The following is a 141,812-nucleotide window of genomic DNA, read 5'->3' on the forward strand; positions in this document are numbered from 1 at the left end:
GCTCAGTAGTTGTGGCGGACGGGCTTAGTTGCTCCGTGGCATGTGGGATCTTCCTGGACCAGGGCTCGAACCGGTGTCCCCTGCATTGGCAGGTGGATTCTTAACCACTGTGCCATGAGGGAAGTCCCTCTAACCTGTCATATTTCTATGCAGCTGGCTTCTCTTCATCAAATATAGCATAAAAACACTCGGTTCTGTTTCTTCGGCTCTTCTTTCCTTATGAAGGCTCCCATGTCATGTAAAGCTTACATTAAATAAATGTGTATGCTTTTCTCCTGGGAATCTGTCTTTGTCCGTTTAATTTTCAGACCCAGCCAGGGGTCCTAAGAGGCTCAAGGAAGACTTTCCCTCTCCTATGCTGGCAGAACTGGGGAATGGGGAAGGAGCCACACAAGTCAAGTTCAGGTGCAAGAACAGAGAGCTGGAGATGCAAGTCTGGGAGTCAAAGCCACAGGACTAGCCCCTAGGGAGAGGGTACAGCTGGAGAAGGAAAGGAGTCTGTGGCCTGAGCCCTGGACACACAAGCAACCAGAGGTCATTAAAAGTGCATGTCACGCCCCATCCTGCTTAAAGCTTTCCAGTGGCTTTCTGGCTGCATGGTGCCGGGTCCTGGGTGATCTCCCCTTGGGGTCTTTGACTAAATGCTGCTCTGGTCCCATCTAATAAGACTTTAAAGCAAGACTTGAAAGGGTTGAACCATTTCCAAGTAACCACATTCTGGACAAACCTCAAGAATATTTGTATGTACACAAAAATAACCAGCCCCCAGGAGGTAAAGGTTACAGTATCTGGAATCCAGTAAGAAATTACCAGGTATACAAAGACAGAGGAAAATGCAGGCCGTAATGAGAAAAGAAATCAATTGAAACCAACCCAGAAATGACACGATGACAGAATTAGTAGACAAGGATATTCAAAAAGTTATTATAACTGTATTCCATGTGTTCTGGAAGTAGAGGAAAAATTGAACATTTAACTAGAGATATGAAAAATATAAAAAAAAGACCCAATCAAGGGGACTTCCCTGGTGGTCCAGTGGTTAAGAATCCACCTTCCAATGCAGGGGACACAGGTTCGATCCCTGGTCAGGGAACTAAGATCCCACATGCTGCGGGGCAACTAAGCCTGCATGCTGCAACTAGTGAGCTGGCGCACCGCAACTAGAGAGAAGCCAGTGCACTGCAACAAAGAGTCCGTGCACTGCAGGGAGAGATCCTGCATGCTACAACGAAGATCCCGCGTGCTGCAACTAAGACCCGAGGCAGTCACATTAATTAATTAATTAATTAAAAGACCCAATCAAATTTCTAGAGTAAAAGAAAGCTACAACGCTGAGATTAAAAATGTACTGGACACGGGCTTCCCTGGTGGCGCAGTGGTTGAGAGTCTGCCTGCCGATGCAGGGGACACGGGTTCGTGCCCCGGTCCGGGAGGATCCCACATGCCGCAGAGCCGCTGGGCCCGTGGGACATGGCCGCTGGGCCTGCGCGTCCAGAGCCTGTGCTCCGCAACGGGAGAGGCTACAACAGTGAGAGGCCCGCGTACAGCAAAAAAAAAAAAAAAAACCAAAAAAAAAAAAATGTACTGGACACAAACAACAGCAGATTGGATATTGCAGAGGAAAACGTCAGTGGACTTGAAGACACAGCAATAGAAACTATACAATGGAGAGTGTGGTCAAGATGGCAGAGTAGGAAGACCCTGACCTCACCTCCTCCCACAGGCACATCAAAATTACAACTATTTACAGAGCAACTGTCTATGAGAACAACCTGAAGACCAGCAGAAAGGATTTTCCACAATTAACGATGGAAAGAGAGAACCACAATGAGATGGTAGGAGGGTTGGAGACATGGTATAGTCAAGACGCCCACACTCGGGTTGGTGACACATAAACAGGAGTGTAATTACAACTGCACAGGTTGTCCCCAAGGAGTGAGGGGGCGGAGCCCCACACTGGGATCCTCAGTCTGGCGGTTCTGCATCCGGAAGATGAGCCTCCAGAACGTCTGGCTTTGAAGGCCAGAGGGGCTTGCCTACAGGAGAGGTGGAGGGCTGTAAGAAATAGAGACTCTGCTCTTGAAGGTCACACGCAAAATCTCACCTGCTCCGAGTCCCAGCACAGAGGGACTGTCAGACCCACTTGCTGACCTTGGAGAGCCTCCTGGAGAGGCAGGAGGCAACTGGGACTCTCCCTGGGGACACGGAGGCTGACGGCAGCCATTTGGGAGGCTTGTTCTACCACAAGGACACTAGTGCTGGCAAGAACCATTTTGGAGTCCTCCATCTCTCCTGTTAGTGCCTGGGGCTTGCCCGCCAACCAGCAGGCCAAGGACCCGCTGGACCAAGCAGGCAGCCACACCAGACCCGGCCCCACACACCAATGGGCTGGCCCCAGCCCTAGGACCTGGCCCCACCCACCAGCAGGGGGCAGCCAACCAGGCCAGGGATCGGCCCTGCCACCAGTGTGCCCACAGTAGCCAGCCCTGCCACAACAGAGGGGCCCGTGCAGCCCACATGGGGGGCACCCTAGACTATATAGCTCTGGTGACCAGATGGGAGCATGCTGGTGGGCTCCATTGGACATCTCCTGCCTAAGGCCACTTTCCCAAGATTAGGAGATGTAACCAACCTACCTAATACCTAATACCTAAAATAAACACAGAGAATTAGGCAAAATGAGGAGACAGAGGAATATGTTACAAATGAAGAAACAAGACAAAATCCTAGAGGAATTAAGCTAAGTGGAGATAAGCAATCTACCCAATAAAGAGTCCAAGGTGCTCTCACCTTCTGAGATGGCCACGTCTGTGGAGTGTGTTTCTCCCAGGGCTACTCGCACATTTTGAGATGAACCACATTCTGTCTACGGAATGTGTATCTCTAACTAAATCCACTTTTTACCTACCAAAAAAAAAAAAAAGAGTTCAAGGTAATGATCATGAAGATGTTTAAAGAACTCAGGAGAAGAATGGATGAATCCAGGGGGAAACTTAACAAAGAGTTGAAAAATATAAAGAAGAACCAAACATGGGTGAAGAATACAATAACGGAAATAAAAAATATATTAGAAGGAATCCACAGTAGATTAGATGATACAGAGGAATGGATCCGTGAACTGAAAGACGGAGAGACGGAAATCACCCAAGCTGAACAAAAAAAAAATTTTTTTTTAATGAGGATAGTTTAAGAGACCTCTGGGACAATATCAAGCATACTAACATTTGAATTATAGGGGTCCCAGAAGGAGAAGAGAGAGAGAAAGGGGCAGAGAATGCATTTGAAGAAATAAGAGCTGAGGGCTTCCCTGGTGGCGCAGTGGTTGTGAGTCCGCCTGCCGATGCAGGGGACACGGGGTTCGTGCCCCGGTCCGGGAAGATCCCACATGCCGCGGGGCGGCTAGGCCCGTGAGCCATGGCCGCTGAGCCTGCGCATCTGGAGCCTGTGCTCTGCAACGGGAGAGGCTGCGGCAGTGAGAGGCCCGCGTACCGCAAAAAAAAAAAAGAAAGAAAGAAAGAAAGAAGAGCTGAAAACATCAGGGCCAGGGATCACAGAGAGTCACAAACTAGATTAGCCTTCAGAAGTCCACACCAAGACACATGGTCATTAAAATGGCAAAAATTAAAGAATAAGAGAGAAAAGCAGCGAGAGAAAAGGGAACCTTCGTGCGCTATCGGCGAGTATGTAAATCGGTGCAGCACTGGGAAAACAGTATGGAGGTTCCTCAAAAAATTAAAAATAGAACTACCATTCAATCTAGTAATTCCACTTCTGGGCATTTTTCCAAAGAAAACAAAAACTTTAATTCAAAAATAGAGGGGCTTCCCTGGTGGTGCAGTGGTTAAGAATCCGCCTGCCAATGCAGGGGACACCGGTTTGAGCCCTGGTCCAGGAAGATTCCACATGCGGCCAATCAACTAACCCCATACGCCACAGCTGCTGAGCCTGCGCTCTGGAGCCTGCGAGCCACAACTACTGAAGCCCGCACATGTAGAGTCCGTGCTCCGCAACAGGAGAAGCCACCGCGATGAGAAACCGGAACGCAGAGTAGCCCCCACTCGCTGCAACTAGAGAAAGGCCATGCACAGCAATGAAGACCCAATGCAGCCAAAAATAATAAAATAAATAAATTTTTAAAAACCCAAAAATATATATGCACCTCTATATCACTGCAGCATTATTTACTAAAGTCAAGACATGGAAGCAACCTAAGTGCCTATCCATAGATGAATGGATAAAGAAGATGTGGTATACATATACAATGGAATATTACTTAGTCATATAAAGGAATGAAATCTTGCCGTTTGAGACAACGTGGATGGACCTAGAGCACATTAAACTAAAATAGATAAGTCAGACAGAGAAAGACAAATACTGTATGATTTCACTTGTATGTGGAATCTAAAAAACAAAACAAACAAATGCACAGAACAAAACAGAAACACACTCATAGATACAAAGAACAAACTGGTGGTTGCCAGAGGGGAGAGGAGTTGGGGGATGAGTGAAATAGGTAAGGAAGGTTAAGAGGAACAAACGTCCAGTTATAAAATAACTAAGCCACAGGGATATAATGTGCAGCATGTGGAGTATAGTCAATAATATCGTAATAACTTTGTATGGTAACAGATGGTAGCTAGACGTATCATGGTGGTCATTCTGTAATGTATAAAAATATCGAATCACTATGTTGTATGCCTGAAACTAATATAATATTGTAAATAAATTTTACTTAAATAATTTTTAAGTTAAAAAATAGAAACTATACAAAATGAAACACAACGAGAAAAAAGATTGAAGAAAAAAAAAGAACAGAGCATCCCCGAGTTATTGGAACAAGGTCTAATATACATGTAATAGAAGTCCCCCAAGGAGAGAAGATAGAGGGAGGACAGAAACAGTTCTGAAGTAATGATGACCAAAAATTTTCCAAATATAACAAAGACTATTAACCTACAGATCCAAGAAGCTCAGCAAAATGCAAGTACAAGAAACGTGAAGAAAACTACACCAAGGCACGTCACAATCAAACTGCTTAAAACCAGTGATAAAGAGAAAAACATAAAAGCAGCCAGAGGAAAGTGACATTATACACAAAGGGACAAAGATAAGGATGATGACACATTTCTCCTTGGAAACAAACTGGAAGACAGGGAGCAACATCTTTAAAGAACCGAGATAAAGGCTAGAAGCTGGGAGAGGCACTGTGAGACTGTGCCCACCACCCAGGGGCAAGAGGTGGTGGGAGCGTGAGGTGCAGAGGTGGCAGTGGGCATGGAGGAGAGGACAGAGAAGATGGTGGGGACTTAGCCATGGGAAGGGGAGGTCTAGGGGAAGGTTCAGGTTTCTGGTTTTCATGGCTGTTGATCACCAAAATGGGAAGCAAGGAAGCGGGCCACATTTAGGAGAAGACAGTTCCACCGTCGGCCATTCACAGAGAAAGAGCCCTGGAGAATTGTAGCTAGCGGGGTGCTCAGAAGGAGGTTTGGAAGCTGGAAGAGAGATAAATTTGGCATTTATTTGATGATCTATTAGCCAGGATAGGAAAAACTGTAACTTAGAAACCAATCCTGAAATCTCAGCATCCTAGCAAAAAAAGAGATTTATTTCCTGTGCGTACAAAGTTCATCATGGGTTGGCAGAAGCTCTCCTCCAATCGGTGATTCAGGGAGCCAGGTGACCTCCATCTTACGTGCCACCATCTCAACACGTGACTTCCAAGGTTGCCGCAGCAAGAGAAGAAAAGCCTGGAGGAAGTACACCTGTGCACTTCCGGAAGTGATGGACATTGTCGCTGCCCACAGCTCATTGGCCAGAACTGGTCACATGGCCTCAACCCAGCTGCAAGGGAGGCTGGGACATGTAGGGGGAGGACATGGAATATTGGGAAAGTACTGAGGTGGAAGAAGAAAAGAGCAAATGGACACTGGCCTGGAGCCCCAGAGGGAGCCCTAGCATTTGAGGAGTGGTTGGAAGAAAAGAAGCCCCAAACCACAGAGGAGGGTGGGTGGGTGGGCAGAGAAGGAGAGGAGGGCACACTGTCCTGGAGGGTAAGGCAGCCAGGGCTCCAGGGTGGGCTCGTGTCCCCTCCTGACCTCCTGTGTTTTCACGATGCTTTTGTAATCATCTTCAGTAGCTATTTATCTCCATTTTGCAGATGCAGAAACTAAAGTTGGGAGAGCTGTGTGACTTTGGCGCCCAAGTAACAGAGACCAAAGCCTGGGTTCTAGCCCCAGACCCGCCAGTGGCTCTGTGTCCCCTCCCCCACCTATGCACAGCCAGGACCAGGCACAGCTGTCCACCTCCCTGGCCAGCGTGCACAGGTGGCTCCTGCCCTCCAAGCTTGGCCCCCTGCTTTCCCAAGTACAAGCTCAGAAAGGACAGTGTTTACCGGGAAGATGGTTTGCGGGGCTCCCTGAAAAGCACTGCTCCCCTAACTTCCTAGGTTGACCAGGATGGTGGTGAGGAGGGTCATTCTGGGGCCTCTCACATCTTGACAAACCCCTTGACTCTCTGGGCTCAATTTCCTCCTCGGCTACTGTACATGTGAGGGGGTAGAGTGCACGGTCATTGGGGTCCTGCCCAGCTTAGACATCTAGTTCTATACCTACTTTGCGAGCGAGTCCATCTCCCACACTGTGGTGGAGGGCAGGGCTGGCAGGCCCACCCTAGACTGGTCCCCAGCTCCCCGACAACCCCCATCATTTCTCCATCCTCTTCCACTGCCCACAACGTTAATAAAGGCTCTTCCTCCAATCACAGACAGACCACCAGGGCTGGGGAAGCCAAACGAAGGGCCTGATTTGCAGGCCTTAGTGTGTGCACAGTTGCCGTAGCAACTGACCCCAAAAGACTCTTCTTTGCAGTTGCCTCACCTTTCTGTACCGCTGGAACACTGGCTGCTTACCCAGCCTCTGACGGCTCAGAGCTCAATACCTCATTTAATGGATGAAGAAACTGGGGCCCAGAAAGGGAAAGCAAGTTGCCCAATGGCACACGTTGAGTTAGCCGCCGAGCCTTACTTAGAATCCAGGTCTCCTGATTCCAACTCCAGGCTGCCTGTCATCCTGGGGTGGGGGTGAGGGGGCAGATGGGGGCCAGTTCCCTATCCAGCGACCAGAGTGGTACAACCATGCTCCCCTCAGGCCTCTGGGGAAAACCTTGGGAAGCTACAAGGAAGAAATGAACCATTGGACTTTGGGCAGGAACTCAGTGATAGAGCTGAGTGCTGGGGGATGGGGGTGGGGGTGGTGGAGGTGGGGATACAGCTGAATAGGTTCCTCTGGGTCTCCAGTCCCACCCCGTCCCCCCAATCCATTCATTCAACTAATATTCATTATATGCCTGCTGTGTGCCAGGGACTGTTCTAGATTCAGCTGTGATCAAATTGACAAAAAATCCCTGCCCTGGTGGGGCTGACCTTCTGGTGGGAGGATGAAGATAAGAAACAAACCACATGAACGTAAGATGATGTCTGGGGTGAAGTGGTCTCCAGAAAGTGGTGGAGGGAATGCTTGCTACTTGAGTTAAGGTGATCTGGGAAGTTCTTTCAAAATCAGGTCTTTCCTAGTGGGAAGCAGCTGCATAGCACAGGGAGATCAGCTCGGTGCTTTGTGCTTTGTGACCGCCTGGAGGGGTGGGATAGGGAAGGTGGGAGGGAGGGAGACGCAAGAGGGAAGAGATATGGAAACATATGTATATGTATAACTGATTCACTTTGTTATAGAGCAGAAACTAACACACCATTGTAGGGCAATTGTACTCCAATAAAGATGTAAAAAATATATATATATGCTAAAATAGTAGCAAATGAAAAAAACAAAACAAACTTACCTGTCGTCCCCACCACCACCACCCCGTTCCACGCCTTCAGAGCAGCTGGTGTCTTGAAACCTGATGCCTATATGGTTGCCAACCATTGCCGTGTTTTACGAGAACATGCCTCGACCCAGAAGCCTGAGGCTTTAGCGGTAGAATTTGAGGTAGCATAGATGGCAGGTGGGAAGACGTTTGGGGGCAGTGGCCTCCCTGAAACGACATGGGCAGCTGCCCTGTTTGTTCCCAGCACGGCCTACAGGCTCCAAGAGGATCGCCCACCACCAGTCACCGGCACCAAAATAATGACTGAAATGCAGTTCCTGGTGCATAAAGAGCTCAGAGTTAGAAAGAACACCAAGTCACAAGTGCTCCTGAGAGCAGATACCAGGTGCCAGCCCCGGTTAGCAGACCCCTTCCTGGTGAAGGGATTTTATTTATTTATTAAGGAAATTTTCAAACATCTGTAGCAGGAGAGTAGTATCAAGAATTCTCAGATGCCCAAGCGCAGCTCAAGAATCATCAACTCAGGGCTACTCTGGTTTCAACTCCACACCCTTTCTGCCCACTGGAATCCTCTGGTTTTCTGGAATACTGGAATACTGGGGCTGGTTTTATAAGGAAAGAACTGGAAGAACAGGAAGCTCGTCTCCCCCAAACCTAACCTGGAAGAGGAAGACTCCAGTAGTGCAAGCAAGGGCAGCCAACAAGGGGGGAGTCTTGGGCAGGAAGTACCTGGGGCAGCCCCTGAGGTTAGGGAGGTCCCAGGGGTACATGCTCCCAGAATGGGGCTCCTGGTCCTGCCGATGGAGCAGAGGATCCTGGCTGGGGTAGCCAAGCCCCGTTTCCTGCCCCAACTCAATCTCTCTTTGTTTTCTTTCCCTCCTCTTTTTGGCGTTTTTCCCTCTAATTATGGGCTTTATTAAAAAAAAAAAAAGGCAAATTACGGTGACATGCTTTAATTATCTGCCGAGCAATGGCGGGCTGAATTACACAGGCAGGGCCTTGGAGGTTAACCTAAAAATAAAGCAAGACGCCTCATTAGATGCTAACTGCTGCTTTTGCCAACTGAAGTGGGATTTTGGCACCGTGTACCACTTGGTGCTGGGGTGTCTGCAGGGAAGTCGAAGCCCTGGGAAGCTCAGAGTGCCAGGGCCAAGGCCCGTGGGGCAGTGGGGCAGGGCAGGGCAGGCACAGGGGTAGAGAGGGGCTCTCGTGCCAGGGAGAGCCCCTCAGTCTCCCCTCAGTGTTCAGGGGCTGGATGGAAACCCCAGGCTTGGGGGGAGGGAGCAGCATCAAAAAAAGTGAGAGCATCAAAAAATGGGGTCCATGGTCTGACCTCTGGCCAGGGAGGGGCGCAGCCTCCTAAAAGCGCGGCCTCCTCCTGCGGACTCCCAAGGACCCCTCCCTGGGCCTGGAGGCTGAAGCGGTGCAGGGGACCTGGCGTGGTGCTAACAGGCCACTCCCTGGCCACCTTGCCTCTGCCTCTAGGGCCCAAGAAGACAGGATGGGAGAAACTGACCATGGGACACCGGAACTCAGAACCAGCCCATCTGAGCTGGAAGGTATCCAAGCTTGGATACTGCTTCCGAAGCTGAGTCCCCAGGACCCTGGGAGTTCCACAGAGGTGTCCCGCGTGCCCAGCCAGCCTGGGAGCTCAGCGAGCTCCTGCTCGGGGCAGCTAGCAGCCTGGTCTTGGTTTTGAGCCTCAAAGAGCTCTTGAGTGGCCTTCTTCTCTACTGGCTGCAGAAACCCCCAGGTCTGCAACCACACCTGGCGCATTCACCACTGCACACCCGGGGCCTGGCTCAGAGTAGGTACTTGATATCTGTTGAATGAATAAGGAAAGGGGTCTTATCAGATTTGTCTAGATTTTTCCAGGACTCTCTTGGTTTTAGCACTGAAAGTTCTGCATCCCAGGAACTCCCCAGGCCCCAGGAACCCTAGGCCTGAACTCCACCCTCCCCCTGCCCTCCCGCAAACATATTTCAATCTCACACATTGGCCTTTTAACACACAGTTAGTCTTAGGCAGTGGTTCTCAAGCTTGGTTTTGCACAGAAGTGACCTGCAGGGCCTATAAAATGGACTTAAGGACCCACCCCCAGAGCTTCCAGTTCAGCCCACCTGGGGTGGGGGTGGGGAGGAAGCCCATAATTTAATTTTCTAACAAGTTCCCAGGGCTGCTGATGCTGATTTAAGGTTCTGTTGTGGGAATGTTCATTCACCTGGCCACTAGACTGCGCCCGTTCTCCCGGGGAGCTTGTAAAGCACACTTGTGCCAACCCACCCACTGGGCCTCAGATCAGGTCCTTCCGGGGAGGGCCCAGCATCTGCATAGTCTAAAAGTTCTGGTGGGGGTCAAATCTCCACTAGCCTAATCCTTTCATCCTGCCCTGAGGAGAGCAGCCATGGGGTCTGCCCCTGATCTCACCCCGGGGCCTCTCACTTGGACAATGAGGCCCCAGGGGAGGGGTAAGAGCAGAGCCTGTGGAGACCCCATCACCCCTCTTGCAGAGCAAAGCTTTCTGGGGGCCGCCGGTTTGGTCCAGGGAGCCAGGGACACTGCAAACCCCCCATCTCATTGAAATAGAAAATCCTGAAGATACAAATATCCGTCCACCTTCCTCAGGTGTCCCATGAGCCTGGTGAATTAAGAATATGGGATGGGGCTTCCCTGGTGGCGCACTGGTTGAGAGTCCGCCTGCCGATGCAGGGGACACGGGTTCGTGACCCGGTCCGGGAGGATCCCACAGGCCGCGGAGCGGCTGGGCCCGTGAGCCATGGCCGCTGAGCCTGCGCGTCCGGAGCCTGTGCTCCGCAACGGGAGAGGCCACAACAGCGAGAGGCCTGCATACCACAAAAAAAAAAAAAAAAAAAAAAAAGAATATGGGATGGAGAGCAAAGAGGGGCAGCCAACTAGCCCGGGAAGGTCTTCTCCACCGTGTGCATCAGGGCAGGCCCCACCTGGGCCCACCTGTGGAATCCCAGCCCTGGCCTCACGGGCCTGGATGTCTTCCGTCCCACACTGACTTCCACAAGTCCTGCTGGGGACTGGTCCCTCCTCTCCAGCTCTGGACCACGGAGCCTGCACACCTCTCCTCTGTACCAGACCCAGTGGCTCAGCATTCACACCCCACCCAAGCCCTCCCCACTTAACCCACTCATTCCCATAATTGTTTCTTTGGGACCATCAGCATTTCTGGGCTGTTTGGCTCCCTGAGGGCTGTCTCCCCCATCCAACTGGTGGCCTCCTGAGGGCAGGGCCCGGATGCGCCCCCTCCCACCTGCCCCTTCTCAGAGCCCCAGGCAGGCTGGACTAGGCCAAGCCTCAGGGATGCCCGATGGACCTAAGCCCCACCGAGAGCCCACCCTGGCCTGACCCTCGGCCTCCTCCTCCCCCTAGGAGGCCTTGAAGGGAGGGGAGCAGAGGGGGCAGCACTGCCTTGGAAGGAAGGTGATTCTCCCTGGAACCTAGAAGGGGGCGCCACAGATGTGGAGGACATGGGAAAGTCCTGGGCTGAGCGTCAAACCCTTGAGTTCCAGGCCAGACCCTCAGTCTAGGCCAGACCCTCAGTCTAGACTTGGGCCCCAGCACGGCGATCACTGTAGAGGGACATGGACCAGAGAGGGAACAAGGTGCCCAGGCCGGGGGTGCTATCAGAGGCCCCACTCCACTTCTACATCCAGCTTCTCCCCACCCCACCCCCACATATACTGCCCTGGAAGCTTCTGGAGGACGCTCTTGGACTGACACCCTGGTTTTGCCTGATTACCCTGGGGCACTGGGTAGAGTCTATGCCAGGTGGCAGTCTCAGGGACCATTCTTCAAAAGCAAGATGATCGGTGTGAGACCTCCTTCCCTGCCCCTTCCCTTACACACATATTTACTGAGCATACAGTAGGCGCTGCACAAAAACGCAGTGTGTGTCACATAGACCCTCGGGAAGAACGGACTCCCAAGTGCAGCCCACCCCCCCAGGAGTAGATGGGCTGACAGAGGGGCACTAACACGTGGCATGATTGAATGCCCCAACCTCACCTCTCACACACGCCCACACCTAGTCCCCTCCTGCCCCACCGGGTCCCTCCAAGCCCCGCCCCCCTGTCAGTTAGCGGAGGAGGTGGAAGGGGGTACAGGCCTGGGGGTGCAGCAGGAAGGGGTGGCACAGGCAGCCCGGGCTCTAGCTGCTGCCTGTGGTCTCATTGTGTTACTGGCTCGATAATTTACCCCTGGCAGGGCCCAGCCCCTGAGCGGCTCTCGCTCCCTATCTCCCAATCTGCCACGGAAGCCAGCTGCTGTGAACGCACTCTCACACTTGCCCAGGACAGGCATCCTCACAACATGGGTGTGATGTGGACTCACATCCACGTGCGCCTAAACAGACAGACAGTCCCACAAGACAAACAAGCTCGAATATGGAGGTGCAGGAGCACACACACACACAGATAAAACAGACACGCAAAGGGCTGGGGGAAGACACACACACACACACACCTGTGCCGTGCACCTGGCCCACCTGGCCACATACCACACACTCATCACCAAGACAGTCACACATCGTCCCAGCACCTGTGACCTGAAGACAGGACAGGCAGGAGGGGAGGCTGCGGATGCTGGCAGCCCCGGAAGGCGATTTCTCAAGAGGTGAGTTTCCTGGCTGGAAGGGGAGGAGCGGCTCAGGTTATGGGATGGGGGGGTGGGGCTCAGGCATGAGGGATGTGAGCCAGAGGAGAGGCAGGGCAGAAATGGTACCCTCCTTAGGGGCTGCAGGACAGAGGACAGGGACAGAACACCCCCCTTACTTAGGGGAGTACCAGGGGCTGATTTCTGGAACCTCCCACAGGTTCCTGGCCCCTCCCTGCCCAAGGACTCTCCAAGACCCCACCCGATGCCAGCCCAGGGAGCAGCCTCCACTGCCCCCAAGCCCTATGTCCCTATCAGCCATTTCCTCCTTCCCGCTAACTCCAGGCTCTCCAGCTTTAGGCTGAGCCGGGGGTCCCACCGCAGGACCCTCAGTGGATGTGGAGCCAGGGTGCAAAACCATGTGTTTACTTTTATTAGAAATGTTCTTGGTATAAAAACAATCATGCGCTACACATTGTCATCAATAACCATCACCAAACACCCAGGCACTGAACTCCGTGTCATCGGCAGGAGGGGCAGGCGGGCAGGACACGTGGCAGACGGGCGGGGGTAGGTGGGCAAGCTGCGGGCCATAGGGACACACACAGAGGCCACCAGGAGGACGCAGCACTTTGCAAGACACTCGAGATTTGTTTTAGTTTTGGCTTTTTTGTGTTTTGATTTTTTTTTTTCCTTTTTTCTCTTTTGTGACATGTGAGATTTGGTGAATTAGGAAAAGATGGCAGGGAGAGAGAACAAAGGTGGGATGTAAATGAAGGTGAGGAGGGGGCTGAGGACAGGAAACAAAAATGCACAAGAGGAGAGACCCGGGTGGAGCACAAGAGAAAAGACAGGAGAAAGCTGGAGACGGCAGAGAAAAGGCAGAGACAGAAAGAAAGAAGATACAGAAAAAGCAGACAGACACAGAGAGAACAGGTGATACAAAGAGAGAAGAGAAAATAAAGACAGGGATGGAGACAGACTGAGAAGGTCACCAATAGGATGGAGAGAGATGAGGGAGAGAGAAAACCAGCGCGGGGGGGCCTCCTGTGGTTTGGGGCTGGGAGGGGCTTTGGTCCAGGACACAGGGTCTTGGGGTGGCCTGAAGCTTCCCCGGCCCCTCATCCTCCTCCTGTCACCAGCCCGGCTTGCCCAGGCAGCCCAACAGTGACCGCTGGGGGCTGTGCTATCTTCAGCACCAAGCCACGTCCGTGGGTGCCCACGGGCAGTTAGGACATCAGCTGGGCCCCCCTGCAGCGGTGGGGGGCCCTGGCCCGATGCACCATCCACAAGGGTCTGTTCTGCTCCTCCTGTGCAGCTCCGGTGGCCTAGCTAGATTGCATGGTTGGTGTAGGCGACGTAGGTCTGTTTGGTGGCCAGCGCTGGAAGGAGAGAGATGGGGGGAGAAGGAGTCAGGAACTGTCTTCTTCCAACGCCCCTTCCACAGGGGTGTGGCCCTGCCCACGCATCAAGTTCGGACCCCTGAACTGTGTGCGTCCCCATGGCCCGCAGCTTGCCCACCTACCCATCGCCAGACCGGAGCAGGGTCCCACCCCGCCCCTCGCATCGCTTCCCCCAGACTCATCCCACCCACACCCACAGCTGGGCTGCTGGCCGGGAGGGCCCTTCCCTCTTCACTTTGTCCCTCTAGGAGCACTGCCTCCCGACCCCAACCCTCTGTGAGTGTCACACCCCACAGAGTCCCTGCCACCTCCTGACTCCACCACACTTTAACAGAATCGTTTTTATTTGTGATATACAGTCTTCAAGTATAATCAAGGGGGAGTTTTTCAGAAGTTCAACACACACTCTGGAAGAGCACGTGTGAAGAATATACGTAGATGGCAGCCTAGCGGAAGTGAGTGGAAAATAGGGACAGAGGAGATAAATAATGGAACCAGAGAGGGGTCTTGCGAGGCTAGAAACTGAGGCGTATGACTGATTCGGCCCTCTCCCCATGCCCAAGGGAAACGGAAGTCCTCCAGGGCCCCTCAGGCCTCCGTGCAGCCACGTTTCCCATTTCTGGGTGTCCTGACTCGCCTCAGTCTTGAGCCTCTCTTATCTGCACCCAACACCCTGGCCCCTGCTCATCCCCACTGGGACCAGGGTTGCCTCTCTGGGTGTCTCCCTTCCCCACCACAGCCAGGTGACAACGTCAGCTCCCCTGGGCAGCACGAGTGCCCCCACCTCCACCCCGCCGGGGTTCACGCCTCACGGCAGCCTCGCAAGGAGGCCAGAGAAGCAGCACCCCCACTTAACAATTGAGCTGAGGCCAGAGGGGTGAGGAGTCCAGCCAGGTCCTGGTTTTTGTCCTGTCCTGCCAGGGTTCAGGGTCTCCCTCTGTGGCCTGGGGACAGCTCAGTGAGAGTAACTGAGGCTGGTCTGCTGGTGCTGAGAGAGAAGACTAGACGGGGGAAAGCGCTGGTGCCCTTGGCCATAAAACTGCCTTGACTCCATCAGGATCCTGACAGCTCAGAAAAGAGGGTACATCTGCCAGGTGCAGCCAGGGGTGTCTGCCTGGAGAAGGTGACACGGAGGGGAGCAGTGTGGTGGGCTGCACGCTGAACACCCCCAACCCTCTTTCCCAATTTTTCACTGCCAAGTTAAGGACCGCATTTCCCAGACTCCCTTGCAGCCCCACGTGCCCCTGTGTGACTACATTCCTGTTAGTGACAAGTGTCAAGGGCTGTGTGAAGCTTCCATGTCATCTGATTAAAATAGACTGTTTCCCCTGTACTTCCTCTCTTTTCCCTTCCAGGGCCAGAACAGACATATGAGGTCAACCAGCCTCGGCCACGATGATGAGGACAACCCTCTCGGAGCTGATGAAATGACAAAATGGAAGGAACCCGGGTCCCTGCACCTGCCCATTCCCCATGCACTACGCTATCAGAAAGAAACAAACATCTGTCTGATTTGAGCCACTCTGTCCTGGGGCCTCTTTGTCACACCAGCGTAACTAGAAGCCCACTCATACAGGTAGGACTGCTGTGTCACCCTCTCAGAGGGTCCCCCGATTGTGGGAAGAAGCAAAGGTGCCGGGGTGGGGTGAGCAGAGGGGACACCATGGGACCAGTGCGGGGGCATGAGGGTCAGAGTGCAGCTCAGCTAAAGGAAGAACTCTCTCCTGGCCTGAGCTGAGGGTGGAGTGGGTCGCTTTGTGCGGTAGGTGAGCTGAAATGTTCCCTGTCAGCAGAAATATTCAAGCGGAAGATGAACAGTCACTGGGCAGGGAAGTTTCACGTTTTAGATGCCATCTGGACAGGTGCTACTGGAAGGAAATGGTGCCCACGACACACAAGACAACATGAAGGACACAGCACAGCGCCTTACAGTTTGTGAAGAATGCCCACCTTCATTTCTAAAATGGCCCAGGTCCCTCCAGGATGCTGGAGGACCAAGAGCGGAGAAGGAGCACAGACCGGGCACCATTAAGGAGGGGCCTGGGCTGGGGGGCACCAGGGGAAGAGAGCTGAGCGACAGGAGGCTGGGACCTGGGGGTGGCAGAAGGTGCTGAAAAGGAGGCGGAAGGTGGGAGACCAGGGCTTCAGCCTCCCTCTGTGACTTCAAGCAGCTCCTCCCCTGCCCTGCGAGGCTGTGGTCTCCCTGCCAGTAGCAGGAGGGGCGTAGCCCTTTGTGCCTAGACTTCTTTTCCTGCGGGGCTTTGGCCACCCCCACCTCTCCACCCCACTCTCTCCCGCACCACCAGGAAAAGAGCCGGCAGCTGGCTCTGTGAATCACGGGCCCGCAGGCCAGGCTGGTGAGAATCAATTCCCCAGGGCTCCATCACCCCTTGGGTGAACTGATAATTATTGAGTTTCTAAACCTGTAAACCTGTCAGCAGCTCCTGGCTCAGAGGTGAAGGAAAACCTCAGCAGCAGCAGCGGCAAAATCTCCACTGACTGCAGGGAAACGGGAGCCTGAGGGTGGCCGTAGCGGCACCGAGAGCGGTAGGGACGAGAGAAAGTGGCGGGGAGGTGAGGGACAGCTGGGCCCCTCTTCTCCTTCAAACACCAGAGCTGCCTCCTCTAAAAAACCCAATCTGTAGGTTTCAGAACCTAGAAGCACACTGGGCCCTCAGCTATAAGCTAGGAGCCCCAGAGTCCTTCAGCAGAGCCTCAGTCTGACCGTCTGGAAAATGGGAGCAATGATTCTGCCCGGGGCCCCCAGGAGCTGTGAGGCTCAAAAGGAAGAGTTCCGCCCAAGAGTCAGGACACTTGAGGTCCAGCCCTGCCCTCACTGGCGTGGGGGATCTCAGCACCTGCCACGCGGCCTTCCTAACAAATTGAACCTCTCGGAGCCTCAGCTCGCTCATGTAAGATGGGGTGATCGTAAACCCTTAGCTGCTCTCAGCCGCGGCATGGCTAGAAATACTCTCTAAACCCTGCAGAATGGTAGGCGAAGGGGCAGGGCTGAATAACAAGTGATGAGGACAGGATGGGGACAGCGACACCCCAGGGGCAGCCTCAGCATGCGGGGAGGGGGAGGGTGTGGGCAGAGGGCCCCAATCCATCCCTCACCGACGACAGGCCCTGGCTGCTGGCTTTCAGTCCCCACCGCCTCAGATAACAATTAGCTGGGCAGCGGCAGGCACGAGCTGTCAGCCCCCATTTGTCGGCCCCATGTTTCCTTGCCTAATCTGCCTGCAATCGCGTCCCTGAATTATTTATTCTGTTGTTTGTTTAAAGATACGTGGCCTGCCAGGGACAGAGTGAAAAATGTCCCTGCTCCACGGGAGTGACACCTCCCTGCACCTCCCGCTCACACCCCCTCCATCTGGCTGTTCCCAGAATTAATCACCCAGCTCCTGCCCAGCGCCTCCACGGCCCCTGTTGTCACCGAGCTGAGACGGTGGGGGCAAGGGGCACTGGCCTCTGGTCCTCAGTGCAGGGGGCCATGGGGAGGGGCAGCTCTCACCCTTCCCTCACAGGAAGCAGGGGCTGGGAAGGCTGGGTCTCCCCTCGCCTGCACACCCCTCCTTGTCCCCTGTCCCCAGGTGACCAGTCTGAGCAGAGGCAGAGGCAACAGTGTCAGTGAGGCAACATCAGCGCTCTCTGTGACAGCCCTGTCCCTGTGGTACCCTCTGGCCTGTCACAGCACCATGAGGGCCACCCTCTGGGGTCAGGGTGCTATCTCCTGTTAGATACCCATGGTCTCCAGAGGGCTGATGTCCCACTCAGTCTCATGAGCCCTGGAGCAGAGTAGGGCCTGGAGGGATGGGACCCAGCAAGGGCGAGTCTCCGTGGGAAGGAGGAAATCTAAGTCAGGAGCTTGGGGCAGGGAGTGGCGAGGGGTCCGTGCGTAGGATAGAAGGGCCTGGTCAGGGGCGGCAGTGGGGGTTTCTGCACATCTGCGTGGACGAGAAAGGCCAGAGATGGGGAGGCCCACAAAGACACTGTCCCTTCCCGTCGCAAGTAGAGGGCCCACCTGGCATCTGAAGGGAGCCCCAGGCTGTAGGTACAGGGAAGCTGGTGCTCTGGGAGGAAGAGCAGGACTGGAGAGAACCAGATGTCATCTGGTGGAGGGTGTGGCCAACAGAGTCATCAGGGGTGTCCATCAAAGGGGGGGTGGTGGTGCTGGAAGCCAGGTACACTGCTCAGCACAGAGAGAGAGGGAGGCCATATGAAGTCAGGGTCAAGGGAAAGACACTGGGTGGGGCCAGCCAGTCACCACCTTGCTATGTGACTTCAGGAGAGTCACTCACCCTCTCTGGGCCTCAGCCCAATCTGGGCCTCACAGGACTGCTGTGAAGATCACTCACAGGGGAGGGAGCTCTGGGAAGTGAAAAATCCTGCTTGGATGTGGGAAGCTACTTTCCTCCTTTGCACGGCTGATATTCCTTCTACACGTGGGAATGATGTTGAGAATGGAAGATGCTTCACCCAGAGCCCCAGCGCGGGGAGCCTGTAAGAGGGGCTGTCCCAGTCCAAACACACCTGCGAGGGGAGGTCTCCTGTTTCTCCTGATCTCTTGGTGGGTGACAAAGGGGTTCCTCTCTGGAGCCTATGTTCACCAATGTCCCTCCTGCTGCCACCAACAGTGTCCACTTCTGGCCTTTCCCCCAGTACTAGAGGGAGAAAGCAGAGTGCTAACCCCAGGTGCCACCAGGATCTGAAACTCTCCTGGGGAGAGGGGCTCTTCTCCTCCTCCCCCACCAACGGAAGCCCCCCAAGACTATCAGAGAGCAGGGAGGCAGCAGGAGCTGCCATGTTAACCATTTGGACACTTACAGGGTGTCCAGGGAGGGAGTCAGGTGTGCAGTGGGGCAGGGTGACCATAGCAACCCCTCAACCCTGTCTACCTGGGAGCAACCAGAGGCCCATGGAGGCCCAGCCCACAGGTTGGAGGCCTCGGTCTCTGCTCAGAGGCAGCGGGGATACCACCTGCTGCTGTGTGGCCTGGGTGAGTCCCTCACCTTTCTGAGCCTCCTTTTCCTCACCTGTAGCAGCAAATAATTAAAGATCACTGCTTTCAAGGTTGCTGTGAAAATGAAAACTGATTCCTGGCAGGTGTGGCCCACAGTTGGGGTTCAAGAAATGGTCACCACTGTTACTGGTCCCCCAAGGCCTAACCTGCCCCTCACATGCCCTGCCCCTCTCTCCTCTCTGTCCCTTCTCGTCACACTGTGGGCTGGCTCCAGGGGGCACAGGAAGGTAAGCAAAGATGGTGGCCCTGCTCCCTCCTGTACACATCCCTCAACCACTGAGGGACCAAGTCCTGCACAGGCTTTGGGTCTGCCCCTCAGATGCTAAGGGTCCCACATCCTCCCCCAGCCCTCTCAAAGCACAACCCTCTACAGCTGAGGTCTCCTTGGACACCCCCCTGAGAACCACAGCTCTGCGGGCCCTCCTCCCGGCCCCAGCCCTTACTTACCCATCCCAGGGCCCGTATCCTGAGTCCCCATCTCTCAGGGTCCTGCCAGGGGGCGGCTGGGCAAAGCCAGCCGAGGGGTTTCAACTGCTCTGGCACCAGGGCCACAGCTCCCAGGCTACCAAAGGGCCCCAGAGCAGCGGCCCTCCAGACGATCCCTTCCCCAGGGAGACTGAAAGGGCACAGGCCCAGATGCGGACTCCAGGGCAGAGAAATCCCGAAGTCTCAGGTCACTCTGCCTGAACCGAGGCCCCCCCAACACCCCCCCACCCCACCCCCCGCCTCTCCCTAGGTAGGCAGGGATCCCTGGAAAGGAGAGGCTAGAGCGGAGCAGGGGGTGTGTGGAGCGGGACCTGGAGAGACCCCATTACCCGGACAGAGTGGGGCAGAGGGGGCCAAGCTAGAGCCTCAAGCCTCGCCTCTGGGTGGGGACGGCTCACCTGCGGCCTCAGGGCTCTCCCAGTGCCCTCATTGGTCCAGACTTGGGGGGGGCTGACCTTCTCCAGGAAGGGGACGGGGGCCTGGGTGGGCCCAGGGGGAGAGGAGCGGGGCCAGGCACTCACCTGGAGCTTCCAGGTTCTCGCAGAGCTCGGACTTGGCCTCGCCGTTGGGCCGGAAGCTGCCCTTCTGCGTGAACTTGTTGGACATGGTGGCGGCGGTGACGACGGCTTTGAGGCTGCGCTTGCGCTTGGGCACGTTCTGCTCCGGGTGGAAGAGGATGATGTAGACCTTGGGCATGTAGAGCATCCCCAGGGACACCGAGGCGCTCAGACTCACCGAGACCGTCAGCGTCGTCGTCTGGATGTACAGCTGGGGGCGGGCCGGGGGCGGTGTCAGGGCGGGCTCCGCCCCGGCCTCTCGGGGGCCCTGTCTGAAGCCCACGCCCTAGACAGACACAGTGGGGTACAAACCCGGGGACCGCCCTGTGTCCCGCTGGCAGAAGGGAGTTGTGGTACAGAGCTGGGACTTTAGACCAGAACCCCTGGATTCAGCCCGGCTCACCACTGTCACTGTGTGGTCTGGGACAAGTCACATCCTTGGGCCTCAGTTTCCTCGGGTATAATATGGGCATGATAATTCTAGCCCTTTCCTCACAGGGCTGTTGTGAGTTTGAAATGACTTAATAAATGGTAAAAACATGTAAAATAATATTTGGCACATGGTCAGTGCACAGAAGTGTTCACCACTGTTATGTGCTATTGGGTAGAGGCCCCTGGGGAGGGGCCCTCAGGGGACAGCTGATCCTCCTTGGGGGAAGCGCCCCCTGCACAGGGCTAGAAGTGAGATAAACATCTGCCGGTGCCTTGTAGTAACTCCCAGTGGCCGTGGCACAGCCCCTTGGCCAGGCCCCCCATTCGGTGACTGCCCCCCACATGCCACCCTGCGCAGAGCAGGCCGCCGGCACAGGAGCTGCGGCCTGACCATGATCCACTGACGGCAGCCCAGTCAAAGCTCATTTCACGCTCACTCACCAGCACTAACGTTGACAGATGTTTAGCAAAATGAAAGTCCATTAATCTGGGTGTCGGGTAATCCATTCTTCAATAGTGGGGCCTTCCAGGCAGGGCCCGACAATTCCCACCACCCTCGCCTGGGATGCCCTCCCCACCTCCTCCCTCCCTCTGGCTCCTCCAGGCCTCAGCTGCCCCTCTGGCCCCCTCAGCCAGGGTGGGGCCAGGGGAAGCCCAGGCTGTGGGTCCCAGGTCTGGGTGTGGGAAAGCAGGAAATGCTCTGCCCCCAGACCTGCCGTTTCCGGGCCTGGGCCCCTCCCCTGGGGCCTGGCTAATGTACCACCTCCTCCAGGAAGCTCTCCCTGACTCTCAGCTCTAGCCAATCCCCCATGATAGCCTTCACTCCTTGCACCCAGCCCAGAAGTGGGGGACCGAGGTCTGGACTTGCCTCCTGAGGTCACAGGAGCCCTGAGCTCATCTGGAAGTCTCCCGAAAGGAAGGGCCAGGTCCTCCCATTCTCACATTCCTCCCCATCTCTCGCCCCTCTCATAAATACCTCATGACCTGGATCTGAAGGCCTTCATCCCAGCCACCCTTCCCCGGGTCTCCTTTGGGAGAGGGGCTGGAGAAGCTCTAGGGTCTGAGAGGAGAGAGGTGTGTGACACTGAGGAAGTCTCATCCCCTCTCCGGCCCTCAGTTTTCTCAACAGCGCAATGGGATAATAGCACCTACCTCACCCAAACCATGAGGCTACCCAAGTGCAGACTGTGAGGCCACATGAAACTTACAGGGCACCAGAGCAGGGTGTGGGGGAAGGAGGCTGGGCGTGTAGAGAGGCTGTTTCATTTGCCACCATTCAGAAAATGTCACAGGCCTGGGGAAATGAGAGCTTGTTTCCTAGTGAGCACACACCCCTCTGTCCTCACACGCAACCCACACTCTCACCAACAGGCACAGTGCTGCCGCCTGGCATGTGGACCGGGAGAGGTCATGACAAGCCAGTAGGAGGGTGCTGGCCACCTCTCCCACCCCCTGGATGGCACTGCGGGCCAGGGAGGAAGGAGTGAAGGGGGACAGTCTCCAGGATATCATAACAGGCCCTTGGAGAAGACAGTGGAAATCTGGGCTAAGCAAGGACGGGCTTGTTATCTGGGTCTTCACTATTGACTGGGGGTCCCGTGGGGACAAATGTGTCTCCCTCATTAGACTGGGGGTTCCTGAGGGCAGGGGTGTCTCTCCTTTTGCACTGGGGGTTCTTGAGTATAAGGGTGTATTTCCAGGGCAGATATCCATCTTAGGTCTTTTGCCCCCAACTTGTTGATGGGAAGGAGGTATGGTTGGGCCAATATGGGGATGGTGGGACAGGGGTCAAGTACCCTCTCTGGGCAGAGCGAGGCCTGCAGTGGACACAGCCCTATATGGGGGTCAGGGGGCTGGGTTCCAGATTTCACTCGGCCCTGACTCACTGAGGGATGCTGAACCCCCTCCACCAATATAGGCAGAGTCCGCTCCGTGGGCACGCACGCTCGGTTTAACACCTTGCGGCCGCCAGCTTGAATCCTGAATAATTTTTGAACAAGGGGCCTGCGTTTTCATTTGGCTCCTGTCCCTGAAAACCATGGAGCCAGCCCTGAGCACAGGCCTCGGGGCTCTGTTCTAATCTGTTTTTCAGCCTAGGAGCCTTTCTGCACACAAAATACAAGGAGGGGTGTAAAGAGATCAAACTTGGACAAAGCTGCCCCCCCCCGCGGGGGCCCCTCCCCGCCAGCATGGGCCCTGGGGGCTCCTCTAGCCATGCCCAGGCTGGGGGCGGCTGGCCCTGTGCACAGAAGTGGGGCTGCGCACCCCCAGCCCCTCTCCTTGCCCCAGGGTCTGGAGTTCTCACCCCACCACTGGCTCCAGCATTGTTCTGGGCCCCCTGGGGTGAAGGTGCATGTCATCACCAGGAGGTGGTAGTGTGTTAACCCTGTCAGAGAAGCAGCGGTCCTCTGAAACCTCTAGCCTACGGGGATGGGGCCCAGGCGCAGATGCAGGTGTCGCACGGATGCAGAGTAAGAGGCGGCTTCCAGGATGTGATTTCACCTTCTCTCCCATCCACCCATCCTCCAGCCTGAACTGCCACCCTGCCTGCTCCCCTCTTGGACTTTGGTCAGGCCCTTGCTACACTCCGTCCTCTGCAAGGAATCCTGCCTTAGCCTCACGAGTCGCTGCTCCCCAGAGTGAAGCAGGTTGTCAGAGCTGGGCTTGATGGAAGAGGACAGAGGTCACCTGGGGTGGGGCAAAAGGCAAAGAAAGGAGCTGCTGTGGAGGTGGACAGTGAAGTTCCTGTTTTGTGCTCGGTCTGGTGGGGGGCACGGAGGAGTCCGCCTGCTTCGTGTTTCTGCCCAGGCTGACCCTGGTGGGTCCTGAGATCCTCAGTTTAACAAACCAGACAAATGACCTTCCCCACAACCTGGCCGGCGTCTGAGGCCACGGCCCGCCCCAGCCTGGCTGATCAGTTACCCCAACCGGTGGAGAGACGATGCCCCAGTCAGCTCAGGGTAACGGCACGCGGCTACGCAGGTGAGCCCTGGAAATCCGGGCCAACGTGGGAGATCCGGTCACCTGCTCGCCAGAGCAACACGGACAGCTTCGCTCGGCGCCACCTGCAGCCTGAGGGACAGGCGGGGTTGCAAGTACGCGTGCGCACACACCAGGGCACGCATAGATGCTCACACATCCACACTTATGTACCCATGCGCCTCTGCATTCACACACACACACCTGAACTCACAGCCGCACACTCCTACCTGACTCAGATACACCTGGGCTCTCTCACACACACACCCCTTCATGTACCTGGGTACACACACGTGTGCGCACACACAGAGGCCCTCAACACACCTGCACACATACTTGAACACACACATACACCTGTGCACACACACACCTACACTCAAACATCTGCACATACACTGCTGAGCACGCACACTTAATCTGCACACCCAAATACATCCTAGCAGCCATGACCCCTCAGTGCACACCTGTCCATCCCCACTCAATCTGCACACACACACACACACACACACACACTGCCCATCCACTGCTCAATGTGCACAGAAAGGCACACACACATCCTCTACACACACACTTCTGTACCCATAACACAACCCCCCATAGTAGCCCCACTCCACCTACACACACACACACACACACACACACACACACACACACACACACACACACACACACTAGCACCCAGGACCCGGCAGTCACTGGGGCTGTGTGTAGCTCAGACATGACACAGCACAGATAGAGCCCCAGGGTTGCCTGAGCCTCTAAGAAGCCTGGTGGTCTGAACTGGAGGGACTTCAGAGCTCCCCTCCCCACCCTCGCCTCATTCAGAAGCCCAGAGAAGGAGGGGGCGTATCCCATGTTGATGCCATCAGGGGCAGAGCTGGGTCTCAGGACCATACGGTGGTGTGGGCCAGCCTGCTTTGCGACCCTGGGCAGGTCCCTCGACCTCTCTGGGCCTCAGAGGAGATCATCTCAGAGGCTCCTTTTCATAATCTGTACTGAGAGGAGCCTCCTAAAAAGGGAGAAATCAGAGGCAGGTGGGGTGGCCTGGAGAGATGGGGGGAGGGTGCCGAGAGGGGGGCTGGGCCCCAGCGCCTGGCGGTGGGAGGGTCTGGTACCAGGATGACAGGGACCGTACTGGGAGCAGCGTGCTGGCAGGCAGCCAGGGGAAGTTATGGGAAGGCAGAGCAAGGGCCTGAACCACCATGCTGTCGGCCACCTGGCTGTGCACCTTTACACCCTGAGGAGGCGAGGGAAGGGGCCTCCTGGGATTGTTGAGGGTAATGTCTCAAGCTGCCAGCTTCCTGGGGCGTGGGCGGCCTCCCCTGATGGCTCCATGGGCCCCCTGGGCGCTGCGGGGCGTGCGGGCCTCTGCCTGCGCCTGCCCTCAGCGGGGAAGGCCTCTCGCTGGCCTGCTGGGGGTGGAGACCCAGCCCACTGTCCGAGCTGTTCCTCAGTGGCAGTGGCTTTGGCTCAAGTGTGCAGGGTGGCCTGGAGCCAGGTCTGGTCTCAGACCTCGGGGCGCTCACTGCCAGCCTCAAGGTCTGGCTGGGTCACCACTGGAAGACAGGCCACAGGCCTCTCTGCACCAGACCCAAGGGATTTGGGGTGGAGGGCGCAGCTCCTGCACTTGAGGAGCTGCTGGAGAAGGGGTGGGCACCTACCAAGGAAGACCCAGGGGGAGAGGTGCCCCAGAGCTGCAGGGAGTGGTGTGGGCTTGGGAGGGGCTCCTGAGTTAGAGTAGGTTCAAGCAGTCCAGCCGTGCCTCCTGCTGGCTGTGTGACCTTAGACAAGTCACTTCACCTCTCTGTGCCTCCACGTGCTCACCTGTAAGCAGGGATGGTGAATCCACCCGAGCCCACTGTTGTGGTGTCTGCTGACCACCAGGTGAAGTGCCTAACGCAAGACAAGCAGCCCTCCGTGGGTGCTTTGACGGCCGCCTCACTGAGGCCAGGCATCTCTGTTGGAGCTCACACCCAGGCTCACCCTTTAAGGGCTGCCCACAGGATGGCGACTCCCCCAGGTACAGATCTAAGCCAGCCCTCGTCCCTGAACCCCAGACCCACATAGTCAACCACTGACTCAACAGCTGCACTTGGACGTCTCACGGGCATCCCAAACTCAGCACCTCCAGAGGACTTCCGGATCTCCGCCCCCTATAGGCTCCGCTGCCGTCTCTACCCCGCCCCGCACCCCCCCACCCCAGTGCAGACACTCTTTCCTTCCCATCGCTCACACCAACGACTGTGGAGTCATCCTGACTCCCCCCTGCGCCTCTCATCCCACATGCACTCCATCGGAAACCCAGCCAGCGCCACCCCCTGACACAGTAGGAATCCCCCGCACCTCACCACTCCTGCTGCCAGCAGCTCCCTTCGGGATCATTACAACCACCTCCAGCAGGGCTCCACCCAGCAGCCAGAGGGATCCTTTTAAACCTATGTCCCAACGCATCCCTCCCTGCTCAGAACCCCGCAGCGGCTCGCTTCTCACTCCCGGTAAAAGCCACCAACCTTCTCACAGCCTCTGGGTCCTACACCATGTGCTCTGTCTACCCCTTGACCTCGTCCCCTCCACCCTCCTCCCCAGCCCCAGCCTCCTTACGGTGGGTAAACGGCTTTTACACCCCTCATGTTGTGTGATTGTTACAACACCTGTAAGGCCTGCAGAGGAAGGGTCATAGCCCCAATCTGTTGATGAAGAAACTGAAGCAGAGAGGCCAGCTGGCTTGCCCAGGATCCCACAGTTAGACACAGAGCTGGGGTCCTCGGTCCCTCTGATTCTCCCTATCTCTGGCCTCTGACTTCAGTGACTCCCAATCCTTCAAGATAAAACCCCCCAGCACCCAGGCAGCGCTGGGGCAGTGATGTGGGCAGAGTCCACGGGGCCCTTGGGGTGTATCTAGACCCTCAGGCCAGGCTGGCAGGATGGCCTGACAGAGCCAGCAAGAGGCAGCTCATCGGCAGCTCCAGCCAGTGGAGGGTGGACCCTCAGCTGATGCTGCCAGGTATCCCCACCTGGCCTTTGGGGTGGCTTGGGGCCAGGGAGAGAGGGAGCGAGTGCCCAATACATCACCCACCTCGGGGACCCATGGGGATCCTGCAAGGGCAGAGAAGAGGGTGGAGAGAGGAGGAAGAAAAGAGGAGTGGACAGAAAGGAAGATGGGCTGAGTAGGGAGAGAGGTAAGGGAGCGTATAGAAAAGAATGGGGAATTCCCTGGCGGTCCAGTGGTTAGGACTCCACGCTCTCACTGCCGAGGGCCCGGGGTTTGATCCCTGGTTAGGGAACTAAGATCCCACAAGACACGTGGCACAGCCAAAAACAAGAATGAAAGCGGGGGCAGCATCCCAGGCTGGCAGAGAGGAGAGAGGAAGGTGGGAAGGAGATGGGGAGGGGGAAAAGGTGGGGCAGGAGAGGCAGGGATGGAGAGATAGGGAAAGAGAGAGGAGAGGGAGAGAGGAGAGGTGGAGGGTAGAGAGAGGGTGGGAAGCAGCGGGAAGGAGAGAGATGAGGCAGCGGAAGGTGGTGGGGGGCGGAGAGAAACGGGAGAGGAGGCAGGAGAAGAGAAAGGGAGAGAGAGAGGAGAGAAACCCAGAACCTGGAGAGAAACCTGAGACGGAGAGAAGACAGAATGAGGCAGGAATGAAGGCACTTCCAGAGCAAGGTGAGAGGCCAACTAGCCCCAGGAGGCTGCCCCCTGCTTGCCGCCCTCACCCACCCCCAGCCCCTGCCACTCACCTTGTCAGCCGACTGCGAGGTACCAAAGAAGATGGGGATAAAGGCGAGCCAGACGATGCAGGTGGTGTACATGGTGAAGCCGATGGGCTTGGCCTCATTGAAGGTCTCGGGCACTCCGCGCGTCTTGATGGCGTACACGGTGCACGTGACCATGAGCAGCATGCTGTAGCCCAGCAGGCAGATGAGCGACAAGTCCGAGATGTCACACTTGAGCACGCCCCTGGCGAAGCGGGGGTCGAGCGTCCGCTGGTCCTGGAAGTCCACCACCGAATGGGAGGGGTCCACTACAAACCACACGCAGATGCCCAGCAGCTGCAGGGAGATGAGGCTGAAGGTTATGGCCAGCTGCGAGGCGGGGCTGATGAAGCGCGGGGCGCTGACCGACCGCTTGCCCTGCTCGAAGATGCGGTAGATGCGGTTGGTCTTGGTGAGCAGGGCCGCATAGCTGATGCTCATGCCCAGCCCCAGGAAGATCCGGCGCAGAGAGCAGGTACCCAGGTCGGGCTCGGCGATCATGAGGAAGGTGGTGGCGTAGCACAGGAAGATGCCCGCCAGCAGCACGTAACTCAGCTCGCGGCCCGAGGCCTTGACGATGGGCGTGTCGTTGTAGCGCACGAAGGTGACCACCACGAAGAGCGTGGCCGCGATGCCCACCACAGCCAGGAAGAGGGGCAGAACGGCCCAGGGTGAGCCCCACTCAAGCTTGATGATGGGGATGGGCTGGCAGCCCGTGCGGTTCTCTGTGGGCCGCATGTCGTAGGGACATGTCTTGCAGGTGTAGCGGTCCACCTGGTACTGGTACCCCGTGCAGGGCTCGCAGTGCCAGCAGCAGGGCATGCCCTTCACCGTCTTCTTCCGCTCACCTGGCTGACAGGGCAGGCTGCAGATGGAGCGGGGCAGCTGCTGCCCGCTCCCTGGCCAGTGCATCCGCTCTATCTGGCAACAACAGTGCAGAGGAGAGGGCCTCAGGACATGCCGCCAAGTGCCCTGGACCGCCCCGCTGGTGGCACCAATCTGAATCACTTAGTTAGTGATTTTAGTTAGATGGGTAAAATCCAGCTGCCCGGCCCCTGCCAGGATCAGCTGAATCCAGCAGCTGCATTTAAATAAGCTCCCCGGGGCAGGGTCCAGACCCAGCTGACCACGGGGGATCCTGCTCGAATACAAAACTCCCAAGGGTCGTATGGAGAAACGCCCAGAGACCGGCAGTGACAACCTAGGGTCACATGGCAGAGTGGAGAGGACCCAGCAGTCCCGACTCCCAGCCCCATGAGGCCTTGCTATGCAAAGTGGTCCCCAGACCGGCCACATCAGCATCACCCAGGAGCTTGTTGGAAATGGAAATTTTTGGTCCACCCCAGACCCACGGACACAGAATCTGAGTTTCAACAAGACCCTGCAGGTGACTCCTGTGCACCCTCAAGAAGAAACGTGCTACGGCTCAGCCCACCGGGCCTCTTCCAGGCGGCACAGGGACTTGGGTTCAGAAGAGAACGAATAAAGAGTCAATCACAGGACCACTAATGTGTGCCCACAGGTTAGCGTTTCTTTGCATCTTGCTCTAAATGAGTGCTACTCACTGTTACGTGTCTCTGAAGACACAACTGCTGCAAGCTAAGAGGCGATAGAAGCTGGCACGCCCTGCTGAATGTGTCACAAAGTTCTGGAAAGTAAGCGAGAGCCCCATAGAGCTCCAGGCACTGGGCAAAGGGAACCTGACTACACTTGGGAGCCGTATTCAAAGCATCAGTTCTAAATAAGTGGCTCTGGGCTTCCCTGGTGGCGCAGTGGTTGGGAGTCCACCCGCCGATGCAGGGGACATGGGTTCGTGCCCCGGTCCGGGAGGATCCCACATGCCGCGGAGCGGCTGGGCCCGTGAGCCATGGCCGCTGAGCCTGCACGTCCGGAGCCTGTGCTCCGCAACGGGAGAGGCCACAACAGTGAGAGGCCCGCGTACCGCAAAAAAAAAAAAAAAAAAAAAAGTGGCTCTTAGGAGAGTTCATGCTTAGAGAACAGCAGGCTGTGCTCTTTGCCTTAAGACGTCGTCCTCCTCTGTCCAGACACAGCCCTCCCCTTCCTCACCTCTCTCCCCTCCGAATCCCCCCAAAACTTTGAGCCCCTGAACTCCAGCGTGACTTCATCTATCCAGAGTTCTTGCCCTGCGAAGGGGCAGCAGGCAAGAAGACCCCAGGCCAAGGGAAAGCGCAGGGGCAGGAAGGGCAGCAGAAGCCCAGCCACCCTGTTCTTCTGTTTCAGGGTTGGGGGGCTCAGGGCCCTCTGAGGTCTACGGTGGGGCATGGAAGGAAGCCCCAAGTTGGCAGCAGCAAACCCGGGGGGCAGGGCTAGTCGGCGGCTGCCTCCCCTTGGCCTCCCCTCCCTGGGTTGGGGTGGCCTCTCTCCGCCGCCTAGCCCCCCGGGACCCCTCGCTGCCCTCCCTCCAGGTGCTTACTCTGAGGTGCAGGTGGTCAGTCCAGGAGCCGATGACCTTGTACTCGGCAGAGCCGTTGCGTAGCTGGTACTGGTAGATGTCATAGCGCCCAGGTGCGTCTCCGTTCTCATTGAAGGTCACAGGGTTCCCCGCGATGCCTGCGGGGGCCCGTGGGGGTCACACGCTCAGCTTCTTTGCTGAGCCTTCACCCAGAGTCAGGAAGGATCGTGAGCCCAGGGCAGAGACACCTCTGTATGGAACCCCTTGGAAGCATCTGAAGAGACCCCCGCGCACTCCCACCCCATGGAGCCCCAGGACCCCTTCCCCAGGGTTGGGTGGTGCCCCCACCTGAGAAATTGACGCTGCGGATGTACTTGAGCAACTGGGTGCCGTCCACAGGGTCCATGCGCGGGCAGAGCCCCACGCGGCCCGGACACAGGTCACGGTGCATGGCGTGCAGCGCGTGGCCCATGGCGTACACGGCGTCGATCACAAACTGCACCTTCCCCTCCTGCTCGTACGCCGAGTCCTGCCCAATGCGCTCACGGCCTGCAACGAAATATTCAGAGTGGGGGCGCCCATGAGGCCCACCATCCTCACAGGTGTATGGTGGGAACCACAGCATACCCAGGTGTGCCCTGGGGCCCAGAGAGCCCACCTGGGCACACCTAGGTCTCCGGGCCCCTGGCCCAGTGCTCGCTCCATCACCCCAGGAGATGGTCTTGTGGAGGGCCCGGGGAATGGTCCTGAGGTCTGCTGCCCTCACTACTGTACCGCTGGACCCTGTGCCCTGAGGCCCCAGAACAGCCAGGGCAGGCTCCCTTGTCCCCATCACCCTTGGAGGGCAGTGAGCCTGCGGGTCTCCCTGCGGCCGTGGTGCTTGCCTGCCCTCCCCCAGCCTGGCTTGGACCAAACACGGGAGCAGCTGGCCCTCACACAGGCAGGAGCTGTGACTGTCCATGAGGGCAGTGGTGCCCTACAGCAGCTCACCCATGGGTAGCCCCAGCACAGGGTATGGGTGGGGAAACTGAGGCCCAGAGAGGGTGAGAGACCTGCCGCAGGTCCCTCAAGATTCAGGACACCAGATGCCCTCAGTGACTTCCAGATGCCCCAGACGCCAGAAGGCACCATCATCCCCATCCACTCCTCCCCCATGTCAGTGACATCCCCCCATTAGCCACGGTGAGTGAGCTTTGCAAAATGGGGAACCCACCCCACTCACCCCCTTCTCACTGCAAACAGCAGTGGCTCCCTAGGGCACTGTGACCTCCCATCCTCACCCCCTGGGCTCTGGCCACACCCAACCCCTCTGCTCTGGGCCCCGTGCAAACTCCTTGGCTGCCGGAGGTCTCGATGTCCTCTTGGTAAAAAGATCACCATCCTGCCTCACAGAAGTGCTGTGAGGCTTGAATGAGATGAGATAACAGAAAACACGTGGCACAGAGTAGCTGACTGAGCCACATTGTTATTATGTTTAAGTGGTCAGAATAGAGGGTTTCTAAGGTGGGCTACAGAGGTCCCGGGGCCAGAGCAGGCCAGGAAGGCTTTCTGGAGGAGGAGGAGCTCCTGGCCTGGGCCCTGGGTAATAATGATGATGAAGAATAAGGACTGCTAACTTCTTTTTTTTTTTTTAACTTGCTCTTGTTTACTTTTTTTTAATTTTAAATTTATTTTTGGCTGCATTGGGCTACACATGGGCTTTCTCTAGTTGTGGCAAGCAGAGGCTACTCTTCGTTGCGGTGCACAGGCTTCTCACTGTGGTGGCTTCGCTTGCTGCAGAGTACGGGCTCTAGGCACGTGGGCTTTGGTAGTTGCAGCACGTGGGCTCAGTAGTTGCAGCATGCGGGCTAGAGCGCGTGGGCTTCAATAGTTGCAGCGTGTGGGCTCAGCAGTTGTGGCTCTAGGGTACATGGGCTTCAGTAGTTGTGGTACGCGGGCTCAGTAGCTGTGGCTCACAGGCTTAGTAGTTGTGGCACACGGGCTTAGTTGCTCCGCAGCATGTGGGATCTTCCCAGAGCAGGGATCGAACACATGTCCCCTGCATTGGCAGGTGGATTCTTTTTTTTTTTTTTTTTTGGCGGTACGCGGGCCTCTCACTATTGTGGCCTCTCCCGTTGCAGAGCACAGGCTCCAGACACGCAGGCTCAGCGGTCACGGCTCACGGGCCTAGCCGTTCCGCGGCATGTGGGATCTTCCCGGACCGGGGCATGAACCCGTGTACCCTGCATCGGCAGGCGGACACTCAACCACTGCGCCACCAGGGAAATCCAAGGACTGCTAACTTCTATGGAGCATCCACTCTGTGTCGGGCACTCTTCTAAGCTCTTTATGTATATATTAAGTCATTGAATACTCAGAACAGTGCTATGAGGTGAGTAATTATCCCCATTATAGAGATGGAAAAACTGAGGCACAGAAAAGCTCACTGGCATTCCAGGACCACAAAGAGCTGGATTTGACCAGGTGCTCCAGCTCCCAGCCTGTGTACCACACTACACCTGAGAGACTGTAAGAGCCTGACTGCAGGGGGACGGCAGGAAAGTGGGGGGCGGGATAGGGCAGGGGCTCTGAGGTGAGGACACAGGGGCCGGAGGATGGCAGAGGAGAGGAAGGGAGAGTGCTAGGGAACCCCAGCTTCCTCTCCCACAGCCCCTGCATACAGCATGGCCTGCAGCCTCCTCCCTCAAGGCCAGGACAATGAAATTTACCCTCATACACACACACACACACACACACACACACACACACACACACATACACACACACACACATACACACACACACACACACACCCATGCCTCCCTGCTAGAGGGCCAGTGCTGCACCTTACAGAAGTAATTCCCCAGCGGCCAGCGGGGTGAATGGCTGCACCTGTGTCCCACCCCATGGGCCATGGGCCTGGGTGTCCCATGTCTGTCATGTGGGGGGTCAGGTTGAGGCCCCAGGGATCCACAGATCACCCCCTAGATTCCTCTATTTTCAGCCAATGTATGGTCACTGTGCCCTGCCGCCCAGGGCTCCCACGGAGCTGATGGCTCATCTCATATCCTTGTCTTGGCCACCAAGACTCTGTGACCAAGGTCAGAAACTGACTCCAGTACCCCAACCTCAGGGTCAGAGATCAAAGGTCCCCAGTACAGAGACTGGACAGTTTAGGGGCAGATGCCCAGTTAGCTCTGGGGGCACTGCTGGGTCCAGAGAGAGCCCTCAGCTTTTACGGCGTGGCCTTGGGGCTGGAGACAGGGTAGTCTTCAAGGGGGCTCACCTGGCTCTCCCAGGGGTCAGCTAAGCCCCTGGCTACCCACTACACTTCATTCACACAAGACTGTCTGGGCTGAAACCCCAGCTCTACCCTGTACTCTAGCTGTGACCTTGGACCTGCCACCTCATCTATCGGGCTTCAGTTTCCTCATCTGCAAAATGAGGATAATGATGGTACTTACCTCATAGGTCGGGATAGGGTCCCTATGAGGATAAATGGGTTTATATTCACAACGGGTCATAAAGAGGGGTCTGGTACTTGCCAGGTGCTGCAGAAGTTTGTTAAACACAAGGGTACAAAGAGTTCTAAGCCCTGCCTGCCTCGGAGCTCCTGGGAGAGCAGAGCTTTGCTAACAGGCAAAGCTCTCTCTAGGCCACGGCACAAACAGAGATGGATGGACAGGAGAGGCAAGTTCTCCAGCCTCAGCAGCCTGCCCTCTTACTCAAGGCTACTGATCCCAGCTTCTGAGAGCCAGGAGAGAAGCGCAAGGGACAATCCTGTCCCCGAAGGGTGACAGACGGGCCTGGGGCAGGGTTGCATGGAAGGCCCCAGCCCCAGACCCCACCATCACCCCCAGCCCCCAGGTCCTGCCCTCTGTATCCCACTGCTCCATGCTTCCAAAGCTCCCATCACGCCCTCATTTCATCAGGATGAGAGACTGAATTATTAACCAGGATGGACGGGGAGGCTGCAGCCACTGCAGAGAAGCAGCAGCTCTATCCCAAGGCCAAGGACACACCAGGCTAAGGGACCCTGGCGGAGCTGCCCTCAGCCCCCTCCTCTCCCTATCTTCCCAGGGGTCCCTCCTCAGTGGTCCAGCTGAAGCAACCATCCCTGGGCCACTCAGGTCCAGGACCACGGGCTCTCACTGGGGTCACGAAGCCACTGGCACTGGAATACAGATGACCCCACAGGAGGTCCTCACCAGGGGAGCCCACCTCTGCCTGGGGAGGCTCCCGTGGGAAGGGCTGTGGGCTGTGGGCTGTCAGCGGCCCTTGAACACTGCGCCTTTGGGATCTCCACCCCAGAGTTGTCATGGTGCCAGCCATGGACTTCTAGAGATTTCCCAACACACCTTCACGTCCTTGACTTTTGTCTCAAGTCTGCCCCCAGTTACAAATGAGATAACAGGGCAGTGAGGTGTCCTGCAAAGGGCCTTAATTTGAAAGGGAGCAGCGGGCCTTGAGTGTGACCCCCTACACACACACACACACACACCACACACACACCCCTCCAACTCCAAGGGCACTTCCCCTGAGCCCCACAGGAAGCAACAATGACAGAGCCTAAGTGCGCTCCCTTTGGGGGAGGGGGAAGGGATCACAAACACAAGTCAAACAAGGTCAAGACATGCTGTGCTGAACGTCGGAAGCTGTGCCCATAACCAGTGCAGCTCTCTGCACACCCTCGACTCTTCAGCAAATAACCCTGCAGCATGGCTGGTGCTTCCTCTTCCCCGAGCCTCTGGGACGTAGGCCAGACTGGCCCCCGTCACAGAGGAGGTAACTGAGATTTGCAGGTGGTCGAGTAAGGTACCCACAGTCTTGAGGGAATCCTGGCTCCCAGCTGGTGTTCCTACCCACCTGGGGATTGGCCTGGCTGGTGAGTGGCTGGGATTTGAACCTGGATCTCTCTGGCTCCCAAAGAATTTCCACCACCCTGAACTGTCTGCCTCCTTCTTCTCCCTCCATCCAGCCCCGACCTGCCTTCCCCCTTCTCTGGGGCTCAGGCCTTGCCCCAGTTGTCTGGCCAGGCCTAACCAGGAGCTAAGGATCCCTGTCTCCAGGGCTGGAGGAGGCAGATGGCCATGGAGGGAAGCGGGGGGTCAGAGGATCCCCTTTCATGGGTGGTTGGGACCCCCAGGCCCAGACAGGGGAACCACAGTTCTGGCAGGAAACAAGACACACATTTCTGAGAGCTCCTAGAGGAGATAAATTCCAGACACATGGCAACAATGACAGCAGCAACAGTTTGAAGATGTCCTAATTGTGTCCCAAGGCACAGTGAGCCGGAGATGTGTTCGGCTTAGCCACGGATGACAGCCAGCCCCGGAACCATCCGGGAGAGGACTTTCTCCATCAAACCACCACCCCCCCCACCCCGCAGCTGTGGTTACTACGGTGACTGCAGCCTTTGTCTGCAGGTTGTAAATTGTAATTGAAATGAGTTTTCAAGGTTGAAATAATCAGAGTTCCTCCCTGCCTCCCTGCTCACCTCTCCACAACTACTCACCCCACCCAGCCGCAATCCTCCTGAGTTCTAGGCTCATGTGTACACACACACACACTCCCTCACATAAAGGTATACAAAATCAGCCACATATACACTCCCGTATTTTCACATCTACACATTTATATGTGTGTAGCAACACACAGACCTGCATGCATTTATATACATCCCTATGCACGCATCTATGTTCAAACATGTAGGAACATAAGTGTCCATATAAACATATACTCTATATATTGGGTTGACCAAAAGTTCGTTTGGGCTTTTTTTAAGATTTTTTTTTTGTTTTTGATGTGGACCATTTTTCAAGTCTTTATTGAATTTGTTACAATATTGCTTCTGTTTTTATGTTTTGGTTTTTTGGCGCGAGGCATGTGGGGTCTTAGCTCCCCGACCAGGGATCGAACCTACACCTCCTGCACTGGAAGGCGAAGTCTTAACCACTGGCCCATCAGGGAAGTCCCTCGTTTGGGTTTTTGTAACATCTTACGGAAACCCGAACAAACTTTTTGGCCAACCCAATACACAGCTACACAAGGAGCATGACACTCCCACAAGCACGTGGTCATTCAGATTCACTGTCGCTGAGGAGCCCCACGAGCAGGTCCTGACAAGGATATGAGTGCAAGTGTTTCATCTGGGAGGTGATGGCTGGAAGCACAAATTGGGGGTGCGGAAGCGAGGCAGAGACGGGAAGGGATGGGAAGACACTAACGCCAGGTGTGAGGCTCAACCCCGTGGGGGGGCTCTAGAAAACTGTGTGGCCTATGCCTCAGGGCTGCCCCATCTGAGGGGATAAGTAGCCCCACTCCCACCAGTCTCAGGCTGCAGACTCCCCCCGGGGACATTAACTCCATTGGCAAAGCAGGGCTGGGGAGCGCCGAGGGGACCTGGGGCAACACACCCACAGGTTCAAGTCCACACGTGTAATCGGCGTAGGTGTGTGGACATACCACACACATCTACACACATATAAACTTGCACCTACATACAAATGCACAAACATACACACCGGTTTTCATCCCTTGTGCAAACTTCCAGGGAGCAGGATAAGAGGGTCTTAGGATGCCCCACCCCCAGGGAGAGCTGTAGTGCGTGGTTCTGCCCTGGACCAGCCATATGACCCTGGTCAAGTAAAATTTACGTCCCCCAGATGTAAATCCAGGGTAATAACACTAACCTTGAGGGGCCACTGAGAGGATTCAAGGAGGTGCAGACGTAAAACACGCAGCATCATGCCTTATACGTAGTGCTCTCTAAGCCTCCGTTTTCCTCTCGTCCCTAACACTTCCCCGCGGAAAACTCCCCACCCCTGGAGGCCTCCACCCCAGCCCTGGGCCGCCCCTCCAACCTGTCTGCAGCCCGGCACGTGCTGGGTCTTCCCAGACCCCCAAAAGATGAGCGTGGGGTGCCCACCCCACGGACAGGGGCCCAGGTCAGCGCCCACTGACACTCAGATGGGGGAGGAAGCTGCCACCTGGGTTCCTGGCCAGTCCCCCTCTTTCCTGACTCTGCCTGTGGTTGAGCCATTCTCCTCGTCACCTCCCTGGAACACGCAGGTCTTTCTGAGGGTCCCCGAGTCCTACTCCGGAGGCCAGGCTCCACCACCCCGGCATCCCCAGAAGTCACAGAGCAGGCTCCCCCTCCTTTCCGGGTAGGGCACCTCTAAACAACTCAGCCTGGTGCCCCCACCCCTAGATCTGTTCCACCAAACTCCGCCACAGCTCTCCGCCAACTCCCGTCCTGGGGAACCCTGAGCCAGCCCCAGTGTCTTGGGGGGTTAGGGGTGGGGGCCCGTAACGGTCACCGCCTCGGGGGCGGGGAGGGGAAGAGTCTTGCCCAGCAGCGGGGGCAGGGGGTGGTGGCTCCTGACTCCTCCAGGTGCTCTCTTTCTGGCTCTCAGTGGTGGTACAGCCCAGGGCTCCCCGAACTTGAGCCAGCCTCAGGCCCCTTTTGAAGGAAAACAATTCTGTCCCAGGATAATCCTAGGATGAATGTGGGCCCAGGATGAAAATACTGACATCAGAGGCTGAAGCCCCGGCAGTGACAGCTACTTCCAACTGCAAATTATCACAGGAGCAGAGAAGTTGTCTTTGCAATCTGTAAAGACCGCTTTCAGAAGGCCGTCAAATGAAAATGCCAAGTTCAAGAATCGTCATGGAGCTCCTAGGTCGCTGAGAGTCTGACCTCAAGAACGTATCCCCAGATGTCCACAGACCCTAGTTCAAGAAACAGGACGTGGACGTCCGGCCAGATGGGAGCAGCTCGACACCCCACCCCCCATTCAGCCTCTCACTGGCCTGCCGAGTTGCTTAGCATCTCTGAGCTTCGATCCCCTTTTCTGTAATGAGGTCGGCTCCCGGGACCATTAGAGAGGAGTGATACCTGCAGCAAAAGCCACACTTGGCACCTGCACAGGCCAGCTCCCAGGGAAGGCCATTCTCTACTCCTCACTGGTTCTGCCCAGCCCAGGGGCCTGGGCTTAGCTCTCCCAGACAGGGTCAGACTGGGGCCAGGGGTGAAGGGGAGGCAGCTCGCGGGGCCGAAGTCACAGCCAACCCCCCACGTGGATGCCCCTTCTCCCCCATCACCCAGCCATGCTCCTTTTCCTTCCAGGAGCATCTAGTTTTTCCTCTACTGGATCTTTGCTGTCAACATAGAAATACATTTTAATTTCTTCCATTTAAACAGAAACCCTTTCTTGACCCCACTTTTCCCCCAGCTAGCATCCCTCTCTCCCTGTTTACAACAAAACTTCTCAGAAGGGTTGTCCTTACTCATTGTCATCAATTTCTCTCCTCCATTTTTCTCCTGACCAACCCCAGTCTGGGTTTTGCACCCACCTCTCCCAGGAATCTCCGCGTGGCTAAGCCTGACCCTCCACCCCCGCCCCATCTCAGTGCACCACCAAGAACCTCAGAGTCATCCTTGATTTTCTGCCATCTTTCTCTCACCTCAAATCCTTTAGCAAACTCTTGAGGCCACACTGCAAAACTGATAAAGAATCAGACTCCTTCTTACCACCTCCATGGCCACCACCTGCTCCAAGTTCCCATCACCTCCCACTTGGACTACAGCCCCGGCCCCTAACTGACCTCCAGCTCTGCCCTCACCCCCATCTCTGCTCCAGGAGGCAGCCAGAGTGAGCCCATTATAACATAAATCTGATCACGTCAATCCTTTCTCAAACCCTGCCATGGCCTTGTCTCATTTGGCATTAAAAGACTAAATCCTTACAAATTGCCGACAAGGCCCACAGACCCGTGCCACCCCGCCCCACCTCTCGGACCCCATCTCCTACCTGTTGATCTCTCTGCTCCAAGCACATGGGTCTCCTCACTGCTCCCCAGACCTGCCAGGCCTGAGCCTACCTCAGGGCCTTTGCACATGCTGTGCCCTCTGCCCGGCATGCTCTTTCCCAGTCACCTTCCCAGTGAGGACTTCTGACCTCCTGATTTAAAGGTGCAACATCCCTAGTCTCCCAGAACTCTCCAGGAGGCCTCCTGGATCTGTCCTCTCTGGTCTCATGATTAAGCTCTCTGGAGGCCCTCAGCTCTGACTACTGGGACCACACCATCATGTACCACCTTGTCTCCAAGGCCATATCATCTCCCACCTGCAGGGGGAGCCCCTCAGGGCAGGTCTGTCCCCTTCACAGAGCCCAGCACAGGGCTGGGGACACAGTCAGCCTCTGAGTAAACGCCAGCTGAACAAGTAAGAAACAGCACTGCGGGGAAGGGCTCAGGACCCCTGTGGCCACCAGGTGGCTGACGGCTTGGGCAAATGTGAGTTCCTCTAATGAGCGGCACAACCTGGCGCATACTAGGTAATCCCAAATGTGGGTCTTCCTTCCTTTCCCCAGGTTCCTTTAGGAATGTGGAGGTGAAAAGAGCCACGAAGCCAGGCTGGAATAGCCAGAGGGCCCTGGGGCTGGGACATCAGCTGGCCTGAGGCAGGACATCCCCGGAGCCAGATGGCCAGAGTTCAAATCCCAGCTCTGCCATTTTCTACCTGTATGACCTTGGGAAAGTCTTTAACTTCTCTGTGCCTCGGTTTTTTCATCTGTAAAATGGGTTGCTGTGAAAAGCAAATGCAAAACACTAAAACAGAGCTTGACATGTAATAAATGCTATATAAATATCAGCTGTTGTTATTGTTATTGCTGCTGGCACAGGCTGGGTGACCAGCATCTCCCCACACATCCCCAGCTGCCAGGCGGCCACCCTCCCTCTCAGTACTCCCGGCCCCTGGGAGCAGCAGGCAGTAAATCTCTCCTATCTCCTCGTAAACCAGGCCTTCCTCCACTCAGCCATCACCTGGCTGGCAGTCCTGTCAAAAAGACGGATGCCACATCTACCTTGTTTTCAGCTTTAATTCCCAAGCCCTGCTCTGCGGGCTCCTGGGGAGGGGGCCAGGAGAGGAGGTGGGAGGCGGGCACTGCCCTCCCGCAGGCCTTGACAGCTGCAGAGACGCCCTGCTCCGTGACCCCTATCTCGCTCAGGTGTGGAGCAGCCCGCAGGCCACCTTCTAGTGCTTCCGGCAGATCCCCTCCACGCCTTCTCTGGGAAACCATGAGAAAGGCAGCTCTGCTAGTGACAGGGCTCTGGGGAATGGAAGTGGGTAGTATGATCCCCATTTTACAGTGAGAAAACTGAGGCCTCAAGAAGTGACCTGCCCCAGGTTGCACGGCTAGGAAGTGGCAGCACTAGGACTCACACCCAGTTCAGGGGGACTCGCACAGTTGTGTATTTGAGAAAGAATGGGTGCCCACGACCACTTGCCGCTTTGAGACACACCAGCCCAGTCTCCAACTGCCAGTATCTGCCACTCTTCTGAGACTCTCTGGCCACAGAAGCCCTCTTTGCCAGCCATTTGGCATGTGGAGGCACTGAGGAATTAACACCCTCTGGGAACAGCCAGCAATGATTGACGGGAGTTGGTGTACACACACCCCAGCTCCCTCACACCTCCAGCGGGATGGCTGCCAGGCGTGCTCCTTTCTGTCTCCAGAGCCCCCGGGGGAGTAAAGTTCCAGCTGCTCACAGTGGTAACCTGCTTGGTATCACACCCTTTATGTCTGCCTTCCCTCCCCTGCCAATGTTTCCTGGGATTCTCTCCCAAAGAAACGACTGGCTCTCAATTCCTTGTCTTGAGGAGAATTCAACTTTTTTTTCATGCAGGCCGCGCTGCACGGCTTGTGGGATCCTAGCTCCCCAACCAGGGATCGAACCCGAGCTCTTGGCAGTGAAAGTGTGGAGTCCTAACCACCAGACCACCAGGGAATTCCTGAGGGGAATTCAACTTAACACAGCCTTGAAGGATGGATGGGATCTTCCCAAGCGTAAGACCCCAGCATGAGAAGGTCCTTCCCACCCTCTGAGAAGGTCATCAGGCCCGTCTGTTGCCCTGAGGAGGGAAGGCATGGACTTTGGCAGAGCAAAGGGCAGGGGAACACAGGAGTGGCACTCGCTCATGCTGAGATCGTGGGCAGGGCCTGAGGGACTGAGACAGGCAGAGGCTGGCTATTGAAACTGTTAGCAATGAGGGGACCAGAGTGGGCCCACCCGGTGTGGATACCAGGCAGCCTGGAAGAAGTGAGCGTGGAGCTTGGCTCGGGAGACAGAGTGAGGCAGGTGGAGAATACAGGGCTAGCTGAGGGCAAGCGAGACGGTGGCTGGGGGCGTGGGAGGAAAGGAAGTGGGAGAGGCAGGTGGGGCACCAGCTGGAGAGCCAGGCTGCCTGGGTACGAAGCCAGCCCTGCCAGTTCTCTAGCACTGCGATGTTCACCAACCACCTCAGCGTCCCCTTCTGTAAAATGGAGGCAACGCTTGTGACAGCCTACACCACCCACCCTCAGGATGCTGTCCTCCCCGTCGGGGATCCTACAACGGACAGAATCCTTACAGCAGACTTGAGCTGTTAAATTACCCAGTCGCAGGTAAATCCCACCTCTCCCCCTCCCTCTCTATCAACAACAACCACCATTCTGTCAGCGCTGATCGTACACATCCTTTTTCAGCTTCTTCATACTCTTCAAACACATCACCAATCCTTCCAACAGCCCACTGAGATGGGTGGTGACTTCCCTGCCCTCTCTGAGACTCAGAGAGGTTAAATAACATGTCCACGGTCACACAGCAGGGAGGAGGCAGAGTCGGACCCAGACCCTGACCCGTTGACAGGTGCCCGGTCCATAGCCCGTACTCCATGGGTGTCACCCCAGCCCTCCTGGCCTAAGGGACAAGCTCAGCTCAAACCTGGATGGGGCCATGAGAAGCCAGAGCTGTCTCCCCCTCACCCAGGGTGGGTCTGAGGTCCCACAAACAATCCCAGCAGCTCCCCTACCCTTCACCTCACCCAGAGATGGACGGGCTCACTGTGCCTGATATGGGGCCGCCCAAGGACCCTTACCAGCCTCTGCTGGGGCTTCAGATGCAGCGAGAAACATCCAGGTCAGCTGGAATATGCTGTCCTTCCACCCCTCCCTGTGGTGCTTTGCTCACGCCTTCCCCACTGCCTGGGGAGCACGCCGTCGCCCCTTCCATCACCCACCTCTCCTTCTGAGGCAGTGCTTTCCATACCTGGCTGCACATTAAACCACAGGGGCACCTTTTAAAACTCCTGATGGGGCTTCCCTGGTGGTGCAGTGGTTGAGAGTCCGCCTGCCGATGCAGGGGACACGGGTTCGTGCCCTGGTCTGGGAGGATCCCACATGCCGCGGAGCGGCTGGGCCCGCCCGTCCGGAGCCTGTGCTCCGCAACGGGAGAGGCCACAACTGTGAGAGGCCTGCGTGCCACAAAAAAAAAAAAAAAAAAAAAATCCTGATGCTCAGGTGGTACCCAGGGCCAATTACATCAGAATGTCTGGGGCTGGGAGCCAGGGATTGGTCGGCATTTGAAAAGATCCCCAGGTGATTCGATGTGAGGTTCCCAGCCCTAGATACACAAAAAACCCACTGGGAGAGCTTGAAAAACAACCCACCCCTGAGGTTCTGCTTAGTGGGTCTGTGGGGGGGCCCTAGTAGAGCTCTAAAAGTTCCAGGTGATTCTGATGCACAGCCAGGCTTGAGCACCACCCTCTTACAGTTCACCAAGTGCCTCCAATCAGCTTTCTCACCTGCATCCCCAGACACCCTCTGGGCTGGCCCACCACCAATCCCATTTCTCAGATGAGAAAGCTAAGGTCCTGACAGGGTACAGCTGGCCTCAGGTTCCCAGTGAGAGTCTACACTCTCCTGAATCCTGATCAAGCCCTCCTTCCCCACCTGCTCTGACAGCCCACACACCTCCCTGAGGGCACCTAGAGAGGGCCCGTCCCCCCTCCCCCCACCAGTTCACCAGCAGCCGGGGAGTCCTGAAGAGGACTGGGAGTCTGGAAAGAGCTTACAAGGACTGACCAAGGCCTTCTCCCTGCCTGCGCCTCCCAGACCAAGAGGAGACTCCAGAAAGCCCCTCTCCCTTGGTGAGCCAGACACAGGGGCCGAGTCACCCCCTTATCCATGTTGCCCCCACTTTCAGTCCCACCCATCCCCATCTCCAAGCCAGGTCTCGTGACCTATAATCAGGGTGAAGATACAATCTTCTATCCCCACTTGGGGACTTTTGAGAATAAAAGGGGATGCTCTCAATAATTATGCCAGGAAGAGAGAAGTAAACAGGATGCTCCTACCCATGAGGGCCCAGCCTCCCATGCCCAGGCATGTTGGTACTTCTTACACCTTTGTTGTGATTACTGCCTCATAAGGACCTTTGTTGTGCAGCCTTGGGCAAGTTGCTTGACCTCTCTGACTCTCCATAGCCTCCATAATAAGGGGGTCATAAGAGCCCCTAGAGTTGCTTTGAGGGTGAAATGAGATGATGTTGTTAAAATATCTGGAACATAGTAAATGCATAGTAAAGAGTGGTGTTTATGGTTATTAGCTCACGCAAGAACGTCACCCCTATGTAAGACAGACATGCACATATATACCTTCTCTTTTAGACACTCACGTACATACACAGTCACATACAGTCACACACACAAGGGTGTACACACACTGCTGCCTACACCCACAGGAGTTTGCCTTCGTCCCCAGGGGACACCCACAGTCTTAAGTAGCCACGATTGCCCTGGCCACCAGAGGTCAGCATGCTCCTCACCGGCCCACCCACCTCACCATGCTCCCTCCTCCCCTGGCCCTAGTGGACCCACTCCCCCACCCCCAACTGCCAGTGATTCCATGCAGCATGTCCCTGCGGCTGATCCAGCGGCCCTTGCTCATCTGGCCCTCTGCCCAAGCTGCACCCATCAGTCCAGGAGACGATAAGAGGGAGTTCATCATCCTTGCATGGCCACCACTCACGGTTGAGGGGTACGCAGAGCCCTCCCAATGTCCCTGACGCCAGGTCCTGCTGCAGAGCTACCCAGACAAAGGGAGCACAAGGACCCACGTCCACCTGTATCAAAGGTGAACGCGCCAAGACGGCTACCACAGGGGTCTGAGGGCCTAGAACTCAGACCTGGGCCCATATCCTGCGCCACCACCTTTCATCTGCGGGAACTCAGGTCCCTTTACTTACCTGCTCTGAGCCTCTGTTTTCCATTCTGTAAAACAGACCCATCGTCCCATCCTCCCGTGGCTCATTCCCTGTCCTTTTCAGGACTCTGCTGAAGCGTTACCTTGCAGGGAGGCCATCCTCTTTCTTATCTATTTTGTTTCTACTGCACTTTTTCCTTCTGACATAGTCTATAGTTTACTTACATATCTCGTTTATTGTCTGTCTCCCCATGAAAATAAAAACTCCAAGAGCTTTTTGGCTCTTTCATTCACTGCTATATCCATGGTGCTTAGAAAAGGGCCAGGGAGTGGGAGTCAAACTGGTGTCTGTTGAGTGGCTGTGGGAACCTGGAGGGGTTAGAGATGGTTTCTGTAAAGTGCTCAGACCGGTGAGCGTTAGGATTCACAGGCAGCTGGGGCCAGTCAGGTCTGTGGGCTTGCCATAGGGGCATCCAGATGAAGCCCAAGGTGAGCAGCCAGACGGCACCTCTGCCCAGACCCAGGAGCCCCTTCCCCTACTCAGCAGCGTCCTACGGCTGATGGTCTGAGAGATCACCGAGGTTTCAGCTACCCTAAGCCCACCCACCGACAAGGCCCTGGTGTCAGACCTTGAGTCAGTCCTGGCCCCGCCCCTTCTGCCGCCCACCTTAGGGCTCCGCCCCTTCTGGCCCCCAACTCCACCCCCAGGCAGCACCGCCTGGGCCCCTGGACACTGCTACCCCTGCGGCAGTGTCCCGCAGCCACCGCTCACCCCACTTGACACTCTCAGCCTTCTCCCCCATAGCCTCAACCCCTCAGGGCCCACCCCGGCCCCGCCCCCTGAGGCTCAGTCCCACGCCCCCCCACCACGCGCGTGCTCACTGGTGCACTTCTTGACATGGCTGCCTTTCTTGAGCGCGTGGCGGCTCAACTTGCAATGGAAGTTGTCCTCCCAGAACTCAGCAAACCAGATGTTGCGCCGGTTGTTGTCCAGCGTGCGGCTGGAGAAGTAGCGGTCGAAGCCTGACAGGGAACCAGGATGTCAGGACCTCACGCCTCCCTTCCCCACCCGCCCCCTCCCCTTCCCTCTTCCCACAGCTTTCATGTGGCCCAGGCAGAGGGAGGCGGAAGGGAAGAAGAGCACATCCTCTGATCCAGGGCCCAGCCGGAAAAAACAAAATGTGGACCATTTCATTTTCTTCACAATGAAAAGAGCTGTATTAAATTCCAGGGAGAGCCTGTGTAATCTTACAACTGCTTCCTTTATGGACGAAGTACAGGATGAGGGTGTTTCTGCTGCTTCTTAACCACCAAAGTGGTAATATGGGGCCTCTTTGAGAAGGAGTCACTTGGGGGCCCAGAGATTAGAGCAGAGAGGCTGGTGGGGGGCAGGCATTCAATCCTGGGAGTACCTGAGCATTCTAGTTCTGAAGAGGAGACCGGACCAGAGAGTGTAGGGAATGACCCAGGTCACACAGATAAGATGGGGGGCTGGATCTTCCTCCTTCAAGTCCAGAACTTCCCCATCACTTACAGAGGCAGCCTCCTTCTCCAAATGCTCCTAAGGGCTTACCCACTCTGCTCTAAGCCTAGAAAACCCCATCCCAGGGTAGGCAGGCTGGTGAGTGAATATCGCCTTCTCTCTCCTACCAGTGCCCCCTCTCTATATATCGTGATCATTCCGTGTCATGGGCACAGCTGTCTGACTGTCGGAGCTGTCAGGGAGGTGCTGGCACTGGTGGGGGACTGGCCTTAGAGCAGAGTTTCTCAACCTTGACCCACTGACACTAGGCCCGATCATTCTTTGCTGGGGTGGGGGGCTGGAGCGGCAGGGGGCTGTCCTGTACATTTCAGGATATTGAGCAACATCCCCGGCCTCTACCCACTAGATGCTGGAAGCATCACTCCCTAATCGTGACAACCGAAAATGTCTCCAAACATTGCCAAACGGCCCTTGGGGGTCAAAATCACCCCCAGGTGAGAACCACTGCTCTAAAGGCTCCTCTAATGTCCCAGAGAAAAAAGGGGGACTTCCCTGGTGGCGCAGTGGTTGAGAGTCCGCCTGCCGATGCAGGGGACATGGGTTCGTGCCCCGGTCCGGGAAGATCCCACGTGCCGCAGAGCGGCTGGGCCCATGAGCCATGGCCGCTGAGCCTGCGCGTGTGGAGCCTGTGCTCCGCAACGGGAGAGGCCACAACAGTGAGAGGCCCGCGTACCACAAAAAAAAAAAAAAAAGAAAAAAGGGATTTCTCTGGCAAGTCCAGGGTTCAGATCCCAGTTCTGCCACTTAGTAGCAAGTATGTGTCACTTACTGCCACTACATGTCACTAAATCTCTCTGGTCCTTAAATGTATTCACCCACTAAATGTGGATAAAAGTTTCTTTTGAGGTTGCAGGGAAGACTGAATGAGATGTCCGTAAGGGGCCTGGTGTCTGCAGGTATCAAGAGCCGCAGTTATTGTTATTTCGTGTTTATCATGGCTTGAGGCTGAGAGGGGAGGTGTGGAAACTTCTGCGGCCTATGCTCCCTCTGCCTCAGGGTGAGTAGAGGACACGGCGGTGTGACCCACATCCCTCCCCTGCTCAGGCCTTGGTCTCTTGGAAAGTTTGGTGGAAGCAGATGTCTGCAGGCCTTTCCACCTCCATCAGTGCTGGATTCTATTGACCAGAGCAAGAGCAGGGGAGAAGGCCCTGGGAGCCTGCCTCCCCCATGGGGAGGACAGTGAGGTCCCTGCCAAACTGAGCCATGAATAGGAACTTCACGCCTCACGCACAGCAAGGTTCTGGCCAGAGCAATCTGTTCCTGCCCAGGGTGACTGGGTTCTGCCCCAAGAGGAAGGGATGCCGGGCAGGGCAGGCGCAACGCCTGCCCCCACACCCAGGGCCCGCCAGACCCAGGCGGGCTCTGCAGGGAGGCCCCTGCCCCCTGGCATGGCACGCTTTTCTTGTAGCTTGCTGGCAGTGCCCGGCCCGTTCTGGCAGAGGATGCGCTCCAGGCAGGGCAGGGATCTCACCTCTTCTATCCCAGATGGGAGAAGGGATGAGAGTATATAGGGATGAAGGAGAGTCCTTGATAAATGAGCCTCCTATACTTGCCACCATCTCCCACACCCACAAATATCTGAGACGGGAGGAAGAAAGGTCCTGAATCTGGATTTGAATCCTGCTGGGTTAAGTGTGGCCAGAAAGGCTTCCTATCCCAGAACCCGAGCACAAAGAAGCTGTGAGCCAAGGAAGAGGAAAGACAGGATGGAGGGAGACAAGGAGCGGGAGAGGAAGGGCATGGGGCGCCGATCGGGGTGACACTGACAGCGGTGGTGGATGGTGCCGGCTGAGGGCAGCGGGCGTGCCGTCCGGGCTGCCGGGCCTACCTCGCACGGACATCCTCTTGGGGAGGATAGTGACGGCACCCTCGGCCACCTCCTCCAGGTGCAGCACAGGGGCAATCTTGGAGCCCCAGCTGTCCGAGCCCATCCAGAAGAAGTGGCCAGTCTGGTTGGCCTTCCGGGCCGCCTCCAGCACACGCCTGTGGGAACACGCACCAGCCCAGCCCAACCCAGCCGTGTCTGCCCGCGCGGCTGCCGCCCCCTGGCCACACCTGCCCTTGGCTGACCCCCTTCCCCGAGGCCCACACCTGTCCCCCTCCCAGCCTGTGCCTGGATCCCCCATCCTGAGCCACATGAGCCCAGGGCCCATAGCCGCCCCAGCTTCCGTGTCAGACCCGCAGGCTCACAGTTCCCTGCTGCCCTGGCCCACGCCTGCCTGTAGGCCCACGGCTTCCCCTCTCACCGATACGGCAGCCCTAGCCCCTGTCTGTTTCCCAGACCCACTCCTGTCCCCTGGGGCTACCTCAGTCCCTGCAAAGACCACAGCTGTTTCCCTCAGTTTGGACCTGTCTGACTCAGGTCCCCAGAACCACATCTGCCCAGGCTCTGTCCTCTCAGGTACATGCCACCCTGGTCCTAAGCCCAGACCCACATCCCTTGGCCCTTTCTCACATTTATATCCACTGTCTCTCTCACACACACCCCCCACTACACCCTTCCCCGTCTGCATGCCACTTCCTTCTGTGCCAAAAGTCCAGGTGCTTCAAAGAGCTGCTCCCCACACCCTCCTGGGTGGATGAAAGGGTGAGGGCAGCCAGGGCCTCACCCCTCCGCAGGCCCACAGTGACAGCGGTCCTAGTCAAGTCAGGGGCCCTGGAGCCCAGCACAGGGCCCAGCCCACAGGAGGCTTTCAGTCAGTGCTTAACGGATGCTTGAACTAAGTGGCCCCTCAGAGACATCTAGGAGGAGAAAAATAGGAGGGACTGGGCAGAATTCTCGCAACGCACCTCCTTCCACGGGGAGAGACTGGAGCAAGCAACTTGCTCGAGATCACACAGCGAGAGGCCAGGATACTAGAAACTGTCCAGGCCCTTCCCATGGACAAGCCAGGACAGACTCCAGGGCTTGGGGTGGCCGCTGCGCCTGTGCAGGAGGTGGCCAGCTGGGGCAGGACCGCCTGGGGCTGCCAGGGAGAGACATGTTTCCCAGCCCCGGGGCCCACACCTGCCCTCCTCCATCGTCTCCTGATGGACATTTCCAGACCCCCAAAGCTACCGCAGCCCAGGCAGGTGAGGGTGAGGCTATTGATACCTATTAATACCCGCCTGCATCCAGCCGGCCAGACACGACCAGAGCTGCCAAGACTCCATCTCTGTAAAGTCACCTGGGCTTATTTTTACTTCTGTTTGCTTCTGAAACGCCTGTGGATTTCCAGAAATGCGCCCCCCTCCATCACCCCCACCCACCCCCCGCAGTTGCTCAGGGAGTCAGTCTCAGGCCCTTCCCTCTCTCTCCCAGGGGCCTCTTCTCTGGGACACGTGGCACCTTCATCCTCCCCTCCCCGCGTGTGGGTCCATCAGAGCCGCAAGGGAGGCCTGGAGTGGGGTGCGTCCCGGGGCGTAGTGGGACCCAAGTTAGTGCTGGGCTCTGGGGTGGGAATGGGGGCACGGGGGCAGCGACTGGTGACTGCAGGGAGGGAAAGAGCTCAGAAGGAGCCCCTCCTGCCCCCGTTGCCAGCGGACCTGTGGCAATAGGAATTTAGGGGACCTGAAAGCTTTGAGGGGGTCAGGAGCAGCCTCTGTTTTCAGCTTGGAGGTGCCAGATGGATCCTGAGGACTCCCACGCCCTGGTCCTTCGAGGCCTGAGAAACACCTATTAGAGCTGGTCCTTGTGGCTTTTGAGGCCTAATGACCTTCCCGAACTCCCCCCTCCACCCCTCCAGGGACCCGACAATGTCTCCTGGGGGGATATCTGTTTTGCTGAAACTCAGGAGTCCAGGATGGGGTCTTCACAAGTGGGAAAGAGTGCTGGAAAGAATGCGACCCAGAGAAGATGCTGGTTAGCAATGGGGTGGGGGATGCACGGGGGGCGGACCGGGCAGGCTGGGCTAGGCAGGTGGGCAGGTCGACCGGAGGGCACAGCGGGCTCTGACAGCTCAGGCCAACTATCTGAGGGAGGAGGCCTGGGGAGAACCACATCTCCTCTGCCAGTCAGACTCTGAGCAGGGGCTGTGTCTCCCACTGAGACTAGGGAATCAAGGAGGCCGGCCCCTCTTGGCCCTAACATACAGTCTCGGAGGGGCAGTAGTGAGAGAAAAGGCAGGAAGAAGGGAAGTGGGTTAGGAGGGGTGCTCAGGGGTCATCTTCTAAGGGCACCTGAGTTTCTGACCTGCGACTCAGGACCCAGGGACAGATGTGCAGAGAGGTGGGGTGGTCCAGGGTTTCTGCACTGCATGGTTCTGGCACCCGGAGTCCACCTGCCCCCAATCTGCAGATGTGGAGACTGAGGACCAGGGAGGGGACAATACTGCCCACAGTGAGTGTGTGCCCAAATCAGGACTAAAACCTCAGCCCAGGCCTCCTCCCACTACTCTGAGCTCACCGAAGGAAGGAGGGAGGGGCTGAGGGGTGGCCAACCTTGCCAGCCTCTGCTCTAAGCCCCTTATGCACGTTCCTGCGTTCAATACTCAAGCAACACCGTCAAGCAAGCATAATTAGCTTCTCTTTTTTTTTTTTTTAAAGCAGAATAGAAGCCCTGAGAGGTTGAGAAACTTGCCTGAGGTCACACAGCTAGTAGGAAGGAGAGCAGGCGAGGAATCTAGGTGCTCTGACCCCAAGCCCATGGCCTTAGCCCCTCTGTAAAAGTACCTGCTTACCATCCCCAGTTGGTAGAATGGGGGCAGGAAACAGCGAGGGGAAGGGGAGCCCATTAGCAGTAGCCTGTGCCCCAGCCAGAAGGGTCTCCCCACCACCCACTCACTGGCCCACCCCATCTCTCTGGACCCCAGGGTGGGTCAGGCTTGCCTAGGAAGGTCTCCAGCAGGGATCCCCAGCTCCCAAGCCCCGCCCCAAGCCCCACCTGCCCTCACCTGATATCATCCTCATTGGCAAAGATGATGACTGCCCTGGCGTTCGAGGTCTCCAGGAGGCGCCGGATGATCTTGTCGAACTCCCCAGGCTTGGGTTCCCGTGGTATCTTGACCGACTGGGCAATGCACACACCCCCTGCAAGAAGGGCACCAGTCAGCCTGGGGCGGACAGAGTCTCTCCCCCAACCCACACTCCTGGGGGCTGACTCTTAGCTCCCAGGTCCCCATCTCTGGGCACGGGCTGTGCAGTCAGAATAGCCACAGTGGGAATTTCGGCTCCACAACTCACAAGCTTGGTGACCCTGGACATGTCACTTAGGTTCTCTGTGCCTCAGTTTTCATAAATAAAATAGGTTGTTAGCAAGAGGCAATGCAGCACTGTGCTTAAAGCTAGACTGCCTGGGTTCAAATCTCAGCTCTGCTACTTACCGCTGTGTGATCTCGGGCTGGTTACTGAACCTCTCTGTGCCTCAAATACATCATCTATAAAGTGAAGATAATGATACTACCTATTTCATAGAGTTGTTATAAAGCTAAGTGTGTTCATGCATATAAATACAGTAATATCTGGCACATAGTAAGTGCTCAGTAAACATTGGTTCTTTTCAATGTAACCACCTCATAAGGTTTTTTGGAGGAGTAAATCTGAGAACGAGAGCAAATTGCCCACCCTGGGCCATTAGTGCCTCTGGCACCCACATCCACACACACCAACCAGGGCTCTTGTCCCCGGGCCCCATGCTCATCCCAGGCCCCTTGGTAAGAGCAGTGCGCATGGCTGCTGACTCGTGCCCACACATCCTGGGCAGCAATGCTGCAAACCCAGCTGCAGTCCTCATCCAGGTCTTCCCAGGTTCCCTTCCACGAACCCACAGGCCACTCAGTGTGTAAGTCTCTCCAGCTCCCACCCTGGCCTGGCAGGGTGCCTTGATACTCGAGGCCCCGCCCATCTCATTTGTGATCAGATCCCTAGCAGGGAGCTCAGGAGAGCCCCGGAGTGCTTGGGGTGGAAGGACTGGAAGAGCTCTGATTGGGGTCAGAAGGTCTTTAGGGGCCCTCCTGTCACTCCTTCTTCTCTGGGCCACCACCTACCTGGCTGGGTCCTGGGGGAGGGGACCCAGGGCCTACCTGCCTCTCAAGCTCATGCCTCTGCGAGAAGCCCAGCCCCCAAGTCTGCAGGAGGCAGGATTCAGTCAACGCACAGCCCGGAATTCACAGCCAGGCCATGTGGCTTACAGAACCCCTGGGAGCACTTTCCACTTCACCCAGCCAGTCCCCAGCCTCAGACGTGTCTCTCCAGTGCTGGCGGGGGGACAGGTATCATGTGTGTATTTCAACCTCCCCTCATCTCCTGCTACAAAAGCACTGTGGACCACTGTTTCTATCAACTGCATTTGACAGGTGAGGAAACCGAGGCTCAGAAAAGAGAAGTGGTTTACCCAAAGCCACACAATTCCCTGCCCTACTGAGGTACAGCATGGGGGGCCTCCAGGGAGTAAGACCCCCCCCCAGGACCCCAGGTGGCAGAGTCAGGGCTCAGCTGATGGGAAAACATGAGGGATTCCTCTTGATGAAAGCAGATTCTTTAGCTGAGACCATTACCTTCCTCTGGGTCCCACTCAGGGGTCTCAGCCCAGCTCCACCTCACACAGGAGCCCTTTAGGGCCCAGCCAAACTATCCACCTTGGCTGGGCACCTGGCTGTCACCCCTGGGCACCCCTGAGCCTTTGAATGGCTTCTCAGTCCAGGCCGGGGTCACCTGAGCCTTCTGCGCAGACTCCACGCACCTCTGCATGGAGGACTGGCTGCAAGGGGCTCCCAGCACAGGGAGCGGTAACACACCCACCTGCCCCCCGGGGAAAGGTGCCAGCACCCAGCTCCACCCAAGGAGGGCCCTCTACTCCTGAGCGTAGGTGGCAACCAGGGAAGGCTGCCCAAGGGCGGTGACCCTGAGCTGAGTCTTAGCAGGAGGAGGCGCAAGCAGCCGGGGGGTGGGGCGTTCTGGGAGAACAACGTCCTCACGCTAGAATGGGGGCTGCTCTGTGCCAGGCACCTGCAAGGCCCAGAGCCACACGACACAGACACATTCTCACGTTGCCAGGAAAGTAGACCCCCTGGTTCTCTGCACCAGGCAAGGCAACCACGGCCCCTGCCCCCTGCCCTGACCAGCACCCACTTCTCTTACTTTCTGCCACTTCTGTGCAGACCAAGCTCCTCAAGACCTCCTAAGACACCCAAGGAAGCCCCAAGCACAGGAGAAAAGCAGGTCTACCAGGGGCTCATGGGGGGGGGGAGAGAAGGAGAGAGGAGGGTGGGTCTGGGGGCAGGACGGGGCCCCTCCGGTCCCGGCTCACAGAGAGAGCCCGGGGAGCCAGTCTGCTGCCCACAGCGCTGGCTCTGCCCTAACAGCGGCCAGGCAGACACTCAGCTCCCAGGTAAACCCTCCATATGGTTCCTTTCCAGTTAGAAGTTGGGCCAATTGCCACATTCCCCCCTCCATCTGGGGAGACAGATGGACAAGAGGAGGAGGCTGGCTGAGGGGTTAGGATGTGCCACCTGGCTCCAGGAGGGAGGAGGGGGCCAAGGGGCAGAGGGGAGGCAGGCATAGAATAGGAGTTAATTGCTCTCAAGGAGGGAGAAACTTTTAGATTAAGTCATATTTCTGGGCAATGCTCCCCTAAGAAGTTCCATAGGATGGCCCCACCTGACACGCCAGGGTATAGCTTGCAGGCTTCGTTTTGCTGGTGAAAGAAGAATGAGGTGACCACAGCTCGTCAGCTCAAATGTGAGCGAGTCGCAAGGTACTCGAGATGAGAGCTGGTCTGAGCGGGATGCGCTATTCTTACAACCACAAGGGTGGGGGGACTGGAGGGGAGTTTGGGGGTTTATGCAGAGCTCAGTACCAGTGAACGTTTATAAAGTGCCTGATGCCTTTGAATATTATTCGGCATATTTTGCATGGATTCACTCATCTGAGGTCCGTATCATCAGCACAGCTCCAATTTAGAGATGAGGACGCAGAAGTGCAGAGAGGTTAAGTGGCTTCCCCAAGGTCACACAGTCAGGCACAGAGTGGGGTTTGAATGCAGGCTGTCTGGCTCCCGAGACCACCCCTTCGCCCAGTCCAATGTGTCATGACCGGTCACGTGGAGTCAGAGACCAACCGGCACCCGTAAATATGGCTGGGCACAGGGCTTACCCTGGGCTAAGTACCACTGGTGTCACTGGCCCCACAGTGAGAAACCAAGTGTCTCCACGGCCCTCCTGACCCCATGCCACAGCCAGAGAGGACTGGAGTGGCCCAAGAGAGACCGCATTTACCAAGCACCCACGGCATGTCTGGCACTCAGTGAATCCTCACACAACCTGGGGCAGGGGCTAACAGCCCCATCTTACAGATGTGGAAACTGAGGCTCGGACGTGCTAAGTAGCCTGACGGAGGTCACATGGCCGGTCAGTGGGCCTGTAATCCAGGTCTGTGTCCAGAGCCTCCCTCCGGCAGAGAAGGGAAAGGCCCCAGTCGCTGGGTCTCTGTTAACCCCCATCTCCTGCAGCCCCTCCCCACCCCTGGGAAGATCTCAAGTCTCATGCTAAGCCCGCCAGCCCTCCCGTGTCCAGCCCCCGCCTCTGCAGCACCATGACTAGCACTCCCCTGGGACGCCCTCTTCAAACGTCTCCACCAGGGCGGGGGCACTTCTCTGCACCCCTCCTCCTTTACCACACGGACTCTCTCTTTGGATAAAAAAAAAAATCCATGAGTCCATACTGAGAGCAAATAGAATCCAATTAAACCCAAGCAGCGAGGAACGAGCCCATGCCCTATCTCTGCACAGAAGCTGGAACACTCCACCTGTCCCAGGCTCCAGGAACAGGATTATAAGAAGGGGGGCATGAAGGAGTCTGGCGTTCCCCGTGGCTCCCCTAGGCCTTCCTGGGTCACTCGTGGCAAGCCCCTCACCCCACACACAGCCCCAGCCCCCTGTCCAGCACCAGTTGCCGCCACATGCCAGCTGCGAGCTCCGCCATCCGCCCAGCCGGTGCCTCCGTGCAGGGCCGGGGGCAGGAAGCCGCAAGCACTTGCCAGGAGCCTCTGAGTGCCTGGGGGCAGTGGGGACCTGGGAGAGCTCCTGGCCCAAGTGCTCTGGGAACAAGGAGACTGAGGGCAGACTGCACCAGGGGGTCTAGAATCCTACAGGCCAGTGTGTCCCCCTCCACATCCTTCCCAGAGAAAGTCACACACGGGTGCAAGGGAACGTGCCCAAAGACGGTCACTGTGGCGCTGTTCGAAACAGCAAAAAAATGGAAACCACTTAAATATTTTACAGCAGAAGAATGGCTAATCCGTGGTGTGTTTGCACAATGGAATATTACGTAGCTAAGATTCATAAAACAGCTCTCATGTATCAGCACGACAAAACCCTGAAAACATAAAGTTGGCTGATAAAGCCAAGTGCAGCACAATCTGTCCCATTTATGTAGAAATTAAAAGCCACATATAAGATTTATTCTATAGGGACACACACATATATACGAGCAAAAGCTGCATGAAGGCAGATTTGTTCTATTGTATGCACCGCGATCTCCCAGTGCCTGGCACACATTAGGTGCTCCATAAATGCTTGTTGAATGACTAAACGGGGACAAGAAGGGAACTCATCCCCTTCAGAGTCGTGGGTAGAGGGTACCTCAAGGGAGGCAGGGATAGAACAAGACTGAGGGCTCCGTGAAAGGGCTTCCAGGCAATCCCCATTTTATTTCTTGAAAAAAAAAATCAGAAGCAAATACAAGATGTAAAGATGTAAATGCTTGGTAAATGTGGACCCCAGAACCCAGGCCAGACCAAATTTTCAGACACGAGTGACAGTGAAGGCATTCAGTCCCTGTGTGCGCTGCCCTGAGCCTCTTTGTACATCCGTGACACGGGGTCACTCGGCCACTCCCGGCTCGGTGGAATCCACAGGACACTGGAGGGGAAGCACATGGGGAGCCCACCTGGGGCTGCCCTCCTCCTCCGGCCATCTGGCTCTCGAAATCCTACCTCCCCCCGAGGACAGGCTCTTTCCTGGCCAGCCCTCCCTGGCACTGGAACCCTGCGCCTCCCCCAGGCTCCAGGCACCTGCCCTGACTTGAACGTGACATGGAGACTCCACTAGTGAAACTTGATATGGGTTTCCTCTTGCATTTTGTGGTCTCTGCGCCCTTTCCATTTGCAGTCTGGTGACCTTTCCCAGTGTTCTCTGGGTCCAGCCAATATATCTGGGTCAGTGTCTGCCTCCAGCTGCACTCCCCAAGGGCAAGGCCGGCTCTGCGTGTTTGTTTGTTCATTCGTTCATTCATTCATTCAAGAAGTGTCCTGCTCAGTTCCTGACACATTTGGTCCTTAAGAAACAATAGCAAGTAGGGACTGCCCTAGTGGCACAGTGGTTAAGAATCCGCCTGCCAATGCAGGGGACACGGGTTTGAGCTCTGGTCCAGGAAGATCCCACGTGCCGTGGAACAACTAAGCCTGTGCGCCACAACTACTGAGCCTGCGCTCTAGAGCCCACGAGCCACAACTACTGAGTCTGCGTGCCACAGCTACTGAAGCCCGCGCACCTAGAGCTCGTGCTCCGCAACAAGAGAAGCCACTGCAATGAGAAGCCCGCGCACTGCAATGAAGAGGAGCCTCCGCTCACCACAACTAGAGAAAGCCCGCGCGCAGCAACAAAGACCCAACGCAGCCAAAAAAATAAGTTAATTAAAAAAAATAATAAAGAGGGCTTCCCTGGTGGCGCAGTGGTTAAGAATCCGCCTGCCAATGCAGGGGACACGGGTTCAAGCCCTGCTCTGGGAAGATCCCACATGCCGCGGAGCAACTAAGCCTGTGGGCCACATCTACTGAGCCTGCGCTCTAGAGCCCGTAAGCCACAACGACTGAGCCCGCGAGCCACAACTACTGAAGCCCACACGCCTAGAGCCCGTGTTGCGCAACAAGAGAAGCCACCACAATGAGAAGTCCATGCACCGCAACGAAGAGTAGCCCCCACTCGCCGCAACTAGAGAAAGCCCGCGCGCAGCAACAAAGACCCAACACAGCCATAAATAAATAAATAGATAGATAAATAAATAAAATATAAAAGAAAAGAAAAACAATAGCAAGTAAAACCCCTTCCTTGGGAGCTCAGTCTAGTTGGGAAGCAAGACAGGAAGAGAGAGCGACCAGCCCCAGGAGGGGCTCAGGAGACAGCATTGCTGGCCACACTGGTGGTGGGGAAGGCCCCCTGGGTGCCAGGCCCACCGCATGCTTCCCCAGACACCAGCCATCCAACAACGCACCCTGTCCTGTGTGCTACCGCTGCTTTTCCTTCACTGAGTCAACAAGTGTTTACTGAGCACCGTTTAGATGCTGGGATGCAGCCATGAGGAGGACAGAGCCCCTCCTCCCATACAGCTCTCATTGCAGGGCAGAGGAGGAAACAAGTGGAGTGAAGTGATGGAGGGAGGCTGGGGGCTGCATCCTAGGGGGCAGGGAGGCCGGGCCACGCAGTGGCAGCAGCACATGTGGACTCTACTCAGACTTTTTTCTAGGAGCTACTGCCTGGCCTGAGAGCCAGGAATTGAAGACACTTTGGACTTGTAAATTCCACCTGCAGGTGAGAGATCGCTGCTGAAACGCCCTCATTTTTCTACCCTTCGCTGCGTGGGATTGTCCACACTTGGCTCCCTCCATCAGCACAGATGACCCAGGGGCTTATTTGAGGGCAGGGCCACGGAGACCTGCAGGCACTAAGGACTCAGCAGGGGGGCAGGGCGGGGCGGGGGGGTTTGGTCATCAGCCCAGTTTCCCGCCTGAGGTGTCTCCCTAATGTCCTGGTGGACTCGGGTTACACCAAGTAGGATCACTGCACCTGTGCTCAGCTTCCTTCTTCTCTTGGCACCTCCCTGTCCCCCACGGGACGGCTCTCTCCACTCCATCCATCTAAATAAGTCCTCCCCATTCGCTCCAAGCAGCCCCCAGACCCCCTGCCTTCACGACACACCAACCTGTGGGCTGAACCTAACCCGGTGGCCCAGAGCAGGCAAAAAGGAAAAGCCTCCTCCTGGAGCAGCCCGCTTCTGCCCATGCTCACCCCAGGTAGGGGCCAGTCGGGGACCTGGGCTCCCCTGTGCCTTCCCAGAGCCCTCAGCCACATCCTCCAGGCTTGGGAATCCTCTTGTTCCCCCATCCTTCATTCTCTCACTCACCAAGAGACCTACCCTCGCCAGGAAGCAGCTAAGCAGCCAGCCCGCAGGCAGTGGGCAGCAAGGTGACCCAGACAGGGCACTGTGTCCACAGCTCCAAAGCCCTCTTGCTCTAACACCCAGGGCCCTGGGACCACATTCTGCAACCCAGGCTGTTCCCTCGTCCCAAGCAGCAGCCCGGGCTCTGGGCTCCAGACCAGGGGGGAGAAAATCCTCCCCCAGAGCGTCGAGCAATTTCCCTGCAGACAAACAGTGCAGGAGACCAGCAAGACTGGGCTCTTCTCCTCTCTCTCTCTTTCCCTTTTCTTTTTCTTTCTTTCTTTCTCTTTTTTTTTTTTTTTTTTGTCCTTTTAAATTTAAAATGGGAGAAAAACAATGAAAGACAAATCCTAGGAAATCAAGTGGAAAAATCTACATTATGGCAAAATGTGAAGGCAGCAAACTGCAACATGGAGAGAAAGTGGGGACTGTTAGCAACCCAAGGGGGTCCCCCAGCTCCGCTACGTTCCTGCCAGAGAGGGAGTTGGGGGGAAGGCATGAAGGAGGCTGGGAGTTACCCGGGACTGTATGGCCTCACACACACACACACACACACACACACACACACACACACACACACACTCACACACAGAGGTCTTTCTCCCTGGTCCTCCCTTCTTTCCCTCCCACTCCAAACCATCTCTCAGGAAAGGGAGTTACTCAGAGGGCCCAGTGACTAACATGGTGTTACTTTTGTTTTCAACCAGGAAGGAAGTCCTTGTCTAAGTAAATGGAGCCACATGGCAGATTCCAGGCAGTAGAGCTGTGGCTAAAAGGGTGTCTGAGGTCAGGAAGGCACCCAGGCCCTGAGCGAATGCCCCCTAACCTGTGGCTGTCCGGGGTGAGCGGGGCTGGGGGGCACAGCGAGGGGTGGACCCGCACTCTGGCTGGCTCTGGCTCCACAGAGGGCTTGAGGGCTCTCCGGGAGGCAGCTCAAGCCTGGTTCACGGCCACCATCCCCCTGTCTGCTCCACTCCCGGCCCGACTCTCCACCCTCCGGTGTCCACTCCATCCTCTTTCTAAAGCACAAATCCCTCTGACACATGGCTCCCTGCCTGCAACCCTTGGTGGTTCCCCACCCGTGTGTGCGTGTGTGTGTGTGCGTGTATGTGTGTGTGACATTCAAGGCCACATCTCCTCCTCAGGTCTGGTCCCTACAAAAATCCACCATCCGACCACATCTGCTGCCCCAACAGGCCTTAGCAGAGGCTGTTCCTCGGCCAGCCCTCCCCTTGCTGGGCCCCAGTTTCTCCTCCGTGTCTGTCTCTCCACCCCAGCCCTCATGGGGCCCAGCACACGTGCTGTGCCTGCTCGGGTCAGGCAGTGACCCACGCTTGCCGGTTGAATGAGTCACTGAGTGCCCGACTGACAGGGATGGGCGGGCTGGCGGGGCACAGGCCGCTGGCACGGGCAGAGGGGCAGAGGCTCTGTAGGAATCTGAGGTAGCCGCCTGCTCAAACCTTCCCACTTCCTTTGGGAGCCTCCCTGACCCCCAAAGCCCACTATGACCTCCCCTCTGAGCCACCACCTGGTCACACGGAGTGCCCGAATGTCTGCATGCACAGGCTCTGGGCACCCACTCTGTGCCGGGCTCTGGGCTGCAAAGGTTATCCATGCACAGCGCCTGCAGGACACACTGGTGAGCTCCAAGTACACATGGTGCTGGGCGTCATGCACACCAGGACCTCTCTCTCAGTCCTGCCTTCTGTTGGGAACTTACTTCTCCACCTAGATGCAAATTCCTTGCTATGAGCGCTCAAGAAATGCACATGCAAAAGAACAAGTGGAGAAGTATAAGATAGCCATGCAAACTGGCCGGGCCCCAAGGGCCAGAGCCGAAGATAGCTGGGCCAGTAGAGAGGGCATGAGGGCAGGGCGACTCCAGCCCTGTGGGCACGGTGGGCCCACTGTGAGAGATCTGGCTGGAGCCAGGAAGACCCAGGTACCTAGGGACAATGAGGGGGAAACAGTCACTCCGGTTTCCCACCTGCAGGTGTCTCCCTGATATACCCCATCAAAGGTTTGTGCAAAGCGTGGATACTGCACCTGCTGGCTTTCCCCTCCCCTCCAGTCTGAGACAGAGGGGAAGATGCCTGCTCCACTGCTTCCTGGCTGTGTGACTTTGGACAAGTTACTCAGCCTCTCTGAGCATCAGTCTTCCCATCAGTAAAATGGGAAAAAAGCCCGGTGGGGCTGGAGTGAGGGTCAAATGTGATGGTGTTTGTGAAGGCCTGGGTTGGCCTCCTGGAGCCAAAGCCACTGGGGAGCAAGTCCTACTGGGGGTGGGGGCTGCTGAGGCAGGGGGGCAGGGACCTCATAACCCAGCTTGGGTCAGGACCCAGGGCTGGTGAGAGATGCTCTGGGGACCAGAGACACCAGCTGAAACTGAGAGATGTCCCCAGGGACAGAGTGCTGGGCAGAACCTGGGGCCTTAGCCTAGAGGCCCAGGGTCTATCCAAGGCAGGACACACATCCTTTCTTTCCTGAACACACTCAGCTCATCTCCCCACCCCTGCATCACTCCCAGCCCCGCCCCACCACACACACATGGTGACACACACGCTCACACAATCACATACCACACATCACTACAACCTCACACAATCTCACAGCCACACAGGCTCACACACTAACCACACCGCCCCACACAGCCACACACCACGCCCAACCTCCCAAAGTCACACCCTCCACACAGCCACACAGCCGCAGGACCCAGGCACACAGTCAGCTGTCCACATCTCCACCAGCCAGCCCGGCCGCACCTTAGTACCATCAACACCTCTCCTTTGCTACTGGTGCAGGGGAGCCCGGCGGGGGGGTGCTAACGGGGATGGGGTGGTGACTGGGTGGAGGGGTACAACTATTTACCGAGGAGCCTCAGTGCCCCCATCAGGGCAAAGTCCTCAACTTTCCTCTGAAACCAGGCCGTCCACTCACACCCTCCTGCCCCCATAGAGAATCAGGCTGGACCTGCAGGTACGGGGGGGAACAGGCATCAGAGAGCTGGCCTGCTGTGACACAGGAGGCCGAGGCTGGGCACAGATGGGGCCCTCATCCCACCTCAATCCCTTACTTGATACGAGCCAAGTCACCCAACCTCTCTGAACCTCCACATCTGCATCTGTAAAATGGGAGGGCATTCTCGCCACTCCCCAGACGTGGCAGGGGTGTTGTGAGGATTAAAGGGATCACCTGGCCCCTGGGGGGATATTTTGGGGAGGGGGGGAGGCAGGCTGTGGGGGACCAGCCAGGGCAGCTGTGGGGCTCAGAGCCCCTGAGCTGAGTGCTGCCGTCCCCTCGCTGGGAGGCCGCTAAGCAGCACAAGCTGCTCAGAGCTGCATTATTCATGGTGCTCAGCTCTGAGCAGAGGGAAATTTGCTGAGTGATCGACCTAATATCTTAACACAAACCCATTTAGGTAAAACACCTTTGAAGCAAGAAAAGCAGAAAAAAGGAGAGAGAGAGAGAGAGAGAAGGAAGCAGAGGTGGTGGAGGCAGGTGGTGGCAGGAGGGGACTGAGCGGGGAGGGGCCCTGAGACTGATTTCTGGCCCTCCTCCACCCCAGGGGCCCCCAGGAGACCCCTTCCCCCCAGGCCCACCTCCCCCCACTCTCAGTGGCCATGCCGGGCATTCTTCTACTGAGGGAATCCCGCCCATTCCTCAGATTTTGTTCAGAGAGGGAAAGGAGTCTGCCCAAGGCTCACACAGCAAGTCAGGCCAGCCAGCAGCCAGAAACAGGACTGCTGAGTGTCAGCTGAGTCCTCTGCTGAAAAACCCCTTTCAGAACAAGACAGCCCAGCTCCAGTGACACACCTAGGGGCTGAGATCACACAGCGGCTTTTCAGCCCCTTCCTCAGCCTCACTCCACACTCTACAGCAAGACCACTTTCTCCAACGCAACGCAAATTTTCCCACCCTGGAGCTTTTGCTGGTCCCTCTGCCAGAAATACCCCTCCTGCTCCCCCACCTGCCCAACCCCACCTCGGGGCTCAGTTTCTGCGCCTCGTCCCCCAGAAAACATCCCAGAGTGGGGACTCATCACTGCCCAGCCCGGCTCTCACCTCACCCCTCTCCACTGGCACCCGCCATCCTCTGCCTAGGCTGTCGGTTTGTGACTCTCATGCTTCAGGGCATGAAGGCTGGAGCCAGGTTGCCTGAGTTCAGATCCTGGCTCTGCCACTTCTTAGCTGTGTGACTCCGGACAAGTTACTCACCTCTCTGGGCCTTGTCTCCTCATAACAAAGCATGAAGAATAAGTGAGTTAATCCATGTAACAGTGCCTGGCATATAAGTACTCAATAAGTGTTTGCTGTTATAACACTGTTGTCCCTTTCCTCCATTAGCCCATAAGCCCCTTCAAGGGGCTTTCTTTCTTGACTGTATCTTTCTCTTTCCTAACTCCCTGGTTTCCATCAGAGTCTCAGGCATACAGGAGGTGCTCAATCAATGTTGGTTGAACTGAGCCTAATTTCTGGCAATGTTGTCTGTCTGGCCTCTTCACCCCAGATCCCTTGGGAAGAGAAGACAGCGCTGCGCTGGTGGTAGAGACCTCCGTGTGGGGTAGGGGCATGGAGAAGATGACCTCTGGCCAGCTCCAGCCCAGAACAGGAAGCGAGGCTCAGTTGGGCAGGGAAGGGCCAGGGCTCGGGGTCGGCAGCCGGGCCTGCGGTTTGGCCAGAAAGGAACAGGCAGCTGCAGGCTGGAATGAAATATTTAGGAGCCCACATCCCCAGGAAGTGGAAACTGACAAGCAAAATGAAATGTTGAGATGTAATTACCCAGGCAGGCCAAGCATGTCTCCCCACCGGCGGCGGGCTCAGGCCCCCCCAACGTGCCACAAGCAGGCACTGGGTAATGAAGTCCTCCTGGACCCTCTCCCACACCAGCCGTCCTCTTCAGGCCAGGGCGGGGGGAGGGACGGTGAGCAGCCCGGCTCTGGCTCCTCCAGGCCGACCCTTTTGATGGCAGAACAGCAGGAAATGCAAGGAATGGGGGGTCTGGGCCCAGCCCTGGCTCTGGATGTACCTGCGGTGAGGCCTCAGCTTCCTCAGCCAGAAAATGGGGCCGCTGATGCCCCCGGCCGGGAACGAGGATGAGACGGTGGGCGTGAGTGTGCTCCATAAGCTGGCTGTGGTGGAGGAGGGCAGTGAGGACAGCGCAGACACCAGCCCGAGCCTGTGGACCGTCGGGGGCTTTCTTGAGGTGCTGGGCTGCCCGGGACTCGGGTTAGTTAAGAGTTGGTAGACAAAGGTCAGGGGCAGAGGCCCAGATGTGGCCCTGAGCTGGAGAAGCACTCACCCCACCCCCCAAAACCTGCCCCAGGCTTTCCCGACGCTGTTGGGGAAAAGCTTGGGGCCCCACAGCCTGGGGGCCTGCTTGGCCAGATCTGGGAGTGGAGAGACAGGGACCAGGGAGGGCTGGAAAGAGGACTCCAGGCCTGGATCCTGGGAGCAACCCTGAGTGGGCCTCGGGAGGGCATCCGGGGAGGGGAGGTGCGAGAAGGGAGCTCAGCTGACCTTGCCCTTCCTGTGGAAGGCCAGAGCTGGGGCAGGGGATGCTACCATCTGCTAGCTTTTCTCAACAGGCATTTGGGGTCGGACATGTTTCATAGTGAGAGACTGTCCCATGTTGTAATACAAGGGACATCTTGGGAATCTAGACACTAAGTAACAGGAGGGACTCGGGTCATTGTGATATTTATGTTGACATTTAAATGCTCTCCAGGCACTCCGGCCCCGGTGGGACTGCCCAGAGTGAAGAGGTCTTTTTTTTTTTTTTTTTTTTTGCGTCACGCAGGCCTCTCACTGTTGTGGCCTCTCCCATTGCGGAGCACAGGCTCCGGATGCGCAGGCTCAGCGGCCATGGCTCACGGGCCTAGCCGCTCCGTGGCATGTGGGATCTTCCCCGACCGGGGCACGAACCCATGTCCCCTGCATTGGCAGGCGGACTCTCAACCACTGCGCCACCAGGGAAGCCCAAGAGGTCTTTTAATTAATCTAAACCAGAGCCCTGGCCCCTCTCCAGACTGGCTCCATGCCCCGGGGGCGGGTCCAGCCTCACCTGGTAGCAGCCAGCTGACCCCTCAGGCCCGAATCCCCTGTGCCCCCCGACTCCTGTCGGCACTGCCTGACCAGACCAGAGCCCCACACCTGCATGCACACCTCAGCCTGCCCAGCCTGGCCACCCCACCTCTCCACCAAAACTGATCCCACCCCAGCACACCCCTCCTCCCACCTTCACTGGCTCTCACCTCCCTCAGGGCTCAGGGCAAAATCCAAACCCCTCAGCCCAGTCCTCAGGCCCTGCGGCCTCAGCTCCCATCACTCCCCACCTCCAAGAGCACCTGCAGTTCCGAACACTAGACTGTTCCCTCTGCCTTTATGACCAGTTCCCCTTCCCAGATTCCTTCAAGTCAGCTTCTGTCAGTTCTCAAAGATTCATCTCAGGCCCCCTCCTCCAGGAAGCCTTCGTAGTTGTCCCCAGGCTCCCTCTCCCCTGGGTGCCAGTAACGATCGCATTGTCTCAACCACTGCACTTAGCACAGGGAAGGGAAATTACTGGACTAGATGCCGCTGAGCTCCAGGGAGATGGCCACTGCTGGGCCCGCTGCCGGGCACAGAACATCCATTGATTCAGCAACAATTTAAGCTCTTCCTGGTGCCAGGTGCTGCCCTCAACACTACGGGGGCAGCCACGGATCGGACAGACAAGAATCCTGCCCTCTGGGAGCCGACTTCCCTCTATGAAGTAGACTATAGATGCTGAGGAATGAATGAATGAATGAATGAACAAATGACTGAATGGACTAATTAATTAAGAGCTGGCCTATTGTCCAGAAGGCCTCTTACCCCCGTCTCCAGCTCCCGTCCCTCCACCCTCATCTTCCTGTCTCCCCGACTCGGTCCCCTGCCCCATCCTCCCCCTCTCCCCCACACACACGTTACTCCACGGCCCCTCATATTCAGGCAGCACTCTTCAGTCGAATAATGTTTGCACATGTTCTCTCATTAGTTCCTCCCAATCAGCCCACGTCTTAGGTGCTACGACCATCATACAGATAAGGAAACCGAGTCCCAGAGCCTAGTCCCAGCTGCCTCCACCTTTCCTTTCTCCAGCCCATCTGCTCCCTCTCCTCTGCCTTTCTCTCTCTCTCTCCCAGCTTCTGGGGTATCTGGCACGTTTCCACCTCTCTCTGAGCCTGTTTCCCCATCTTAAAATGGGGCAGGCAGAGAGCTTCTGAGAGATGGTAAACAGAGCCCGTGCTTCCCCTCCACTGCTCTGCAGCGCCTACTGCGTCCACCCCAACCCCGCTCCATTTCCTCTCCCCTTCCTCCCTCCTCTCTCCTCTTGCTTGTCACTTTGTCCCCTGCTTTCTCCCCCATCCCAAGGCCTCCCTCGGGCCCCAATACATCTGCAAGATGGTCGTTAGCTTTCCTTCTGGCTCGTTAAAAATAAGAATTTGCATAGAATATCCATATGATCATTCTGTCTACGGCAAAATGGGGCACAGATATAACCCGCCACATGAGTCAGGGAGAACAAGGAGGACGGTCACAAAGGGATTGGGAACAACCAACCAGGAAGAGGCCAAGTGCTCACCCTTGGGGTCTGAGGCCTCAGAGGCAGGCCCTCACCCCTCCAGCCCTTTCTTGGCCTTTCTGATGGTTAATTCACCCATTTTTGTCATTCTTACAATAACCAGCACAGTAGGGACTACAATTACCCCATTTTATAGTTGGAGAAACTGAGAGCCAAAGGACAGACACACAGCAAGTCCGTGGAAGCCCTGAGGGTCAGCACTGTCTTCCATGGGCCGACCTACCCTGCTCAGTGTCAGGAATGCTGCCCCCTCCTCACTCTCAGAAGGAGGGCATCATGAATAACCACATTCAGTCACTCAGCTCCCCTACCCAGAGCACCCTGCTGCTCCTCTGAGACAGGCCCACCGTTCTTCAAGGCTCTCTTCCCATCACCCCCTCCTCAAGGAAGCTCCCCTTCCCCCAGTTCCCATCCTAGCACCCCACTCCATACAACACAATTTAGCCAGATGCAGAGATTTTTGGATACAACTGCTTCCAAACCTCTCATCCCAGCTATATAATTGCATTCAAACCTGCCTCATCCCAAAATGGATTCGCAGCAGTGCCCAGAAATAAACATATTTGGCTAAAAGAGAAATGGATAACAAAATCGAGGGGAAGGGACCAGCACTTTACAGATGAGGCTCCGGTCAGCACCCAGGGACTGGCCGTTTGTTTGTTGGGGACCTGAGCCAACCAGGGCTTCCCCCGTGTCTGGGGCTGGCGCTGTCCGTGGTGCTGAAGCCAGGAACGCCTGGACGACGCCCCTGCCCTCTGCCCACACGCAACCCGGGAGCAAGTCCTGTGGGCTCGAGCTTCAAAACATACCCCAGATCTGTCTCTGCTCACTACTCCCAGCCCCTTGGTCCCAGTCATCATCCCTTCTACCCTGGAGGACAGAAGCAGCCTCCTCACTGGCCTTCCTGCCTCAGGCCCACAGTCTCTGCCCCACACAGTGGCCAGAGGGATCCTAGTAAACCCAAGTCCATTCACGTCCCTCTTCTGCTCACAACGCTCCCATGGCTCCCATCTCACTCAAAGCAAAAGCCAAAGTCCTCACAGTGGCTCAGAAGGTCCCCTGTGATAGGCTCCTCCCCTTCTACGTCTCTCCCCCTCATTCACTCTGCTCCTTCTTCTTGGCTATAGTCCCCAAATGCCAGGCAGGCTGCTACCTCAGGGCCTTTGCACTTGCTGATTCTCCTGCCTGGGGCACTCTCCCCACAGATCTCTGCATGGCTCACTCCCTCACTGTATTTAGGGCTCTGCCCGAATGTCACCTCTGCAGAAAAGCCTTCCTTGACCACCTGTGTTATAGTCTCCCCTACCTGCACCTTCTGTATACTGATGCTGCTTTGTTCTTCTTCACAGAAATGCCCATCAGTTCCTATCGGAAATTCTGTTATACGGTGATGTATTTACTTGTTTACTATAAGCTGCCTCTATCTCTCTCCCCAAACATGAGCTCACACGGTCAGGGATCTTCATCTGTTTAGTTCACTGCTGTATCCCCCACGTCCTGGTTCAATGTCTGGTACATAATAGGTGCTCAGTAAATATCTATAGAGCAAATGAATTAATTACTGTATAGAAGTGAGGGATGAAAGGGCTGAAGAAATGCCCCCACGGCCCTCCTTACCAGCCACATCCCCGCAGAGCAGGCTCTGTGATCTGGAGGCCTGGACTCTCCCCTTCTGAGTCCCTAAAAACCCCAGGAGCACGAGGGAAGCCATCACTGAAAAGGTGACCATCAGGGGATGCATTCCTCCTGATCTCCAGGCCCCGTGACACCCACTTTTAGACAGAGCCCCTCACAGGCTCATCCAAGGCCACACGTGACTTGGTGAATCCTGTCACACGAACATTGTCCATCACAGGAGCCACTCCCCTTCCTCCTTCCCTGGCCCTGAGAGAACCTCTGGCCTCTGTGTGCGGCGGTGTGGGGGGGGGGAGGGGGAAAGGGGGGGTCCTCCAAGGTCCAGCCATCTGACTGACCCACCAACGTTTCCCTGGAGAAGCCAGGTGAAAGGCATCAGACAGCTCATTGAAAGGAGGGCTCCACCCACCTTCCTTCCCTCCAGCTGAGCTCTGGGAGTCACACAGACCAGAATGCAAATCCCAGCTCTGCATCCGACAAGCTGTGAGGGACTGCACCAGCCCTTGGGCAGCCTGAGCCACGGTCACCTCCTCTGTAAAACAGGGACAATTCTCAGGGCGGCTGTGTAGGAGCTGGGGCCAGGGTCTGGTAGCTTCGATGAGGATGGGTAATGAAATGTTCCCTAGAAAATTGTATATTAAAACAAAAGGAGGTCCAGGGGTCTTCACACAGACCAGGCCGGGCTGCCTGAGGGGCTGGTGCAGGAGGCAGAGCCTGGGGCTCAGAGGCTCTGGGAAGAGGGCTGGGTGGGTGACACAGGATAATAAGGCAAAAATGGCTGCAGGCATCCCTCCGTGTGTCCACGACATGCATGAGCCCATTGAAAAAGGCGCACAGCCCCTTCCTGGTCTTACGATGAAGAACTGGAGAATTGGGGAGGGGCAGTGACTTGCCTAAGGTCACAGAGGAGTAGGGGATGAGGCTGAAACCAGAACCCACCCAGGACACTCAGCAGCCCCATACTGGCCTGAAGTAGGAGCCTCAGGGTAGGGCGGGAAGGAAGCCACAGTGCAGGGAAAGGGGAGATGGGGCTTGCTTTGGTGACACCTCCAAGAAGCTCAGAGTGGGGGGCTGGGGGTGCTGGAACCCTGCCTCAGATAGGAAAACAGGCTCAAACCCAGTAGTCAACAAACAGGTGAAGAGGGCTTCCTGGGGGTCAAGGCCCAGACCGGAGTTGGGGGTGGTGGGGGGCAGGGAAAGGTCAACGGCCTTTGCCACCTGCTCTTTAACAAAGGGGAAGAAATCGGAAGGGATCCCTAAATGTGGGAGCCTCGGAGGATAGATCCCAACATGCTCCAGTGCAGAGGTTCAAGGAAGGGGAGGAAAAATAAACAAGGGCAGGAAAATGAACTTGAAGACAATGGGGTTCAGACCAGGTTTAGAGATGTGTTTGCCAAAAGGCTCAAAGGTAAAAAACAAATAAATAAACCAAAGAGGCCAAAGGAGCTGAGGAAACAGATGCTGCGGATGTGGCTACTCTGTGGGCTCAGGTCTGGGCTCAAGAACATAGACACAGCAGAAGCCAGAGGCCCACCCCATGGTACCCGGACCTCCATGTGGTGAGGACAGAAAAGTCAAGAGAGATGGGTGAGAGATGCAAAGACCCACATCACGGGGGACCTCAGAGGTCCCCTGACCCATCGCCTTCACATTGGTGATGAAGCTGAGGCTCAGAGAGGGAAAGTGACCAGCCCAGTGTTACACAGCCACCAGAGACAGAGCCAGGACTAGAACTGGGTCCCGATCCTCACTTCCCACTCTGATGAATAATGATGAAACTTACATCTCCAGAAGCTTAGCGCTTAGTGCAGGGCCCAGACTGTGCTAGTTAGTGCTTTACATGTATTAACTCATTTAATGCTCATGGCAACCTAGAAGGGAGGTGCTTCTTTTTTTTTTTTTTTTTTTTTCCTGCAGCACTGCACAGCTTGCGGGATCTTAGTTCCCTGACCAGGGATCGAACCCGGGCCGCCTGCAATGGAAGCACGGAGTCCTAACCCCTGGACTGCCAGGGAAGTCCAGGGAAGTGCTATAAATATTCCCATTTCATGAGGTGGAAACTGAAGCCCAGCGCCCCCAAGTGACTGCTCAAGATTGCACAGTTCATGGTGGCCAAGCCAGCATCTGGGCTCTTAAGCCCTCCACTCTACTGCATCATCCAGGGAGGACAGGATTCACAAAGGGGCTGCAACCAGCAAAGGAAAACTTTTTTAGACCTGGAAGAAATCTTCAAACATGTTCCACAAAAAAGCCTGGTGAAAGAAAATGTTGCTTCCTGTCCAAGAGGGAAGGGATGCAAACTCAGAGCAAAAAGGGCTCAGCGTCCATTCTGTCTCCTTCCTCCTGTCAATCCCGTCAAGCTTAGAGGCGAACTCGGATGGGAGCATGTCCCCATTGTGATAGGCCAGGGCGAACACATCAGAGATGAGTCAGAGAGAGAGAAAAAGTGGCCTGATGACACCCAACCCACAGGACTCACGAAATCAAGAGGTGCCAGCACCGCACTGAAGGCCGGGGGGGCGGAGCAATTAGAGCGGCACCGCACTGAAGGCCGGGGGGGCGGAGCAATTAGAGCGGCACCGCACTGAAGGCCGGGGGGGCGGAGCAATTAGAGCGGCACCGCACTGAAGGCCGGGGGGGCGGAGCAATTAGAGCGGCACCGCACTGAAGGCCGGGGGGGCGGAGCAATTAGAGCGGCACCGCACTGAAGGCCGGGGGGGCGGAGCAATTAGAGCGGCACCGCACTGAAGGCCGGGGGGGCGGAGCAATTAGAGCGGCACCGCACTGAAGGCCGGGGGGGGCGGAGCAATTAGAGCGGCACCGCACTGAAGGCCGGGGGGGCGGAGCAATTAGAGCGGCACCGCACTGAAGGCCGGGGGGGCGGAGCAATTAGAGCGGCACCGCACTGAAGGCCGGGGGGGCGGAGCAATTAGAGCGGACAGGCGAAGTCCCCTCGGCAGGCCAGACAGCGCAGGGTTCACCTTCAAAGCGGGACAGAGACTGACTGGGTAATCACTGAGCAGCCACGCTGATGCCAGCACCTTGCCAATCTCGCAGAGCATCCCGGAGACCCAGCTGGCACGTGGTGGGCCTCACAGCTTGGCAGGGGATGCCCATACCAAGTCCACTGAATTTCCACCCACAGAGCAGTGACGGGCAGCAGAGCAAGGGAGAGGAAGATGCAATTTGTCTCAAGTTGGGGGCAGCCTGGGTGATAAGCTAGAATGGTGGGGACTGGCTCCGGGGTGGGGTCCACTCCCCTCCCACGTTCTTGGAAAATGCATTGGTCAGTGGGCAGGGCTGAAGGTCCCTGGGCTGTGAGGCCCAGAGGTCTCCCCTCAAGAAGATGCTACAAGCCACCCTGCTCTCTTATACACCAACCCAAGGCCAGTGGCAGGATGCCTCCCCGTTTCCAGCGCCCTGCCCCATCGGCTAATCTCAACCACATTTCACCTGACTGAGGGTGAGAAGGTCGCATGCTCCAGGCTCTGTCCCCATACAGTTGGACCCACTCATCCCTGAACCAAAAGACCAAGCCTGAAGTGACCCCATGATGAGGCTTTGCTTACGAGAAGGATGCCTGGAGTCAGGCGCCTCGGGCTAGGAGGACCCAGCCTGCCAGATGTCAGAGCTGGACCCTGCAGATGAGCTGATGTGCCCACTCCTGTCACAGATGAGAGACGGGGGCCCCAGAAGGGCAATGACGTGCCCAAGGGCACAGGGCTGGTCATCTGTTCATCCTACAGACATCTATTGAGGCCCCACTGTGGGCGAGGGACGGCGAAGGACACAGAGCCAAGGGGGTCCTTTCTTCCATGGCCTCAAGGGGCCCAGTCAAGTGGAAGAGGAAGAGGGGGAATTCAACAAGCACTGGGGCAGGTATGATTGGGGTTCCCAGGAGGCCAGCCTAGGGGAAGATCATATGCCTCCCTGGGTAAGCAAGTCTGCAGGGAGGAGGGGCCTTGGCACTGAGCCGTGATGGGCAGAGAAGACTCCCCAGGGCCCTATGTAACTTGGACATGGCAGGTGGACACAACAACCCCAAGTGCCAAAAAACTGTTAAACGCAGGGTTGACCTGAAAGAAACAGCTCCGCTCCATCTCACATGGGTCCCCATCCCACGGCTACTAGGACCAGGCCAGGCCCCTCACTGGAGTCCCATCTGCCTGCTCACTCCTTCCTCCAGGCTGTGCTCACGCTGTTTCCCCACCTGGCACACCCCTTCCTTCCTCTCCACTTGTCCAAGTATCCCTCCTCCAAGCCCTGCTGGACTGCCCATCTTGATGCGCTGGGCCTCTTGCAACCCTGGAGTTTATCTCTTCACCTCAACACATGCATCATCACATCCCTTCATTCAATTATTAAGGCAAATTCTCCTGGGCACCTCCTGCAGGAGGGCAGGGTGCCAGGTCTGGGTGGGCACTGCTCTTCCCACGCCCGCTGAGAGCTGGCAGAGCCCACTGCCTCTCTCCTCTCCTCGCGCAGGGGCTGGGTACCCAGTGGATGTGAAATAAATCCATGAAGTCCAGGCCAGTGGGAGACTCGAGCGGGGTCTGGAAGGTTGAACCTCTTCCTGTTCCTGCCGTCTGGGGCAGGCAGCACCTCAGAACAAAGCATCCCGAGGCAGGCGCTGCGGTGGAAAGGATATCTGTCCTCGATGAGTCAGGATAGGGTTGGGGGCAGCCAGGAGCTCAGAGGGGAGGGCAGGGTCCCAGGGCAGCCTGACCCCAGAAGCCCGTGCTCTGTCAGCCTCAGTCTGCCCTTCTATAGACTGGGAGAGCAACCTTTCAGGCCTAGGATGGGAAGAAGGGCTAAAGAAGTGAGTAGGCGGCTGGATTTCATGATCACCCATCCCACAAACATTTACTGAGCAACTACTGTGTGCCAGGGACTGTGCTAGAGGCTGGAGAGGTACCAGAGAACAAAACAGGCAAAAAATCTCTGCTGTCATGAACCATAAACAAATAAAAATGTACTTGTCAATGCTATAAAGAAAAACAGAGCAGGGAGCATGGAATGGAGAGTAGTGGACTGGGGACTCAGTGGTCAGAGAGGCCCCTCTGAAGAGGGGACCCCTGGGAAGGCAGCTGAATGCACTGAGAATGCAGCCACATGGACAACCAGGGACAGAGCTTTCTGGGCAGAGGGAGAAGCCAGTGCAAAGGCCCTGAGGTGGGCTTGTGCCTGGAGTGTTAGAGGAGCCGTGAGGAGGCTGGTGTGACTGGAGAAGAGCCTGAGAGGGGAGTGGAAGGAGACAAGGTCTGGGAGGGCAGGCAGCAGAAAGGGGAGCTGCTGGATCCTGGGGGTGCCCTGGGGCAAACCTCTCTCCTCTCTAGTCTCCCAGAAGGATGAGCAGTGCCATCCCCTCCGGGTGGCTCTTTCCAGCTGGCCAGCTCCTCCCCACTCCCCTTGGAGCCTCTGTTTACAGCTGGAGAAGTTGAGTCTAGAGATGTCACAGAGCCAGAGGGATGAGATGCCCCAGCCTTGGGCCTCCAGCTGCCAGCCCTGCCACTCCGCCGCGCGGACGGGCCCATCTAAATGCAAGTCTGACGCTCAGCCCTGGGAGTTGGACCTGGAGGTCAGACCAGCAACAGCTTGACTCACCAGCATCTCCGGAATACCAATGGGGGATGCGGGGACACAGCAGGGAGATGAGACTTTAAATTTTCCACCGTGCGAGGGACAGGACATCCTTCAAGGAGCAGGCCTGAGGCTCCCACGTCCCTTCCCGCCACACCCAGAAAGGCCTTCCCATTCTCACCCTAGGAGTACAGGCCTAGATGTGCCCAGGGTGCTGGAATCACTCATTAGAGAACCAAACTCCCAAGGTGGCCCCGTGGAGATGCCCCTGCCCAGAGCTGACCTGTGTGTCCTTCCTATGATGTGCACCAGAGATCAGGAGGCCACGCTGGATTCAAATCCCACTCCTGCTACTTTCCAGCTGTGTGGCCTCAGGGGAGTTACTTAACCTCTCTGAGCCTCAGTATTGCCATCTGTATAATGGAGTTGTCTTGAAAGACAAATGAGTTAACATGTATGAAGCACATAAAATGGGGTCTGGTCCACAGGAGGGCTCCATAAATGTCACCTACTAATATTATCCATTGTCCTGTCACCCACACAGGAGCCCTGGGCTCTGACACTCAACACTTCCTTGTGATCTTAGGCCCCTTGACTTCTCTGAGCCTTGGTTGTCCTCATCTGTGAAATGGAGCACTAGTGCAAGTAAACTGAGGCTCACACAAGGCCCCACTGATACGGAAAGGCTGTGGGGGTATACAAGTTCATACTCCAGACCCCAACCCCCAAGAGCGCCCAGGACAGTGGTGGGGAGCACGGAGGGCGGGGCCCCATCTGTGCCACCCCCTCTAGCCTTCATCTCCCTCCAAGGGTCACTCACTCACATTATCTCCAGAGCCCAGGCAGGGCCTGCTCTATGCACCTAATCCCAGGCCTGGTTGTGTCCCTAGCCTTTCCCTTGGGCAGCCTCTGCCTGGCAGGGAGAGGGGGAGCCCTGCAGCCAGAAGGAGCGCACACCACACAGATGGGGGATGCACCCGACACCTCACAAAAGCACACACACGCCCACGACCTGCTGCAGACACCAGGGCAAGCAGGCTGGCCAGGGCTCCTGTGATTTTGTCCCTCATCCTGTCCTTGGACACTGCCTGTGGCCCCATGCAGGGCCCAGCACCACCCCGTCGGGCCTTCCATCACTCCCCGGGCCTCCCCAAGAGCGGCTGGCACCAGGGAGGGCTGGGGCCCAGGCAGCCACACCCCTAATCATAACCCTCCCATGTGCGTTCCTGAGCGCCGACCTCCACGGGCCGGGAGCACGTTTCATTCTGATAACAACCAGTTTCATCCCCACTTCGCAGATGAGGAAACCAAAACCGAGAGAGGCTGAGTGACTTTCCCAGAATCACGTGGCCAGCAAGTGGCTGAGTCGGAGCCCAGGTCTGTCTGTCGAGGCCTGTTCCTTAACCATGCACTGCCGTCTCTGTGATATAAGCTGGGGGAGACGGATAGCGTGGGGGAAAGGGCCTAGGGCTGACAGCCTGGCTCCCAGTCCTGCTCCAACACCTCAGTGTGTGAGCCTGGGCCGGCCACTTCACCCCTCTGAGCCTCAGTTTCCTCATCTGTAAAAGGGGGACAGAACGCTGTCATCAGGATTCATGAAAGTGCAGTGAGGCTGCCTGGCACGGTGCAGGGTCCAGTCAAGGGCCATAGGCTGGCTCAGGGCGTAATCCACATGACCAAGTGATTGGGGTGGGAGGGCACTGCTGATGGGGACTGGAAAGTGCAGCGCCAGAGCTTTCTCTAAGCCCTGTGCCAACGGCCCAATAGTGCAATAGTGCTGGGTGCTACCCAGGAGCTCCCCACCCAGAGGATGGAGCTGGGCTCCAATCCCAGCTCCTCTACGTTCTGGCTGTGTAGCCTTGGGAAAGTGACCTACCCTCTCTGGCCTCAGTTTCCTCATCTATAAAAAGGCCATCGGCTTCCCTGGTGGCGCAGTGGTTGAGAGTCTGCCTGCCGATGCAGGGAACACGGGTTCGTGCCCCGGTTCGGGAAGATCCCACATGCCGCAGAGCGGCTGGGCCCGTGAGCCATGGCCGCTGAGCCTGCGTGTCCGGAGTCTGTGCTCCGCAACGGGAGAGGCCCGTTGCTCCGCAACAGTGAGAGGCCCGCGTACCACAAAAAAAAAAAAAAAAAAAAAAAAAAAAAGGCCATAATTATGCTCTCTGAAGGACCCACCAGAGCCCAGCACACACAGGCACCCAGGACTTGCTGGCTGAGCTCTCACCAGGGCTCTGATGTACACCCTCAGCCTGGCGAGCGCACCCTCCCATCCTCCCCGCTCCCTGGCACTCCTCTGAGCAACGCGAAGATGATTTATACTTCAGAGGACGAATCAATACGATATATAGCCAAAGACATCTTTAATCTTTCACAGGAATTAGGCAAAAGGTACAGCGGCCCCTTTCTACTGGCCGCTCAATTCTGATTTCAATTTGGGCAGCTGGAGCGTGGCTTTCTCTCTCCTTTTCTTTTCATTTGCCTAAAGATGGTTCTCCAAATCAAATTTCATTTAGCAGGCGGGGCAGGGAGAGCCAGCTGCCCAGCCAGGGCCCCGGGGCTGCACACCCTGCCAGGGGGTCTGCGGATGAGGGAGCTCCGGCCAGGTGGGAGGCCAGACCCCCAGCAATGGGAAGGAATGCAGGCGGCAGGGGCACAGCTGTGCCCCTGTGCTGGGCGCAGGCAGAGCACCTAGTTCTCTTATTTTTCTAGGGGTCCTTTTAAAAATCTTGAGTAGACTTTCTATTTTCTAACTACTCAATGCCTGATTAGATGCTTGCAGAAAATTCAAACAGTAGCCTTAGCGTCAGCCAAAATGCAATGCCCTGACCTCACCCCAATCCCATGCCTCTCCCACGCTTAACACATCAGCATGTGTCCCTCCAGGCCAAGTGTGTGTGTGTGTGTGTGTGTCTGTGTGTGTGTGTGTGTGTGTGTGTGTGTGTGTGTGCACGCGCGCGCGTGCGCACACGTGACTGTCATACCCCATCCCTTGCACAGGACTGGTCCACATGGGTCTCAGTTACTGCAGTGGGAAATGGGCAGAAGACAGAGTGACAAAGCAGTTAAGACCTCTAGTCCTGGAGCCAGCGCGCCTGGATTCAAATCCCTTCTCCACCTCTAACTTGCTCTGTGACCTGGTGCCAATTATTTGGTGTCTCTGAGCCTCAGCTTCCTTCCCTGGAAAACGGGGGTACCTGCTTCATCTGGTGGGGCAGATTACCCAGAACACCCGGTATAAACAGGGGCTCGGCATGTACCAGCGGCATAGGGAAGGCTACGTACAGGGGGCGGCTTCCAGGTCCCTATGGCAGGGACCAAACACAACTGAACGCTAAGATTCTGGACCTCTGTCCCTGCCCCCGTCCAGCACTTTTGTCCCCAAATCCAACAGAGGTTGCACCTGAATCAGAAAGGCAGTGGGCTTGTTTGGGGAAGGACTCAAGCTATCAGGGAGGAGAGGAGCCTGCAGAGCAGGATGGGTGGAGCCAGTGCAGAGAGGTACCCAAGTCTGAGCAAAGAAAGAAAGGATTTGTGGGCAGTCAGGGGGGCGGGGGGGCTGGAGTCTGACACTGCCCAGCCTGCCTGCAGGTGGGAGTGGGGTCTGTCCACCCCCTGCTTCCTTCCGTGGGGGCCCAGCTGCTGGAGCCGCAGCCATCAGTCAGCACTACCCCATTTCCACCACCCCGCCGCCCTCGCCGCCGGGTTACCAGCCCCCGAGCTGCTTCGGCTGTACAATTAAAGGGGCTTGTCTGAGATTTATAGCAGGATTATGCCTGCAGGGTGTTACCAACGCCAGCCTCTGGACACTCTGCGGTCCTTAGGAAAAGCAATTAGAGTTCCGGGGTTCTCCGGGTATAAATATAGAGACGCCATCCCCCAAGGTCGAGGGCACCACAGTGAGCTATTTAGAGACGGGGCCTTGGGAGAGGCCAGGAGAGGAGGCAGAGGGGCCCCCGTCTGCGGGGAGGAGGGTCCGCCAGGAGCGGAAGGGCCTCCCTGCTTCCCTCCATGCCCCACGCAGCACGGGAGCCGTCCCTTGGCCCCCACAGCTCTGAATCAGCTTGGCAGGGCTCACCAGCCCAGGTGGGGCCCCCAACCCAGGGGCCTGTCTGCTGCCCTGGACGCCCACACACACAGTCCCACACAGGCTGTCCTGCCTCAGTGTGACCATCGGAAAGGACCGGCCAGAGGCCCAGGTCTGGGCCTGCCGTGGAGGCAACCCCTGCCTGCTTAGCCTCTCCTTGCTTGCTGGTAACTAGAAGTTTATCACTCTGGGACGGCAATTCAGGAACGCAGTGAGCTCGGCGGGGCAAGGGGGCCCGTGGTAAGTGCGGAGGATCCGAGGAGAGCACGTCACTTTCCCACCCTTCCCCCAATCCCACCCACAGGGCACCTACCTCCCTGAGGCCGGCACAGCCCCCCGCAGCCCCTGCCCCAACCACACGGCCCAAGTTTAAGGATTCTGAATTCCCAGTCCCTCAAACAAATCCTTGCTCCAAGAAGCTGCTGGCTGGCCTCTGGCCCCTGGGTCCCTGAGACCCCGCTGAACAAGCCCACCTCCATCCCCACCTCCTTCTCCTCCTCTCTGCCTAAGAACAGGGCCTGTTCCATCAGCTCCCATGATGGGGATACTGACAGTCCCTCCGTCTGCCCAGCCATGTCCGCAAAAGTCATTCACATCCACCCCCAGCCCCCAGCAGTCACCCAGCCACCCGCCCACAAGGCCACAGGCTCAGAGGAGAGACTCAGGCCCATGAGGGGGTGGCCCGGGGCAGGAGAGCCCAAGGCAGAACCCAGGGAGCGGCTCCCGAGCAGCGCTCGGCCACCACGCTGTGACGTCCCCCCGTCCCCAAGCACGACCCTGAGGGCGGGCGCCGGACTCACCGTCCTCACGGGACTTCTGGACGAAGGCCTCCACGCCACTCTCGCCGTAGCTGCCCTCCGAGGCTAGCGTGGACACGTAGTTCCACTTGAGGGCACGGACGATGTCCACCATGGCCTGGGCCTGGTACGTGTCCGAGGGCACCACGCGGGAGAAGAAGTCGTAGCGGCTGTTGTCACTCAGGTCGGGGGCTGTGGAGGCGTAGCTGATCTGGGGGATCTGGGGGCGAGAGGGGCCACTGATGGGGGCAGCTGGCATCTTACCCTGCCCGGCCAGCACCAGCCCCTACACCCAAACCTGCCTCCCATCCCATGGCCTTGGGACCACCCCCCCCAGCCCTTCCCATGGGCACTGCCTCCTCTCGTCCTGGGGGAGACCCCTTGACATGGGCTGAATAGGTCCCAGCCCCACTTGACAGAGGAGGAAACTGAGGCCCAGAGAGGGTGGGCAAATGGTTGGTCAGCCCCGCCCCGGGCTCTACCCAGGGTCCCAATGCTTCCCACCCCCACTCAGCTCCCCTGCTCCCGTCTCTCCCCAGGCCTCTCCCTTTTCCCAGGAGGAGCGAGGCTGGCATCAGGGTGAGAAGTGAGAGGCATGTCAGCATCAAGCCCTCCTCTAGAAAGTCTCCCAGCCCACCTCACCTGGGTCTTGTGGCCGGTGGTCCCTCAATAGCACACACGTACACACCCCAGAGTGCTAGGGGATAACGCACATGCCTGTACACACATACACGCATGTGCTAACACACACACACACACACACACACACACACACACACACCACGGGATCCTCTGGGTGCCTCAATTTACATAAAGAGCTGGAACATCCCAGCTGGAGAGAATCCCCAGATGGTTGGCCCAGGGATGGAGTGGGAATGGGGATGGGGTGGGGATGAGGGTGGTGAGAGGGGCCTGAGGGTTTATCTGGTCCACTCCCTGCCCCCAGGCAGCCTTTCTTGTCACCACCCAGCAGACCCCATCCCCACAGCTCTCTCTGGGCCCAGGCTCCTTCCTCCTGCCCAGCTCAGTGGGGACAGAGCCCAGGTTCCAATTTCCACAGCCCTCGCCCCACCCCACAGACTGAATCCCAGAAGGCCAGAGAGACTAGGGCCTCCGAGAAACCCTCTCTCCGCAGCCTGGGACACGGGGCCCACCCGGTGCCACGGCCTCTCAACGGCAGACTCCGGGCCTCCTGGCCCCAGCCCGGCTCCCCCAGTCACAGGGCACCTTCCTGCCCTCACACCTCCCACCTGGCCCCCCAGGCAAAGGTGGGACACGGAGCTCTCAAGGTGCCATTCCTCCTGTGGTTGACATCCAACACCCCCAAGGGACATGAAAGGGGTCGTGTGGACCCTCCTGAGCCTCCCCCACCTCCCCCCGCCCACATCCCGGGTGCCCTCCTCACAGGGCTCTCGTCTGCCCCGGCTCCCCAGGACCGGCCAGTGGCCCGTGCTCTCCACCCCCTGCTTTAGTCCACACCAACATGTACCCTTCCTGTGTACCCTTTACCCTGCCCTCAGTCGTCCACGGTGACAGGGTGAAGGGCTGGGCATACTGATCTGGGCTGATGTCAAATCGAAGACTGATTCCCCCTAAGGAATAATTAAGATTCAATCCTGGCAGAAAAAAAATTAATGGCCAGAATTTTAGTCCACATGGCAACTGAGGGTGGGAAAATATTCCGGAGCCAGAGGACACCGGGAGCCCCCTGCACACGGGTTTGCCCACCTGGCCTCTGCCTAGGGTGTGCCTATCCTCAGGGACAGCGCGGGGGTCCACCTTCCACTGGGGTATATACTCAACCTGCTCTGAAACTAAACAGGGGCAAAGCTGCCTCCCGGAAGACAGCCAGGGGCTAGAGGTGGGGCTGGGCACGACCTTCCACCTTAGACTCTCTGTATGTTTTCCACGTAGAACTACGCAAATACAGCACGTGTTTAGAAAGCAGACCTCACTGGAATGTCCCAGAGCACATGCGTCCCTCTGCCTGCCTGAGTCAGCAGTGTCTGAACACTAGCCCAGTCCTCTCGGCCCTGGAGGGCACTTAGCATGAAAGCAGCGCCCCCTGCAATGCGGACTCTGGTTGGACATTTGGTGATTCATTCAAAAAGTATCGTTATTTTTAAGGTCTGATGAGGGTATTACAGCTGCGGCTGGCTGGCTGGTTTTTGAGTCCCTAGCTCTTAGAGCGCGGTTTCCCCACCTCAGCGCTGTTAACGCTTGTGGAGGGGAGTGGGGTGTGATCCTTTGTTGGCGGGCTGTCCTGTGCCTTGTAGGATGTTAAGCCGCACCCTTGTCCCCTACCCACTAGATGCCAGTAGCACACCCCTCCCCCGGTTGTGACAACCAAAAATGTCTCTAGACATTGCCAAATGTCCCCCGGGAGACAAAACTGTCCCCAGTTGAGACCCACCATTTCAGAGATATGTACTAAAATATTTAGGCATGAAGTGATATGATGAGGTCTGGGAGTTGATTCAAAAGAATCGCTGTAGGAACGTGTGGAAGAAGAAATAACACTGGCCGAGCGCTGACAACTGTTGACCGGTGTGGACGCGAAGGTACACTGCCCTGTTTGTTGCACTTTTGTGCGTGTCTGAAATGCCTACATTTTAAATTTTTGACAGTAAAACAACAACACAAAATAAATGTCACCCTTGGGGTCATCCCTCTGAGGAGAAGCGCCCTGAATCTGGAGCTGGCAGCGCAGATGCAGGGCCACCACAGCAGGTCCCTGAGAGAAGACGGCCGTGTTTGTTTGCCAGCTCACCTCTGCCGGCCCTAATCACACACCCAGAAATCCACTCGCCTCCTGATTAGAAGCAGCTTCTCTCCTACTTCTGATGTGTTCCCCAACACAGGGCCATAGGGCCAGAGTCAAAAGTGCCCGCTCAGAGGAGGGGCAGCAGGTCCGGGGAGGTCTTGGGGCTGGGGGCAGGGCGGCAGAGCAGCCCACACGAGGCAACTTCTCACCCCTCGGTCCTCCTTCCAAGCCGCCTCCCCCCTCCCCTCCCATCCGGGCACTGGGCCTGGGCAGGGACAGCGAATGGACAGGTGGCTGTCCAGGTGCCGGGACTCAGAGCCTCCCCCAGTGAGCTCAGCCTGCGTCAGCCGGCTTCAGACCCAGGCGCCACCCCTGCCCCCTGCACACCCTCATTCCCATAGAGGGTGGGAGGGCCAAGCATGGGGTTCCTGCAGGTGTGTGTGTGTGTCAGCCTGCAGGAGTGCTCAGGGCCTCTGATTTCTGAAGCCCAGGAGGGGCCCCTGCACTGCCCCCAACCATTCCTGAGATCCTGAAACAGGGACCTTGCCCTGAGATGATAAGGGTTGCAGAGGAGTAGAGCCAGCTTCCTGAACAGGGTCCAGGAGATAAGCCAGCATCCTCGTAAACATCGCCTCTGCCAGCTCCTCCTACCCTGCCCCCGCAGGCTCCCTCCTCAGCTCCAGGCCCTCCTGAGGTGCCCAGGAGGATGGCCTGAAGCAGTGATTTGGGAGTTAAACTGCTCAGATTCAAATCCCAGGTCTGCCGTGCACCGGCTGGGAAACCTGGGGCAGGTTACTTCACCTCTCTGGGCCTCAGTTTCCTCCTCTGCAAAATGGGAATAATTCCAATCCCTTTCTCATAAGGTTGTGAGGGTCACGTGTGGGAACTCACAGGAGGTGCTAGGGGCAGCGCCTGGCGGGCAGTCAGCACTCAAGGGTTAGCTCTGATGTGGGCTATTATCTCTCCCCCTGCACTTCCTCCTGGCAGCTCTCTCTCTGTTTTTACCCTCTAGCACTGTCCCTGGTGCCTCCCCCTCCCACCCCCAGCTCTCTCTCTGTAGTCACAGTTACTGCTTAGTGAGGACATCTCCTGGGGCTGGCAGGTCCCCCCAAGCTCCCCTCCCTCCCGTCCCCACCCCAGCCTGGAGTGGAGGGGCAGAGGCAAGGACCGCCCTGGGGACCCCATGGGCAGGGGGATCATGACAACCTGGCCCCAGGGGGGCTCTGGTATCTCCGCAGCTCTCACTGTCCCCGCAGCCCAGCCGAGAGGGAGGGAGGCACTGGATTAACATTCTCTTCAGAAAACATTCCTCTCCTTCACAACAGCCGTGCCCACCCTGTCCCCCCGCCAGCTCCTCCCTCTCTGCCTCCCTCTTGCTGTCGCCCAACACTTAGAGCAGCAACTGTGTGCTGGGTGCTGTTCCAGGTGCTGGGGAGGCTACACCTTCCTATTGCGCCCTCATGGGACAAGAGTCAGCAAGAAGTCAGACTCCAGCAGCCCTGACCAACGACGGCTGTCCTACTCTGGGGCCATCTGTTCGCCTGTTTCTCTTTCCTCTCTGCCTGCCTTCCTCTGCCCACAAAGCCCAAGACCTCATCTCCCCACATCCAAATCTTCCTGGTGCATCAAGGCCCAGCTCAAGTGCCACCTCCTCCAAGCAGCCCCCCAGGAGCCTTCATCCTCCAGAGAGCCTGCTCGGACCTCCCTCAGCACCAGGGGCACCGAGCACATCCTCCCTGTCCTCCCACGTGTTAGGTATTTGGCCAACTTATCAATTCAACAAGCGTTCGGAGGCGCGCCGCGTTGTGCTGGGCAAGGCCCCTGGGGAGACACCGAGGGGAACTGGGCTCATCCCACCCCCAAACCCAACACTCACTGCATCTGGGGGACACCCTGGGGAGGAGGCAGGTGGGATGCCCATGAGTGGCACACAGGAGGCAGCTGGCACCCCGCAGAGCCTCATGCTTACAAAAGTACGAAAAGGGTGAGTGACTGAAGGGGGAAATACATGAATAAACTCTCTCCCTCCCTCCCTCCCTCCCTCTCTCTCTCTCTCTCTCTCTGGCTTCTGGAGTGACAAGGAGGTCCCTGCCACACGGGAAAGACAAAAGCTGCTTCCGGGCTTGAGCAACAATGAAGATGAATGTCAAGCACATGTGTGTTTGTGTGACACGCGCACGTGCGAGCACATGCTGGAGCATATGCCCTGAGCACACAGCACACTCGTTGATTTATTCCTCTTACCAATAGTCCCCGAGCGCCAACGACCTGCCAGGCACAGCTCTGAGAGCAGGGGTAGGCGGTGGACACTGCCCCGTGGGGCACCCCATGTCGACAGGGGCAGGCGATGCAAAGGCGATGCAGGGCTGGTAGATGGGGATGGGGCCCAGGAGAAAAAAGAAATCAGGGAAGTTCAGGGGACTGTTAGGGAGAAGGCCTAGGGAAGCCCCTCTGGCAGGGTGACATTTGAGTCAAGACCCCAAGGAGGTGAAGGAGGCAGCCCGTAGGTATTTGAAGGAGGGCTTTTTAGGCAGAGGGAACACGTGGATGTACGTGTATGCACGTGTGTGTAAGCATGTACGTGCATGTGTATCTGTGTGTTCCAACCTGAATCTGTTCTGAACCTGCCCCAGGCCTGGCCAGCAGCCCCAAACACCCCCCGGGGCACAGAGACACTGGCTGGAATGCAGGTGGTGCCCCAAGTGCCAACAGCTCAGGCTCTGGGTCACTGGCTCCCCAACCAGCAGAATCTGAGGACCCCCTGAGAGTGGCCAGTCCCCATCCCACCCCAACCAGAGGAGTGTTGGGGGATAAGCAAGGTGCCCGACATCTCAGAGTGCCCCAAGGGCCCAGTCCCACGGCCTCTGGAGGCCAGGGCTCTGTAAGGCCAGTGTTTTGTTCATAGCAGTCAGGGGTGAACCCCCCACCCTGACCTGTGCAAGGCCTGGGGAACCCCGAGTCAAGCAGCTGGATGTCCGGGGCCATCACCACGGACACCTAGGGCCACCTGACAGGGATCCCAACCCTCTTCCTGTGAGCGTGAGTGTTTAAAAGCCCCTCCTCCTCCCTCCTCCTCCCTAACCCTCACCTCAACACTCTCTGGAGCCAACCCGCCCAGGGCTGTGCCACCCAGCTTTGCCATCCAGCTGTGCCACCTTAGGCAAGCAGGCAGCCTCTCTGGGCCTCAGTTTCCACCCCTATAAAGCAGTCACAGAAACAACAGAGAGGACTGCATTAGTGAGAACACACACAGGGCTGAAAACTGTGCCCATGGGCTTCCCTGGTGGCACAGTGGTTGAGAGTCCGCCTGCCGATGCAGGGGACACGGGTTCGTGCCCCGGTCCAGGAGGATCCCACATGCCGCGGAGCGGCCGGGCCCGTGAGCCATGGCCGCTGAGCCTGCGCTCCGCAGCGGGAGAGGCCACAGCAGTGAGAGGCCGCGTACCGCAAAAAAACACAAAACAAACAAACAAAAAAACTGTGCCCAGCACATGGGGGCCCTCAGCAAATACCAGATATTATTAGAGAGGGAGGCAAGACTGGGACCGTAGTGCCCATTTTTCAGATGCGGAAACTGAGGCTCGGACAGGTGAAAGTGCCCTCTGAGTATCAGGGCCAGGAGAAATCAGAAACGAGGCACAGACCCGGCTCCCCTGCCTCCCTGTTCACCGTCCCCCAGTCCTGGCCTCAGACCCTGCCCACCCTCCCAGCCGACTCTGCTCTTTCTGTTCCACCCACAAGCCAGGCCGGGCAGCCACAGATTGAGGCCGGGATCCTGAAGCCCCCTCTGGCCACCAGCCCGACCCAGGCCGGGACCCAGGCAGACCCCAGGACCCCCACCTGCCTGGCGCAGCCCCTCTCACTCGGGGAGCAGAGGACCCTGCATGGGGCAGGTCAGACCCCGGGGTGGCTGCCTGCTCCTTGCCCTTCTGATCCTGGCTGCATGAGGCCTCGACTGCCCAGCTCTCAGCATCGGCTGTTTTCTCTGCAGATAAAAGGCAGCCAGCCAGGTTTTAGGTACATGAAAGCTGCTCGGGCAGGAATGTATGGTTCAGAGAGCCGGCGAGAGGGCAGAAGCCCAGCTTCCAAAGGCCTGGGGCGCCGTCGTCTCCCACCCGACCCCTCTCACGGCCTGAGCCACGCGCCCTCTGCTGCAGAAACGGTGCCCGGGAGGAGCAGAGGTGCTGCCAGCCCACCTGTCTCCCTCCCCGGGACCTCGGGGACAGGAGGGCATCTCACTGAGAGCCAGGCACACAGTAGGCGCCCCCCATACCCTTGTGGATCAGCGACCACCTCCTCTCAGCCAGGCGCTAAAGACACGGATTTAAATAACCCATCTTCCAGGCTTCCCTGGTGGCACAGTGGCTAAGAATCCGCCTGCCAACACAGAGGACACAGGTTCGAGCCCTGGTCCGGGAAGATCCCACATGCCGCGGAGCAACTAAGCCCGTGCGCCACAACTACTGAAGCCTGAGTGCCTAGAGCACGTGCTCCGCAACAAGAAAAGCCATCGCAATGAGAAGCCTGTGCACCGCAGAGAAGAGTAGCACCCCTCTCACCGTAACTAGAGAAAGCCCGCGCGCAGCAACAAAGACCCAACGCAGCCAAAAATAAGTAAATAAATTTATTTTTAAAAAATAAATAAATAACCCACCTTCAGAGAACCAGTCTGCTGGGGGGGTGGGGGGAGGAGGTCCTCGGAGTGAAATGCCTCCAGGCTGAAGTGCCGGGTTGGGGGCAACAGGGATTCACTGCAGGGAGAGTCAGACTGTGGGTCCTGAGGAGAGAGCACAGGCTGGCAGGGTGGGTCGAGGGTGTAGACAGATTGAAGAGGAGAAACGGGGCGGTGCAGAGAGGGGGGTCGGGGGAGTTCAAGGCAGCTGGGAAGGGAAATCAGGTGAAGGAATTGGGGTACAGCAGAGGGGGGTGCAGTGGGGGGACCCAGCACGCAGACGGGCACCTGCTCTCAGTCCTGACACAGCCCGACTCTTGAGAGGGACCCCAGGGTTCAAGAGCAGAGAAGCAGGCTTCCAAAGCCTGGAAAGTGCGGGATGCCCTGGGCAGGGGCTGGGCTGGCGTCTGGGTGGTCTGTGGTCAGCGTGGTCTGTGGAAGGGCTGGGATGGGCCCCAGATGGAAGGACGGTCTGCCAGCTGCCCTGGGCCTCATCCCAGCCACACGATGGGGTCTTTCCCCTCAACAACCACCTTCCCCCCAACCCACTGGGCCATTTGGGGGCCACCAGCCACTTTCCCACAGACCCTGTGGGAATTCAGGCCAGGCCGGCCCAGGGTGACTCACTTCAGGATGCCGTCATCAATCAGATCCCATTACCCTGCGGACACAGCCCAGCCGCCAGCTCCGGACCCCGAGCACCGGGTCACTGGGGGCCGGGCCATGTGTCCCGGCCTGGCCTGGGCCTGCCGACCTCTGCCCCAGCACAGTCCATCAGCCTGCCCAGCCCACCCTGGGTGCCCTACTAGGCCTTCTGCCCCTCTTGCTGCCCAGGGCACTCGGCCTCCACAGCTCTGCCCCTCCCCAGGCTCGGAGATGGGGTGTCCTCCTCTGCCCGAGTCACACAGGCCCCTCAGGCCAGCAGTCTTTCCCCTCCTTGACCGAGAAATGGACATCAGTCTCCAAGGCTGCAAGTACTATCTTAAAAGACAGTGCAATCTGCCCACAAAGCCACGTGGTCCCTTCGCCTGGGCCGCCCTGTGGCCACCAGCCTCCCCTCCCCCCACAGGCTCCCAGCCCACCCACGCCCCTCAGAAACTCTGTTGATTCCATCATGAATTCACTCACTCAGTGCTTCCCTGAGCACCTACTAAGCACCTCGCACAATCTTTGGCACTGGGGCAAACACACAGAGACCCATCCCTGCTTTCATGGAGCTGACACTCCAGCAGGGGAGATGACACTAAATGAGCCCGCACGTGACTAACGTGGGTGCTGGTCCTTAGAGACACTTCCAGCTCCCTGACTTCCTGGCACCTGGCAAAATCCAACCACCTGCCCCTCATGCATGGCCGGGGCCACTGCCATGTTCTGGCCACTGAGCTGGGAGCAGAAAATGCTACCATTTCGAGGCCAGAGCATCTCATTGCCATTGTGAGACCCTACAGGGTACATGTTCCCCCTGCTACCGTGACCAGCAATGTTCCAGGCCAGCCTGGTCCCTGAGGAGGTGGGCAGAGCACTCAGACAAATCATGTGGACATGTAACATAGCAAGTATTCAGTTTACGTATTTTAAGCCACAGAGATGCGGGGGCTGTTTGTTCTTGCAGCACCTCCTCCTGATGCTGACAGACACAGGGGGCGTAAGCTCTCACTCCAGGAGAGCAAGGAATGGGTCTTATTTACCTCCACTTCAAGAGCCTGGATGTGTCTGGTTCACACCCATCACAGGCTGGCTTGGGCTGAACTGAATTAAATTCACACACACACACACACACACACACACACACACACACACACACACACAGATGCAATCATCGTCATCCTGAGAATGAGCATTTATTGAGTGCTTACTGTGTGCCAAGAACTGTGCAAAGTGGTTTTATATGACTAACACCTTTAAACTTACAATAACTGTATATGAAGTGGGCCCTCTTATTCGCCCCATTTTCCCAAAACTTAGGTACAGAGACGTTAAGTAACTTGTGCAAGGGCACACAGCTAGTGATTGAGCTGTGATTTGAACCCAGAGGGATGAGCTCCAGAGCCCATTTTACTGTCAGGTAAAACCTCAGCCTCCCCCCTTCACAAGTGGGCCGACACATACATGTACACATACACACACACACACACACACACACACACACAGACAGAACCTGAGGGTGACGGCAGCAGCCTCCAGTGACAAGGAGGGCCGCCCACATCGACTGCGGCCGCAGCAGGGAGAGCCAGCCCCACTACCCCTCTGTGCTCAGCCACCACCTCCACTCCTGGCTACCACACCATGGGCTGAAGTGGTCCATCTGTCCCCGTCACAGAGGATCGGGCAGGGGTGGGGGCCAGGGGCCCCAGAGGGTTGTGTAAATGGCTCTGCTTTGAGCAACAGCTAATTTCTGAACATAATTATTAATTTCATGCTTATCATATGCAAACCTCTGTCTCCCAGACGAGATGAAATTGATTTAATTAGAAATTCCATCATCAAGCCTTTTGGATCCAAGCTTTTAATTAGGGTCACCAACCCCACCCATGGCTGCCAGAGAGTGGGTTCATGGCCCCCAACTCCCCCCGAGGGCCCAGGCACAGCCAGCATGTGTAGGTCCCTCCACTGCCACCAGGGCCCCACTGCCCAGGTCAGGGCCCCTCACCAGGACCCTCACCTACCTCCCACCCACAGCACGGCCCCACAGTCACAAGGGGCATCTTTTTCCTGCTGGCATCGTAATGGGGAAATAGTATGGGAAGAGTTCGTATCATCTTGCAGCTGGAAGGACTGAAATGTTTAAGGTGGCAGAAGACAGGAGAGATAACAGGTCTCCCCTCTTCCTGAGAAACTCACACACCAGCCTTCTTCTGGGAGCCCCTGCTGGGTGCTAATAAAATGCCCTTTACTGCTCAGCTTAGGGCCATCTGTCAAAATGATCAACAACACTTGGCATTTTAACAAAGCATTTTCAACACATTACCTCTGACTTCATCTCCAGCTACCATCCTGGCCTCACTCACGTGGCTCCAGCCACACTGACCTCCTTGCTGTTCCCTTGAACATGCCAGGCACACTCTGCCTCAGGGCCTTTGCACTGGCTGTTCCCCCTGCCTGACTGCTCTTCCCCCAGGTCTCCCCAGAGACCCATGTGGCTCGCTCTCTCACATCCTTCCCTTCAAGACTACTCAAACATCACCTTCTCAGACCACCCTATTTAATACCAATCCAGCGTCCCTCTCCTGCACCCCATCTCCACCTCCCTTGCTTTGATTCTCCCCATAACAATGATCACTTTCTAACATGCTCTAGATTTACTTGCTTATTTCTTTTATTATCCGCCTCCCCCTAAAACATCAGCTCCATGAATCCAGGGGCCTTTTTTCATGCCCCACTGTGTCCTCGGATGCCTGGCACAGAACTTGGCTCAATAAACGCAGAGACCACTTCATTCCCTCCACACAGCCAGCCTGAGGACAAGCTCACAGGGCCCCGAGCACCTTAGACAGGTGAGGAAACCGAGGCTCAGAGCCTTGGGGCCTTGCCAAGGCGACAGAGACGACCGAGTTCTGATTCTCACATGGTCTGACACTTCACCTGGATAAGTGGAGGGCATTGCTCTGCGGAAGGGGGCCGCTCCACAGCAGCGCCCTGCTCACGGAAGATGCTCTGAGGTATCCCTCCTCCCACCCCAGGGCTCAGCTCATGCACCTCCTGGGGCCCTACCCCCCTGATTTCACAGTGATATCCTAGAAGGCACTCGTTGGGGGGCCATCCCCCACCCACCTATGTCTCCCCCTCCCGGGAAACCACCCACTCTCTTATCAGGAAAGCAAGAGGACACTTGGATTAATTTCCAGGCCTGCTCTGAATTATGTTTTCCAGGAGAGAACCAGACAGATGCAGGCAACACGCCTTTGAACAAATATTTCCCCAGAAAGTGCTTTATTCAGTACCTTGTCTCACCCTTTTAAACATTATATGTTTTCTTAGGAGCCCAGGAAAAAAGGGGGGCGGGCGCCAATACGGCACGGAGCCTGGAAGAGAATAGAGGGCGCAGAGTGGAGGGCTGACAAAGGAGCGGGTTCTGGTGCAGGCTCGGGGGAATTACCGCAGATAAGAGCAGGCGGGGGAGCAGGCGGCATAAGGGCGAGAGGAAACAAGATCCTCAAATCAGCACTTGTCCTATTTCATAAGCAAAATTTAGATCAATAAATTACACTCACTTCTGCAGGTTTTACATGCTGACTCCGTAACCTTGTCAAGAGTGACATGTGGGGGGAGGCCAAGGGACGGAGGAGCCCAGAGTCTGGGGAGGAAGGGTGGGGGCCAGGGAAGCCCCATGGGGCTGCAATGCCTGCACCCCCTCCTCCTTGAAGGGCCCAAAGCCCAGGTTTCCGGAGGTGAGAAGCAGGCCACCACACCCTCTGCCCACTGCCTCGCTGCAAGACTGCAGGCAAGTCACTGCCCCTGTGAGCCTCAGTCTCCTCATCTGCCCAGTGGGCACAGTGGTGAGAACCGGCCTCTGTCAACAGACATGAAAGCTTGGAAAGAGACACGAACATCCAAGCTGCCAGGAGCCATTACTTTGTGTCTGATATACACCAGGTGCGGCAGCTACTGATACAGACTCTCCTGTTGATTCTCACCACACCCTGAGGGAGTGCAAAGGTTTCCTTCGCCCCGAATTGACACGAGAGGCTGCAGCTCAGAGCTGAGGCCCGTGCCTGGGGTCACCTAGCGTTGGGGCCGGGAGCCACACCCAGGCCCACCTAATGGCCAAGCTGGGCTTTCTCCATGCCATGAGGCTGCCTGTGGGCCAGGGAGCCGGGCAGCACCGGGCACCAGGCCACACCCAAGTGTCCAAGGGGCAGGGGCTCGGGACCAGCCCAGGGGGCTGCCGTACCCCAGGGCGTCGAGGTAAGGGTGCGGCTGAGCAGGGACCGGGCACTCAGAACCGGCCGGGCCGGGGCTGGGCATCCTGAGAGCCGGGTGGGGCAGCAGTAGGCAGGAGGCTGCGCAGGTATTAGCGGAATCCAAGCAGGTCCAGGAGCTACCATTTCAGAAGCTCCTACACCACGCCCAGCACTCCACAGGGATTCTCTCATTTAATCTGCACACAATAACCCCACGAAGTGAATGCTATTATTACCTTCATTTTGCAGATAAGACAACTGAGGCCCAGGAAAGTATGGAAACAAAATCACACAGCAAGTGGCAAGGCAGGATTTGAACCCAGGTCTCTCTGACTCTGGCACCTGGGCGCTCTCACCCCTACGCCCCGCCTGGCACATACTCCGTTTACGTTGCCAGCCTCCTGCCCTGTGCCCACACCATCCCTGCCCCTGGGAAGCAGCCAGGATGGGGAGCCAAGAGTCCTTGCTCCTGGCCTTTCCTCACTACATCTCTTGGACACACACTTCCCGTGTCCGAGCCTCAGTTTTCACATCTGTTCAATGGAGATTTAATGAGCCCTGGACTCACAAGGTAAGGACAGAGGACGGGGCCTCCACGATGTGGGGGTGACATCCAGAAGCCTCTTCCACAGAACCCGCTGAGCCCACCCCCAAGCTGTGGGCGTGGGGGGCGGGGCCGGGACGACCTCAGTGAACGGGGTGCCCCTGGAGCATCTGTAATGGCACTGTCCTGCTGGCCAGCGATGGGGGCGTGGCCAGGCGGGGAGAGATGAACCACGGCGTCTGCCCAGTGTTCTCCCAAGTCAGGTAAATGTGCTGTACTGCGTGGAATATATGGCTCTGTATTAATATAATATGATATAATGGGATGTACAAACATTATCGAACACACAAGTCGATAAAAGTCACATCACCATCACTCCAGGTAATTTATATCACAGCTCAGCCACAGCCAGGCTGGCAGGGAGGAGGCCCCACTGGAGCGAGGGAGCCTGAGCCCTGGGCTGGACAGGGGAATGGGTAGGCCAAGTGCAGCAATTTAGCCAAGACCACAGGGCAGGCTGACAACGAGCCACCTGCAGAGCTCATCTCTCCCCTGCCCACCCCGCTCTGACCCAGCACTGCCTCCCGGGGCCCTGGGATGGAGCCAGCTCTGAGAACCCAGCCTGCAGGGGGCACCGCCAACCTCCAGGGGCTCCTCTGATTCCTGGCTGCGCTCACCGTTGTCCTCAGGCACTGGCAGCCCCTGGCTCTGACCCATCTCTCACCAGCACCCTCAAGAAGGGGGTCCCATGCAGGTGTACCTGGGGTGCTGTTCTAACCCAGGGTTCCCTCTTGGGGGACGTTTGCTGTGGAAGCCCCATCTCCATCTGCAAAACAAGGGTTTCTGGGCCCTGGCAAGGGTGGAGGTGATATGGGCCTCCCATCCCATCATGCATTCATTTAAAATATATTTACAGGATTTCTCTGGTGGTGCAGTGGTTAAGAATCTGCTTTCCAATGCAGAGGACATGGGTTCAATCCCTGTCTCGAAGATCCCACATGGAGCAACTAAGCCCGTGCGCCTAGAGCCTGTGCTCCACAACAAGAGAAGCCACCGCAATGAGAAGCCCACACACTGCAATGAAGCCCCCACTCGCCACAACTAGAGAAAGCCCGTGCGCAGCAACGAAGACCCAGTGCAGCCAAAAATAAACAAATAAATTTATTAAACAAAAATAAAATATATTTACTGAGCACTCATTCTGTGCCCAGCACCATGGTAGGCACGGGGGAGACCACAGTGTGCAAAGGCAGACAAACCTCTGTTCCCGTGGAGCTGAGTCCTGTGGCAGAGACGGTCTCTAACCAGATACGCACACCAACACATACATAATCACAGCCTCTGAGATGGGCTGGGAAGAGGTCGGGGGGGTGCGGGGGCACCTGTGAGAGCCTGGAATAAGGGCCTGAATCTGGTCAGGGCACCCAAGGAGGGCTCCCTGAGGAGGGGCAGTGAGCTGACACCTGAAGGATGGGTAGGCAATACCCAGGTAAAGAGGGAAGAACAACCCAGATGGAAGGTGAGACAGGTGCAAAGGCCCTGTGGCTGGTTCAAGGAAAGGCAAAAACACAGAGAGGATGGGAGAATATAGCATGAGCCATGGTTGTATTGGAAACAGATCCGGGGCAAGATGGGAACCACCAAGGGCTTTGGGAAGGCTACTGCACTAGTCCAGTTAAGAGGTGAGGGTGGCCTGGCCCAGGGGTGTGTGTGGAGATAGAAGTATGACTCCCCCCACAAAAGCCCTCCAGCTCCAAGTGTCTCCCTCTGTGACAAAACTCTCAGTGAGCCCTCCCCTGAACTCTGAGCGCACCCGAGACCAAAAGAACAGTCTCAAGCCAGAAGTCAGACAAACAAGTTCTCCGGGGTCAGCTGCCCGCTTCTCCTCTGGGCCAAGCCCATTCCTTCAAGATAACTGGGCTCCTGGGGATTCTCCAGCTGTCCCAGTGACATAGCAGGTTGAAGAGGGGCCAGGGACTCAGCCCAGAGCGGAGGGGAAGCTACCCCGCCTCTCACCCCCATTGCCGGCACCTTCTGCCGCTCTGAGATCTGGCCAGGGTGAAAAGAGCCTGAGTTCTAGTCTGTCACTAACTCATCGTGTGACCTCAAACTAGACCCTCTTCCATCCTGTGCCCCAGGTTTCTCATCTAATAATCATAAAATAACAATCACAGTAATAACTGACATTTACTGAATGCTTACTACGTGCCAGGCTCTGTTCTCAGCACTCATTTATTTCGTCCTCACCAGACACCTGTCATCAAGGTACTAGCATTCCGCCTACTTTACAGGTGAGGAAACCGAGGCCCAGAGAAGTTGAATTACTTTCCCAAAGACATGCATCTGAACTCTCGCCGCTGGGCTCCACCTGCCATCAGCCTCTGCCACCTCCCCGTGGAAGTAAGGATTGACCTGAATCACCTCTGAGACACCCCAGCTCTGTTGTGCTGCCTCTGTGCCTCTCAGCCCAGAAATTCGGCCTCCAGCCTGGAAGGGCCCAGCTCCTCCCAAAGGATGGCAGGTATGATTTGGGGGGGAACCTCTCCCCAGACCCTTCTGCTTCCTTTCATCTACTGCAGAAAGCTGCAGATGTCTGATTCCGTTCAGCGACCACAGTCCACCTGACCACAGTGGGCCTGGTACCGTGATGGGATGGGGACAGCACGGTCCAGCCCAGTACTGCTCTACGCTGTTCCCCCAGAAGCCCAGGTGGGATGAGTCCTGGGCACCCAACGAGGTGACAGCTCATGAAGGCAGTGGCCCTGGAACTTCCCTTCTTACTTCTCCTCTCCTCCTCCCAGGAAAGCTGCCCGTCATGCTCATCTCAGGTCTGCTCTGGGGTCTGACCTGTGACTGGGCCTTCTAACCTCACTAATTTAATTCTGACAACACCCCTTCCAGGTGGACATTGCTCTCTGCACTTTATGGGCAAGGACCTGGAGACAGGAAAGAAGTCGTTGGCCCTCAATCACTCAGCTGCTGATGGAGACCCAGGCCCACCAATGCCAGAGCAGGAATCCTTCCATCCTGCTGCCTGGCCTCCCTCCAAGCCCACAGCGAGAGCCACCAGCACATCTGGGGCCTGTCCAGACAATGAGCGGACAGGCAGGACATGCCCAGTTTCCAGCAACTGGTGATCTGAGCTGACACTCCTCTCTGAGAGGAAAGCCCGGGGCGGATCTTGGCCCCTCCCACCTGGTCCTCCCGACTCAGGCCCCTGCCCCAGAATCTCCATAAAGCCAGAGAGTTGACAAAGGTCTGCCCATGAGCCCGGGCCTCAGCAGGTTCCACTGGGAGCAGCCGCGGGAGCAGACCCCGGAGAGGGGTCCCGTCTCCCAGCACAGCCAGGCCCAGCAGACAGCGGGCACCCGCAGGTACAATTCAGAAGGGCCCAAAGCCTCCCAGCATCTCCCCAACACCTGCTGCCTGGCCGACTTCAGCTCTTACCAGCCCTTCCCCCACTCACTTCCCTCTGGCCACACTGGCCTCCTTAAACAACCCCTGAGCCCCAAGCATGGTCCAGCCTCACAGCCTTTGCACGTGCCGTGCCCTCTGCCCGGCTGGTTTTTCCCCCGCAGAGCCACAGAGTACACCCTTTCACTCATTCACATCTCTGATCAAACATCACCTTCTCAGAGAGGCTGTCACTGAACAGCTCATCTCAAGCAGCCCCACACCCCTCCCTGTCCCCTGACCCGTGGCCCTTCTCACTCTACTTGATATAACACATCTCTCCTGGAGGAAGTGTCTGGAGTGAGCTGTGCCTCACAGGATTGGCAGCCTCAACAGCCTGTGAGTCACAGGGGCTGAGGCGTCCCGCACCCACTGCCCAGCCTCAGGAGTTAGGAGTCAAGCTGGTGTCCCCCGCCAGCCCAGGCTTCAGGGCCATCTATCCTGTCTGGCAGCTCTCCTTCACCAGCCCCTTCCTCCAGCCCAGGCCTGGAGATGAAGACAGCAAGAAGGTCCTTTAGGACGGGCTGGGGGAGTGGAGGGTCAGGAGGCCACAGGGAACAGCCTCTCTCCAGGGGACCCCTGTGTCCCCCAAGCAACGCGGAGCCAAGCAGAGACAGGTCTCCCCATGGTCACCCTCAGGGCAGCCAAGGCCTGCCCAGGTGGACACTCCAGGTAATCCAATCTCATGCTCTAGAGCATCAGCCGATGGGGGCAGGGGCCAGGGAGGAGGAAACACGCACACACGGACACAGACGTGGACACACCTGGCAGCCCTGCCAGGAGCCAGCAGATTCAGTCCACCAAAACCAAAGGACCCGCTCACGTGCATGTGCCGAGGGCGTCACGCACACGCGCACACACACACACACACACACACACACACACACACACAGACAGAGTGCTCGCCCCTGCCCACTCCACATACACCCAGGTACACAGACACGAGAGCATACATTACACACACAGAATTACATGAGTCATTACATGAGTAATTACACCCAGATACACCTAGAGACACATGGTACGCCCTGAGCCAGGCATGCCCACTAGGTCTGCCTGAGTGTACCTGAGACACCCACCCCCGTATTCAGGAGCACAAGCTCACACAAGCACGCCCTGAGTCCCACACACACATCCTGGACACACAGCACAAGTGCTGACGGTGGCTCTTGGTGCTAAGTATACCTGAATGTGTGTGTGTGTGCCCGTGCACACACACACACTCCTGTGTAATCAGGATGGGCAGGGGTAGCATCTACTGTGCATTTGGGGGAGCACAAAAGAATGTTCATAACACCCCCTGAACTGTCACCGCCCTGCCCAGCTGCCCATCGAGCAGCTGGAACTCTCAACTGCCCACAGCGGGCAGGAAAGTGCTGACCACTCTCCCCCATTACCACCCGTCAAGGGGCGGTTTTTCTGCAGGTTGATCCAACCAATAGGAGATCCAGCCTGGCAGGGGCAGAGCTCAAGGTGGGCGAGGGCTGATGAGCCTAGACAGGGTCAGTGGGGGGTGAGGAGGACCGAAGGTACTGGACACCAGGGGGAGGGGCAGCCCAGAGACTATGAGCCCGCCTGCCATGCTCGTCCGCCTGTCCCGCTCCCTTGGATACCATGAGTTGGGGAGAGGGCTGGAGTTGGCAGGCCTGTCCCTCACTCCAGGCCCCAGCCCACCCAGGTAACTGGCACTGCTGGAGGGAGAGCGCCCTGGCTGGCTAGCACCTCTCACCGTTCCCTGGGTGCCCAGCACTTCCATGAGGCTGCAGGGACGTGAAGATCCCCAACAAGAAATGGGGGCCTTGCCCAGAGACCCCGAGACAGGGGAGGCCTCATCACTTGCCCCAAGTCGTACCTAAATAACTGTAGTGGAAAAGGGGGGCAGGATCACTCCTGTGAACCAAGCCCCGCTCCAGCCCAGGGAGGAGAGAGCAGTGTCGGTAATTTATTTTAATAATCCTGCTGAACTGGGAGAAAATTAACAAATGAGAAACCAGCTCGAAATTAATCAAAGTTCCCTGTCCATCCCCCCCACCTTCCATCTCAATGAAGGTTATTTATCCAACGAGCAATAAAACACAGAATTAAATTAAACAGGCCCTTTCTTTGAGTCCTCTCCCCTGGCCCCAGGGAGGCAGTGTCTCCCGCTCACAGCTCTATAAGCAGCTCCTGGAGGGCCTCAGCAGATCCACGGCTGCCGACAGCAATCAGAGGGGTTCCCCCAGAAGGAGCCCCACATTGAACGCACTCCCAGTCTGGGTCTCACCGCCAGCTCTCTGCCAAACATATGAGCGGCAGATAACTCAACCACCCTCCCGAGGAGGGACGGAGGGAGGTTCCTGCGGTTGGGCCTGAGCTGATTGGAGGCTGGGGAGTCCCCAGGTTCTCCGTGGGGGAGAGAAAGCCTTGGTATGGAAGGCGGGGAGCGTGAGCAACTCCCCAGATGAGGACACTCTGGGGCCCACAGCAGGTTCCAGCTGGAAACACCCTCCTGGCCCCAACCTCTTGGTGGGAAGGGGCCAGAGGGGGCACAGGGTACAGCGGAAGCCGAAGAAGGACCTCCTGTGAGGACAGGACTCACCCCAGGGCTCAGACATCAGGGGGTCACTGCAGCACCCTCAGGGCAAGGGTGCACCCCACACCCACCACTTCCTTGGGCAGTCTGTCCGGCATGTGCTTCCCTAAATATCTCTTCCCTGCAGCTTTTGAATCCAGGCATATTTCAGCCAGGACCGCCACCTGCAGCCACAGGTTCCTAAATAACTACTCTCAGGGCCCCCTTCAACCATTCCCTTCTGTCTGCCCTCTAGCTGTGAAATCTGTAATAATAATGGCCTTCCCTCTACAGCTTTCACAGACACTCTCCCATTTAAACCTCACATCAACTCAGTGAGGGAGACATTTGCCATGATGCTCACCTCATGGTGACTGAGGCCCAGAGAGGGCCCTGAACAGGGCACATCCAGCAGTGGCTGAGGGTCCCAGCCGCAGCGCGTCAGGGATTGGGGACCAGGAGCGTGGGGCAGGGGGGCGGGACGAACAGGGCTCTGCAGAACTGCCAGGCTTCCTGGAAGCCTCCTCAGGGGCTTTCTGCAGAGGAGGGCTGGGGGCTGACTGCCCCCTGGGAGGAGGGGAGAGGGAGGGAAGGTTATTACACATGAACTCCTCCATGCCTGCCTCTGACACGGCTACACCTGCAGCCCACGCAGGGCAGCCAGAGGGCCTCTGACACCATAAATCTGATCCCATCACTTTCTGCTTAAAACCCTCCACAGGCAACTCATGCATCTGGAGTGAACAGCCACGCTCTGTCCTGGGACCCAGAGCTCCTGCCGACCCAGCCCTGCCGCCTCTTCTCCTCTCTGAACAGCCTCCTTGTTCTTCAGATGCACCAAGCATGTTCCTGCCTCGGGGCCTTGGCACTGGCTGTGCCCCTCACCCACAGTACCATCCAGGCACCTGGTTCCCTTCCTCACGTGCCTGGGCCTATATTCAAATGCCCCTTCCCTGACCACCTGGTTTAAAAGAGCTCTTCACCTCCTCCATCACTCTCGAAACCCCTGGCCCTCTGCAATTTTCCTCCACAGCACCTGTCACCTCTTGAATTACTGCTTGCTTACTGTCCTTCTCCCCCTTTAGAAGGTCAGCTCCATGTAGGCAAGGATTGCGTGTGTTTTTGTTCCCTGCTCTATTCCTAACCTAGCCTAACATATGACTCACTAGTTATCTGATTGCTGAATGAATTAATGAATGAATGACACTATGCTTAAGGTCATCATTCGGGCCACCATAACCTCCGGTCTGAACTGTTCCATCAGTCTCCTAACCATTCTCTCAGCCTCAGGCCTCGGCCTGCAACCAAACCTCCACTCCACACCCAAAGGAATATTTTAACCCCCAAATCGGACCAAGGCACCATCCTGCAGCATCAAGCCCACACACTTGGCCTCAGCCCCTAATCCATCCCAACTCCCTCTCCACTGACCCTCTCCCATGCCAGGAGCCCTGCTTCATCCATGCCAGACATACCTGAAATTCCAACCATACCTGTCCTTTCCACTGGAGCACTGTCATGGTTCCCTCTCTGCCTGCAGGACACCTCCTCCAGGCAGCCACCCCACGTATGCCCTGTCAGAACCGACCTCTCCCTCCTCTGAGCCCCCACACACCCTCGCCTGTACCTCCACCACAGCCCTCCCACACCCCCAACCTGAGCTGTGACAAATCATATGCATGTCATACCTCCGCATCCAGGAAGGACCCAGATTTATTCACTGGCAATCTCTCCCATCCCCACCACCTGCTCCGGTATCTTGCACAAACTTGGAGCTCCATACATATTTGCTGAATCCAATGGAACCAGTTCAAACACAGCCCAGAGAGAGTGCCCATGAAGAGGGGCCTTTCCTCCAGGTTGCTGCCATTTCAGGCTGCTCTGAGGACAAATGGACCTTTAAGTGCCACTTAATTGCAGCACACAGGAGCAGCTGGCCCCGCATTCCACTCACCTCTCCTTGGGGGTTGCCTGCGAGGAAACGGATTCGCGGCGGTTGAGAGGTGACCAGGGCCCTGTTAAAATGGCAACGCACCGCCTCTGGTCCATCCACCAGCCCATAATAGCAGTCCTGGCCCACCCAGCAGCTTGCATGTTGAGCACACGTGTGGCCACCCCCATGGGTGAGAACAGCAGGCACAACACAGCCACCAATGAATTATTTATTCCGTACATTGTTAGCACAGCAGAGAGAGTAACCGTGTCTCCAGGCTTCAATTAAAATATCAAGGCGCCTGCACCGTCTGCCCGGCCACATGCCCAGCTCCCACCGACACTGGCAGGATAGCACCTCCTGGGAAGCTATAGCGCCCCCAAGGCCGGCTCTACTGCCCCCTCCTCTGCTTCCCAACAGTCAAGTCCTCTTTCAGCACCATGGACAGTAGCCTCCAGGCTCCCCTAGGGATCTGCCCCTGAGACACCCCAGCACACTTTTCAGGGCTCTAAAAGACCATTTAGTAAATCGATGACCTGAAAGAGCCTTTCCAGCTCCCCAGAGCGGCCCTGGGACAAGCCTTGGTGGGTTCTTAGCCTAACTCCCATTCTCCATCCACTCCCAGCACACGCCTACAATCCTACAGCACATGGCTGGAAGGCAGGAGCTCAAGGCCCTCACCTCAGCTCCTCCCCAGGCTCCTTGACAACTCTAGGCAGGTCACCCCACCTCCCTGGGCTCCAATTTTTTCACTCGGAAAATGCAAATGACGGTGGCCAGGCTGTGACCTCAGGGATTGTCACAACCAGTGGAAAGGGATTTTGACAAGGGATTTTGACAAAGCCAGAAGAGGGCTTTAATTTCATACGGGTGGGTTTCTTCAGCCTTCCCACCCCATCCCAACCTGGAAAACCCTGATTCTAGGGCACAGGCTCAGGATGAAGAAAAAGCTGACAGATCCTTCAGGAGCTGGCTGGGTCACAAGCTAACTAGGTCACCCACGAGATTTAATTCAACAACCCCCGGACTAGAATATGAGGCCGAGTGAAATCAAAGTGGGCGAGCTGAAAAAGAGCAAGAAATTCCAAACACATGCCGCTGAGAACTGTGGAATGAGCAGAGGCTTCAGGGATAGGCAGTGCTGCAGGCCTCCACTGCTTTCTGGACAAGCCTCAGTTTCCTCACCTGTAGAATAGGGCCAGTGCGACGGACTTCCTAGCCAGTGACTTGCATTAGATAACCTATGTGAAACTCCTGATACAGGGCCAGGCACATAAATTCAACTATTCATTTTATGAAGCACCTGTCAGGTTCCAGGCCCTAGAGACAGAGCAGACAAGAAAAGGGACACAACCGTGCCCTGAAGCGCTGACATCCAAGTGACCAATGCTGTTATCCATCAGGGTGTCAGGAGAGGTGGCACTCAAGATGGGCCTTTGAAGCACAGGTGGAATTTCCAAAGCAAAAAAAAGTGTGGCGGGAATATAATCCCTTTAGGGAAATGTTTGGCAGCTTCTCCTAAATCTAATCATTCATGCAGCCAATGAGCCAGCAATCGTATCTACTCATATTTATATGTATAATATAAATGAGCACTAATGTCCACTAAAAGACATGTACGCAAATGTTCAGAAGAGCTTTATTCCTAATAGCCAAACACTGAACTCAGCCCAGATGTCCAGCAGCAGCAGAATGGGTAAATGAATGCAGAACTACACAAACAATGACACAGTGGAATAGTGCAGAGCAATGAAAAAGAGCAAATCATCAAAATACCCAACCACATGGGGGAATCTCACAGGTAATGTGAGTGAAAGAAGCCACACACAAAAGACTGACTGTATGACTCTGGTTGTGTGAAGCTCAAAACCAGACAAAACTAATCTATGGGGGCTCCCCTGGTGGCGCAGTGGTTGAGGGTCCGCCTGCTGATGCAGGGGACGCGGGTTCGTGTCCCGGTCCGGGAGGATCCCACATGCCGCGGAGCGGCTGGGCCTGTGAGCCATGGCCGCTGAGCCTGCGCGTCCGGAGCCTATGCTCTGCAACGGGAGAGGCCACAACAGTGAGAGGCCCGCGTACTGAAAAAAAAAAAACAAAAACAAAACTATGCTTTTAGAAATCAGGCTACCAATTAGCCTTGGGGACGGAGGGATGTGGACTGGGAGGGGCTCAAGAGAATGTTCTAGGGAACTGAAAATATTCTGTATCTTAATTTATAAAAGCTCATCAAGTAATGCCCTCGAAATTTGTGTACTTTACCGTGTATAAGTTATACTTCAATTATTTTTTATGTAAAGAAAAGGCAGACAGAGCATTCTTCAGGGGCTGAGGGGACATCAGAAGCAGAGGTTAGCAGATTGGACACTGCAAGGGGTGTGGTCAGGGAATGACCCTGGGGAACTGGACTGGAGCTGGCAGGGGCTGGAGGGAGGGCTGGAGTTGAGGTGCACGAGATGGGTACCAAGGCAAGGCCACCCTGGGAGCCCTGGGGCTCCTGCCTCCTTCTCCCAGACCCCTCCTGCCATGCATCCCTCCTGCCCACAGCAAATGGTGCGAGTGAGGTCATCTCCCCTCCCTGCTGGACTGGCCCCCTGTCCACACCCTCCCTCAGCCACCATGCTGGATTGCAATCCTGGAGCTGAATTTCCTGGGCTTTGGGGGCTTTCCTCCTGAGGAGGAATCAAGTGAAGCCACAGTCCCCCGGCCTCAGGCCGGCAGAGTCCAGCTGGGCACCTCTCCCCACTCCCGTGCTCTATGCTCATAGCATCATGGAGGACACCTGGTTCTGCCTCCTACGCTGCACCTGCCACATCCACCTTTCCACCCACCCCCAAAGGGAGCACCTGAACACCTGTCACTCCCAGGATAACCGCTCCAATTAGGTAGGGCCCTGCCACCTCCTGCTTCCCAGCACCCAGCACCCCAGCCTTCACTGCCACGACTCCTTGTGGAGGGAGAGCCCCCTGGACGTGCACAGACACGGCCCAGGAAGCGGCTCAGAAACCTCACACCCCACCAGCCACCAGTGAGACATGACACGAGCCCACTCGCTCCTCTGGGCAGCTCCTGAGCTGAGGCCCAGGGGCCAGCCCGGCCCTACCTCCCACGATCCACTACACGAGGCTGCACGGGGGCCAAGTCAGAATCAGCCACAGGACCTCCTCTGGGGCCACGGTCCCGGCCACGGGGCGCCACCGAGTCCAGCCGTCACCCCTTGCTGGCAAGAGTACAAGAAATTATAAACAGGCTTGCCCTTTGCCCCAGCACGTGTCTGCAGGAATTCACCCTACAGAGACCTGCGGAGTGGCCAATCACAAAGTTACCCATCGCAGCTCTTTGTTAAAGCACGAGATCAGGAACTACCAAGTGTCCGTCCTGAGGAGACAGGAAGCAGGCAGTCCTGAGGACCACACAAAGCCCTTCTGCGCCGACAGAGGCGAACCCCAAGAGCACTGCGAGCTCACCCAGCAGGGGCTGCGGATGTGTGAAAATGGAGGGGGAGAACACACGTGTGCAGCCCCCCCCACGTGCTGGTGAATGTTGCCTGGAGTGTGTGACACGGCAGCCACGCCCAGGCCGAGAGCTCTCTGGAAGGCACGCAGGGAGCAGTGGCTGCCTCCAGGCTGTACTCCAGGGGCTGGGGTACGTCCTCTGGCTCCTTTGAACACCCAGGGGAAGGTCTGAGGCACTCACACAGTAATGCTGTCACTAAAAAGGAGGCCGTGCCTACGGTGCTCCAGGTCCCCCAGCGGCCAGACAAAAGGCTCATTCCGGAGAGAGAAGCATCTTTAAAGGAGACCCTGTCAAGTCCCCAAACACACACACCCTCTCTCCCCCACCACCAACTGAAATGCTTGAGAGAAGGGTCAGGACTCAAGGCCGGGAGAGCCCAGCACAGGCGGTGGGGGAGCCCCAGTCTGATGTTGGGAGGCGAGAGGAGGGGGTCCTGGTCCAGGCTGAGCGGCCAGGCCCAGGTGGGAATGGGGGCAGGGAAGGCAGGTGAGGGGGCTACTCTCCTCTTACTGAGTTTGTTGTACTTTCCTAATTGATTTTGTCACCGGGATACTTAGGACCGTCTTAGAAACCACTTAAGCAATTTAAAATAATCAAAGTACTTAGAAGGCACTTAACGTTTCCTCACACTTCAGGCTTCCCATAAACCCCTTCCAGCTTCGACCCAAGGCCATCCTGCTGTCTAGAGCGACCCCTGTGGGGAAGGCGGCTGCCTGGTCAGGCCCAGCTCCTGCAGCCCCAGGCAGGTGGGAGAGCCAGGCCCCCACAAGCACACCAGGCTCCCTCTCTCTCTCACTCCCCCCCACCCTTCTCTCTCTCTCATCACCTCGCCCCTTCTCTCTCTCTCATCACCTTGCCACCTGTTCAGGCCCCCTGAACAGGTGGCAAGTGGAAAGGTCAACTGGAATATAAAGCAGAATTTTCCTTTTCATTTCCAACATGTCTTGGTCATAAAAATGCTAGTTTAGTAATTCAGGGGAGACCGAAAAGTACACAGTTCAAACCGGGCTTGGCAGGGGGAAGTAAAGTGGGCTTAGCCCTGCGGCCTGTGAGCCCCACCCATGCGGCAGGCACAGCTCCCTCATCCAACTCCTGGTCCCAAGGATGGCAGGCTCCCTGATTTGTCTTTCTGTCTGTATCCAGGCCGGGCACCAAGAGAGGTCCAACCCAGTCCTGCCCTCAATGTGCATATGAACTCTGGGGAGATCCAAGAAGGCCACACGAGAAACCCCATGTACCCCAGGATTTCAGACCTTGGAGGGTCGGGAAAGTCTTGGATGTTGAGTCAGGGCTTGGGGGAGGAGCCCGACTCTGCCCGTCGGGCATCAAGGAGGACATTCCAGGAGGAGGGCATGGCCCAGGCAAAGGCGGGGAGGCCCACGATCAGGGAAGGCCACGGGTGGTCAGCCTGAACCTGAGGGGTAAGCTCCTCGCTCTTTCTGCAGGAAAGGCTCCAGGTAAAGGACCGGGGTCAGAGCCCACCTAATCCAACGCCCTCGGCTCATAGAGAGGGCAGCCAACCCACCCAAGGTCACACAGTGAGTCAGCAGCAGAGCCAGGCCCAGAGCGCAGGTCCCTAAGCTATGGGAGACTTCTGGTAAGGGGACCCTCAGCCTTCCCCAAGGGGGGAGCCGGAGATCACCCTACCATCCCCCACACCTAACTGGGAGGGTCGGGAGGACCCCAGGACCATCACACAGGGGGACTCGGGTACACTCACCAGAGTCATTCCTATGCCCAAAGCCAGCAACCTGCCCCTCCGCCCCACAGAGCCCCCCACCCTTCATGGCCCAGACCACATGCCTCCTCGAAGGCCCCTTGGATACTCTGTCAGCAAGAGATGAGGACAAATATTATTGACCCTACTGTGCGCCCAGCCTGCCACCTGCTTCCCATTCTTATTCTGCATCCACACCCTGAAAGGTGCATGTGATTCTGCCCATTTTATAGATGAGATGGTGAGGTCCAGAGAGGCCCAGTGACCTGGGGCCAGGATCTGAGTGACCTACTGTGTGGCTGCCCCCCCATGGCCAGGCACTCAGCCAATATCGAGTCCCATGCCAGGCACTGCCCTGAGCTCTTTCTGTGTAATCCTCATGTAATCCTCACAAGGCCCTATGAGGTGGGGGCTACAAGGGTCCCCAGTTTTACAGACAAGGAAACTGAGGCACAGAGAGGGGCCTCCCAGGTAATAATGGCAGAGCAGGGGTATGAACCAGGCCATCTGGCCCAGGGCCCACGCTTTGACCACCGAAAGCTACTGCCCCTTAGGGTCCCCGTCTGCCTCCCTCCTGTATCCAGCTCTGTTCATCCTCAGGTCAGGGAGCGGGGAGCAGGGAAATGAAGGGGGAGGAGTTAGAAGAGGTACAGGGGGCTTGGGAGGGGGAGGCCAGAGGCCAGCACGGGGAGAGCCAGGAGAAAGAACTAGCCTCTCACATGGGCTCTACCCTTACATCTCCTCCCCATCACCTCTGTGGCTTCACAAGGACTGGTCAAGAACCACCTACCTATGTTACAGGTGAGGAAACTGAAGGCCTGAGAGGCCCAGTGACTTGCCCAAGGTCACCAGAATCCTGGTAACCCTCCTCCCCCAATACCCTTTGCAGCTAGAAGGAGCAGCTCTGGGTTTTGGAGCCCCCTTGGTCCTCCTCCCCCTGGCCCCAGGGCTGTCTGGGTCCTCCCTCTTGAGCTCCTGGGTCAAGTCAGCAACCAAGCACAGTCCTGCCCCAGGGCCTTTGCACTTGCTGTTCCCTCTACCTGGAAAACTCTTCCTCCAGATATTCGTAGGGCGACCTCCTTCACTCGACTCAAGTTTATGCACAAATGTCCCCCTTCAAAAAGTCCACCTCCAACCATCCTGTCTAAGTTGGCACCCCCACCCACCATGGCTTTCTAGCCACCTCCTTGCTTTGTCCTACAAGGAAGTGCTCTCCCGTGACAATTATACGTTTATGTGTTTTACCTGTTCACTGCCTGCCTTCCCTTCAAACGTGGAAGCCTACAAGGGCCAGGCCTCCATCTGCTTTGTTGCCTGCTTTGTAAGGTTGCTTAGCGTGGCGGCTCTCCACCTGGGGTTGCACGTGAGTATCACCCGGGGAGCCCAGGCCCCATCTCACATCAATCAAATCCAAAATCCTGGGGTGGGGCTCGGATACCCAGGAATTTTAAACTCCCCAGCTGATTCCAATGTGTAGCCAGTTGGAGGCCACAGCTCTAGCAGGGCGAGGCCCGGAGGAGATGTTCAAGACACACTTGGTGAGTGAACGAATGAATGGATTCTTACAGATGGGCCAACCAAGGTCCAGGTGGGGGACAGCGAGCCAGAAACCAGCAGTCATGACCTTGAGCTTCCCCAGGCTCAGCCCCACCTCGGCCCCTCCACAATGTCACACACCTTGCCCAGGGGCCCTGTCAGCCCTATCCAGGCTCCAGGAGCCCACCAGGCCTCCCTCCAGGGCATCTCCAGGAAGTCTACCCAGAGGCCCCCCAAAGGCCTCCACTCTCTCCTTTTCATTCCTAGTAATGAGCCTGTTTGCCAGTCCAGTGATCAGAGCTGAAACCCTGTTGCTTCCACTCCCAAATTTCCCATGTTCAGAGAGGTCCTGCAACCCGAAGGTACACATCAGAGGAAGTGGGCTTGAGAGGGCTGCGGGGTGGGCGGGGGCACTCGCTGGGGAAGCCAGAGGGGACAGGAATACCGGGACACCAAGGAGGACTCAGAGCATCCACCCAGCGGCCAGCTGAGCCTCCCAGCAGGTGTGCAAATACAGACCCAGCCCCAAGGCTCCTCACCACTGGAGGCCCAGGAAGCCAATGCTCCCCAGGTGACTATGATGAGCTGCCAGGCTTGAGAACCACCAGGCGATGCAACCTGTACCCCAGTGCCCCACCCACAGGGAAGGACTTGCCGGAAGCACAGAGAGAATTGGCAACTCAGTGGTCAGGGCTGTTCCCCTCCCCTCACCTCCCTCCCCACTCTGTTTAGATGCTGGTCTGACCCTGGGTCTTGAGGCCCCCTCCCCAGACTCCCACCACGAAGGGACACCTAGGGTTTGGGGGAAAGAGAAATGCTGTAAAAGCAGAGGGAGGGCTGCGTGGTCCTCACCTCAGGAGAACGGGCCCTGACAGTCACCCTCAGCAAGACCACTTCCTACACCTCCTCCGCTCCTCCCCGATCCCCTCTCACACCTTAATGTCTATCCAACCTGTTCTCGTAACACCGGCAACCCCTAAGCACCGCTAAAGGCTTTGCGTACTTTATCGCTGCTGCCTAATGAGTATCATCACACTCCTTCTTACAGATACAGAAACTGAGACTCAGAAAGGCCACACAGTGAGTATTGGGCCAGATCTCACCCAAGACTATCTGATGACCAAGAGAGAGGAGAGCAGAGGGATAAAAAGGGTAGATCCAGGGTCAAACAGCCTGGGTTCATATCCCAGCTCCACCACTTACTAGCTGTGTGACCTTGAGGAATTTGCTTAGCCTCTCTGAGCCTCAGTTCTCCGTCTGTAAAATGGGGATAACCACTGTACACCTACCCCTGGGGGTTGCTGTGAGGACTGGGGCAGACCCTGACACAGGACACATGCCATGTAAATGCTGCGATTATTCTACCCCAACGACCTCTTCAGGAGGGTCCCTCATTCACCCCCGAACATGCACTGAGTGAGCCTTCTTGGGACAAATCTCTAACAACAGCCAATAGTGGGACATGGGGATACCCTTTAACGGGGAACAAAGCATTAAGCGAAAAGAATTCCGTAAGTCAGCAAGGGGCTGGAGGTATTTGGGAGGAGGAAACAGGTGGCCCAGGGGTCACCAAAGTGGTGGGCACTGGTGGCCAGTGGCTGGACCCCATGGTAAAGTGAGCTTACCTACACTTATCCCCACAGCCAGGAGCTCATGCAGGCTCTGCAGACGGGGGCCACCCTGCTGTCATTGCAGAGTTTGGGGAGACATGGGGGCTGCAAATGGCTCACTCTCCGTGAGTCCCTTCAGCCATGATTTCCTGAGGGCCCCCCATGGACCTGGCATCTGTTGGGATCCTACAGGCGCAACTTAGAGGCCAGCAGGGGTCAGCTGATGGTCTCTGTCTCATCTACTTAATTCCAAGGGCATAGCTCAAGAGCAGTGCTAGACAATATGTAAATGAACAGGCATGGCTGCGCTCCCATAAAACTTTACAGACACTGAAATTTGAATTTCATATAATTTTCCTGTGTCATGACATATTGCTTTTAATTTTTTTTCAACCATTTAAAACACGGAGACCATTCTCAGCTCATGGGCCGTACAAAAACAGGCAGCAGCCCAGAGGGGAAGCCAAGAGAAACATGAAAACAAACAAAGAAATACGGACATGACTACAAACTGTGGTGAGGGTCATGAAGGGGAAGATGGGAAAATAATATAGAATAACTGGGGGATGGAGGGTGGTTCTCTGAAGAGCGTCCACTTAAACTTTAGGTTGAATGAGAAGGATGCAGCCTCAAGGAGTAGGAGGAGAACATTCCAATAGAGACGGGACAGCAGGTGCAAAGGCCCTGTGGTGGGCAAACAGCACAGTGTCTTCAAGGAACATAAAGAAAACAGTAGGACTGGTACGGAGTGCACCCAGGAGAGGCAAAACGATGTGGTCAGAGCACCAGGTAGCACAGGGCCTGTCAGACTGGCAAGCATTTTGGAAGTTTGCGTTTTAATCTAAGAGCAATGCAAAGTCAAGAACAAGTTTAAGCAGGGTGGGGAGCAGGTTGGATTTGGCTTTTAGCAAGGTCGCTCTGTTAGCTGAGCAAAGGCTGGGCTGTGGAAAGGCCTGTCTGGAAGCAGGGAGAGGAGAGAGGTTTCTGCCGGATCCGGGTGAGAGCGCACAAGGTGGGGGTTGAGGGGACTCCAGCACGAGGACGTGTCCTAAAGGAGAGCCTGCAGGATCTGCAGATGGTAGAAAGGCAGAGGTCAAAAATGCCACCACGTCTCTTGGCCTGGGCGCTGCAAGCACAGAGCTGTCTTCAAGGAAGACAGGCAGGCTGTGTGAGAGTGGGTGGACCCTCTTGAAAGTTCCTCCTGGTTGTGCAGTGAAAACACTTTCAAGCAGAACATGGGGTATCAGCTGAGCCACAGAGGTTCCCCAGGAGCCCTGGGCCTGGCACTGAGGGGCAGACAAGCCAAGCACCTGGCAGGCAGCTTTCTCTAAAAGGCACCACAGACCCTTACCAGCACTCACAGCCCCGCGAGGGACAAGCCCTCACAGGCCAGGCTGACGTGGCACAGAGAGCCAATGTCGCCCACCAGTGTCCCTGGCCCGGCCTCTCCTAGGAAGCTGGGCACCTGCCCTCCACCTGCTGGCTGGCATCCCCTCTCCCACCTGCCCCTTCCTGCCCTCTCTCCACTCCACCCCAGTCTTAGTGCTCAAACCCCACTGTGGTGACGGCCAGAAAACCCTCATTACCTGCAAGTTAAGTTGGCCACTCAGTCTCCACACCACAGGGAGACACCTGAGGCCCAGCAGATGGTCGGTCCTCTCCAGGATCAGCCTCAAAGGTCACCATCTGTCCCTGCCCACCCGGCCCAGCCTCTTCCACATCAACGGAGCCTCTCATGCTGACTTAAGGCCCAGCTACAAGCTGTGCAATGACATTTTCTGCAGGCTGACTGTGTGCCAGGCACCAGGCTAGGCCTTTTCTGGACATTAACCCTTAATTCCCACACCAGGCCTAGGAGACCACTGTCATCCCCTTTTTACAAAGGAGGAAACCGACGCACAAACAGGCTAAACGATTTGCCAAGGTGGCGAAAGCTGTCTGGCTCCAGTCTCCAGATGCTTACCCACCATGCTAGGCCACATTCCCATCTTCAAGCCTCAGTTTTTGTTGTTGTTGTTGTTTTTTCTCCACTGCAAAATTAATGAGGGACTCAATGCAATGATTTCTGGATCCTTCTGAGCTCTTACAGGTCAAGGATTGGAAAACTGTTTCCTTCCAGGGCACTTACTATGTTCTTTTTCCCCCCAACAATAACTGCTCTCAGGAAAAGATATTACTGACTCGTTCATACTATGGTGTAAGTGACTGGTATGGTGAGTAGATATGGTGGATATGGTGAGGTAACTCTGGTGGCACAGCGATTCAAACTCAGATCTGACTGGCTTCAGAACCTGGGCTGTCCCCACGACACAGCATTGTAGAGGTCACATCCTCTGCGTTAGGCTCTCCTCTGAAAAGTATTCTTTAGCTCCATCAATATTCCCTTGACTAGGAGAATGGAGCCAAAATGAAGATGAAGGAGTGGGTGGGAACAGGGGAGTAAAGGATATGAGCTGTCAGACCCACAACTTCCCGAAGTCAGGGCTTCTGATCCCTAATGACGGCCTGGGTTTGAGGCCCCACTTCCAACCCAGTTGCTTTGGGCAGGCAGTCTGGAAGGAGTCAGTTCTGGGAGCTGGGACCTGACTCCCAGCCCTGGCCCGTCCCTTAATCAGGGCTCAGTTTCCACAACTGTACGACAGGAAGTTGGCCCCTCCCAGCTCTGGCAGGTGTGAGTTTTGCTCATACCCTAGCCTTGACAGAACCCCATCAGCATTCTCCAGGCAGGAAATTACCCCACGTGCCCCCAAACCCAGAGCTCCTCTCTAAGCTTTGCACAGGAAATCCACCTCACGGAGGAAAGAGAGCTGTAATCACAGCCTCTGGGGGAAGTTCCCAGCAGACCCCACTAATAGCCTTGGCAGGGAGCGGGGCTGGGGCGCAGCAATGCCCTTTGAAACAGACACCTGACACCGCAGCTCCCCTGGCCCCCAAGATGCCCCTCCCTCATCCTTCCCTGCCTGAAGCTCTGCACCTGACCTCCCTCCTCAAAGTTCAACCTTTTTGTCTCTGTAAATGGCTTTTCAGTTTCTGGCCCAGCCTCTCATTTCTACCAGTTTAATTATTGAGGAGCCCTCTTGTCGCCAGCCTGGAACATTAACGCTCTTAAAAGGGACCCAGGGACTTCGGACCATAGCCAGCTGTCTCCTTCTGCCTCTCTCCCCATCTCCCCCACCACCCGTCCCCTTTCCTTTCCCAACAGGCCCCTTCCGTCCCCCTTCCTTCTCCCCTCCCTAGGCCTCTACCTCCCAGTCCCATCTTGCTCTCGGGGCAGGACAAAACCCAGGCCACGCCACATTCATATGTGACCAGATGGGCAGCTGAAGAGCCCTCGGCTGGTGAGGCCCTTTGGCCCCAGACCCCCTCACCCCACCAGCGACCTTCCCCATCCTGGGAGAGGTCAGCACAGCAGTCACAGCCCACTGCTGTGTGGGGCTTCCAAGAACCCGCTTCAAGGCCTCATGCTGACAGCGACCTTTCTTAGAGCCTTGGCCATGTGTCTGGTGACACCTCTCAGCTCCTTTGATCTTTTCCACCTCCCTATAAAGTGCGTACTGGTTCCCCTCTGGGACATGGTGGGGAAGGACCCTTACCAATGTCATAGCCCCAAGGGCCCAATCACGTTGTTTTATCATCTTTATAAAACACTTTTTAAAAGACACAGACTCACCAAGGTGTTTAATACAAAGCTCAGAAAAGGACACTGCAGCAGCCCCACCTGTAGTCTGGTCTTCTCAAAGGCTGGGGGGCTGTGCCCCACTCAGCAGGATGACCCAGGTCGCCTCACCTCCCAAGCCCAGGGAAGGCAGGCTGAATTGGTGACACAGCTCACCGAAGCCATCACTAGGCCCTGGGACCACAGAGCCTTGCTCCCCCTCCCCTCTGGGTCTCTACTCCTCACTGCAGAATTGGGCAGGTGGAGGGACTGGACCAGTTTCCCATTCCCCAACCATCCCACCAACGAATGTCCACAAGCAACACTGCTCCCCAGCGGTTGTTCAAATTGCCCGCTACAAAGGCAAAGTCTCCTTCAAGTCTCCGGCTTCAGCGTGATTTTGCATCCTTCAGAATGCATCCATTTGTTTTTAAATTAAAATAATGTTTTCATCTGGATCATCAAGCAAAACCAACACTACAGGAAGAAGGCCCCAAGGCAAGGACTGCAGAGCACACGTGGCCCAGACCAGCCTATGGCAAAGTTCCAACCCCGCCCCTGCTGTGACAGGACAACTCAACCACCTTTCTTTCCCACCTACCCTCACAGCCAACACAGAGACATTCGCACCGTTCATCCCCACTTCTACCCCGGCCCCCAGAAATGCCCCCCAAGTACTGATGCATCATGGGATTGGGCAAACGTGTTCCAGAAAGGGTCCAGGAGAGACAGCTCCAGCCTCAGCGCTTCCCATCCTGCATGAGGCCAAACAGCCTCTCTCTGTCCACTCCCTAACTCTGGAGCCTTTGAGGAGGCAAGGGGCCAATTCCAGAGGCCAAGAATCTAACACCAGAGTGAAGAAGGGACCCAGAGGCTCCATTTGTGCCACCTTCCTCCTCCCTCACCCTCTTCTCTCTCCCTCTCTCTCTGTCTTTCTGTCTCTCTCTGTATCTCTCTCTCTGTCTCTCTCTCTCTCTCTGTCTCTCTCTCTCTCTCTCTCACACACACACACACACACACACACACACACACACGCACACACAGCAAACGAGGAGGCTCCCAGAGAGAAGCAGGCACATAATTATTGGTAAAATGCTTGTAATGTTTTTCTCTCTACCCAGTAGCTTTCAGTAGTTTTAGCAGCTTAGCGAAGCACTTGGCTCCAATTGAATTGCAAATCAGCAGCTCCTGCCCCAGGAAGAGAGGAAGGGAGGCGGCAAGGAGGGGGCAGGGAGGGATTCCAGAAGGAAGGGGAGAAAGGTGTGCAAGGAAGAGGGGCAGAAGGAAGGTAATGAGCCAGGGAGGCTAAGCTCAGGGCCAAGGGCACCAGAAACAGGGACTGCCCGCTCCTCCAGGCCTTTTCCCGTCCTCATCTCCGTTCACTGCGGTAGCCAACACCTCATCCAAAAAATCAGGACACATTTTCTAACTATAATCCTGAGGTGGAGCGGAAGGGCCATGCGGGGCTTTCTCAGCTACCCGGGAGAAAAACAGATCTTTCTTGGCAATTGCAATTATTGAAAAACAATGTCAAAACAAAAGTCTTGCTTTTTCTCCCTGGCAATCTCCAACATTCACATTCCCATTCTATGTTTATCTTTTAATCTGTCTACCTTTCTATCTACCTAAATTTCTATTCGTCCATCTGTCTGGGTTTTTTATATTTCTGTCTGCCCATCTCCTCCTCCTTTCTGTTGTTCGCCAGTACTTCCTTTCCCCTCCCGGTTCAGAATTCCCCGCAGAGGAGCAGAGTCGATCAAGGAGCTGCCTGCAGCAGGTGCTGTTTCAGCACCATGGTCAGCACCACGGAGCTGGGTCCCTCCTCACCACAGGTCAGCCCCAAATTCTCAGAGATTGCTCGGGGAGCTGGGAAACACACTCTCTCACTCGGATTCAGGAGGAGAAGAAGAGAAAGGAGCTGGGCAGGCACTAACCTTGAAGAGACGAAGGATGTTGGCCACCATGATGGAGACCGAACTCCCTGAAGCACCGATGACACCCACCACGCGCTCAGGTTTAGTGATGATGGGCGGGCCGCCGCTGCCGCAGCGGACCTCCGTGCCATCCTTCTCAATGAGCGCCTGCACAAAGGTCAGCGACTGCTCCAGGGCATGGGTGTCCCTGGAGCAGGTGTCCAGTATGCGGGCGCCCAACGTGATGTTGGGCAGCAGGTCCGGGTCATTGTTAATGCGATCTAGAGCAAAGAGCATGGCCTCCAGGCGGTGGATGCCCTTTTCCTTCTTGAGTTCTCCGCAGGCCTTGCCCTCTGAGCCCCGGCCGTGCACCGGGAACAGGCCTCCCAGAGTGATGTCACCATCTATGCGGATGGAATTCATTTGAGGGTGGCCTTTGGGCTTCCCCAGGGAGGAAGGCACCCAGGGCCCAGACAGGCTGAGGAGCAGGCAAAGGAGCAGCCGGGCCCACCACCAGCCCCAGCCCCTCTTCCCAGGCATCTCGGAAATCCCTAGAGACCCATGAATGGCAGGCCTCCCTCCTAGCCGTGTGGGCCCCTGGCCCACAGCCTGGGGGAGCAGGGGCAGAGCAGCCCCCACAAGTCTCTCCAGTGCAGCTTCAGCAGCAGGGCGGCTGATGGCAGCCAACAGGCTGAACCATGCTGGTGTTCCTCGCCCCGCAGGCAACGCTCAGTTACGGGCACAGGCCATGCTCCCAGACGGCAGGGAGTGCCTGGGGTGCAGCAAAGCTCTGGGCTTGGTCCCCACGTCCTGCAGGCCTGTTCTTGGTGGATGACTGTGAAAGGAGGAGAGTGCTCCTAGCTTGGCAGGTCTTGGCATCAAGGGGAAAACAGCTCCAATGCTCTCCTCTTACCAACCTTAAAGAGAGAGAGAGAGAGAATCAAGGAGAAGCCCAAAGAAGACATTAGCAATTCGGATCTCTCATCAGGAGCCTGAGAGCAGGAGATGCTGGAGGTTATAGCCAAAGACTCCACAAATCTCCTGAGCTTGGTTTCCTCCCAGCTGCTGCTCAACTTTGGTCCAAATGGGAGAATTTGAGGCAGAAATTGGGTGGTGTCTGAAGATTTCTTAAGGCCTGTGCCCACTACCATCAGACCCGAGGCCTCAGAGAGCTCTCTCCCCAGGCAACAGCCTGGGAGGCTTGGGCAGAGGAGAGGCCCCTCTCAACACTCACCCACAGGAAGGAGCAGGCAGAAACCGGTCCCACAGGGCACAGCTCATTTCAGAGACGAGGAAACCAAGGCCCAGAGCAGGAGAGCACCTGACCCGAGTCACACAGCAGGCAAGCAGCAGAACGCTGCCTGGAACCCAGCTTTCTGGCTCCCAGCTCTGGAACCAGACACACTTGGGCTCCTTGAGGACTCAGAGACAAGGAAAGCCAACGAGGCCCAGGAGAAGAAGTCTGGCTGAGAGCTGCTCAGCCTGAAGGCCAGGGAGAAGCTGGGGCTGCCGGGGCTTTGGGGTTCTCCTGCTGAACTGGGGAGGGCTAGGTGGACCCTCCCATTTCCACCCCAGCTGCTCTGCCCCGGCCGGCGGGTGGTGGGGGAGGGGGGCGGGCGGTCAACCCAACCGAGGCTCATTTTCTCTTGCTGGGCGTCCCTCCCCTCCCCTCCCCTCCCCTCCCCCTCTCTAAGGGTCTTTCTCTCTTAGTTTCCTTTGCTCCTTCTCTCTTCCCCACTTCCTCCCTCTTCGAGTGGGGCTTGGGTTCTGGCCTGAGCTAGTGCACGTTATGATGACGGTCGTTATTATTGTTGTTGTGATTAAATATTTATCTGCAAGGGTGGAGGAGGGAGTACCAGCTCTTCCTCATTCTCATGGCTAATTTGGGCTAATTTCCCCAGGACTTCCTTGTGTGGGCCCAGCCTTCCCTTACCACCAGCAACCTCCCTGCCCTCGAGACTCAGGAGGCCCCAGGGAGAAAGGCGGAAAGCTGAGCCAGGGCTTGGCTAGGGGGCGACCCCAAGGCCCCCTTCCCCATGGGTTTGTCAAATGAAGACCAGCAGCCACTCACCCGTTCTGTGCCTCAGTTTCCCTAGCCATTTGGAAGAAGAGCTTGTGTTTGGGTTGGGAGGTGTCCCTGGAAATATGGTCCCTCTATCAAGACCAAGTGGTGGTCTCAGAACCACCCATCCCCCACCCCACAGAGGCCCTGACTGCTCCAGGTCTGCACAAGGGGTAGAGGAGGAGAGGGGGCACACCCCAGGATCCAACCTCAGCTCCCGGGTTTCTTTTAAACCCTCACCTCACATCTTACCCCCGCATCAGAATGCTCCCTCCTCCGTTTAGCTCCTCAGAGGCCAAGAGTATGGCTCTTAATTCTCCTCAGCCCCCTCTGCAGGTGAACCAGTAGCCCAGAGGGACCACATAACTCTGCCGAAGTCAAACAGCAAGTCAAGGCGGGTGAGGACTCAAAGCCAGCCCCAGTCACACTGAGAGAGCCTGGGGAAGCTGGCGGGAAGCCAGGACTCAGTGACCTAGGGCTGGTGTAGTGCTTTGGGGAAGGCTTAAGAGCTGTTAAAATACAAGAGCGGGGCAGCTACACCTGTGTGGACCCCTCATCAGCACTCACCCCTTTGTGTGAGTGAGTTATCAGATCTCTCTCCCAGGGGGCCGTGGGGAGTGAGGGGATGGGGGATACTAGCTGCTGAGGCCAGTTCTAGGGGATTCAGAAGAGAAACAGCAGAAGCCTCAGACCACCCTGCAGTCCTGCTGCTGCCCTGCTGGAGGCCACACCTGTCCCCTAGGGAGTCCTCAGTTTCAACATCTGTAAAATGGATGGGCTGGAATAAGACCCAGTCTGGAGGCCATCCTGTCCCTGTGGGAGCATTTCAGTTGTCACAATGATGAGAGTCACCTACTAGCTTGCATCCAGGCAGGGTCAGAGATGGCATGGGCAAGACAGCCCGCACAATGAAACACTGTCTTGTCCAAACGCCAATTGTGCCCCATGGAGAAATAACAGCGAAGGACAACGTAGCGCTGTGTGCCAGCCACCACGCAGCTGCTTCTCAGGTGACACTCACATCCCTACGAGCCAGCTGGGATTTTTATCCCCATCACACAGATGACGAAGCTGAGGCACCAAACGTCAAACAGTGACACAGCCCAGGGACACGGAGCTTGGGCAGGCCGCCCGGGCCCTGACCACCCCACCACGCTGGCCCCGACGGTCTCTCAGGCCCTGCCCAGTTCCCGCATCCTAGGAAGTCAGGCTTGGTTTTCTTGAATTTCAAATGGAGGGATTTCTGGCATCAGGACAAGGTGGTGAGCCGAGGCTGCAACAGGGCAGACTCAGGCTGGGAAACCAATGCACAGCAGCTTCTGACAGTCAGGCCCTGCTCAGGCTTCCAGATCCTTCGTGAGGGCTCAACACTGGCTTCTCTTGAAGCCTGAGCACCTCTGGGCTGATCAGTGCCCGCACACAGACACACACAGACACACACACACACCATAGGCAGGGCAAGGACAGAGGCCACACAGGGGAAGGAGGCCTCAGTGAGGAGAAAGGCAAATACTTGCAAGATGAGAATCACGACCGCAAGGCCCCGGGCCCTGCCCCAAGCTGCTCAGACACCAGCAAGGCCTCTCTCCATTGGACTGGGTCCCAGCCTGCCTGCAGCGAGTCCCCTCCAGCCCTCAGACCTACCAGGCCTGCCTTTTCCGAGCTTCTCCAAGAGCTGGGCAAACCACCGCCTCTTTCAACCTCCCCTCCTTCCTTTGATCAGCATAACAGGCACCAGGGAAAAGTAAAAATACCTGGGAGTGAAAGGAGCCAGGAGAGCAGAGGCTGGGGGTGGGGCGGACAGGGGGAGCCCGGCTGATCCTCCCTCCCCCACGGGGCACCTCCACCTGCAGGGGAGGGGGGGGCTGGGGGGATGCTGGGAGCCCTCAGACCAGGTCCAAAACAGCCAGGAAAGCTCAAACTGGGACAGTTAGGGGGGGTCCCGCCCGAGGTGAAATCACCACGATGGCCACCCACCCCCAGATGGGTCTCCTCTCCCGTCCTCAGTCTCCCTTTCCCACCTCCCTCCTCAGCCCCTTACTCACTTCCCTCTGCTGTCCCTGCTAGATCCTTTCTCCAGGGAGAACCCCTTACTCACTTCCCCCTGCTGTCCCTGCTAGATCCTTTCTCCAGGGAGGACAGAACTAGGCAGGAAGGGATGAGGAGCACAGGGTAGAGCAATAGTTCACTGGCCAATGGCATTTTCCAGAACATTCTCCTCAGTGAAAGGGGATGGGGGAGGGGAGGCTGGGGGGAGAGCTGTAGTTCACCCCTCCCTTAGCCCAGCCAGCCCCACCACCTGAGGGTCTCTCAGACGCCCGAGGAACTGGCCAAACCTACCTCAGTGACCCCTTCCAAGCCTTAACAAGCAGGATTCCAGGCTTTTCTCCTGCCTGACCTCAACCCTTCCCTCTCCAGCCAGGGCCTGGGCCATAAAGAACCACAAACCACAAAACAACAACCAGAAGAGAGCTACTGTGACTTAATAAGCTCCAATTTAGTTTTCACTGAGCTGCTTTTTCTTCTCCAAAAGCTAAAGAAATAGAATTCTCCCAAACACGAAATAAAGGGCAGAGTCGGAGGGAGGGACCCTGCACTTTGCTTCCAGGGGTGGGGGCCACAACCAGAGCGGCTCAGTCCCCCCTCCAGCCCTCCGAGGGGACGCTCAGCCTCCTGGCTCCTCTGCAGGCCAGCAGGCCAGCCCCTAGGGCTGAGCGGGTGGAACGAGGAAAGCCAGGTCCAGAAAGGACTCCCCGCCTGCCCGGGGTCCCCAGCACACCCTCCTCACATTCCTGAGCCAGGCCTCCGGACCTATGGTGGCCCTTCCCCTCTGCCTGCCCCAGTTTCCTCCAGCACCTACTTCAGCTCTCTTCACCTTGACCTCTGCTGGGCCCAGCCCAGCCCAGGTGCTGGGAGAACTCAGGGACTGTGAATGGAGGAGTGGAGTGGGGTTTGAACCCTCTGAGCTGTTCAGACGCCTCATCGCCCACATCTCACATTTCCACGGAAGGAGGGGCTGGCAGCTCCACTCCCCGAAGGGGACAGTGAGGGAGAACCTGAGGCCTCTTCCCTCCTTTCCTACACCACCCCCACCCCCTTGGGACTGCAGGTCACCTCTAAGGTCCCCCTCTCTCCTGACCCCGGGGACTTGCGCTGGCTGGGCAGAAGTGAGGTTTGCTAGACAGTCTCCTTTCAAATGGACAAAGCCTAACCCAGGAAGCAGGTCATCAGAAGCCCGCTCCACCCCAGCTGCACCAGCAACAAACCTCCACCTGTATGATTTGGGTCCCTAAGGAGAGGGGGTAACCAATTATCTCCCTCAAACCCCAGCAGCACAACCCTCTCCCCACCTGGACCACAACCTGAGGGGATCACGTCATCCTCATCTTGATATCTCTGCATCCCAGCTTGCACGGTGCCTGGCATCCCCCACTGGGGTCTGTGGAAGTGACAATGATCCCTGGGGTCTTTCCACCCTTCTCTCCCAGGTAATCTAGTTCTAGAATAATAGGAAGAGTAGCCCTGCTCCAGGCACTGACCCAGCCCGAGCCATGTTCTAAGAGCAAGAAGGAGGGAAGAGTGGGGGTCTGGACCCCATGCCCCCTTCCCTTCAATTCCCTGAGCTGTTCCAGCTCCCTGGCCTGATCAGGAACCTCTCAAGTTCAGAAACCCCAGACCTCACTTCAAAACCCATCCTCTCCCTGTTCCAAAACAAGGACCTGGTTCAGAAGTGACTGGCTCTGTGCTGGGCATGCGGTGGGTACTGAGAAATGCGTGTGGAAGGAACGAAGGAAGGGATGGAGGACATAATTCCTGAGCTTCATGCCAACGGAAACTAAGAAGGGGGAAACAAACCAGTTGCCCATGCTTCCCTGACCCTTGGATTCCCTCCAGCCTCCTCCCTGTGAGGCTTACCCTTCAAGTGAGCAACTGAGATACTTCTTCTTCCAGGAAGCCTGCCCTGATGATTCTAGTTCCTGTTATCTCCTTCCTCCACAGTCAGTGCCATAAGGCCTCTCTCTGTGTGTTGTTATTGTGCACTGATAAGCCTCGGAGCACGTTAAGGGCCTGGGTGCACAGCACCGCCCTCATCTCGGTGTCCCAGTGCCCAGCCCAAGGCTCAGAATGCAGGAAATTCTCAATCAACAACCAGACAAAGCCAGGTCCCTGCCCAGAGCCAGCACAGCACCACCCTCACCAGTGTGGAGCCCAGGGCAGGGAGTGGGGGTCTGCAGCAGCATTCCAGGTTCCCGGAGTGGGGCTCAGACCTTGCCCTGAATTCTTACAACCCTCTTGTGTGGGCAGGCGTGGAATATAATCCATGACCATTCGGTTATTCAATGTGCCATCCGAATACGTGCTGAGCTCCTGCCGTGTGCCAGACTCGTTCTGAGCACCGGGGAAACGCTGGAAGTGAAAACACACACAAACACCTGCCCTGGGAAGCCAACATCCCATTGGGGGAGTGGCGCAGGAGAGACAATAAATGCATCTACACACAGATGGGTGGCACTTCAGGGGATCAAGGGGCTATGAAGACACACAAGGCAGGTAAGGAGAAAGGGAATGACCCAGAGGAGCTTTTTCAGAAAAAGATAGTCAGGGAAGGCTTCTCGGAGGAGGTGGCATTAGAGCAGAGATTAAGAACAGTAAAGGCACGAGCCATGTATCTGGGAGAAAAACATCCCAGGTAGAGAGAACAGCAAGTGCAAAGGCCCTGGGGTGGGCATATGATTAGCATTCATTGTTCAAGGAACAGCAAGGAGGTCAGCATGACTGGAGGGCAGTGGGAAGGGAGAGAGGCAGGAGAGGAGGTCAGAGCGGGCTCCAAGCATAAGATCAAGCAGGACCTTGTGGGCCATGGTGTGGATGGAGAAAGGAGGGCCCACTGTGAGCACAGCAGACAGGGACTCGGGACTAGAGAAACCAGAGGCTCAAAGGCAGCCACCTGCTAAGGCCACAGCAGCTCCCATCAGTTGCAAGGCAAAGAAAGCACATCTCATTGGCACTGGGTCCCACCAATTCAGCTCAGAAAATGCCCAGCCTTGACCTTCCCCTTCTCCCAGAGCCAGGGGGCCAGCCACCAAGCTCATGCTTGCTCAAGGTCTCCTCCAACCAGCAGCCCCCATGCAGACCCCCAGGCCTCTCCTTCTGGCCCCAACTCACCCCACCCCCACTTGCCAGGACCATCCAGTTTTCCAGCACAACATCCAAGCGGGCAAGTGCCTTTGTTTGCAGCTGTTGCTAATGTGGGCTTCCTGCTAATGCTGTTTCTTCCTCTCTCCTCCTTCTTCCTGTCCCCCCCACTGAACCCCGGCACTGCCCTGGAAACCTGGGGCCCACTGGCTTAGGGAGTCCATGTCCAAACCCTACTGCCTTGCACAGCCACGAACAGAACCACAGCTGTGGGGGAGACTTCCCACCCTAAGGCACCCTGAGGCCAGGCACAAAGAAGGGGCCGTGACATCTGAGAAGCGATCACCGGCCAAAAACTTAAGAATCCAGGTCAAGTCCCCAATCTTTATTTCTATATTCAAATCTAAAAATAACCCTGTAGCGATGAAGTGTTACTAGAAGTCACAGCCCAGCCAGAACACGGGTCCAGAGACTAGTCTGTCCCCCTGAGGGACAGAGGGATGGCTGCGAGGGTTGAGTGTGGGGGACCCAGGGAGGACTCAAACCTCCTGGTCCCGATGCAGGTGGCCCAGCCTGGGACCGCCAGGCAGCTGAGCTCCCCAGGGCGTCATCACAGCCCCTGGGCGGCCAGGGCTTTCTCCAGGAGAAGAGGGAGGCTTCGGGAGACACTACAGCTTGCTCATCAGCATGGCTCGAGCCGAAATGGCACGGCTGTCATTATGGGCTGGCATTTCCCAATTACTGCAGATAATATCTACCTTAATTGAATGGGGTCCAGATAATGGCATTATGCACCGCATTCCCCAATTTATTTAATATACGTGTGTACACATATATTTATGCCTCACTGCTGCCACGAGATTGCTAAACGGTGAGGTTAATTATAAAACATTTCGACGGGAGTCATCAGCTTTCATTTAAGGGTGATTTTTGCTATCCTTGTGGTGCTCGTTTTTCCAAGGAGCCAAGAGAAACTTGGACAGGCTGCTAGAGACTCTCTCTGCCCTGTGGGCTGGGGGGCTGGGGGGCAGGGCTGCAGGGCAGGCTTCATCTTTCCTGAGCGAGTTCCCATTATAAGCCTCCCTTTCAGGAGCAAAGCTCAGGCAGGGAAAGAGAGGTTGGGGGAGCAGAAGGGGGGGCGGTACTGAGGCAGAAGCCCCCAGAGCTTGACTCCAGGACTGGCGGGGAGCAGAAGCCCGCTGGGAAGGCAAAGCTACATGCCTGGGGTTGGGCTGAGAGGCAGCAGGGAGACAGTGGAAGAGAAGCAGAGCAGAGGACAGAGGGAGGCCAGAAGCTGCACAGCCAGGAAAGAAACAGAGCTCCCAGGAGCCAGAGAAAAGGCAGCCTGCACTCCGGCAAGGGCCAAAGGCAGTGAGATCTTGAGATTAATTTTTGATACTCCCCTGCTAACTAGGGCAGAGTGGACACGGAAACAAGCCCTCCCTGCTCTTTCCAGGAGCCGGCACCAGGCTGGGGGGGGGGGGTGGGGAGGACCAGAAAGCTGGTGCCCTCCACTCGGGCCTGCTGCCCACCAGGGGAAGCCCCTCAGCCTCCTCCCTCAGGTTGGCCTGGGCAGCCAGCAGCTCTGCCAGCCCCAGTGAGCAGGGCCAGAGCCCAGATGCCAGCTCCCCCGCGCCTTCTCCAGGTGGCAAAGGCGGCCTCACTCTGCAGAAGTGAGATAACATCCCATCCAGCAGCTGGCGGGCCCAGCTACCCAGGCTGCCAGTGGGGCCTGCCCATTGGAAAATGGGGTGCTAGACTGAGCAGAGGAGGACAGCAGGGGTGGGCAGATGTCTTGGGGTCAGTGGTAATTAGGGGCTGCCGGCCCCACACTTGTCTAGGGGAGAGGATGTATCTAGTGGCTGTAATTATAGAGCTCAGAAGCCCATGGTCCTGGTGCCATCATTTCCTGCCAGCTGTCCCCCTGCAGCGGAACAGGTTCGGGTGTGGCCAAGCATCCTGGAAGCTGGGCAGGGGACCCCTCAGGAAGCAGGTGGGGGCTGCAGAGCCCTTCTGGTCTGGGCCCGCCCCCGACCCGTCTGGCCAGCACACTGCTCGTCCACAGGCTTGCTCGCTGACTCTCTCACCTACCTCAGCTGCCTGCCTGCCGCTGTGCAAGGCGCTCCCTCCTGGAGATGTCAAGCCTCCAACAGAATGAAGCCACACAGAGGAAAGTTGGGGGAGGAGAGAGGAGGGAGGTGGGAGGAGCGGCCTGTGCTGGACCACTGAAGCCAAGAAGGCAGCTCAACTCCTGGCCTGCTCCCTCCTCCCCTTCTGCCAGCTCAGGACCTATTTTATGGGATGTGCTGCATGCCCCGCCCCCAACATCCCATACATCTCTCTCCTGAAAATCCACCACCGGTAGAGCATTCCTTTGGGTTAAGCATTGCCTTCTTCGTCTCTGAATCTCTCTTCACAGCAAATGCCCCTGGGATGGGTAGCCCTAGAAGCGAGCAAGACCTCAGGAGGGAAGAGCTTTTTGATGTTTTTGTCCCTGACAGGTGTGAAGATGTTGACATTTAAGGGAAAGTTGAGGGCTAGAATGACGAAAGTTGGGGGGAGATGAAGACAGTGGTCACCAACTTCACAAGTGGACAGGCACGCCCATCCGGGGCTAAGCAGAGGCTCAGAGGCACCATCCCCAAAGGTTCCCCACCCCATCCCCAGGACAGAACACTAGGGGCTGGGAAGGCCCTCCAGGAAGCGGTCCTCTTGGGGATCAGGGAGAGGGGCAAGGGCTCTGACCCCTACTCCCCGCTGTAGCCTCTTCGGGGGCCCTTGCCACTAGTCCCAGGGCCTGCCCAGGAGAGGAGACAAGCCCCCTGCCCTGTCCGGTGGATGACCACACCCAGGGGCCTCCAGACTGCTCCGTGGGAATTGTCTCTGCCACGTCAGGAGAGGTCATCAGAAAAGCCCCTGCAAGTCCTCACCTCTTCATGGAAGTTCTCCCACCACCTCATGCCCTGAGGCCTCTGAGGCGCAGAGGTGCCCACCCAGAGCCTGGGGCCCAGCATCCAATGTGGAGCCAGGGAGAAAGCAAGGCAGACCCAGGACACATCCTGGGGAAGAGGCAACGGCAACTAGAACATTCTTCACTTCCACCATGAGCGGGCCCAGGGGTGGGAGGCTGTGGGAATGGGGTGCCCAGTATGGAGACTCTTACAGAGCTGGCCGCCCTGCCAGCCCTCAGCCCCCAACCTCACCCCAGAACGGAGGAGAGGAGGGACTATGAGGCAGACACACACACACACACACACAATCCTCCCTCCACCGTCATTTGGCTTTCTGCCAGACTGACAGAGGGGCAGACAGACTAACCACGGCTCCAATAGACACGCGGCTTGGGGCACCCCATTAAGCAAGACCAGCTCAGTCCCGCAAAGCAGCTTCTCCCGCACCAGGGGCAGGGAGGGTGACCGGAGTAGGGAAAGAGACAAGGAGCCTCCTCCAAACAGGACCGAAAGTCTGAAGGCGGGGGTGTCACTCGCGGCCTGTGGGAGGGGTCGCTCTTAGGTTCGGGCCTCAGGACTCCCTGCCGCCGCCACTGCCGCCCCATTTCAGCACAAACAGCGTCAGACCGCCCCGGTGCGGGGGCGCCTCTCGCAGTCGGGGCCTCCCCCTCCCAGCCCCGCCCCCGCGCGGGGAGGGGGCGCTTTCAGCTCCTGAGCGCCGGGGAAAGCCGACCCCGGAGGGACCCCCCCAAAACACACACACACACACACACACACACACACACGGACACACGGACACACGGACACACACGGACACGGCCCGGCTGCCCGCCCCGCGGCCACGTAGAAGCAAAGGTTCATCAGGGTCCCGGAGAGGGTCGGTCCCGAATATCCGAGAAGCACCTGACCGTGAAGTCCCGGGGCCGCGGGGAGACCCCAGACCCTGGGGTGCCGTCCCATCCCGCCTCCGCCGAGAGCAAGCCTCCGGCGCCGGGGTCGGTCGGAGACGAAGGCGACGCTGGGGCGGCCACGGGAGCGGGACGCGGGGCTGGTGTGGGTCAAGGAGCAGAGGCGCGCGAGGCTGACGCTGCTCTCCCGCCGGGAGACCGTGGGGAACCCGGGCAAAGAACGGCCCGCGCCCCCGCCCGCCCTGTCTCTCCGCAGAGGGGGCGCTCTGATGCCGCCGCCCCCACCTGAGCGCGGGCTCGACCCCCCAGTCGGGGGAACCCGAAACAACCCCAGGCACAGAGACACTTTCCCCCAGGCCCGCGAAAGAGCCACTGCCCTACTGCCTGTCTCGGGGCGGTGGGACAGCCGGCCCCAGCCCCGAGGGGAGACCCTCTAGCCCGGGTCCCGTGCCCTCCAGCCCCGAAAGCTCCGGTCCGCCGGCCCTCTGGGCAGCCCCGAGCCCGGGAGCTCGTCAGAGGCCACCTCCCCAAGCCCTGGAGTCCCCGCCGCAGCTCGCGCCCCAGAGGCCGGAGGGCACGGTCCCCTCTGCCCGTTCCCCGCGGGCCACAACTCACCGCGCGCCGGCGAGGACTCGGTGGCGCACCCGCCCGCGCCGGGGGCGCAGGGAGGCGGCGGCCGGAGGCTGGCTTTTCGCGGTGGCCGGAGCCCGGGCCGCGGCGGGCGGCTCGAACGCTGCGGTCCGAGCCCGGCGCGGAGCCGCCCGGAGTCCGGGACGCAGCGGGGAGGAGCAGGCGGCCGCCCGGCCCGAGCCGCCTCCAATCGCGCAGCGGTCTGCTGCTGCTCCGGCGAGAGCGAGCCAGCGAGCTAGGGAGCGGCGGGCAGCCCTGCTCCGTCCGCCGCGGAGCCCGACGTCCGAGCCGGAGGGAGAGAGGAGGCGGCTCCGGGGTGCGGGGTCTGGCCGAGGGCTCCGGGCTAGGAAGGGAGTGGAACGTGAGCGGAGCAGCGAGCTCAGCCGGCTGAGATGCGGGCGCCCGGGGGCGCCGCGGCAGCCGCACGGCAGCAGGAAAAAAGGAGAGCGAGCTTGAGAGCGCGCTGGAGAGCCAGCGAGCGAGCGAGCGAGCAAGCGAGGAAGACGCCGAGAGGGGAGGCTGCGGGAGGGGGCGGGCGCCGGGAGCACGAGGGGGCGAGGGGACCGCAGCCGCTCAGCCCGACGCCCACTCTGCTGCCGCCACACTCGGGAAGGCGCAAGCCCTGCCCGCCAAGTTTGCTCTGCAGGTGCGGCCGAGCGCGCGGCTTCCGCCGGCCTTTTAAAAAGAGAGCACCTGGGAGCCTACCACCGACCCCACACCTCCACCGCCGGAAGGCTGGGGCTTGCCCAGCTTCCCGCCACCCCTCCGCACCAGCCCCGCCTTCTGCTCCCCCTCTCACGACGCCCCACCGGCGTCCTCTCCTGAAAGCCCCCTTTTCCCCCCTCCCCCGGGGCGGATGTCTGCTCCTCGACTCAGAGGACTTGGCAGGGACCCCTCCTGACCCCAAAGGTCGAGGGCCAAGGAACATAGCATCCCGACACACTCCCTGAGAAGTACAGCAAATACAGTGATGCCAAGGGGTCACACTCCTCCCCACCCCCACCTCAACTTCCCTGAGCATCACTAAGACCCCCACCTTAGGCCAGCTTATCACACATCTGCACCACGCACGTGGCGTGTGCCCCCATGTGGCATGTTCATTTGCACAGCCCACTGCTCCTGGTTTGAGCATATGACACAGGACGGGAGGGGGAGGGGATTCCATTTGCCCCTGGTCACACAGCCTTCAGGAGCCCCTTCCCACTGAAGTCCCTTCCACCCCAGAACTCCACCAGGCTTGGGGAACTCCCACTCCATGGCCCACAGCCCACCGGTCTCCCTCCAGCACTGGTCTGCAAAGTTTAACAGGTGGCCTGGCTGGCAGACGGGAGCGAGCCTGGGGAAAATCCCTTAGCCAGGGAGAAGCTGGAGCCCCAGCTCTCCTCCTCCCCAGGGGGGCTGTGAAAACTCCCAGGAGAGGGCTGGCCTTAGAGAGGAAGAGAGGGAGGGAGACTTGCAGCCCTCTTAGGATTGCAAGAGCATCCCATCCCAGACTGCAGAAGTGTCTTCAGTTAGAGCTGTGACAAGTGGCTGTCCTTGTCCCAGGGAGGGTGCTCAGCACAGTGCCAGAGAGCTGGGGGGGGAGAGTGGCTGACCAGCGGCCTCCCTCCTCCACGTCAGTACCTCAGTCATCCTGGCTGACCTGCAGAGTGCCATCTGGGCTCCACTGTGCCCAGGCCTGGGGGGATTCATGCCCCCCACAGCCCAACCCCTCATTTCCACAGATAATTTCTTCTTCTAGATCAGGGGAATGTCTGGGAGGGCCTGGGAATAGCCGGGTCTGACCCTCCCCTACTCTGCCCTTTCTCCCTCCCTGCTCCTCATCCAATGCCCCGGCACCTTCCCAAAGACCCACTCAGGCACTCCCTCCTCCAGAATTCCAGACACTGCCAGGCCAGAACCATATCTTGTTCACCATGGTTCATCCAGGGCCTGGCACCATGCCTGGCCCTAGTGAAAGCTCAATCACTGTTTGGTGAATGAACACATGTTGGCAAAACATGAACTCTCTTTGTAACTGTCTCATGTGATAGCCCCAAATACATGTCTCATTTACCCAGTCAGACTGAAGTCTCTGGTGGGAGGGCGGTGATCATGCATTCATTCATGCATTCATTCATGCCTTTTTTTTTTTTTTTTTTTGATGCAACCAGTACTGACCGAGATCCTGCTGCATTCCTAGTCCCAGGAATACACAGAGGGCAGCACAGCACCCTGCCCTTGAAGAGAGCACCCTGCCCTTGAAGTGTGCGCCCATGGCCATGCGCACCTCGGCCAGACGCATTTTAGAGAGGCATGAATGAGCTAAGGCCACCAAAGCTCCCGCTGTCTGCCAGCTCTGCCCAACCGCGTGTGCGCTGCTCTGGGCTTACAGGAAACTCAAGTCACTCCTGGAGAGGCCGTGGCCTTGGGAACAGCCTGCCCAGGTTCCAACCAAACCCCGAGCATACCTGGGTCCTCCTGCCCAGGGTCCCTCAGTTTCCTACCTGTACAACAAGGACCATGATGCTGACCTCAGAGCAGGGCGGCCGGGTTGCTGTGCAAGAAGCCACCCAGTTAGGGGTGCTGGGAGGTTCAAGTTCAGCCTGCCTTGGGCTTGACACGGGACACATCCTGTCTTGAGGATGGGTCTACCTGAAAGATGGGGGTCCTTTGTCTGATTCCTACCAAGGGTCCATAAGGGCCAGAGCCTGGGCCCTACTGGCAAGGCCATCATGAAGAGGGAATGCAATAATGGATGCAGGGCACCCAGTCTTGTGTTTAGGTGCCCAGAAGTGGGAGCCACTGCAGTTTTTAACACAGAATATAGTCCTCAATACCCTTTTGTTGAATAGCCTTTTGTTGAATGAATGAATGAATGGAACTGAACATAAAGGGGCCATGGTTTATTGAGAGCCAAAAGGAGCCCAGCCGCTCTCCCCACCCCCTGGCCCTCAGCATTGCCTGCACTCTGGCCATAATTATCCCACCCCCCACCAGCTGTGTCGCAGAAGCCTGGGTAGGCTATATTTTTCAGGGGTTAAAAAAAGAAACACTGTTGGCTGGCAGATGGCTGAGTTTGTGGACTCGTCCAGTTTGAAGGTCTCAGCCTGAGGCCTAGGTCTTCTGGGCAGCCGTCCTGGGCCCTCCCAGGCCTCCAGGCCTCCAGCCGCAGAGTGGTCAGCCACCCAGCCCTCACCTGTGACCCCCAGCCTGGTCCAGCTGGGACACATCTTCTCCCTCATGCTGACTCATGGCTGACTTGACTTATCATGGTAACAGACACACAGGGACACACAGACTCACACACACAGACACACCCCCGCCACAGACATAGAGACACATATGTACACACATACACAGAGACGCACCCACACAGAGATCCTCAGACACAGACATACACACAGACACACTCACACACACCTCCAGAAACATCAGTTGTTGTCCCCTGCCCTGGAGACAAAGGAACTACAGAGCTGCCTCTGTGGGAGAAGAGTGACCACAGGTGACCACACTGACCTCAGTGGGCCAGCTGCGAGGGCCCAAATTCCAAACTGCTCTTCATCAAGCCGTCCCATTCCCACTCCTCAGAGCTGTTTTCTGACTGGGAGGGGGGCACAGGGCTGAAAGCAGGAGGCCAGGGCCTCGGTGCTAAGGCTGTGTGACCTGGGGGAGTTGCCCAGCCTCTCTGAGCATTGGTTTCCCCATCAGTGACATGAGGGGCTGGGCCGAGTTCTTTCTAAGGATGCTGGGATTTGGTGTTGGGTCTTATTCTGAAATCTTTAAGGAAGTTGACCTGATTGACACTGGTGGGGTCCTCAGGGGGGGATATTCTAATCCACCAGTCCTGCACACATGGGCCTCCCCAGAGAAAAGGAGACACCATCTCAGCACCGATGGACAGATGGCTTCGGCGGGAGAGAAAGAGGCAGGTAGTCCTAGAGGAAAGAATCATAGAAAGTCCTGCACCCGTACTTTATATCATTATGACCTGGAAGTTCTTCCTGAGGTCTGACCTAACTCCCTCCTGCTGCAGCAGATTCTTTCTTCCTGCTCTCATTCTGGCCTCCCTGGCAAGGGAAAACAACTTGCCTGCCTTTTCCCACCCACTGGGTTGGCAACTCAAACTCACCAAGCTGCTCTAGGACTTCTCCATTTCAGAAGATTCCTAATAGGAGAGGGCAATTGTCTTTGAAAATCCTGAAGTTTAGAATTTGTTGAACTAGATCAAAGTGAGCTTGAAGGTGCAGGGGCCTGGGGGGAGCCTGGCAGGCCTGGAGCACCTGAGAAATGGTCCCCATGTGGAGTGAAACCAGTCACTGCCTCAGCCTGGGGGTCTGATGGGTTTCAATTTTGGTTTCCCCTGAACCAGGCCATGAGATGGAAATGTCTCTGATAGGGGAATTTGTTTAAACAATAATTGTCCCCTGGCAGGACATTTCCAGCATGAAGAACTGACTACAAGACAGGGCATGGCCCCAGGCTCTGCAGAGAGTCCTAAGTCACCCTTGCAGGCTCAGAGGAGTTGAGGAGAGCTGGGGTGAGAGGTGAGGCCCAGGGTTAAGCACCCTGGGGTAAGTCACCCCTACTTAGCCTCCCAGGGCCACCCCAGCCCCTCTCCTTTGCCCCACAGAGATATTGAGTCTCAAGGACACAGGTACTCGGAAATTGCCCCCAGGCCAGGCTCGGGGACAGGCCAGGGAGTGACTCCCTCCTTTGAGGCTGGTATGGGTCCAACCTCAGGAATCCTCCCACAACACTGGAACTTTCTCAGACCTTTGACTTGGACTAATTAGTTGGCTAAAGCCATCATCCCCTTTCCACAATTCCAAAATCCAACAGGCTCTGAAAACCAGTTTGTCCATAAATTTTAGGCAAAGTCATTTGGCTGCAAAACCTGACGTGAAAGCGAGTCATTGTAACTGTCTTGCTCCCTCGGTGGGAGACACTCTGTTTCACCACAGGAACCTGAGCCAGCGTATTGTTTGGGGGATGCTGCCCCAGGCCCCCTGGCGCTGTTGTACAATATATCATATTTGTGCCATATTATCTTTCTAAATTCCAAAACCATCAGCCCCAGCGACCTATGCACCTGTGATCATCCCATTTGGACCAAAGTCTTTCCAGGGTCCACAGCACAGCTGTATCTACACCCTCCCAACCCGCCCTGACATGTGGGAAGAGGAGAGAAGCTGGATGGAGCAGAGAGAGCAGATTCTGAACACAGCTCTGCTAAACCCAAGTGCTGGGGACCAGATGCAGGAGCCAGACCAGGTAGGTAAGGATTTAGGGGACAGTGGGCACCAGATTGCTAGAGGGAGGGGATATGAGGAAGGAAAAGCAGGGGAGGCTGTGGCACAGCCCCAGGCTCTTGGGTGGTCAGGGAGGGAGGGGCAGCTGAGGCTGGGAGGTCAGGGCCCTCAGGGGAGCTATCACTTAGACCCTGAAAGAGGAGTAGGATTTGGAAGAGCTGAGTGCTGTGGAGGGGGGTGGGGGGAGGGGGAGGGGGAAGGAGGAGGAGGGAGGGGGGTTCCATAGCCTGACTGGGCATCTGAGCCTCCACGGGCTGAGCCTGTACCAAGCATGCAGCAGGCGCCCAATAAAGGTTGGCTTGTTAAACAAATGAATGATGACCAACCCCGCCCCTCCCAGAGAAGGATACTTCCTCCTCCTTGATTCCACTCTCTCCTCCTCTCTCTTCTCTTTCTCCCTCTTTTTTCTTAAGACTCTGGGTTTTCCAGCCTCTTTGCCATGCTGCAATTTAAAACTACTTATTATCCCTCTCCCTCCATATGCCGGGGGCTGTCAGCTGTGAGCCCAATAGCATTAGAATGGATGTCACAGCCGAGATCAAAATACAATTAACTTTTTAAAGCCCTCCTGCCCTACCCTGGGCCTCATGGCAGGCCTGCTCCTTCCGCTGATGGCAGGGCTCTGGGCGTCAGGAGAGCAGCCAGGTGACGGGGCAGGAGGGGATGCAGTCCAGCTGGCCCAGAGAGGAGGCCTGCAGGAGGCCAGGCAAGGGGACAGGGGTGGGGGGGTGACCTGGAAAGGGGATGTCTTTGCTTCCCCGTGCCCCACCTGCAGTGCCTTCTCCAGGTCCTACCCGTCCTTTCCTTCATGCCCACCACACACCTCCCCGATCGTCACACACGCCACGGAGCACCCCGGCCTCACACACTGTCCACAGCATGCCCCCCACCCTGTTCTACAGGGCATGTGTCCCATGAGCCTCACCTAAGCTGAGCCTCAGCTCCCTCCACCAGCAAATGTGGACCATTATGCTGCTGCCACTGGGGGCTCTTCAGGGTTGAAGGGAAAGGATGGGGCTGAGAAGCGCTTTTCAGGTCTAAGGATCCCTATGACTGGAGCCTTAGCTTGTCCTCCAAACGGGCCCCAGGCCCTTGGGTTGGGGCAAAGGCCACACAGCCTGGCTGGCTGGCTGACAACCAGGCTGGGAATCCCCGGCGGGCCCTCCATCATTCCCCACCACACTCCAGCCTTGGCCCTCCTCAGGAACCTCCTGGACAGCATGGAAGGAAGTCCCAGCATTTGCTCCCTGCTAAGGTGGAGCCAGACAGCTGGCAGGATAGAAAGCTGGGAAGGACCCCGCAGGACCTCTTGCTAGTGGAGCCTCAAGGAGCATCGGTCCCGCCCAGGCTGACTCCAAGGCTTTCATCCTCACTGCTAGGTGCCTGCAGCAGCCCCCCGGGGAGAGCCGGGACAGCTGGGCTGACCCAGAAAACACGCCATGGGGGTGTCCTGGTCAGGTCACGGGGCAGGGTTGCAGGGGCCCTGCCCTGCCCCATCCCCACGTCCTCATTTATCCGGAACCCGAGCCCCACACACAGGGGGTGCAGCTCTCTCTAAAGCAGCAGCATTTAGGCAAACACCCCTCCTGTTCCTCCACCTCAGCTCTCTCTTGCCTCCCATACCCACAAAGACCAGCCATCACCCAGACACCCCCAAAGAGGAGAAAGCAGTGCTGGGAAAGAAAAGCCCACACCCGCCAGCTCCTACCCTCGTGGGCTGCATTTTAATGGCGTTTGACCGGATCGGATGTGCTTTTAATTCCCACCTGGGACATCAGAAGGAGGAGGGGAGAAAGAATCTTTAATTCATCAAACTGAAATATTAATAGAACTCCAACCAGCTGGAGTGGGGTATGAGGCCCCACAGCTGGAGATACGCGGGGGACAGGCAGAAACAAGATGGGACAGTGGCTGGGTGGGGAGATAGGGCCTCTCAGCCAGGTGTGCTAACAGGCGGCCACACCCAACCCAGAGAACCAGGGCTTCCCATCCCACCCCATCTGTCCCCCACACCCCGCTCCACCCCTACGTCCCCACACCTGGGCCTCCCCTCTGCCCTCCCCACCTCAGGGATCTGCCCCACCCCTTCAGGGAGCAACCGGGGCCCAGAGATGGGGAGCCACCGGGCCAGGGCTGCACAGCAGTTTCACTGCAGAGCTCAGTCTGACTTCTGACCCTGGCCCCAATTCTGCACAGCCCCAGCTCTGAGCCCCTAGCCCCTTGGCCCATGGCTTCTCTGGCCCCAGCCCCTGGTGGTCACAGGAGGAGTGGGGCTCCTACAGCATGGACTCTGCCCCACCCGGTGTCCCTACCTGCTGGTAGAGCCTGAATAGAATCCCCTTACCAGGGGCAAGGGTTTTCCCACACACTGCAGAGGTCATGGTTGATGGCAGACAGACCCCCTCCCAAAAGCAAGATGTGAGTGGGGAGGAGAGCAGAGCAGGAGAAATCTCAGGAGCACAGAGTAGAAGCCAGGAGCATGAAAGAGCCCCTGTGCTCCTGGGAGGCCAGGGTCAAAGTGCTCAGGACTGCGAGCTGACGCAGGCTGACCCTGGCCCTGTATGCCCGGTTAAGGTGCTCTGTGGTTAAAGGCCGGTGCTTTCTCCACCTGAGCCTCATACACCTGCATCAGCCCCAGCTGAACACTCACCACCGGGGGGGCCCACAGCCAGTCCCTTGACCTCTGTCAGTTTCCTCATGGATCAGGAGGGGATCCCCCAGCGTTGTCCCTGTGGATGGTTGGGTGAGATCGTGCATGCAGCTCCTGGCTCCCTCCAGCCTGTGACCCTGGGCCCTCCATCCTCCCTCTCACCTCTGTGGCTGAATCACGTGCCCTTCTCACCCAGAAACCCTCTCCCTGACCTTCAAGGCCCAGCTTAACTATCACCTGGATCCGGAATTCCAGGGCATCCCGTTCACTGGTTTGCCTTCCCCAGACTGGGAGGGATGATCTTCTACCCACCTCCCATTTCTTCAGTCCAGCTGGTTTAGAGCCTGTGGGGAACAAATGTCACCTGGGTAGACAGGTCGATGGACACACAGACTAAGAGATGTATAGATAGTCCTGACCTCCTCCCCACGACTGCCACCAAAGTTCAGAACTCAGGAAGCATGTGGGAAACGTGAGACAAAAAGAAGAATCAAGAGAGTGGGGACGGTGGCCCCATTTCTCTCCCTGCCAGCTCCTGCAGAAGGGTGCATCACTGGCCTGGGCAAGCCCCCTGCCCCGGCCTCCTCAGGATGAAGAGCCCATTCGGCCCTGCTCCACCCCAAATATGCGGGGAGATCACCTTTCGGGACGCCCCAGACCGAGAAGGGGCGTGAGGAGCCTCCCTACTGGAGAGCCACAGCGCTGGCCTTCTCCCTTCCCAACCGGCCCGGCTCGGAGCCCCAGCCGCCGCGAGGCTCCCATCGCGGGCCAGCAGCGCCGCCCGGTGGTCGGGCGCCCTCACTGCACGCGCTGGCCCGCCCGGGGAGGGTCCGTGCGCGCATCATAGCTGGACCCACGCCCGGGTCTACGCGGCCAGCAGGACTCGGTGCCTCCCCACTTCGACGCCTGGAGAGACATTCAGATAGAAAGGGTTGTTTTTCACTGGAGTAGATCCTGGGAGGAGGCAGCGGGGGCGGCGGGGGTGTCTATTTCAGGGCTGTTTCCAGGCTGGGCTACCGCCCCCTCCGACTCGATTCGTGCGTGGCTGGGCTCACCTGCGCTGACAGCAGGGATGGAGGGGGGCACTACCCCCAAATCCAGAAGGAAGTGGGCTGACCCCGGACAGGAGGCGGCAGGTGAGGGATGTCCTGGATTCCTGGGTGAGAGGAAGGCAGAGTAAGGGAGCTGGAGGCGCAAATAGGAGACGCGTAAGGGGAGCAAGATGGCGCGCCAGCCGCAGGAAGCTGCACCCTCCAACCTTCCCAGCCGGCTCCGGCCTCTCTCCGCCCAGGTCAACATTTACTGTGCTCTCACTGTGTGCCTGGCCCCGGTTGCCAACTCTATTGCACATTAGAGTCACCTGGGGGAGCTCCGATGTCCGTCCGCACCTCAGACCAATGAAATCACAAAGTGTTGGAGGGCCCATGTGTAATCATCCCAGCGATGCAACGTGCACGGCGTCTCACTCCCGCGGTGCGGGCATTACAGGCGCAAGTTAGGCTGGCTCTGTCACGAGGTTGCTCCTGTCACTCTCATCACAGCCCTGAGAGGTATATAGACAGTCTGCTCTTCACAGAGGCTCAGACAGCGGAAAGAGCGCTGGGATTCAGCCCCCTGCGCTGGCGTGCGCAAGCTAAGGCTTCCTCAACTGCAAGAAGTCATCCCTAACAGGCATCATTATTGGCCTAATATGTTTACTGAGAGCACAGCCACGTCCTCCCATGGGCCAAGGACTGGGGACTGAGGAGAGCACTGAGAGAAGAGCACGCCAGGGAAAGAGCTGTTTCCAAATTGGGAAGTGCGGTGGGGGGAGGGGTGTGGGTGGAGAGAGGTGCCCCTGTTTCACACACTGGGGACGACCAAGCCCAAGTGCTAGCAGCCACAGCTACACTCTTTTTTTTTTTAATTGAAGTATAGTTGATTTACAATGTTGTGCTAATTACTGCTGTACAGCGAAGTGATTTAGTTATACATATATACATTCTTTTTTTGGGGGGGGGGCATGCGCTGGGTCTTCATTATGGCTGGCTCTTCCTTGCCCAAGGCATGTGGGATCTTAGTTCTCTGACCAGGCATCGAACCCATGTCCCCTGCATTGGAAGGCGGATTCTTAACCACTGGACCACCAGGGAAGTCACTACATTCTTTTTTTATATATATTCTTTTCCATTATGGTTTCTCATAGGATATTGAATATAGTTCTCTGTGCTCTACAGTAGGACCTTGTTGTTCATGCATTCTATATATAAAAGCTTACATCTGCTAACCCCAACCTCCCACTCCGTCCCTCTCCCAACCCCCTCCCCGTTGGCAACCACCAGTCTGTTCTCTATGTCCGTGATTCTGTTTCTGTTTCATGGATAGGTTCATTTGTGTCATATTTTAGATTCCACATATAAGTGATATCGCATGGTATTTGTTTCTCTTTCTGACTTACTTAGTGTGATAATCTCTAGTTGCATCCATGTTGCTGCAAATGGCATTATTTCCTTCCTGCTTATGGCTGAACAGTATTCCATTGCATATATGTACAACATCTTCTTTATCCATTCCTCTGTCGATGGACATTTAGGTTGCTTCCATGTCTTGTCTATCATGAATAGTGCTTCTATGAACATAGGGGTGCATGTATTTTTTGAATTATAGTTTTGTCCAGATATATGCCCAGGAGTGGGATTGCTGGGTCATATGGTAACTCTATTTTAGTTTTCTGAGGAACCTCCATACTGTTTTCCACAGTGGCTGCACCAACTTACATTCCCACCAACTGCACAGCTACACTCTTTTAGACAAGAGGAAGGAGAGGGCTCCCGCGGCCTCTGCTCTATTCCAGGCCCTTTGAAGGAGCTCAGTGAGGAAACTGCAGCACTAACAGCCGGGAATGAGCATCAGTCCCATTTTACAGATGAGAGGACTGAGTTCAGAGAGGTGATGTGCTTTGCCCAAGGGCACTGGGCAAATGATGACTCTCCAAGTCCTACCTGTTCCACCTCCAAAATGGATCCTAAGTCTCTACAGCAACGTGGGTGAAACTCACAGACATCCTATTGAGCAAAAGAAGCCAGACCTGAGTATACATGTTGGGTGATTCTGTGTGATTCCATTCACACAAAGTATAAAAACAGGTCACAGTAACCTGTAGTGAGAGAAATCAATTTTGGTTACCCTTGAGGGGGGGCAGTGACCCAAAGGTATGTGAGGGGCCTCTCGGGGTTTGTGTGTTCCATCCTTCATCTGGATGCTAATGACATGGGTGTGTCCATTCTGTGAAAGTGTGTAGTACTTCAGCAAAAATTTCAGTAAATACACAGAATTCTGAATGGGTTGAAAGGAGGGCTCCCACGGGCTCCAAAACTCCTTCACCTCTCTAGCTCACATCTGCTTCTCTCTGCAACCCAGCTCCATCCAGTCAGCAGGAAACACGATATTACAGCTCAGAACCTTTGGTTGCGAGCAACAAGATGATTCTGGCCAACTTAAGCAAAAATAAAACAAAGTAACAGGAACTGACTTGACAACTCACATGTAACTTCCCAGTGGTCTCTCCAGTTCACCAAGAGGACCTGAGCTGGGTTCCAGGTTCCCTTAGATAATGGCAGCTGCTGAAATCCAAATCTCTCCACACATCCTCCCAAAGCCATTGAAAACAACAGGGAGAGTAAATAACACTGCCAGGCCCCCCACCTTCAGCATGACCAGGACACGTTTCTTCTTTTTCTAGGTTTTACTAACATTTGTCCCAGAGTTGACCATTCCAGGTCATTTTTTCTAAGTACTTGATAGGCCCTTTTATATATATTTTTTTAATTTTTTGGCCACACCGTGCAGAATGTGGGATCCTAGTTCCCCGAGCAGGGATTGAACCCATGCCCCCTGCATTGGAAGCACAGAGTCTTAGCCACTGGGCCACCAGGGAAAACCCGATAGGCCCTTTTATTATGTTCATGTCATTTATTTCTAGAAAGTTTCTTTTTTCTGTGGGAAGTTACACTTCTGTGTGATCTTAGTTCTCTTCCATTGTTTTGTTTTTCTGTCTCTGAGCACTCGTTATGTGTATGTTGGACCATCTTTGCTTATATTTAACCATCTCTTTTTCTCTGACACTTCTGACTTTGTGATTGATTTTATTTTTGTTCTCTTGGATTTTTTCATTCCTTTTATGATGTGAATGCCTCTTATGATATTTTCAGTTGAGTACCTTGCAATTTTTTAAATATTTATTTATTTATTTTATTATTTGGCTGCCCTGGGTCTTAGTTGTGGCATGTGGGATCTTTAGTTGTGGCACTCAGGATCTAGTTCCCTGACCAAACCTGGGACCCCTGCACTGGGAGCACAGAGTCTTAACTACAGGACCACCAGGGAAGTCCCGTACCTTGCAATTTAATCTTCACTTGTGAGATGATTTTGACTTTTTCTTCTATTGCTTTCCTGATTTTTGCTAACTCTCATTTCCTGCTTCTCATTTTGGGGTCCATTTTTGTATGATGTCTTAAAATTTCTGATTTACAGTGTTTTCTTCATATCTGCAAAAGCTTGTTTAAGGATATTTAGCACAGGTTGAAGTGTTATGTTAGACTGCCTGGTGGTGGTTTTCTGGAGGAGAATTTTCATCAGCTGAAATGTTTTGATTCTCATTTTCTATTTTTTTTTCTTTGAATGGACGTTGTCTGTTTCTTTCTGTTCATGTTGAATTATCTTCTGTTTCCCTTGATTAGCAATAACAGGCATTTTCAGGACTTCCCTGGTGGCGCAGTGGTTGAGAGTCCGCCTGCCGATGCAGGGGACACGGGTTCGTGCCCTGGTCTGGGAAGATCCCACATGTCGCGGAGCGGCTGGGCCCGTGAGCCATGGCCGCTGAGCCTGCGCGCCCGGAGCCTGTGCTCCGCAACGGGAGAGGCCACAACAGTGAGAGGCCCGCGTACTGGAAAAAAATAATAATAATAATAACAGGCATTTTCAGACAGGATGAGAGGTTTGAGTGACTTATTAGGCTTCTTAGTTCTAGAGCACCCTGTCCTATAGGTAGGGCGAAGTGAAGTTTTTAATAAATCAATGAATGACATGTTTTGTGGGGGGAGGGTTCATATGTCTTTTGATTTAATGACATTATGTGCCCCAGATGTGCTGCAGGAGGTATGCAATGCCATCTCGGTAGTATTCTTGCCAAAAAATGTTGAATCAAATCCTGAGGACACCACCAGACAAACATGGATTGTAGCGTATTCTGCAAGACAACTGGATTCTTCAAAGATAGCAATGTCCTGAAAGACAAAATACATGTGGAGGGTTCTAGAATACTAAAGAATCATGACAACTAAATGCAGGGCATAACCTGGACTGAATCCTGGATTTGTTTAAATAGGTATAAAGGACAACATTGGGGGCTTCCCTGGTGGCGCAGTGGTTGAGAGTCCGCCTGCCGATGCAGGGGACACGGGTTCGTGCCCCAGTCCAGGAAGATCCCACATGCCACAGAGCAGCTAGGCCCATGAGCCATGGCCGCTGAGCCTGCGCGTCCGGAGCCTGTGCTCCACAATGGGAGAGGCCACAGCAGTGAGAGGCCCGCGTACCGCCAAAAAAAAAAAAAAAGGACATCATTGGGACAAGCTTAAGTACAGACTGTGTTTTAGGTAAAATTATTGTGTTGACATTGAATTCATGGGGTTGTGTGTTAGTTTTAAAATATAGCCCCCAAATTCTTGGACACTCCTCCAATCAAGGGATGGGACTCTGTCCTGTCCCTAAATCTGGGCTCTGTGACTCCTTGACTAATATAATAAGGTGGAAGTGATGCTCTGCCAGTGTTTGGTAGGGGCCTGAAGAACCTGGTAGCTTCCCTTTCCTGCCCCCTGGGACCCTGACACTGGGAACCCAGCTACCACGCTGTGAGGCCTTCCAGGCAACACAGAGAATCCCCACAGAGGTGTTCTGGCCAACAGTCCCAGCTGAGTCCCAGCCAGCAGGCAGTCTCAACCACCAGCCATGGGGATGAGGAACATTAGACGGCTCCAGCCCCGGCCCCCATCTGACTACAACCACAAGAGAGGTCCTGAGAGACAGCCCCCCAGCTGAGCCCAGTCGACCCACAAAACCAAGAGAGAGGACTTCCCTGGTAGCGCAGTTGTTGAGAAGCCGCCTGCCAATGCAGGGGACACGGGTTCAAGCCCTGGTCCGGGAAGATCCCACATGCTGCAGAGCAACTAAGCCCGTACACCACAACTACTGAGCCTGCGCTCTAGAGCCCACGAGCCACAACTACTGAAGCCCGTGCGCCTAGAGCCCATGCTCCACAGCAAGAGAAGCCACCATAGTGAGAAGCCCACGCACCGCAATGAAGAGTAGCCCCCACTCGCCACAACTAGAGAAAAGCCTGCGCACAGCAACGAAGACCCAACGTAGCCATGAATAAATAAATAAATAAATTTATTTATTTTAAAAAAACAAAACAAAACCCAAGAGGGATAATAAAATAATTGTTGTTGTTTTTAGCCTCTAGGCTTTGAGGTGATTGTGCAACAACAGAAAACTGGAAGATGTGATCATGGTATTGTGGTTATGGAAGAGGATGTCCTCATTCTCAGGGGACTTTGCAAAAGGATTTAGGGATGAACTGTTGCAAATGATTCAGAAAGAAAAAAAAGTTGATTGTGTATGTGTGAACAAATGTGGCAAAATCTTACCAGGTGGTGAACCTAAGTGAAGGGAAGAGGACTTTCACTGCACTATTCTTCCAACTTTGCCACTTCTGAAAATTTCCAATGTGCATGTGGTGGGGTGTGGGCATTGAAGAACAACAGAAAGAGAAGCAGAATTTACTGGAAGCTCCTGGCTTACAGAATTGGAAAAAAAAACAAACAGTGACTAACCAAGTCTCAGGGAGGACAGGAAGCAGGGGCTTCAGGGATCCTCCTTTTGGGGACTTGCTGAGCCCCAGCCACCTCACCTCCCTGTGAATTTCTGCACAAGCTCCAAACCCCCAGGAGAGAATCCCATTGGTCCAGCCCAGTTGCTGGGCCTACACCTTTGTCTGCCAGTCCTATCAGACCACAGGCAAGAAGACACTTCCCAAAAGAAAATCAGGAGGCTATCACTTGGGGATGAAGGAAGAAAACACAAATGTTCTCTCCACATGGCCTCAAGAGTTTCTGAATTTGAATTCGTGCTGCTTTCCACATGAGAAAAGGATTGACCACTACTCCTTGGGTCCCAGTTATAAGCAATCCACAGGGAAGGGCTTTACTCTTTTGTCCTGGATCCAGCTGGCTTTGGCCAGTGTTATAGTCATATGCTTGGTCCAGTCTCAGTCAGGTGCCTCCCCTGGATCCCATCACCATGGCCAAGGATTTGAGATCATATAAGAATGTGGCTGCTATACATGTTATGGGGGGAATTTCTAGAGAAGGGGGATTCTGAGCAGGGTAACTCAAGATACCTTGGGGACTTAGAGGAAAGGAACCAGGCTCAGACCCGAGTAAATCAAGGAAGCTGGGGGTGTGGGTTGGGGGAGCTGCCGTCAGGCAGACACCAAGGATGGAATCTTCCAGATCTCAGAGAATCTTATGGTGGTGGGCACTTTGGGGCTGTCTCGCCTGGCCCCTGCCCCACACAGCAGTGGGTGCACGTTCAGCCTGATGTGTGTGTGTGTGTTTCCCCCCAGGATCTTGGACAAGAGAAAAAAAGAGATCATAATGTGCCTGCCCTGTGGCCTGAGCGGGGAGGAAAATCCCCCATCCATAGAGAAAAAGGAGGAAGAAAGGAGCTCCCCTGCTGCAGCCTGGCCGTGTGCCTCCCTGCCGCTCACCACAGTTCTCCTTTGTGCCAGCTGAAGGGGTCTCTGCTCCTTCCAGCCCAGGTCCTCACCTTTGCAAAGCAAAGAGGGCAAAGCCAAACCAACCAGCTGGGAGGAGTGACTCAGCAGGGTTGAAATCCAGGGTGGGTGGTGGAAGGTGGGCAGAGAGGAGGGTCTCCACCACCGTCCACCATCCCGCGAAGAACGCAGGACTTGGAGCTGGGACCTGGGGTCCCAGACTCAACCACAAAGTTGGCTTCAGCCCAGTCACTTAAGCTCTCTGAAAAGCAGCTGTCAGGTAGCAGTGGAAACCTCTCTCTCACGGGGCTGCCAAGGATGGAGTGGGAGGCTGAAGGTAAACCACGGTAATTCCAAAGGACTGAGTGGGATGGGCGGCATCTGGTCCACAGGGCAGAAAACAAGCTGAGAGGGGAAGCCACAGGCCTGAGACCAGGCGACCGGGAGCTCCAGGCTGCGCAGAGCCCCCTTCCCCCAGCCACACCTCAGCGAGTGTTGGCAGTCAGGAGACCCTCACGGTGCAAGTGTCAGGTTTGGGGGCTGGCTGTCCCTGCTGTTGCAGATGTACACATGCATCTACAGGACTGGAAGCTGCTCCCTCCTCCCCATGAGGGATCTCAGGACAGTAGATGGGACAGCTCTGTCCTCCACTGGCCCCCACGCTGGGCCCTGGAGGACTGTCATCAGTTTCTCCCCAGGTGGGTGCAGCCCCTCTTCTGGCCTTGGAATACTTTCCAACTTGGCCTCTGACCACTCTTGGCCAGCAGAGGGCGCTCTGACAGCCCTTTAGGTCATTTCTCCTTTCCACCCATTCCTTCATTAAGGTGCTGGCAACTGGGGCAGGTGTGATGGGAGGTCGAATAATAACTGACCATTGCCTGAGCACCTGCTGTGGCCCAGGCCCTGTGCTAGACCCTTTCACAAGTTCACGGTCCCTCACAACAACCCCTTCAGGTAAATATTATTACCCCATTTACAGGGGAGGAAACTGAGGATCCGAAAGTTTGTCTTTGGAAGCATTTTCCACCAGGTGGACACACCTGGGCCCACCTTCATTCACTCGGCAAGCTGGAGGCTTAAACTGAAAGGCCTTCCTTACAAACGCAATGGTAAGGGAAACTCACCAACCAAAGAGGCCGTAAACTGTAGAGACCAGGCTTTGGCGGGGGCCCTCTGGGATCCCCTTCACGCTGGCCAGCTGTCCTCAGCTGGTCCCAGGCACAGGGGTCATCCTGGTCCTTCCAGCCTTGCCCTCTCTGGGGCCCTGGGGCTCGAGGCAGCCCACACCGCTGCTTCCTGACCCGGGCCCGCAGCCAGGCCCAGGCTCGGGGCCACCAGGGGAGCCCTGTCTTGTCTCTCTGCCCTGGCCGGGGCCTCAGCCTGCGCTCCAGGTCCAGGGGCTTCGCTCCTCTGGGTCTCCAGGACCCTTTGCTGTCGGCGGAGCCTGGCCTGAGCCTGAGCCCTAGAGAAGGAGGGAGGGAGGGAGGGAGGGAGGGGGCATCTGGCCCTGTGTCCGGCGGATTCAGTCTAGCAGCCCCTGGGATGGGGCTTCCTGGGTGGGGTTGCCGGCCCAGGAGAGTCCCCTCCAGACGTCAGCAGTGGCCACGCTGTGCCCAGCAAGAGCAGGGCCACTTGCTCCAGGGCCCCTCACCCCTGGCTCCTTGTGCTGCCCCCCAACGAGGGCTCCCGCTGAGCTGGCCGCTGGGGCACAGAATGGGTGCCCTCAGGGAGGCTGCGTTGGTCACTGGGCCCGGAGGCGGCTCAGCTCAGGGGATCTCTACCACAAAACACTTTGATTTTCTCCCCCAAATCCAGCCTTCAGCCTCTCCTTCCATCCCGTCCCACCATCTTGGCACATCCGGTGCCTTTCTGGTGATTTTCAGACGCAAACAAACCCAGTCCCATCCAGCGGCAACTGAAACTCACCTTGCAGTGGTCACTCCCTTCTTCCGGTCGCAGTCCCTGCCAAGGGGCCTGCAGGAGGAGGGGAGAGGTGAGGAGCCAGGGTTCAAAGTCCCCTGCCGTCATCACTTCCTTGGGGGTGTCAAGTCTCCCTGCTGTGCGCCTGATGTCTTGTGCTGGCAGTGCTGGCTCCGCCCCTCCCACCACCCCAGGCTCCACCCCACCTTTGCTGTTGCTGAGGGTCCCTTGCCCAGTGGCCAGCCCTGCCCGGGGAAGATGAGCAGAATGGCCCTAACCCTCCCTTGGGGTCCGTTGGGGCAAGGGAGACTCAGGCATCCTGGCACTGCCCCACCCGCCCTCTTTCCACTCCTCTTTCCCTTGCTCCCGTGGTCATGGGAGAAGATCAGCCTGGCCACTAAGGAAGCAGATGTGTAGCCAGGGAATGACACGCCGGGCCCCCCTTCCCACAGGTACCCCCACCCTCACATTTGGTCTTTAGTGCAAGCAACTGAACCCATGCGGCATGGTTTAAGTAGAAAGGAAATTATTGGAGAATGTAAATGGTCTTCTGCTGCAGGAATTACATGGCTGAGGAGAACAGCCCAACTCTGAAAAACATATTTATTTGACATGTGGCTGATCTGACAAGAGATAAGGGATGTCTCCAAGGATACCCCAACCTGGACAAGGGACCAGGGGCTGGCAGGTCTGGGGCAACAGGCAGCTTAATAAATTTCCCTCCATTGCTGAGAAACTGAAGCTCAAGCCAGCCCAGATGGGGAAAGGGCAGTCTTCGGGTCCCTCATTCAAGGTGAGATGAAGTAACCCCAGATCGGTGGTGCTTCTGGTAC

At 56.7% G+C, this 141,812-nt stretch overlaps 1 protein-coding gene across 4 annotated transcripts; it reads right to left on the bottom strand.

Annotated features, from left to right (window-relative positions):
• Positions 1 to 13,773: 13,773 nt before the first annotated feature.
• GRM4 (glutamate metabotropic receptor 4) lies at positions 13,774 to 112,161 on the bottom strand. Of its 4 annotated transcripts, XM_060164133.1 has the most exons (11): positions 111,643 to 112,161; positions 76,863 to 77,079; positions 49,905 to 50,040; positions 46,862 to 47,016; positions 44,373 to 44,513; positions 29,833 to 30,033; positions 29,506 to 29,642; positions 27,057 to 27,992; positions 19,875 to 20,121; positions 17,869 to 18,033; positions 14,846 to 14,958 (listed from the first exon to the last, which is right to left on the bottom strand). In XM_060164133.1, the coding sequence occupies exons 1-11, from the start codon at positions 112,159 to 112,161 to the stop codon at positions 14,846 to 14,848; spliced, it is 2,967 nt and encodes a 988-aa protein (XP_060020116.1). The 4 variants fall into 4 exon arrangements, with proteins under 4 accessions (XP_060020117.1, XP_060020119.1, XP_060020118.1 ...); XM_060164134.1 differs by lacking the exons at positions 14,846 to 14,958; positions 17,869 to 18,033 and adding an exon at positions 13,774 to 13,823; XM_060164136.1 differs by lacking the exons at positions 14,846 to 14,958; positions 17,869 to 18,033; positions 111,643 to 112,161 and adding exons at positions 13,774 to 13,823; positions 86,969 to 87,054 and having other exon boundaries at positions 76,863 to 77,098.
• Between the last annotated feature and the right edge of the window lie 29,651 nt (positions 112,162 to 141,812).

Source organism: Lagenorhynchus albirostris, chromosome 10, assembly GCF_949774975.1.
Source record: "Lagenorhynchus albirostris chromosome 10, mLagAlb1.1, whole genome shotgun sequence".
In the NCBI taxonomy this organism is placed as follows: Eukaryota; Metazoa; Chordata; class Mammalia; order Artiodactyla; family Delphinidae; genus Lagenorhynchus; species Lagenorhynchus albirostris.

Excerpts from the sequence above, each read along its gene's own strand:
- GRM4 (XM_060164133.1), bottom strand. The coding sequence starts at position 112,161 with ATGCCTGGGAAGAGGGGCTGGGGCTGGTGGTGGGCCCGGCTGCTCCTT. Across the intron at positions 47,017-49,904 it reads GCCAATGAGGATGATATCAG|GCGTGTGCTGGAGGCGGCCC; the intron begins GTGAGGGCAGGT and ends GTGTTCCCACAG. Across the intron at positions 44,514-46,861 it reads CAAGAGGATGTCCGTGCGAG|GCTTCGACCGCTACTTCTCC; the intron begins GTAGGCCCGGCA and ends GTTCCCTGTCAG.